A 144,179-nucleotide genomic window follows, 5' to 3' on the forward strand; every position below is an offset into this window, starting at 1 on the left:
AGGTGGACTTTGCTTCATCCCTATCACCAACAAAGTCAACATTTGAGTATCCTACAAGCTTTAAACTATCTGACTGATAGCATAGCTTAGGTTCCTTAGTTCCCTTTAGATATCAAAAAATTCTCTTCACTGCTTCTCAGTGAGAGAGCCCAGGGTTACTTTGTTATCTACTTACTAAACTTACAACAAAGCTTAAGTCAGGTCTAGTACAAAGCATTACATACATCAAACTTTCAATTGCCTGAGCATAAGAAACATTCAACATTTCTTGTCCATCCTTTAGACAACCATTCTTACTTAGCTTTTGGCCTTTTACTATAAAGGTACCTTTTACCTTGGTACTTTCCATTCTAAATTTTTTTAGAACGTGGTCAAAATATTTTTCTTGACTCAGACATAGCAATCTCGATTTTCTATCTTTGTGGATTTTAATTCCAAGGATATATGAAGCCTCACCCATATCTTTCATTTCAAATCGAGAACTTAACCATGATTTAGTCATATTTATCATGTCTATATCAAATTCTATAATTAATATATCATCAACATCGAGGGATAACACAGTAAACTTACTCCCACTTTTCTTGGCATATACATAGTGATCCAGACTATTTGCCTTATAACCCAATTTGGTTATAGCATTATGAAAAGTCAAATACCACTGTCTTGGTAACTGCTTAAGTTCATACAAGGATTTATTTAACTTGTATACTTTATCTTCTTGACCTTTAATTTCAAAACCTTCTGGTTGTTGCATGAAAATAATTTTATTTAATTCACCATTTAAGAAGGATGTTTTCACATCTATTTTATATAGGTCAAGATCAAAATAAGCTACCGATGCCAAAATAATACGAATAGATGTCAATTTAGCTACAGGAGAATAAGTTTCTTCATAATCAATCCCTTCTTGTTGAGTATAGCCTTTTGCTACTAATATGACCTTGAATCTAGATCCATATGCCTTGAGTTTTTTCGTGAGAACTTATTTGCTACCAATTACCCTATATCCATTAGGCAAGGTAGCTAATTCTCAAACTTCATTCTTTTCTATAGAATCCAACTCACCTTTCATTGCTTTCTTCCAGAGTTCAGACTCATTAGAAGTAATTGCATCTTCGAAACTCAAGTTATCAAGAGTTTTATCCAAATCCATGGAATAACATAATTCTTCACCCAAGAATGTATAATAATCATTCAAATACGATGGAGGAGTTTTTGTTCTTTTCTATCTAGTTATTGGTTGTAAAGTTTGTTCATTATTCATAACTGGATCATTATGCTCTAAATCTTGAATGGGTATCCCAATATCATTTATGATATCTAGAAAGACATCATCATCTTAAGGATCAAAAACGCTTTCTTGAGTTTCTAAGAATTCTACTTCTCTACTCTCTATAAATCCTTTTTCAGGATTATATAGTCGATATCCCTTGATCCCTTTGGGTATCCCATGAAGATGCATTTGATAGTTTTACTATCTAACTTATCTCTCATTTGACTAGGAATTAAAACATGAGCAGGTGACCCCCACTTTTATAAATTACTAAAGTCTGGTTTTCTACCAATCCATAATTCTTGAGGAGTAAGCTCTACAGCTTTAGAAGGAACCTTATTCAGGGTATACATGGCAGTGAAAATTGCTTCTCCCTAATTTTTTTTGGAAATATTTGCATGTGCCAACATAGATTTTGTCATATCCATTAAAGTTTTATTCTTTCGTTCTGCTACACCATTCTGTTGTGGCATATAAGGCATTGTTGTATGAGAAGTTATATTATTACCAGTGCAGAAGGTCTTAAACTCATCAGAGTTATATTCACATCCTCTATCAGATTTGATAACCTAGATTTTCCTTCCTAGTAATCCTTCAACTTCATGTTTGTATGCCTTAAACTCTTCTAGAGCTTCTGATTTCTTAGAAATTAGATATATGTATCCATACCCTTTAGGAAAAGATTTTTTTATAATTTTTCCTTATATGCATGGTTCACATTTTTCAAATTCTATATTTTAAGGGAAGATAATAAACCCATACAAATTATTCTTTTCATTTTATTGACATTTACATACCCTAACCTTAAATATCATAAATATGTATCTACATTAAATGCACAATCAATATAACTAAAAATATTCATTGCATTACTTATAGGAGTTATATTAAGACAAAAAAGACCATGATTAGCATCATAGCGACCCCTGAGCTTCACTTTCTCATCTTTTCTAATAGTGACATTTTCACTCTAAAAACGGATTTCAAAACTCTTTTTAACAAAATCTCTCACTGCTAAAAGATTCCTTCTCATGGAAGGTATATAAAGTACATTTGTTAGTAGGAGACTGATCCCTTCTACTTGAAGCATATATGTTCTTATTCTGACTACATCACTATAGGTGTTATTTTCCATATACACCTTATGATCTCCAGGCTTCAACTCATTCATTTCCATAAGTCTTTCCTTTGCCTTAGACACATGTCGTGTTGCCCCTGAATCTATCCACCATCTTGGGAGATCACTATCTGCGATCAATGATTCAATTACAATGCATACTAATTCTCGTTCTCTATTTACTTGCTTTCCTGAAGTATCTTTCTTGGTTCTATTTGGGCAATTATTCTTGAAATGCCCAACTTTTACATAAGAGAAACATGCTCCCCTGATTGCAGTCTTGGAGTTATTGGTTTGCACTGGACGCTTCTTGTTGAATTTATTCTTCTCAAATTTCTTGAAGAATGTGCCTTTAAGCTTGAACTTGCGAGAATTTGCTGGGAAGGATTCTTGAGTATTCATAACTCCTCCCTTTTTGTCTTTTGACATGTGCTCTTTCTCAAGAGTTAATTGCATAGGGAGCTCTGTTAGAGTAAGGCTTTTTTTGTTTAAACTCATGGCAATCAACACCATCTTCCATGTTGGAGGAAGACTATTTAATATGATAGAGATTTGCATACACTCAGAAACATAATTTCCTGCTATGGCTAAGTTCTTAGCCATTACTAGCATTCGATTCACATGATCGACTACGTTATCTGACTCTTTTATCATGCAAGAGTTGTACTGCTCTAAAAGAAGTTAAATATGGGTTTCTTAAGTCATATCATACTTTTTCTTGACTTCTTTCATCATTTTCTTCGCAGTGTCAAAATCTTTAAATACTCAGATGAGATCATCTTACATAAATGTTAGAAGAGTTGCTCGAGCAAGTTGATCATCTTCAATAAACTTGTTGTAAGCTTTCTTCTTTTCTTCAATTGATTTATCAGTTAATAAAGATTTTGCATTGTTCAATACGTATAGGGTCTTGTCATGTGTCAATAGATATTATATTTTTATTTTCTACATTCCAAAATTTATCCTATTGAGTTTTTCGATTTTGGACAACTCAACCATGACTACTCGATTTGCCATTTTCCTAATTATAAATAAATATAAGAATTAATAAAGTATATTGCAACTAATATTTATAAATATAACTAGTTTTAATCCTTTTAAAATAATTTATGATGTAATACGATCTTTAAGTATGCAAGAAACTCACAAAAATTGCTAAATTTAAGCAATTTTGACAAAGATAAGTAATAGGTGGTTTTCTGAAACTCAGAACTACTTTTCTGCAATTTTAAAAAGTATTTAAGAGGGGTTTTGTGTAAACAAAAACACAAAAACCTATTTTTGCAACTTTTTGAGTTAATTAGAAAGTTCAGACACTTTTCTGCAATTTTAGAAAAGTTAGATACGAGTTGTTTCTAATTTTTAAGAAAATTAACCTGTTTTCTGAATTTTCAATAAATTTCAGGTTTATTATGATTTTCCTTAACCTTTATAAGTTAAAACAAAGAGGAACCCGATTAGGGTTCCTTTTTGTTAAAAAAAAGATTCAGGGGAAAAAAGTTCAAAAAAAGCAGTCGCCGCTGTCCGCCGGAGTCGTGCTCGATTTTCTGGCAAAAAAATCTTTTGGTGACTCCCTTTGGCCTGTCCGGCGATTCCCAGGTATGATAGAAACCCTTTCCCCTTATTTTTTTTCTTTTTCATTTTCTTTTCTTCTCTGTCGATGCAGATGGACCAAGACATCAGTCAGGCGGCAGCTCACGACGTCCGCCTCCGGTGTCTTCCTTCGGTTTGTTCTGTGACACACACGGATGTCAAGCTCTCGTCGACGCCCCTAGGGCTCACAACCGACCAATTCCTCTGCAAGAATGCCTACGGCGACACATAATCGCCGATCTCTCACAGGCGCCCTTGGGCTTAGGGCCAGCCAGTTCCTCTGCTGGAACGCCTATGGCCAGTCAGAGGCCACATTCCTTTCTCAGTGAATCGAGTGTCTCAAACAAAGTGGTGGACTCCTCCTCGATGCCTGCGTGATTCCTAAAGGGCTGGGGAGGACCCTGCCTCTGCCTTTCGCTGCTGGTAGTCCATTCGGTGGCTGCACACAACAACCGACTTCTTGCCAACACCAAAGTGGATGTTACTTGCACGGTGACCGACGTTGAACCGATGTTCTTTTGCCAGTAACAAAGTTTTGGTTTTTTTTTCGGCAGTGACCCTACAGAATTGAGGAAACCACTAAACTTCGATTTGGGCGTGCGTGGTTTTAGCGCAGTTCAGAGTCGGTTGGACAATAAATTTTTTTATTTACCTTGATAAAGAGTTTTCTCAAACAAAAAAAATCTCACTAACCTTAATCGCTTATTTTCCTGTTTAAATTGCTTATTTTTCTTTTTCCCGATGATGGCGATACAGAAATACCAGTGTGCACACTTTCATCGACAGAGATTTGTTAAACCCGTGCTCTGATACCAATGTTGGGAAGCGACTTTGCACAGATCCGAATTTGCAGCGGGATGAAGGCTTCACAGTTACGCTTGAAATCGTTAGGGAATCCGAACTCTCAACTATCTTTTTTACTTAATGCTATGATTTTTTTGTATATTGTGTTATATATCCCACACACCGTTTCACTTGCATTTTATAGACTACGAAGAGGGTTCAAGCTTTGGGATACAACTCCTGAGAGAAATTCCTTCATCCCTTAAGAGACTATTCTCTTGAAATGTGTCTGTTGAAATGACTTCCAACCTCAAGATACACTTCTCTTAGAACGTGACTGTTGGAATAGCCACTCCAACAGTCACTTATAGCCATGTGACCTTACAGTAGCTGCCTACTGCCAACCTACAAGCTTTTTAAGAGTTTTTCATGTTTTCTTAAATATGAACCTAAAGGATTTTATAAGGTTTAAAAATGGACAATTTGAGATTTTCATAAATATTAAAGCTTAAAAAATCATATTTTTTGTCCGAAAAACATAATACGTGTACCATTTTCTAGCAAATCAACTATGTTGAACACATCTATAGGGTTAAATTTGTGAAAAACAACTTGAGCACATCTGTTGGCTCACGATAGGATGGTGGTACTACAAAAAAATTAGTATGCAGCTTCAAATTTTTTTATATAAAGAGATTGAAAGTGACCACTAGAGTTTTGTTGAGCATCCATCACGTGTGTGATGGTCGCTCAAAGTTTTTTCCAAAAAAATGCTAAAAAGCATAAAAAATCATGAAAAAAAACTTAAGTGGCAATTATGAAGTGTCACTAAATGTCCCAATTTCGCTCAGACCTTTAGTAGCGCTCAAAACCACTCATAAAAGTTTTTTTCAAAGTGCATCCCTTGGGCAGTAATAGTGATGCTTTAAAAGTGCCGCTAATTCATAAACTCACAAAAAATAGCATTTTGTGAGTTTTTTTTTGTTGTTTTTACATGTTGGTTGTTCATCACGTGCATGATAGACAGCTAGCGTGATTCCACTATAGCTGTGCATCTAAGAATTACACAGTTATATATATATATATATATATATATATATATATATATATATATATATATATATATATATATATATATATATATATATATATATATATATATATATATATATATATATGTGTGTGTGTGTGTGTGTTATTTTGTATGGTTGAAGACGTAGAACTATTGAGTATAAGGGTAAGTTTGATTGTATTTTTTTAAAGTAAAAATATTGTTCAAAAGAGATTCACTTTCAAAATCTTATGAGATCTCATAAAACCTCATGATAAGTGAATCTTGAACAAATGAGATTCACTTTTTAAATCTCATTTTTTGGGTTTTGAGCTAACTTACTTTTTATTAAGCTTATTTTTATGTTTTTTTTTAAAGTTTTATGTTTAGTTGCTTTTGAGTTATTATTCAAATGAGATTCACTTTCTAAACTCAGTGTTATTCCAAATCACATGAGATGCAACCAAATGTAGCCCAAGTCTCATTCTTTTCATGCTTTTGAGATTATTTTTGCCTATCATACTTTATGGATGGGACAGATTATTTTAGTTGAAAATGAGTTTTGAACGTGTTTGTGACTAGTAAGCAAGTTTCTTAAGGGCTTTAAAAATTAACCGTCATATGGACGCTTATTCTATGGTACTCAACTATCACAATATAAATGCTTTTACTATCGTGTTCATCTGTCATAACTTATGATGATACACAGTTACACAATTTACATAAATCTATGTTTGGTTGCATTCAAATGTGAGAATAAATTTCATAGAACAGTTAACCAAACATGTGATTCGGTATCCCATGCAAATGAGAAAATGAATCTCGTTTGCACGCATAACCAAACATATGATTTACAACCTCATGCAAATAATAAACAGAATGTGATTCAAAATCACATTTTAAGTCTCTGAAATGCAATCAATAAAACCAAAATTTAAACTTTCCCTTCAACAGGGGTATAATTCGTATCCATGTTAAAGTTAATGAAGTTACGATAGTTTATCATCGTGGAAGGAAACGGGTCCCTCGCCAGCTAGGAAGGAAAAGTACACCTTGCTTCAACCTTGCAGCAAGGGACACCACATGTGAGTTCTGAAGGTGGACATTCACAAGTGGCCCCTACCAGCTGAGTGGACTGGAGCCTTTGTCGGCAATACAGAAAATAAATTAGCATCGACAGTAGCAAAAAACCGGATACCAAGTCGGGGCAGTTTTACAGGTGGCAAAATCAGCTTATGACGGCTTATTTTTTATACTCTCCCGAAAACAATATAGTTTTCCAAGCCCATGGTTCCCAACGCCAGCGTGTTAGATTTTCAGGAATCATCAGAGAAAACACTGCAACAGAAACGCATGCAGATCTCGTGAAAGTCGTCCCACCAACACCATAATCACCCCTAGAGAAAAAAAAAACCCAAAAAATAACTCAAAATAAATAGAAAAAGGGATTTCAGAAGATGCAGAAGAAGAGGGTAAATTTCTGCTTCATTTTCTGATATGCCTCTCTGCCATTAATTTTTTTGGGCAAAACTTGAATATTCCCAACTACCCATCTCCTTTATCCAACCGCAGTGCCGGCCAGGTGCTATAAACCATGCACCTCAGGTCTCAGCTTCCACAAGGGTGTGTTATTCTGGGCACCACAGAGGAAAGAAGGCCAGTAGGGTAGCTCACCAAAGAAACCGGCGTAGGTAGGATCTTCTACCAACATCACCAAAGAGAGAGGTAGTCTAGCGGTTTTGGGGGTCTCTGGATGAAGGCTTTCGTGTGAGCATTTACTGATGTTTGGTGGGAATTAGAAGTTTGTGTGAGGAAAGGGGTATGTGGGTTGTCTTTGTTTTCCTTGTTTTTTTGTCTTGTGGGTATTGAAATTCTGTGGTGGAGGCGTGTGGTTTTGCATCTCTGAGGTAGAGAAAATGGAATTTGGTTTGTGGGTGTTTAAAATGTGATCATGGAAATGCTTCAACTGTAGAGGTTTGGTTGTTGGTAACTTGGTAGCTCTCAAATGCACGTGTTTGATGCGTCGTATTTTGTTTAACTAGGTTGGCAGACAGACTTGAAGAGGTTTTTCTTTTCTGTTTTTTTTTTTCTGTTTTTTGGGTTGTGTCCATTTGTCTCTCAGATGGGTCTTGTTTGTTTTCTGTTTATCAGATGAGATTTTGATCAGAAATTGGTTTCCACATTTTGGTTTTCCGTGTTTGGCACGACCACGAGAAGAAGAAGGAAGTCTGACATATTCTTCAAGATTCAAGTCTTGGTCTTCAGAATTAGGTTTTTGGTAGGCGGGGGAAATTGAAATCTCCTTCTGGGAAGGTGGAAGAAGGGTTGGATCTGCAAAAGAGTTGTTAATCTGGTTTTGTGTTTGAAATTAGCCTTTTTGAGCATTTATAAAGAGGATTGGAGACCTTTTGAATTCTCAATATCTGTTGTGGAGTGATCTGATTCCATAGACATGGTTGCCACCTTAGAGGGAAACCATAATTCTGTGCATTCAAATGGTTCTGCTCATAATTCTAATGGAGTAGAAGAAAAGCTGGATGAGCTTCGCCGGCTTCTCGGAAAAGCCGATGGTGATGTGCTAAGAATCGTTGGTGTTGGAGCTGGTGCTTGGGGCAGTGTCTTTGCCGCGCTTCTGCAAGATGCTTATGGGCATTTTCGTGAAAAAGTTCAGATTAGGATCTGGAGAAGGTCTGGAAGGTCAGTAGACCGAGCAACAGCAGAACATCTGTTTGAGGTGATCAATTCAAGAGAAGATGTTCTCAGAAGATTGATCAGGCGCTGCGCGTATCTGAAATATGTCGAGGCCAGGCTTGGAGACCGGACTCTGCATGCGGACGAGATTTTGAAAGATGGGTTCTGTTTGAACATGATCGATACGCCGCTTTGTCCGCTGAAAGTTGTCACGAATTTGCAGGAAGCCATATGGGATGCAGATATTGTGATAAATGGCTTGCCTTCGACTGAAACAAGGGAAGTTTTCGAAGAGATCAGTAGATATTGGAAGGAAAGGCTTAGTTTCCCTATAATTATCTCTTTGGCGAAAGGAATTGAAGCTGAATTGGAGCCTGTTCCTCGTATCATCACTCCCACGCAGATGATTAATCGCGCAAGTATGGTTTCTATCCATTTATCCATCCACCTCTGTGTGCATGTGTGAGATTTGATTTACTTTTCAGAAGTTTGTTATTCTCATTTATCTCAAGAATGATTTCTTATTTTTTTGCAAATTATGGTATTTCGACCTATCCTGACTATCATACGGTTAGTAAGTGAAAGAAGATTGAATTGAATTTCTCATCGTGATTGTTCTCTTTACAAGAGGTTAAAATACATAACATCAAACGTCGACTAATCTTGGTCAATCTTTTTCCTAAGATGTAGGTAACTAACTAGACAGGGGCGTAGCTAGGATTCATGTGAGGGGGGGCAAACAGGGGTGTAGAAAAAAAAATTGGTGTGATTTTTTTTTAGATAAAATAAAAAATGGCTACTATTATTAATAAAAATCTATTTCATATGGACAAATCAAACTATTTGCTGCAGTCAGGGCTGGGCTTTTAAATTTTTTTATTTTTTTTAACTGGGCCGGGAGGCAGGACTGGGCTGCAGCCCAGTCCTGCCCCCCGCCCCCCCCCAGCTCCGCCTATGTAACTAGAGGATAGTTGATCATCAAATGTGATCTATTTTTCGATCTATCTTGATTGATCTTTTTCCTAAAGTGTAGGTAACTAATCTGTAGATAATGATAAGGATAAACACACGATATTTTTACAGTATTACAGCAGTGAATAGTAAGTGATGTGGCTAATGAAATTGGTAAATCAGTGGTTCCTGTTTGGAGGAGAACCGAAGGAATAGGTAATAAAATAAAAACAGATCCAAGTATGTGGGAAAAATATGTGGGAAAAATTAATATGCTGTCTTGATCTTTCTTTGTCTCTAACCCCATGCCCTGTAATAATGGTGGGGTAAATTTACAAGTACGCTTTGAAAATAAATGTCTAGTAGGTGAATTTGGATGAGAAATAAGGACTTACCTTTAGCATTTTAGCTGTCCAAAACATTCATGCGAGTTTTGCTTTTATGAGATAGTTTTCAATATTGATAATGAAACAGGGTTTTGCAAGCATTGTCTGAGTGCAGTGCTTTTTATGTTTAGTACGATAAATAATGTAGATGTACTATCTTGTGTCAATACTTAGAAATCATATTCATGGACTGTAAAGGTATATCAAAGCCTAGTTGCTTCATAAACAAGTAGGCCTGTAGGACAACGTGAAAAAGCATGTTTTGACAGTATGAGTTTGCCGTAAGCTTCTTTGTTGAGAGTTTAAATTTTTCTTGTTCAGCAGAAAATGCATGTTTTTCTTTTCCAGTTAATCTTTTGTTGCACTTCTTGATCAGATTTGTTTTCGAGTGCTTACTTCTGGAGGTATGAAGGTCAGGTCTTCCTTTTCACATATTTTGTTCTTATATATCATGGTTTGAAGTCTTTGGACAACTGGTTTTTGTTAGTCGTATATCTAACTCATCTCCTGTACCATAGAACCATAATGGATGAAATTCATATATATGTCGCTAGCAAATATTCAGCCGCCGAACCCTCTACAAATTACACACAAATTAGGGAAGGCAAGCAGCAAGCTTGCAAATGTATCCATTTCCATATTTGGAACTTCTAGCATCTTCATCATAACAGTAGTGACCATTTGGTCATATGATTACATTGACGACATTTCATCACATCCTCCTAATGATTTTGTTTAGTGAAATAGTTCTCATCTGGTTTTCCTATAAGTCATTGTGATGCCTGAAATCCATGTGCTTTTCCTCTTTCATGACCTCTATTTCCATACAATAACTGCAATGTCCACATCTGTTGTGGGCTGATTGGTGGTGAACACATGGATGCTGCTGCTTTCTCTCAGATAAAGTTGTTACGAAACATGGTCCTGGGCTGCAGGGATAATCAGTATAACCCAGCAGATGATGTAATGAGCAGTTTTTCCAATATGGATGTCATAAATATACAGTCTTGGAAGTCTTTGAGATATTTGAAAGCCACAACCGGCTCATCCACTTCCCATGACCTCAATCTCTGCTGCCAAATAAAGACTGATCGGTGGTTAACATCATGCAACTGCTACTTTCTGGTTGTTTTCAGATGACTGGTTATGTGATACAGGTTCTGCTGTAGTAGTAACGGGCAGACCTCGTATAATGATGTAATGAGAGGATTTGTTGTCAATGTCATGATAAGGACATATTATTGTTGCAGCTGGCTGGGATGGGGCTTTTTGAATCTAAACGAGTCTGTTGAGAATTGCCTTAAACAGTTCTTCTTGCTTGACTTAAATAAATTTCCATGTGGCTTATGCCATCAATGTGTCACAAGCAGTCTTCTAGTCGGTGACTTGATGTAGATTTTTTTTTTTAAGGGTAGTGTGGGTCCACCCAATGCATTTTTTATGACAAGAAACCCATTCTTCATAAGTTGACTTGAAAACTCTAACATTTTCTCTTTCCACATTCACCTATTCTCTTTGGCAAGTAATCTTTAGGTGCCTTTGAAGTGCCACTTGTGTGACCCGTTTAAGGGTCTGTTTGGGAAGTGGACATTGGAAGGAGTGGTTTTTGAGAATCAAGGTTTTCCAAACTCACTATTAGTTGTTTATCACAAAGAAATTGGAAGAGTTGGAAAGGCATGGAATTCACCCTCGCCAATTCCTTCATTCCTTTCTTATGGATTGCTTATTTGCCAGTTTCTTCTTCTGTAAACGTTTTTTGTTCTCTTGAAAACTTCCAGCCACTTGTTTTTTGTAGTTTTACTCTATACTATTTCATTTTTCATTTCTCTCTCTAGTCTCCTGGACATGATTGAGAATCAAAAGAATTGATAACCTGAATCGTCTGCAAATAGTAAGTGTTCTTAAAGAAGGAAAACAATCTCAATTGCTTCCAAATCATTTGCTCAAGTTTCCTCCCAAGTCATCTCTACCACTTCCCTCCAAATAAAACTCCTCCAAAACATATGCTAAATTAGATGACTGAGGAAACAATAGAATGTCAAAACATGGACAAAACATTAAAGTGTCCCCTTGGATATAACATGCATATTGACAACTTTGACACATCGAGCACAGGAGTGCAAACAACTAAGGTCTTCACTGCATACCATACCCTCCAACAAATTTACTAGGATTATATAGTTTGTCCTTTTTGATGAAAACTTACCCTTCCAATGACTCCAGTGATAATTCGTGGTAAAAATAGTAAAACTGCATTTTAAAACTTCACAGAGTGCTGAAATTCCGTGTTGTTTCTTTGGGCGTTGGAAACACACTGTTGACCACTGCGTGGAAATGATAAGAATCATTTCTCCTGGTTCAAATTATGTCATGACTATTTGCTTTCATTCTGATGATGGTAAACTTCTTAATTAGATGTCTTCATATTCTTGTATGCATGGATTTGGTATGTCTGCATGTAGACATCAGCGGCTTCAGTGCTAGTTTCATCTAATCAGAATTAAATGAGCACTTGTTAGGTCCTTCATCCACACGTGATTAACTTTCCATTCTACTGTTTTTGTGATTGAGCCCATTATTGACCTATTAGTCCCATTCCATGTCTTAAAGTTGTCAACTGAAATGATATAGGATTCACATTATTGTGATACTTTCATTTAATATGATTTTGTGATATGCAAGTCTTTCAGTTAATATGATTTTGTGATATGCAATACTTTCGTTCAATATGATTTCATGAAATGGCATGAGTATATACATTGCGACTATATTTACTTTTGTTTTACATCCCTTGTCTTCTAATCCTGTGGCTTCCAGGTGGAGTTCCTATGGAGAACATTCTTTACCTTGGAGGGCCAAATATAGCTTCGGAGATATACAACAAGGAATATGCTAATGCTCGAATATGTGGATCTGAAAAATGGAGGAAACCTCTTGCAAAGTTTCTAAGGCAGCCTCATTTCATTGTGTGGGATAACAGTGATCTTGTTACACATGAAGTTATGGGTGGTTTGAAAAATGTGTATGCTATTGGTGCAGGTACAACCTTGTATTGTTTATAACTGCAAACAGTTGTGAGTCTACAAGAGTAAAATTTATATGTAAATTTTTCCTGTGCGGTTAGGCAGTGCTAGCGTAGTGTTTGACTTGGTATCTTGAATATACATATCTACTCCAAGGGCCTGAGCTTCTCCTTTGTGCCTCCCATAGTCATCAATTCTGACCAGAAATCAAAGGGAGTTATTTTGGATGTTATTCTGTTCATTCTAACATGTTTATCCCACCAGGTTGCATGTAATTAACTGAATATTTGCTCGCTGCAGCTTCTCAATAACCATAGCCCAGTTCTGTACCCTCACAACCAACTCCACCACAATTATTATGCCAGAGTTTAGTTTTAGCCATTCTGTCCCATCTCTTCTGCATCTGCAATGTGATTTCCATTTGTTTTGTTATAATTGGCAAGCTAAACTGAATGAGTTCTTTCCCACTTCAATTTATATGGTAACTTTTTATCGTCTGCAACTGTTATAAGAATCACCAGGCCTTTTAAAAAATTGTGATAACCACTACATTATTTTTATCCCCATACATTTCCCTTATTGAAATATATCCTCTGTTATGGCAGGCATGGTTGCAGCTCTGACCAATGAGAGTGCTACCAGTAAATCTGTTTATTTTGCACATTGTACATCTGAAATGATATTCATAACTCACCTGTTAACGGAAGAACCAGAGAAGCTTGCTGGCCCATTGTTGGCTGATACCTATGTTACTCTGTTGAAAGGTCGTAATGCATGGTATGGACAGATGCTAGCAAAGGGGGAATTGAGTCCTGATATGGGTGACAGCATCAAAGGCAAGGGAATGATTCAGGTCTGTTTTCTGATTCTTCAATTTTCACCTATAAAAATATACTCCACTTAATGGATGTGTATATCTAGTGGCCGTCCCCCTCAACACACACACACACACACATTAAGCATACCTTGTGAGCGCTTTGTAGTACAGTAATCTGGATAAATAGCAAAATTGATTTACCTTAATTCTTTGATACTTTTTTCTGTGTCCAGGGTGTCTCTGCTGTACATGCATTTTATGAGCTACTTGGTCAACCCTACCTCAATGTGTTGCATCCTGATGAAAATAGACCTGTTGTCCCACTTGAGTTCTGCCCCATCTTGAAGACACTTCATAAGATACTCATCACAAGGTTAATTTTTTTTCTGTTTTTATTCATTTTACTTAATTAACCTGGTTTTTTAGTTATCAACGTTTTGCTACATAAAATACATCTATTTTAAGCTAATGAACTTTGTGAGTGAATGGAACTTATCTAACTTATGATAGTTAATAGTGATTGAATTCTATGGTTGGACATTTTGGTGGATCAACCGATCAGATGGGTGGACTATTTACTGAAATTCAGTTATTCAAGGGGTGAAACTACCATCCTTATAAACTTCTTTTGCAAGATTCTGAGCTGGTTCAGTTTTTAATGGCCCTATTTTACCTGTCTTTGTAAGCGGAAACTCTGGAGATGATCTTAGTTCATACCAGCTTATTTCAGAAATATTCTTCATCTCATTAATTAAGATGACCGGCATGTCAAACATGCAGAGTATTCTAACGTTTTGTTTGAAATCACAGGGAGCTATCGACCGAGGCCATTCTTCAAGCTTTAAGGGATGAGACCATGAATGATCCCCGTGACCGAATTGAGATAGCACAACGGCATGGCTTTTACAAGCCATCTCTTTTGGGACAACCTTGATCAATGGCATTTGAAATCATGCTGCTTCATGTGTGGAATGGATGTGAGAATCCTTCAACAGGTGTGTTTATAGGCTTGATGGGCATGTAGAACACTTTGGAGTGTCATATTTAGTTTTTTTTTACCATGGAAATTTCGTCTTTAATCCGCACATCAGGCACTGTCCATAGTAGCATTGTTGCTAAATAAATTAATAGAATTTGCTTTGTATTGTTTTGCACCTATGTTACTCACCCAGTTCATGGAAGATCACTGTGGTGCACGCTCTTGTGGTAGTAGGATAACAGATATTTAAAACACAGGGAAAAGTAAAAAAATACCTACTATTTTGATTGCCTCTCTATAGTGTTGATAGCATCTTTCAAGCAACAATGACAATAACAAAACTTTCTCATTATCTGAACCAGTTGTCATTCAAAGATGAAATTTCCAATAAATGGTGCAATTCTCACCCTGCAAAGCAATAGGGTCTCTGGCATAGTCAGTCTTTGTGATGAGGCCTGTGCGGCACCTGGTGATCACGACCAGGTCAGCCTGGCGAGCCTAGGGAAAACTATCACAACCACACAACAAAGAGTGCAAGATCACAATGGGGCACGCAGGTACAGTCTCGCAAGCATGAGTTTGCACAATCACATAGCGAGAGCAAGAATGCAAGAAACTTCTTATAGCAATTGTAAAACTGCATAGAGAGGGGGGTCCTGTGGATCTTAGGGCAAAACCAATTGTTACAACACTTAGAGAGGGTGAAAAGGTATTACATCAGGTAGAACAAAGGAAAAAGCTTGGTAGTCCAGAATACGCTCTCCCGCCTAAGTCAGCACCGTTCTCGGTGCTATTCGCTATTCGTGAGGGTCCTTGCCGCCCTTTTCCCCTTATACTTCGCCAGTTCCATTGGCTTTAGTTTTTGTTTCTCACATCGGATCGTCAATGTGTTTCCACCATTCCCAGTGTTGCCAATACCGCCGATTTCATTTCTAAGTAATCTTTTTAAGACTCGATACCTTTCTCGGAGTTTACAAAACTCGGTCTCTTGGGTGCCCAGCTAGTTAAACTCTTGGAACGTGACCTTCAATTCTTCGACCTCAGCCCTCACATCACCATCTAGCTTCATAAAATAATCTTGTGCCCTCTTGACAACATTAAAACTTTCTCGGATGTCTGCCGAGAAAGGGTGAAAAGGTATTACATCAGGTAGAACAAAGGAAAAAGATTGGTAGTCCAGAATACGCTCTCCCGCCTAAGTCAGCACCGTTCTCGGTGCTATTCGCTATTCGTGAGGGTCCTTGCCGCCCTTTTTCCCTTATACTTTGCCAGTTCCATTGGCTTTAGTTTTTGTTTCTCACATCGGATCGTCAATGTGTTTCCACCATTCCCAGTGTTGCCAATACCGCCGATTTCATTTCTAAGTAATCTTTTTAAGACTCGATACCTTTCTCGAAGTTTACAAAACTCGGTCTCTTGGGTGCCCAGCTAGTTCAACTCTTGGAACGTGACCTTCAATTCTTCGACCTCAGCCCTCACATCACCATCTAGCTTCATAAAATAATATTGTGCCCTCTTGACAACATTAAAACTTTCTCGGATGTCTGCCGATAATTCTAATAACCTTTTCTCAACCTTTGTCACTTGTTTCTTTAACGGGCCAACCATTTCCTCCAGGTGGGAACCTTCTATTCTGCCTCTACAACAACTGTTTCTTTAACGGGCCAACCACTGCCTCTACAACAACTTTTTTTTTCTGCCCTCTTTTCTTTACAGGGTTTCCCAAAGAGTTCGCTTACTTTTGAATCTATACTGAACTGAAACAATCGCCGAGGGTTTAAGTACCGAACCTTCTTTTCCTTCCCCAGCTCTCGAGCATGCTATGATACCAGTTGTCACGGGCTTAATGAAGCTCATGCGACACTTGGTGAGCTCGACCAGGTCAGCTTGACAAGCCTAGGGAAAACGGTCACAACCACACAACAAAGAGTGCAAGATTGCAACCGGGCGCACCAGCATAGTCACATAGAGAGAGCAAGAAGGCATAGAGCAAGAGATATAGAGAAATAATGCAAGAAACTTCTTATAGCAATTGTAAAACTGTATAGAGGGAGGGGGGCTCCCGTATCACTTTGTATACGGGAGAACTTTAAAGCAAAACCCATTGTTACAACACTTAGAGAGTGAAGAGGTATTACATCAGGTAGAACAAAGAGAAAAGCTTGGCGGTCTGGAACACTGTGATTGTTGAATGGAGAACCTATCACTCATTGCTGCAAAATCATCTCTAAGACAGTATCGCCAAACGGATAGACAATGTGGAAATGACAAAGTTCAGCTGATCTCAGCTTCATAGTCGTATGCTGTCATACGTATATTCCCAAACCTAACTCTTTTGGTTCAGTTTCAACCATCCATGCTGGCCTGTTCAAATATAAGCATTAGTCCAAAATGCAAGAAAGTGTGCAACACTGCAACAACAAAAGCAATACATGCAGTAGGAAGAGAAAGATACTTGTTCATTACGAAGTTAATGGTTCCTTTCGATGCACGTTCAAGGAGAGCTTTTCTAGCCTCAACTGAGATTCCTTCAGGCTGTGAAAATTACTGATAGAGTTTAACAGGCTTCCATGGAAATGTTTCCCCAAATCAAGAATCCCATAATTACAAACTTGTGAATATTCTGGTGCATTTCCTACCTCTTCTGGGAACCAAACTCCTGGCTGAGTACTTCCTTCAAGAATTGCCATTACGAATGCAGCTGTAGCAGTTCCCACTGATCTGACATGAATAATAAAAAAGACATCATGACACGGTAAAGGCATGTGCTTCCTGCGTGATAAAACAAAAGGATTTGCAGAATACACATTAATATAATCTCTGTTTTTACAGACATTCACGAGGTCATATACCACAACCAGTTCAGTGGTATATGTCATGAAAGAATAATCACAGATATCCCCAGAACTGTTTTCAAATTCAAATAATACATCCAAATTGCACTCATCCAACTTATGTTTATTGTGCCATTTTATCGATATCCAGGCAAGGTACCAAAATGGTTATCACCATTAATCGGTGCAATGAAATATCAGAAAAAAACAATTAATATGGGAATCAATTGTAAAGGCACGGCAATCAGAGAAGCATCTGATCAGAACTTACTCTGATAGTCTTTTGTGGCTGTAAATACCAACTGTACTCCGCCCATTTGAGCACTCCAGATCCACCTGCATAGAACCAATGCGAAAATTGATAGAAATATAAAATGAAGAGTTCGAATGTACAACCTTATTTAGATTTGTTTTTTACTATGTCAGAGAGAGAGAGAGAGAGAGAGAGAGAGAGAGAGAGAGAGAGAGAGAGAGAGAGAGAGTTTAAAATCTTTCAACCTATGAAGTTGCTAGCAAATTTAAATAAGCAAATGTAGTAATAGATTCCTACATGAAATCTAGTCAAGCTGAGGTAATAACTTACTCTCATTGACACACGTTCTCCTGCAATTCCATCAAATGCTCGAACAAGTGGGTCAAACAATGTTACCAGTTGCTGGACCTTGCCCCTGTCCCTCAGAATTTCCTGCATTACTTCCACGGGTGCAGTTCAAGGTTAAAAACACATAGGCTGCCTACTTTGCAAACAGAAAAAATTCCAATCTATAGGTAATTTAAGCAGCGGTCATGAAAATTATAAACAACAGGTTTTATCGAGAGAAAAGAAGAGTTCAAGCAGTAAAAGCAGAAGAGAAAAGACTGCAAAGAGGGGGAAATTTTGTCCACAAAAATTGGGTCAGAAATACCCAAGTAGGATCCAGATGCATGGGTCTTGGATTCTACCCAACCCAATAACCTTACCTGACTCATTAGACAGTCAGCTTGGTTCTATTGGGTTGGCCTCAGTTCAGGCTTGCATCAGCACCCAACACATTGACCCTTCATGATACCTCATGTGTTGCAGTATGACTGGGTCAAACAATAGGAAAAACGATTGCTTCTTTGAAGAACTTGATACCATAACCTTTAGCTACAGTCAGTGAGAGTTACAGACTATGTTACACGGACACTCCATTTTGCCCTCCGTACCCATGTCGTACCCATGTCGACACACATGTCCCCATGTTGACACGCATTGACACCTGGACACGCCATTTTAACCTCTGTGCATACAAGTTTGTATTCAATTTATAATTTATAATTATATTTTCAAATTATAACTTTATATTTTCAGTATATAATATATATTTTAGATATAGCACATATATTTAGATTATATTCAGTTTATTTTATATTTATGTGATATTTAATGTATATAGCTGTGTCCCCGTATCCATATTTTTTGGAATTGCCGCATCGTACCTCCGTACCCATACCCGTACCCAGGTGACATAGGTTAGACTTCCCTAATCCTTAAATTTCCACAGCAAAACATTTTCGAGAAATCCTGATAAACATAATTTTGAATATTAAAAGATTGGCATGCAATAGCCCTGTAAGGGTCATTTCAATTGTACTTGAAATACAAAATGAAATCATTTAAGAAGATTACCGCAGGGACCAGATTTGCTATTGCCAACATCCCCCAATTCCAGAAGAAGGGTGCTGTACCAAACCTTGCACTCACAGTTGGCACTCCTAACACTTCATGAGTGCTTCTAACTTCAGGTAAGTTCCTGCAATAAAATGTGCATATGTGAGAAATACTTTCACTTTTTGTTCTTCATCTTGCCTGAATGTGGAATATTCAAGAAATAGTAAGAAATTCACAGTTTTGTAAGACAGCAATAAAGAAAGCAAGATAAGGACAAATAAGATGCACCCCTTTGACGTATTCTTTTCAAGAGGAAACATGTTCACAGATATATGTTACCAGAATTCAAAGGATAAGTTGATAATTCAGCATGAGAAAAATACAGAAATCCAATACTTGTTGCTAAATGATGCAACTTACAACAGATAAACATCTCTCTTTCCAATCCCTTTTCCAAAGTCAATGTTAAGCATCCCACTATATGGTCTTAATTTGATTTTTTGCCCTGATAAAAGAATATATTAGGATCATTACATATTTATTTAGGTGAATCATTCAAATCAAGAACATAGTAGTTTTAGATATGGTATTACCTACCTTTATTATAGGCAACGACGTCTTCTCCAAGAAGCAGAAAACTAGTGGCTAATATGGTTGGACCAGCCCCACCAGAACCAGCTGTATAATAGTAGAATCTGCAGACAATATTAAATAGAAATTCAATAAGATTCTGTTGGGAGCATATAGGCTAATATGTATCCCCCCCCAATAGAAACATCGATCCTCCATACCAGCATAAGTAGGCCAAGTAATTATTTATATAACATCATAGTAAAAAAATATCACTGATATTTCAGGAATAACATGAACTTATGACAAGTTTATACAGATTGATAACAAGGGCACACCTTATTACAATGGTTTGAAATATTAAAATAATCAGTAGATATTATCACAAAAACAATGTGATACACACGTATTTACAAAAAAATAAATTGAAACCTTCTTGCTTTACTTTTTTATTTGTCTACCTTTATGCAAATCTAAAGATACCATGTATAGTCTTTTCTTTTTTTTCTATTTTCATTTTCGAAACAATAAAAGATTATTCTGAAAATTTGTGATCGTCTGCAGTGTTTTTCATTGTTCATGAAGTTCACTGCTATTAGTAAGACTTATTACCAACATTGACGTAACAGACTATCTGTCATAGGATAATACGCTTTTATTCTGTGAGCTCCATTAACAGAGTAGATAAGAATGACGCCATTAAGCATAATTTGTGAGCTCTTATTACTGAGCATAATCAAGAAGAAACTTGCATTGATGTGTAGGACCAAGTGGCACAATGTAAACTTACCTTAGCCTCTCTGGTTCATAAGTGCCTTCATTTCTTGCAAGGCGTACGAGCTCAGCTGCCATCACTGTCGATACGGGCAGAAATTCATCACATGTTAGTATGATGCACATGAAAAGGGTTTGCATCCAAAAGAAAATCTTTTTTGGAGAAAATTTGTAGCTGATCAGAAGATGGGATTCACATCCTACTGAGGGTCTTACAAAGGCTAGCAAAATACTGGACTTGAGGGTCTTAAAAGTGCTCTTCACACAATTAAGAAAACAGAGATTACAACAATAAAATACAAAACGTTCAGGAGATCCTTTTGTGAATAAGACTATACTACATATGGGCCGTGTTGATAATCAGTTGACTGCTTATCAGTCAATATCAAAAGTGTGTGTGAACTAAATTTTAAATTCTCAAAGTTTCAAACTACTTCCAACATACATCATTGGATATTTTTATAAACATCATCAGCAAATAACACTAGAATGAAATAGATCATAGATTGAATTAGCCATTTTAATCAAATGATAAAGTAGCCTGCAATAGGATTGCAGGCCCAGAACAACTTTGGAAAAAGATAGTGAATCACTAATTCAAATGCAGATGAATGCACGACCCGGCACCATACATCTGTATCTATCACACTCAATGGCTACATTTTTGGGATCTTTGTATAGTTTGCAGATGAGCATATGGACTATCAAGCACATAGGTATTCATCATTTATTGGAAGTAGACATGATGTACAATACCACAGTTTTCAGATTACCCCAAACATCCTAAAACAGAGTTGGTTTGACTGAACTTCCATGCTACATCATTTGTACAAATTGTTCCAATAGGGATCGTGTATGTGAATGAGCAGCTCACATCCAGTACACTGACCTTATACACGGTATAATCATCCCAAGACCAATTGCTCTGACAAACTGCATTGAGGTTGAATGTCAATATGCACCTAATATGCAGATTGAAGCCCTAAATGGTGGACTCTCCATGTAAGACACACTAATTTTACTTAATTTAGGTGCCCCTGATCCTATCAGATATGTCGTCTATGTTAAACCAAACCCAATCTCGGATCGTGACACCTGCTACAAGAATCCAAGAAACATATCACATTTATAAGCAGGCAATCATTTGGCTATTGTCAATGGAGTTACAAGTTCAAACAGCACAATCAATGACGTGATTCACTGAAATTCAGAGGCACAAGGGACCTCATTCTCAGATGCTAATTGCACATAATTAACATAGCAAACAGAGTACATACAAATCATTAACAAATCACTGAGACCACCAATAAGTGCTCTCAAAAAGCAGTGCAACCATTTGAGGAACTGAAAAAGTAAGAAATGTCTAGCACAGCCTGCAAATCTGGTGCTGATATCAAGCCAATGAAATAGAAAAGTTCACTAGGATATATCATACTCATCTTTGTCTTGCAATCAACTAATTTTAGTAAGGAATTTGGAACCACTAAAGCTAGTTTCACATATTCATACTCGGTCAGGAAACCAAATACAGCAATAAAGTCTCCAGCCACTTAACCAAGTAAAATAGAACCGAGTTACACTGGATTTCACGTAAAGAAAAATTTTCTTGACACACACCATTGCTCACTCCAGGGTATATTCCACCAGTTGTTATTGCTGAAACATTAGCATCCACTGCTTTCTGGTGAACAGATTTTGCCCGATATGCATAGGTCGTATCATCACATACATCCAGATAGGCAGTCTGATAAAGTATGGAGAGTAAATATCAAAAAAGAACCATGTAAGGCCAACATACATAATCAAAATAACCCACACCACATATTATCACAATGGTGATACCATTTGAGTATAATAGCTGTAGGAGGAACTAGACATGCTCGCGTTTCTATGATTTTTCATCTACATATGTACATCCATTTTTAGTGCATGAAGCTCATAAAAGTTGATTGTATCTGTTGACCTTGGTAGAAATTGCAGCTTCAAGTACATTGCACTTCTCTCCCTGCTGAAAAGGCCCAGCTGCATGAACTACAAGGTCTACATCTGCAGCCGGTAACATGCAATTCAGTGAGAAAAGGAATGTTTACTACTCGAAGGAAGATCAAACAAATATCTGCATGTCTTTGGCACCTTAAATATCGATTTAGAATGACAAGTGCACATCCTCCATACTACAATTTCAGACTTTAGTGTTGTATCATACAGAGTTATCATATCTTTTTCTTATAGCATGCAAAAAGGCCTAAATAGTCACCATTAAGAGAAAAGCTGAAAGCATTTATAATAGGCTATATATAAAGTTACAAGATCAATCATGCATTATAATGGAGAAACTGTAAAAAATAATATACATGCACCTTTCAAAGCTTCCACCAATGCATCTATATTATTGATGTTGACTTCAACAAACTCGGAGTTTTCACCAAGTTTAGACACTAATGCAGCACCTCTTTCCCTGCCATACAAGGCAATTTAATCAATTTAGTGTCTAACCTGAACATTATTATTCACTTACTGCAATGTAGTACAAGAGAACTTCTGAAAACTGCATCCATCCCAATAAATACCATGAGAATCCATGTGAAAATACAACTTTTGATCACACCAAGACATCCTTAAATTTAGCATGGAATTGATTGAGTTACTGAAATAAATAATGCCATACAAAATGAAAACAAATGAGCATTTGATTATCAAACTCATTTTAGTCCTTTTAGGTTCATAACAACAAAATGGTCTTACATGTGAATTTAAATATATTAGCCTGGCCAAATGTAACCAGTTTCTACTCTTGAGTATGGTTCAAATCAATGTTGTAAATCCTGTGGTTGAGGCCCTCCTGACTAGCAGGTGGCTGCGAGGTCTGGAGGCCACAGATCTCTTGTGGTCAAATTCCAGAGGGGTCTCTAGGTAGGCATTCCCATGATTTTAAGAAGGTAGCCAGCTGTGAGGATAACCATGTCACCTGGGGTTTAGTGGTTTACCATTCGGGCAACTGAATGGGTTCCTCATCATCATCATAAAAAAAAAGGAACTGTATCTACTTTGCATAAAACATAGAGTTAGATAAAAGATAAATAACTATGCAGATACAGAAAAACCAAACATAAATATATGCATGCAAATATATATATATATATATATATATATATATATATATATATATATTATATGGTTAATATTTGGTGCTATTGAAGGCATGGATCTATTGAGCCGGAAATCATAGGTTCCAGCTTTATCACCTCAATTTAACAGCATAGATGTGTTCAGCATTATTTGTTTGCTAAGGAACAAACCTTGGCTCATGTTATTTTGATTTTTTTTTGAGAAGATGTTATTTCAATTTAAAAATATGATTTTTTGAGTTGTAAAATTTTAGAGCATTGTGGGCATTGAATTTTGTATCCCTTGAAAAACCTGCTTACATGTCACAACCACATCATTCAAAACTCATTTTCTACTAAACAAATCATGAAGATCACAACCATAAGGTTCCATCTATAAAAAAAATCGAAAAGTTATGAGAAAGTGATTTATACTTAATAATTATGTGCCTTCAATAGTACCAAATATTAACCCATATATATATATATATATATATATATATATATATATATAATGTAAGAACTGAACATATTAGGCCCCATTTCTCATTTTGCCCCGTTCTTCCCTATAGGTTTTAAGTGTTTTATGATAGATCTGAACTGTTAGATGTGTTTAGCATGATTAATTTAGTGAGAATCGACTCTTGGATCATGTTTTTTCGAGGAAAAAACATGATTTTATGAGTCTGGAAAAACTGGTAGCTTCATAGCCATTGATTTTGAATCACCAGAAAACCTTTATACAGGTCAGATTTTGGCGATCCAAAAGCTGGTTCCCACTAAACAAAACCTATGGATCACATCTACGGTGTTAGACTTGAGAAAAAATACGATTTTTGAAGGGGCCTAACGGGACCTAACGAAAAAGGGGGGCCTAAGGAACGCATTACTCTATATACAGGTCAGATTTTGGCGATCCAAAAGCTAGTTCCCACTAAACAAAACCTATGGATCACATCTACGATGTTAGACTTGAGAAAAAATACGATTTTTCGAAGGGGCCTAACAGGACCTAACGAAAAAGGGGGGCCTAAGGAATGCATTACTCTATATGTATATCTATCTATCTATCTATCTATCTATCTATCTATATATATATATATATATATATATATATATATATATATATATATATATATATATATATATATATATGTGTGTGTGTGTGTGTGTGTGTGTGTGTGTAGAAAGTATGTTTGCAAACTAAACTCTCATAAGTGACAAAATAACCATTATACAGTCAAATGCCCTGGGATTTAACTCAAAGAAATTCCAGCAATATCATAAATTTCCATAATCAAAATCCTCAGATTATGATGTCAATCATATAAATATACATAAATATATACATGTGAGATATTACACACGCTCACGCATAAGATTAATATTTAATCATGCCATTTGTACTGTATTATCTAGTGGCGAATCTCCATCAATTCATTTTTGTAGAGCCCCAAAATTTTTGGATGGTAAATTTTTTGGTGCTTTGTGTGCCATTGATTTTTGAAGCACTTGAAAAACTCGTTACATCACAATTGCATGACACAAAAGCATGTTTATCGCTGAACAAGCCATGCATATAATACAGACAAGGCCTGATTTCAGAAAGCAGTCCAAACACATATACACACAATTTAAGATCTGATATCCAACAAAACCATAGAACCGGTACATACAAACCAAAACTCTAAAATCTCGACATTAATTGCGGCAAGAAAACTTAATCAATTTCCAGGAGAATTGCGAAACAAACAAAAAAAGATTCACTTAGACAGTCTCGAAATCCCGGTGGTCGCCAAGAAATGGCAATGGCCGCGAAGAAATGGCGAAACAGGAAAGGCTAACGAAAACCTGTTTCTCCCGGCGACGGCGATGCGGAGGTCGGAGCAAAGCTTGGAGAGGGCGACGGCCGTTGATCCGCCGACCCTGCCTGTGCCCCCGAGAATCAGAACCCTGGATTTATCGACCCCTCTTCTCTCCCTCTTCACCAAACCCTCCGATGACGGCCCCGCGATCGCTCCTCCCAATTTCAAACTGGCCATCTCTCTCTCTCTCTATCTCTGCCTGCGGGTTCCAACGGTCAGTTTTCTCTTATGCTTTCCCCTTATCCGTTGATATGACGTGGCGCTTAGTTTGAAAGCGGTGACGTGCCATTTTGGAAAGCGCACGAAGGTGACTGGATTTTTCTTTTGATTTTTACTGGAAGAAACCGCCTCAAGATCAGGTACCTAGCGGCGCTGGCTCCTATTGTAAAACTCCAAGAGCTTACCCCCCTCGTCCTCAGGGAGTCGGTCTCTATGCTTTCACTTGTGCAGCAGAGATGACGCTTATAGGATTTGAACCTAGACCACTGGCCTAACGGCCTAAGTTATGAAAGTGATTGGTTGGTTTGGATCATTTCGAGCTCTACTGAACCGAGGTCTAGGGAGCAATGGAAGAGTTAACTCGTGATGAACCGATTCAGACCAAGGGTTGGTCGGCTCTGGTTCGTGGGCTTGCTAGTCATGTGTCAGAGTTACTAGAGTAAGAAGTGGATACGAGAAACTTTGCCTGGTTAGGTGGGTTCCCTCAAGACATTCAAGTTGAAGGATAGTTTGATAGGGTATGTAACTCTCTTACTGTATGACTACAAAGTGGCGGGGAGGAGGAGGTTTTACATCCATGAAGAGCGATTAACAAAAGGACGATTTATAAATCCATCTTTAACCTTCATGCATAAGTGGTTGGTACCAACTACCAATGATTTTTTTTATAAAAAAGTAACAAATGGCTAAAAACAAGAAGAAAAAATGACAACAATTAAATAAAGCTAAGACATGTTTTTTACTTAAAAATGAATTTTAAGCATTTTCACAAAATACCCTTGTAGAAATGTTTAAAATGCAACTAAAAGAAGTATAATTTGTAACATGGAAACTAAGTTTTAAACGAAAAGAAGCTCTTTTGCATAAGAACAGTGGCTCCGTTTTCCGAGAAGTCAAATCCCTCCTCAAGCTGAAGACTCCTTCACAAACGCTCCACTCTCCCTCCCATCTTTCTCTTCCCCCCCTGAAGTCTGTTCAACGATTCTCAGATTTTTCGTACACTTGTAGGGTTTTCTTCGGCTCTCGACAATGGCGGCCGTCGAGAAATCGGGCGATTTGGAGGAAGTACTGAAGCCGTTCCACCACAGGGCAGCGGAAGCAGAGGTCAATTTCTCTCTCTCTCTCTCTCTCTCAACTGATCAGATTTAGTTTTATCCCGTCGTTCAAAATCGTGTTATTTGATTTTGTATCAATGTAAAGGGGACGATGATTCCGTGAATTTGGAGTTACGATTTTCCCTATTTCATCTTCCTGCAAATCGGTTTCGTTCTGTATTGTTTGTTTGATTTTCGCATTCACTCCGTTTATCTTGACGATACCGTGAACATGCTTAGGTGGTGTTTGGTTGCAACCACCTATCCAGATAAACACGGAGAAGGTGACATCTTCTATTATAGAGGATAATGCGATTTCCCAGCTTATCCCGTTTATCTCTGTAAGTGGGTGGTGCACCCAACCCCCCCCTACTATTTTTGTATAGTGACAAAGGTGCTATTATTTGTCACCCTTGTTTTTTTTGGGGGGGTTATGATATCGTACACTCTCAATATCTAGAACTTGAGAGCACATCTTCTCTTATTATTGGACGACAATATTGCTGAAGATTGTAAGATCATTGTCCAATCCTGAGTCTGGATGAAAGAGGTCTAGGGTACTTTCACCTATGTAGATGATCATTATCTATTTCTGTATAAAGAAGATGATTACTATCTTCTTTTTTTCTAGCTAAAGAACTATGTCACTTCGTCAGTCTTAATGATACCATAAGCACACAGTTATAAAGTTAATTATCATGTCTAATGATTGGACGAACGCAATGAAAGACAAACTGAATCTATTGAGAAAAACAATGTTTGGGAATTATCTGATCTGCCTGAAAGCAGAAAAGCTATTGGATACTATGGGTTTTGGAGTTAAAATATGTCATGCTACCTCTTCACGGACATCCAATTGAAGGAGCTAACTTAACATTTTTTAATCCAAGATCACAAGTAAAGGATATGAATCTGGGATTGAAATGAGCTGAGCATCTCACAACCTCAGCTCGAGCTTGTTTATTTAATAGATGCGCCAAGGTCAAACTCAATCTGGAGCCTGTTTAGTTAAACCAATTGAGCTTGAACATGATTTTGATGTGCGTATATATAAAAAAAAAACATTTGTCACACAAGATGCTTATTGTCTAACGGTTTTATGATTTTCTCTCAAGTGAGACATGAGTCACATGACAGTTTCAAATCCTGGCCCCTCCTTTACAAAAGTAACTTTTTTCTTTTCTTAAGGAATGACTAAGCTTGAGATTAGCTATTGATTTGAGCTTGCTGAGTCTGACTGAGCAAGTTTGCACATGCATGTGTATGCTCATTACAAGCTCAGGCGATGCACCAAGACTTGGACTACCTGGGCTCATGCTTGATTTGGCCGAGCTCATATACAACCACAGTGTCCAGGTATGGTCTTGGTGAATCTGGATGTACCACGACAACTTCGACGCACAAGGGTGTGCTCCTTCAACTAGATAAGACTAAGAGTTAAATGCATAGTCACCTGTATTGTTCAAGCTAATTTTTTGGCAAGGGATTTTCTTGGGGATATTTTGAAAAAGTGTTTTTTTCTCAAAAAAATCTTGGGAAAAAGAAGATTTATAATTTGAAAAGGTATAAATAATAATAAGAAATATAGGAAAATAATAGATTTTGTATTAGTTTTCTGCAGAAGTATAAAGAAACAAAATTTAAAAGTTTTTGAAATACAAAAGAAACAAAAAATAGAAAAACTGAACTTAAAATATACAAAAGTAAGATTTTTTAAAAATATTGCAAAAATATAATGATAATAGTGCAATAATATCGGGATATTTTCATTTTGGTGATATTCTGAAAATATCATGATATTTTGTCAATATTATCAGCCTACCTCAAAATGGCTATAATATCGTGATATTTTCAAAATTTCAATGGTATCAATGACTTTGGTTAGAAGGTTTTCTTGAAATCCAGGTTTCGAAGATGCTGAATGTGAATGCTGATTCTCTGATTCATTATATGATGTTTTGATCATTCAGATAAAGTGATTGTGAAATTAGGTGTTCTGCTATGAACCCTGATTAGGGTTATCTAGAACTACCAAGGAACTAATGATCAACTAGGCCCCTTTCATATTATCATAATGGGTTACATGTTGTGTCTCAAAATTAGCTTTGCACTTGCAAAATTTTTTATACTGGGGCAATCATGTAACTTTTCAAAGCCACCTTATTGTAGATTTGGAGAATTGTATACGTGAATGCATCAACCAGCAGAGTTAAATTACTGCCTAGTTTCTGATGCACACTAAAATAATTTACACAGGTCATGGACTCATTTGTAGTCCCAAAACTTTATGTACTGAGCAGTAACTCATTGTAGTTATCGGGTTCATAGTTGCCATAAGCTCCCTGGCTTCTTACAAATATACTTCCTAAGAAATGTGCCTCAGGATCATGGAACTACATGCTTCCAAAGTTCTAGGGGAAGCATGCTTCCAAAATCATTCTTCCAAAAAATAGGAAGCTCGTCCCCTGATATGAGAATCGAGCTTACCTGAGATTGGAAGTGTATTGCTCTTACTAAATGACTCATGCTTCCTTTTAAAAAATCACACTTTTCATATAAAACCTCCATACATGAGGGGTGTTTGTTGGTAAAACAAGCTAAAAAATGTATTCAAGTGAAAACACATGCTGCAACCATTGCTTTCTTATTGCTTCCCACTCTTTTTCCAGTTTCCACTGCTTTATACTTGCATTCCCTGAGCATCAGGGTATCTCTTAAACACATGCTTCTCACCTTCTGCTTTGTGCATCACTTTTTGCTGCCCACTTGCTGGTACGAGCATCCCAAGTGCATTAAGCCCATACACTGGGAGAATTATGCATTATTACATTCATATTTAATACACATGATAGTTATTCTTGGTTATAAGTGTGCACATGCATGCACACAAACTCTTAAAGTGGAGTTGATGGCTTTTAAACGTTCAACATTTCTTTTTGTTGAACCAGGCATAGCCACTTCACCCCACCTGTAGGGCTTAGATCTACTATTTTGCTGCTATGCTAGTGCAAGTGGAATCTTTCTTTCATATGCTATATTTTCCTCGTGATAAGAGTCTGACCGTTCACTCATAATTTGTGATTAACAAAAATGCTAATAATGCTTTTCCTGTAGCTCTTCTGTTAGCCTGCAGGATTTATGTGTCTAAAGACCTTATCATTCACTTCAAGAAAGTGGTTTTATTTGTTTTTTGTTTAACCTTGTCCTTTTGATAATGAAGATTACTTAAAGGGCTACACCAGATTTGTTTCTTAGTTGAATATTGGTTTTCAGCTGTCACATAGAAATGAACATGCTTGCTGTGACGTGGGCGCTTTGTAAAATTAAGATGCAATGACACACACGACACCCCTCAAAAGCATACACATTCATAACATTCATAACACCTGTATGATTGTGTACATCCAAATTTCTTAACCTAAAGCAATAAAGCATGAATACAATCTTCAGTGCAGATTTTTTAACAACTTGGTCCACTAATAATATACATTAAATACATTGTCTAAGATAAAATTGGCATGCATGTTATCAGTGACAATTTTAGAAGGAAAAAAATGCATGCAACTACAGAGAAACAGATGAAGTTTGGGTCTTGGTGTTAACTCTCTGATGAAGATTTGATTGTGTCCATGAAGTGTCTGGTGCTGTGTCTACTTCGGCAGCTTGGGCATAAGACACTCATGCCAAGTAAAGTGTCCATGTGACAGTTTTGTAGATTTTGTTCATCTTATACAATTTCATCTTCTTTGCTTTATAAACTAATCATTTTTTATCTTCCTTTTTTTGTTTTTAAAATTTTTAAGATCTCACTTAGATTAAATGTTCATATTGATAACTAACGATTTGTGATCTGTAGGAACGGTTGACAAGACTGGAAGTCCTATTAGAAACTAAGGAAGGTATATCATCGTGTCTAATTTAAAATTAGAAATTCTATAAGTATGATGGATTGAACCCATTTATTTGGTTTGGCAGGACACTCCACTTCTGCTAATGAGGAGTTGTTGTTGCAATTGAAGGACCTGAAGGCCAAATTAGAAACTGCAGAAGCTGAGAAGACATGTCAAAGAACAGAGGTCTTTGTTATACTGGTTCTTTTTTTACTCTTTTATCTTTTGTGAATATGTTATTGAATTTTTTCTTCTTTTTAGGCTTTGAAGGAAGTGCAAAAACTTGAAACTGAAAATACTAAGCTTCAATATCGAATTCTTCATCTTGTTCGAGCTCTGGAAGATGCAGACAAGATGTTGACATCTTATAAAGGTAGTCTTTTGTTTAAACCTCATGAACTTCTTTTTAGGTTTAGCTTGTTCTTTTATATTATAATTCTTATCATTATGTCTGTTAAATGTTGCACAAGCCCACTGAAAAGTTGAGAAAAGAAAATAAAGAAAGAATGTGCACACATTTTATTAGCCATTGATTCTTTAACCACTGATGCTTTATCCATTGAACTCATTCATTTCATATTGTTTATCAGACTTGGAATGTAACGCCCCAAATTTCAACTCGCGAACCTTTTCAGAAAAACAGGCAAGAGACTAGAAATATCTCTTTCCTTAAGAGTTTGTTTATGAAATCAACGGAAGACTATTCTTTTGTTAAATTCAGAAAGGCAAGTTGACAACTTTGGGCGCGTTAACTAAAGAACCAAAACGCACAAACCATGCTACTTGCAAACACTTGGAAAAACCACTTTCATTTAAGAAATTCTCCAAATAGTACAAAATTCGGATATCCCAAGGAAAATCCGTTACAAAACCCCAAACGTCAAGGACGCGAGCTAAGAGCAGGAAGAAGAAAGTCTTGGAGCCATCTTGCCATCGCGCCATCGCCCGTGGTGTACCTAATCATCACCTGTACATATAGAATGAGTTAGTTTCACGAAAAACTAGTAGGTGCACAAGAGACTACAGGAAGCTGAATTATGTACATTTAATTCAGTAGGTTATGCAGTTTAAAGTAAATCTGCTGTTAAACAGGTAAGCATTGCAAGCAGGTAAATAGTGCAAACACGTAAGTAGTACAAGCGAGTAAGTAGTCTCAGCGAATAAATAGTGCAAGAGAGTAAGTAGTGCAAGAGAGTCAGTAGTGCGAGAGAGTCAGTAGTGCAAGCGAATAAGTAGTGCAAAAGAGTAAGTAGTGCAAGAGAGTCAGTAGTGCAAGACAGTAAGGAGTGCAAGCGAGTCTCACGACCCAACAACCAGTGTGAACAAACTTTATGTTTCGATATTACTGGCCTACGGGTACGCGCAGGCAAAACGTAGAAACAACTGAGACTAGTTCGGACGTTTGTTATTCTATGTATTTTCAATAACCCGAATAGCTAGTTGAGTCCGCTCCTAAAGGGACGACTTTAGCCGAGAGAGGATTCCCCAAAGGTTGAAAAGCAGTGCCACGGATGCATCCAACTTATGCAGAAGTGTTGAGCTAACTATTGTAGCTCCTTTCTCCTAACTCGAATGACTGGGGATGCCAGATCATTGCCCGTGGGGTGGTTGTTAACAACCTGTCCATTGGAGTTTTGTACCGCTCTGTCCTCTCTTTTGACAGACAACAAGAAGCGAATGGGTGCATTAGGGGTTGCTTAACTAACGACCCATTTTATGCTGTGGTCTTTAAACCACTCGAGCATCTTGCCTGTGAAGGCGAATATGAGGCTATTTTATGTGATTACAACATTGTGCATTTAGCACTATTCGAGGTCACACGACCGTCTCATCTGATCATCGCAGTACTAGACGTCTAGTGCACGACTGCAAGTACTCTAGGATGAAGGGGGTATAGCTCCTCAATAGAAGCCTCAACAGGAGTGTTTCACAAAGATGTAATGTTTATCAGCTTTACTTTTGACATTCTTTATCTTTTGAAATAGCCAATACCTTGTGCCAACATTATGCATGCGATTTTCTAGAATTTTATCCGCTATCGGGGTATTTACATGCCTCGCATGACTCGATACCGACCTCGATAGACGGGATACAAGTTTCTCAACAGAACCCCTACTAAGAAGTTCGCTCGAACCTCAACTCGTCTGCAGGACTGCGTACTCGAAGAGTCAGGATCCTTGCGAGGTATCCCTCTTCTTAGACGAAGATGTAACACTAGCTCTCAACTAAACTCTCGTCGCAAGAGAGAGAGAGTGGTGAATGCCCCTTGTATCCTCTACAAGGATGCCTTTAAGGCATACGCAAAGAGCGAAAACCTTCACGGCACGTCATCTGCAATAGCAAGGCAATACCAACACATATGCAAAAGCAAGAGCCTAGGCGCAAAGCGCGATGGCAAGGTGAAGGCGGTAAGCAGAAGTGCAACGCAAAACCTCGGCACAACGCGCGACAGCAATTAAAAACTGTAAGCAGGAGTGCAACGCAAAACCTCGGCATAACGCGCAACAACAAGTAAAAACTGTAAGCAGGAGTACAACGCAAAACCTCGGCGTGATGCGCGACGGCAAGTAAAGACTGATAGAAGGCAAAGGGCAAGGATCGCGAAACCGCGTCCTTGAGTTAAGTGCATACTCGTATAAATATATATATTTGTATATATATATATTTATTTAATGGTCATTTTTAGTTTAATTGAACTTAATTCAATTATCCAAGTCTTTCGTGCAATCTTTCCCTACCTCGGAGAGTTGCACGCTTGTTGGCGTCTGCAGGTGTACACGATTGACGACTCTGGTCGCGAAGAGCGAGCGGAATCCGTCGTAGCTGCAAATATGCGATATTAACATGCAACCAAGACAAAAGCAAAAATAAGGAGAAGACTCAACTTCTCCAATACATAGGGCTGGGGCTAGGGGTGGCAATCGTGTCGGGTTGGCGGGTCGACCCGACGGGTTGGCGGGTCAGCATACCTCAACCTGAACCCGACCCGTTTATTAAACGGGTCGGCTGTGGCAAACACGAACCCGACCCGTTTAATAAACAGGTAACCCGACATGACCCGCCAACCCATTTAATAAATGGGTTGGGTCGGGTAAACGAGTTCTCAGGTTTGCGGGTTGACGGGTCAGGTTGGCAGACGGGTTGGTGGGTCGGGTTGGCGGGTTGACCCACCCGCCTAACCCGTTTATTAAACGGGTCAGCTGGGTTGGCATACCCCTAACACGAACCCGACCCGTTTAATAAACGGGTTAGGCGGGTCGACCCGTTTATTAAACAGGTTCATTTTTTCCAAACCCGAACCTGCCTAAGAGGCGGGTTGGCGGGTCGTGTCAGGTTTTGCCACCCCTAGCTGGAACAGGGCCGAACGACTCTTGCCGCGAAAAGAACAGGTGCACGGGCCATCGACCCCCGCTGGTTATTTTAAAAAGGCAGGGGGCCATTGGTTCTTGTTGGAAAAGTACAAAAGGGCAGGGGTCGATGGCCCCTGCTGGAACAGTAAAAGGGGCAGGGGCCTTCGGCCTCTGCTGGAATAGCAAAAAAGGGCAGGGGCCTTCAGCCCCTGCTGGAATAATAAAAAGGGCAGGGGCCGATGACCCCTGCCAGGAAAATGAGCAAAGAGGGAGAGACGCAGGGGCCAACAGCCCCCCTGCGACTTTTGGGAGAGGAGGCAGGGGCCAAAGGCCCCTGTTGATTTGCCTAACAGGGAAACAAGACAGGGACCAAAGGCCCTTGTCGGTTCCTTAGAGGAATAGGAGGTAGGGAGGGGTCTCGACCCTCCCTGGTAGAGACAAAAGGGCAGACAGGGGCCCCAAAACCCCCTGTCGGAACCCTCCTCACAGGTGGCAGGGGTTTTACCCCTACCGACCTGTCGGCAACAGGTGGGGCTAAAACCCCTGTCGCACGACCCTTCTCCGTCGTAAACAACTGACCGGAAGGGGCTTTTGCCCCCGTCTGTCGATGACGGGGAGAAGAAGAGAAAAGAGGGAGAAGAGGCGGCGAAAGGGAAAAGAAAAAGGGGAGAAAGGCGTACCTGGTGGTCGTCGGAGGGAAGCTCGCCGGAAGGAAGGGGGTCGCCGATGAAGCTCCGGTCGGTCGACGATCGGAAAGGAGGTCGCAGGTGGCGGCGGGCTGACAATGGTCTCCGACGAATCGAGGAAGACGAGAGAGTCGGTGAGGGAGAGATAGTAAGAGAGAAGAGGCGAGAGAGCAAAGAGGGGAAAGGCAGTGAGGGGAGTTTCGTAACCCTCCTCCTGCCTGCCTCGCTGTCTTTAATGACAGCGAGAGACGGTGGTCCGGATCCGGCCCGAATTAAAACAAATTTTTTTTTTTGAGTTGTTACATGGAACCCTGAGCAACATGCAGTCTGACCTATAAAGTTTTTGGAAAAAATATCCTTTTTGCTTGATTGGCTAATTTTGATTGGTTTGAAGACGTATTCTTTGTCTCCAAAGGGAATTGGGCTTTCCAAGTGATTCCAAGATCAACAAGGAACTTGTTAGGTTCCTATTTATATGATGTAAAATGACTTGTCACCTCCCTCAATTTCTTCATGCTAGCCTATGCCCTAGACTCAGAAAGGGTGTTGATTCAGTGTGTGCTCTGGTGCAGTGTGCATGTGTGGGTCGGTTTTTTCGTGTATGCCCTGAGGATGGAGTGGTGGGTGGGGCGTGTGGGGGGCTGGGGATTGTGCAGTTGGATGTAAAGGACAGCTTGTTTGATTTTGTTATCCTTGTCTTGGATCAAACCTGCTTTTTCCTAGTCATACATGGGAATCTTATTCTTCTGGTAACATCCCTAATGGACCCATCTGGGTGGGGCTAGATCTTGCATTTCTGGAACAAACTGGTTCTCAACATTATTGGTTTTCATGTTCACCCACTTTCTGGTTTATGTTTTTTTTGTTTAGTGTTACATGTTTGTTGGTTTTTTTTGTTTTTGCAATGGTTAATTATGATTGATGTGCAGTTTTCATTTAATTCTTAATGTTTCCATCTATTATTCTACTTTTTCTTTTTTAATTTTAGTTTGATATGTAATTGTCCATTTCTCTCTCTTTTTTCCTGTATCCATATTTTGGGGTTCTTTAATCATCAGGTTGTCGTTCATGTCATTTTTTTCTTTTTCTTTCCTAAGAGTTTAATAATTTTGGGTGATAAATGTGCACCAAGTCATTCTAAAAGATATCAACATGCAATTGAAAACTATATTGGGTCAATGGATGTAATTTGTTATGGTCTATTTAGTATCAATGTACCTTTGTTAGTATGTCTAGAGAACGAACTTATATTTTACATTTCTCTATCTAACCATTGGAGAACACATTTTAACATGCAAAAGTGCTTTTTCTGAACCCTGTTGGTTATGGAGTGGACCATGACGTGCACGTGGCTAAGTAACAGGGACACTTCTAACCACTTGACAATAACACACCTGCATTGACATGATGTAGGTGTGGGTGTGGCACCTGATACGGTGGGACGTGGGTCAGATGCTGCATTTGGTGTAGATCCTAACTGATTGTTTTTGTTTTCCATGATGTTTTTATGATCATCTTCCCTTTTTATTGATTAGTAAGCAGTACCTGTTAGAATATGATTGATTGCTTTCCTTTAGACTTTTAGTTCATTGGACCGTGTACACCCCCGCACCCGTGTTTTGAAATTGCCATGTCACACACACCACAGATGCGCCAATGTGACATAGTGGTGCAGACTGACAACGAGTCAGTTCGCGATCAAGACACTGAAACAAAATTCTATTGCGGAAGCGGTCAAAGTGAAATTTCAGGAATATGATAGTGACTGATACTACTGGAATTCACCTCGGTAGGTCACTGAATTTGAAAAAATGATCAACAGAGAAAATGCATACAACAGAAATATCTTTTCAACGAATCAAAAATCGTAATTTTTCAATATCGGAGTGTCAAGATATGATACGAATAACAGGCCTGACTGATGCACTAGAAATACTATCACCCAAATGATTATACTCTCTGTTCAGGTCCATTTTTAGTGACTATAAAGACAGAATCTATCAGCGGACTGAACACGGGGAATGTAGGGGAGTTCATTAATTTTCTAATGAATCTAAGCAAGCACAAAACAGACTTATATCTAAGGAAATATACTCCAATTATCGGGATTGGGTCAAATGGACCAGAGTGTAGAAACGCACAACAAACACAAATGCAAAGTTTTTATTTTCGATTTTAATTTTTTGTGTGATTAAAGTTTGACATGCACAGAAAATACACTTCTAATGGTAATTTCTCCAATTTTCAACAGCCCTTCCTCCGAAACCCAACTCTGGTTAGACAATGCTCAATTCAAACATGAAAGATATTCAACCACACAAGATTTCAAGAAATAGCTTCACAAATTCGAATTCTTTCAAGTTTCAATGACAAACATATTTAAAATATGGTGCAAACATAATTCAACTCTAACAATGAGATGACAGATTCAAGAAGCAATAACAACATCCACAACACAAGTTTAATAAAGCCATCAGGTTCTAGCCAAACTGATGGAGACAAAAATTGGCCGGTTTAAGCCACAAACAACGACGATGCAATTCGAACAACAATAGTGGATGCCTTTCACGATACCACGAGGATGCTGGGCGTCATACTTGGATCTTCCAAGCTTGAATACTCCAAGTTCAGCTCAAAACACCAAAATCGCCCATTCTTTCTCCAAGTTTCTTATCAAAATTTTTTCAGAATTTTTCAAAGATGCAAAAAGCCCCCCTGCAATTTTTTGGAGCTCTTTTAAAGAAGGAAGAAAGTAGTTGTTGCTCCCATTGGTGCTTTGGGAGGCTACCTTCCAAGAGGCCAATAAAGGGCCATCTTTTGAATTTTTTGTCTTACTCTCCTCTTGGCTGGCCAATGGAGAGCCAATAAGAGTGAGAGGGTAGTTCTCCTTGGGCAGCACCTCCAAGAGACCTAATGAGGATGGGCGGGTGAGGTGATTGGATTTGATTGGGCCCTAAAGTGGTCACCTCACACTTTGGCCAATGGCACTTTAAAAGAGTTGGCCAATAGGAGGGTTCCCACCTAGATGGATTGATCCTCCAATAATTAAGACAAAATTGGATCCAATATCCAGGTCCATGGTTGAAACAAAAAATGAAACTATCATTTTACCCTTTATACCCTCTAGTGCCACAAACAGATCCTAACAAGCATTAGAACTATACAGATTACTTATAAAAAAAACAAAACAAAACAAAACAAAAAATAAAAATATTTTTTAGTGATTCCAAAGTCACAAAAAAAATGAAACCATATATCAAAAAGAATTTTCTGAGATGGATGAAACAAAAATCTCATAAAATTAAATCATATAAAATGATTAAAATGCCCCTAAGATCCATTTGAACCCAAACGGGTCGAATTAGGCTTGGATCTTCTAGGATAAGACTTCTCAGATCGGGTCTTTAAAGATGGATTACTCTCCTGCGCCTTGTTAATATCCAAATGCTCTGCTTCATCCCCTCTTGGGTCGAAATGCTTCGTCCTAGGAGCCTGATTCTTCTTAAGTGGAGCTCTATAATCCCTATAAAATTTCAAAAGATAATCAAAGTAGGGTTTGTTACAATTGCAATGACTTTGATTACACACAACAAACAAAGTTGGATATTTATGAAAATATTCATGTAAGCATATCAAAATATCCAAAAATCCATCAAAGATATACAAATCAACATGCTTTTCAAAACTCAATTCATAACAATTTTCTTGAAGTAAAAATTCATCCAAAACAGAATATTTAACAAATTTTCCTTGAGTTAATGCACAAACAGTTTAAGATAAAGTTGGATCGTCAATATATAAAAATTTTCTATGTAGTAGAGCACACAAAAGATAAAATTTCTTTCTAATGTAAACCTACTGCAGAAATTTTCTCTAGATGCAAATGTTGTATGCACTTCATTTTCAACTTCAAGCAAATCCTGATGAGCCAAAAAAAATTGGGGTTTTTACACACAAAATGTTTGATATATTCAACTCATATTTTGGACTAACATGGATAAACATACTCTCTAAAGGCTCACTATGAAAAAATTCTTTATGAACTCCTAAATGCTTGACAAAATGATTTCCTTGTTGATCCTCACTACCCTCACAATTATAAAAAATAGATGGGTCCTCAACTTCACGCATAGGTTCCTTGCGAACCTCATCAATTAATAGGACCTCTTAAAAAATAGGTAGGGATTCTTCTTGGATTTCCTCATCGACATTATTGAATATCGGATTGTCAAAGATGACACAAGAAAGTTCCTCACGAGACTTTAAATAAAAAATCAAAGAAATTTGGTCCAACACTTCAACTTCCATTTCATCGAAGATGGGTTCACCAATGATCTCACACATTGGTTCCTTGTGAACCTCATCAAGCACAATGGCATCCCCAAATACAAGCGGGGATTCTTCTTCGATCTCCTCATTGAATTGGTGATCTACCTAGAGATCAACACCAAATTCGACTCCTTCGCCATCTTTGATCTTATCAAAGATCGTATCTATGTGAGACTCATGGTTCAATTCTTCATACTCTACTTCCTCCATGACATCCTCAATTCTCTCATCAAACTGAGGTTCTTCTTCGAACTTATGACTCACTCTCAGTGCACCTGCTATCCTAACCCTAGATAATGCAACATGCTTATATGTTGATGGGTTGGGTTGGGGAATGGATGATGAGGACATGAGTACACCGACTCATAGTTCTTAAAAAAGTCTATTTGTCTGTGTATTGTTTGTGTATTCTTTACTTGTATTTGTATTCCGGGTCTGGATAATATATCAGACCCGATTCATACTGTAAATAAAGAATATATATACACGTTTTAGGTCACGATTTCATTATTGAAAATTGTGACAGCCGCAACTCCTCCTTTCTCTTTCATCTCTTTTCACGTGTGACAGATCCTAGTGAAATCTAACATGGTATCAGAGTAGAGATCCATCTAGGGCTTCGAAGCTGCTTCTAGAAGGTCTGACCTGAGAGATTGACATGCATCCAATGAAGAGGTTTTCTTCTTCCACACTTTTCTTCCATCTTCTTCTTCTTTTTTTCATTTACTCTACTATTCTTCTTCTTCTTTTTTGCATTAGACCTCAAAGGCTCCATAGTTCTTCTTTCTATTCTCGTCTCATGGTTTGTCTTGAATATTCAGATCTGATTGTGTACATGCATCAGATCTGAAATATTCAATCCTTGTATCAGATCCCAAATTTTCTTGATCGTGCATATTCTCCGTCTCGCACTTCCTCGTTCTGTCAAATCTGAAATACTCAGATCTGATTGTGAATACTCTTTGTCTCGCAATTCCTATTTCTGCCAAACCTGGTCTGAAACAATCAGATCTGATCATCCATTAGTATCCGATCTGGAATACCATATTTCTTGATTGCTGAATCACGCAAATCGTTGGGTCTACAAATCGTTATGCCTACAAATCAATATGTCCACAAATCGCTATGCCTACAAATCGTTGTGCCTATAAATCGTTGTGCTTGGAAATCGTTGTGCATGAAATACACTTGTTGTCAAATTCTATATTCACGAAACTCTTTATTCTTGAACCAACATAGTTTCTATCTGCGATTTATTAAAGTCTGTTCAGCATGAGTTGTTCTGCTCCCTTCCCTGCATCTATCACAGCCGTAAAAAAAAAAGGCAAGAAGGGACGACTAACAAGTTTCTCAAGCAGTGGACTGTGCATCTCATGAATACCTTGTTAACTTTTAAGCTATGTCATAGGGATTCGGCTAGCAAGGTGCCGCACCCGCGTCGACGCGGGTGCGGTCAACCCGACCCTGGGTGCGTTGACCGTACCCAGGGTCATTTTTGTCCATTTTTTTTAAAATTTTTTGCCCTATGAAATGGGCTGCAGAATTTTAAAAAAAAAATCTTTGTTGGGGGGGGGGGGGGGGCGCTGCCCCCCTATAACCCCCCGCCAGGGGCGGCCCCCCTTGGACCCCTGCCCGGGGGGAGCCCCCGGACCCCCCTTCCTGCAGGGGAAAAAACAACGACCATAAAATGCACCCTTGAAGTTTAAAAATGACTTGGCAGTTCCATGCATTAATGGACACCAATAGGTATTTTTGCAATTTTATGTAAAAATAAGTTACACACTTATTAGCTGTGCATTCAAAATGCATAATTATTAATATGTTTTCCTAATAAAAATTACTAAAATGTCCATAATTGTGACAATTAATACACCTAATCACCATATCAATTTTTAAATTTGTTAGGGGCATAAAATTGTGGTGAACATGCTAACATGCATAAATGTCATGGACCTTAACAACTACCAGCCTACCACATTCATACATATACACTATACAAGATATATATATATATATATATATATATATATATATATACATATATACATTTTTTCCTCTGCCGCACCCCCGCACCCGGGTTTTTTTGGAAGTGCCGAATCCTCGCACCCGCACCCATGTGACATAGCTTTTAAGTTATGAACTCCTCACATTCTTCCCACTCTGGTCTCTCTTCGAGTTTTCTCAATCAGCTTGTTTCTGAAAAATTGACTACCTCAAACTTCTTGATTTGGAAAAGACATATCATTCCTTTTATAAGGAGTCAAGGTCTCTTAGGTCATCTGGATGGAACCGCTTCAGCTCCACTGGAATTCGTTGCGCGAGAAGAGAAGGATTATAAAGGGGCAATCTCAATTGTGTGTGTCAAAAATAAAGAATACCTCAACTGGGAAAAGAAAGATCAGCCAGTGGTCGCGTACATTACCTCTACACTCTCTCAAGAGGTACTTATTGCAATTCCTGACAATTGCACAACCATGCAACTTTGGGAGAGACTGGTTCAAACATATTCACAAGTTTCTCAAGCAAGAATGATTTTTCTCAAGAGAGAATTTCAGCTACTGAGAAAAGACTCCATGACTCTCATGAAATATCTAAACAAGATGAAGACCATCACAGATCAACTTGTGGTTATAGGATGTGCTGTGAGCGACAGTGATATGGTGCAGTGAACCTTGAGTGGATTGGGATCAGAATATAACATGATTGTTACTTTATTACTGTGTTTGCCTGCTCTTCCCACCTTTGATGAGCTTCGGGCTAAATTAATACAGTATGAAATGACCCTGAAAGGCTTTTCTAAGGATAATCACACTCATACGAATACCCAAGAGGTCTTTGCTACAAGAATGACTTCTGGTCGAGGACGAGGGCGAGGAGGACAAGGGCAAAATGGACACGGGGGACGTAGATTACTTTCTACACCAACCGTTACTTAAGGATCAAGACCCATTCCCACATGCTTCTTTTGCAACAAAAAGGGGGCATATCATGGCGAATTGTTGGCATAATCCTGAAAATAAAGAAAAGTTCCATCAAGCAACATCCAAAAGGAAGTCCAGCAACACCAAAGATAGTGGAGATATTAAAGAGTTGTTAATATCTACCTTGTCGGGATTGAATCTAAAGCAAAATGAACAAGGAACTTGGTTCGTTGACTCTGGGGCAGCAACTCACGTGACAGGTGATGCAAGTAAACTTTTTAAACCTATTCCCTATTTTGGAAAAAGTAAGATTGTTACTGGAGATGGATCTTCCCACCCTGTTACTCACATTGGAAAGTCTATCATCCCCATGTCACATTCTACTCTTGAACTCTCCAATGTCCTTCATGCTCCTAATATTAAGAAAAATATTGTCTATGCTTCTAAACTTGTTGATGATAATCGTGCTTCAGTGGAATTTACTCCCTTCTCTGTGCAGGTCAAGAACCTTCGCACAAGGGAAACATTCGTTAAAGGAAAAAGACAAGGAATATGTATGTCTTTCAATAAGACCCATGCCATTCAGCTTGTCCTGCTCACCTGAATTTGAAGTCTCCATTAGAGTTATGTCTTTCTGAAAATGTTCTTAGTATTTCTGAATGTAATAAGCCTTCTCTATGGCACATTCGTTTAGGACATTGTGTGAGTCATTTTATTGAGAAACTTGTTTCTAATAATCTCATTCTAAAAGAAAGTCTCAATGTGGAAGGGAGAAGTCAAAAGTGTTCCAGTTGTCTTTTATGCAAGAGTCATGTATTACCTTTTCGTTCCATTAATAAGAGAGCTTCAAAGCCTTTTGAGATAATATGTTCTTATGTATGGGGGCCTGCTCAAAAGCATGACTTTGCTCACTCCCTACTGTTAAAATATTATGTCTCTTTTAACTGTAAACTGAAATACCCATCAGTGGTATTTCAGTCCTTTTACTCAATAGGTGTCAGCCACCCTAATGAGCTAATATTTTTATTTTTTCTTTTTTTATTTACTTTTGCTTTTTACACTTTTTTTTTCTTTTTGACTGTTGTGAAAGGGACAACTCCATATAGCTGTTGGAGCTGCCCCAACAGTCACAAATGTGACCGTTGGGTGCAGCTCCAACAGTCATATTGAGCTGCACTTGTGGCTTCTTTTTGCATTATAAATAGGCCTTAGTGGCCCTTGTAAACACATTCTTTTTTGTGAGTGCATATGCAATATTGTAAAGCCCCTCTTGGGAACTTATGAATTGAAGTTCATTTTGTTTCATGCTGTTGTGCATGTGTATCCGTGCCTTCGTGCACTTGTGAGTGTTCTCCTTTGTGCCTTTGTGCACTCTTTGTATTTCTTGTATTGTGGTGTTACACACAATATCTTTTTGTAGAGATTTTCACATGGTATCAAAGCAAGGTTGTTTGGAGAAAGAAATTGGTGTGATTTTTCTCAATATCAAGTGCCTCGAAAAATGTGCCTTCAACTTTTTGGTGATTGGAGTGGAGGCTCTTATTCATTCAATATTTTAGAAGATTACTACAACAAGAAAGATTTAAAATCTTATTGTGGTACGTATTCTTTTCTTTCTTCTTTCCTCTCTAATGGGTGAGAAAGACTCCCATTTTTCTCTTGGTTTCAAGCTAAATGGCTCAAATTATCATGTGTGGGTCGGAAATATGGAAGCTCACGTCAAAGGGAAAGGGCTTTGGGGTTACATTCAAGGCTCGATTCCGGAACCCGAGCCTAAAATTACTTTGGTTAAAGAAGGAGAAATCAAAATCCTTGAGGGAGATGAAAGAACTAATGCTCTTGAGGAATATAGTAGGAAACATGAGCAATGAGAAATGAAGAATTTTAAGATCTTGTCTTGGATTTTCTCTTCCGTTGAGACAAGGATTAATGCCAACATTATAAAGTTTAAAAAGGCTTCTCAAGCGTGGGAGTATCTTGAGAAGATGTATACTTCTAGGGACTTGTCCCATAAGTATTATCTTCAAAAGAGAGCGTTAACTCTTGTTCAAGGTGATATGTCTATAAGAGAGTATTTTGCGGAACTCTCTTCAATTTGGGATGAGCTTGCCATGCTTGAACCCAAGTGGAGTGGAGAAGCCATAGAGCTTCGTCATAAGCAATTAGAAGAAGACCGATTCTTCAATTTTTTGAATGGGCTAAGGCCCGAGTTTGAGCAAATAAGATCTTCTCTCCTATCTTCTTTTACCTCTCCTTCTCTTGAAGATGTCTTAACTAAATTAAGTGGAGAGGAAACCCGTATGAGCATTAGCAAGCAAAATCCTAGTGTGCTTGCAATGTCCACAAATCAAGAAGAATGTGATGGTGTTAATGCCGTTTCTAGACCCGGTAACAATTCAAGAACATATAGACCTCCTCATTTTAAGAATCAAAATCAAGGAGGAAGAAGAGATTATAGCAAAATCTCGTGTCACTTTTGCAAAGAACCGGGTCATATCAAACCGGTTTGCCTAAAATGGAAGAAACTTCTAGCAATGGCAACTACATCTCAACCATCCAAATAGGAATCTTCAAAAGAAGCTCTATCTCTCAATCAAATTGTGGAGGCTCTTCAACCTCTTCTAAAGGGAGCTATTTCCGGTGCCGCCGTATCCACCTCTTCTCCTCCAGGTAAAACTTCTTGGCTCTTAGATTCGGGTGCATCCTTTCATATGACCCCAAACATTTCATCTCTTTCCGAGTATTCTAAAAATGTGTCACCTTCTTTTGTTTCGACCGCGGATGGTACTTCTCTAGAAATTAAGGGAATTGGAAATTTTAAAACCCAAAACTTCTTTATTCCAAAAATTAGACTTATACCAAAATTAAATTTAAACTTGCTTTCCGTTTCTCAACTCACGGACCTTGGGTGTAACATTCAATTCTCATCTAATAAATGTTTAATACAGGATCCCCGGTCCGGGAGATTGATTGGGGAAGGCTCTAGGAAAGGATACTTGTACTATGTGGATTTTCTTCAAATTCCTAAAAACACCTTTTGTAATGTGGCCCAACATAAAGACATAAATGTTTGGCACAAGAGACTTGGTCATCCCAACATTACCAAGTTATCCTATCTACATTTTGTTAAAGATCTTTGTAAAAATACTTTATCTTGTAATGATTGTATTCTTGGAAAAATGAGAAGTATACATTTTGAACCAAGAACTATGTTTAGTACTAAACCTTTTGAAATTATTCACTCGGATGTTTGGGGACCGACACCTGTCATATCCAAAGGTGGTTTTGCTTACTATGTGATTTTTGTAGATGATTTCTTACGATATTGTTGAATACATTTTTTCAAACATAAACATGAAGTTTTTTCATGTTTTAAAACATATCATATGATGATTAAAAATCAATTTAATAGTAATTTAAAGATATTTAGGACCGATTCCGGAGGTGAATATCTCTCTAATGAGTTTAAGAAATATCTTGAGGATTGTGGCATTGTCCATCAAAGATCGTGTCCTAAGACCCCACAACAAAATGGTTTGGCCGAAAGAAAGCATAGGCATATCATTGAAACCACTAGAACCCTTCTCATTTCCCAAAATATTCCTAAAAAATTTTGGGCCGAAGCGGCTCTTGCTTCCGTCTATCTTATCAACCGACTTCCATCTAAAAATTTAGATAAAATTTCTCCCTTTGAGATTCTATATGAAAAAGAACCTGATTATAATAGGTTGAGAGTTTTTGGTTGTAAGTGCTTTGTTCTTACCGATAAAAATGATAAACTCTCACCAAAAGCCATTCCTTGTGCTTTCCTTGGCTATTCGGAAACTCAAAAAGGATTTCGATGTTATGACTCTAAGAATGATAAATTATATGTTTCAAGGAATGTAACTTTTTTGGAAAATGATAGTGGTTTTGAAAAAAATGAATCTCATTTAGAAAATGCCGATTACTCCTTTCTTTTTGACCTTTTATCTAAGGATGATGATATCTCTACTGATGATGAATCAACATATAATAACCTTCTACCCCTCAAGAAGAAAATGTATCTAGAGAACCCATCACTTATTCGCATAAAGATAGAAGCACCTTTAGGAGTGCTATTGAACTATATAGTGAACCTAGTGAGACTATTTCCACTCATGATTCTCATCCTAGGAGAACTGAAAGAACTAGAAGGACTCCCTCTAGATTCGTATCTTTTGATTCTTTCTCTCCTAAATATCGAGCTTGTTTGAGTGCCATTCACTCTTATTTTGAACCAAAAAATTTTGGAGAAGCCAAACAATGTACTGAATGGAGAGAAGCCATGGAGAGTGATCTCAAAGCTCTTAAGAAAGCTAATACTTGGGAATTTCAATCTCTTCCCAATGGCAAGAAAACTATAGGATGTCGATGGGTGTTCAAGGTCAAGACTAAGAGTGATGGTTCTCTTGAAAGGTATAAGGCTCGTCTTGTAGCTAAAGGGTACAGTCAAAAATATGGGATTGACTATGAAGAGATATTTGCTCCGGTAGCTCGTATGGTTACTGTCAGATGTCTTATCACCATTGCTTCAATTCAAAAATGGAATATTTACCAAATGGATGTCAAAAATGCCTTTTTAAATGGAGATCTTAATGAAGAAGTTTACATGGATGCTCCACCTGGTATGGAAATCCCTAAAAATAAAGTTCTTCGTCTTCGTAAAGCTCTTTATGGACTGAAACAAGCACCCAAGGCTTGGCACGATAGGTTTAACAATGTAATGACTGAAAATGGTTCCACTTCATGCTATACTGACACTGCATTGTTTGTTAAGAAATCTGATGCAGGGATTGTTATATTATTGTTATATGTTGATGATATGTTAATAACAGATGATGATATCAAAGGAATCAAGAGCATTAAATCTATTTTGACTTCAAAATTTGAAATGTCAGACTTAGGATTTCTGACATATTTTTTGGGAATTGAGGTTGCCTATTCTCAGAGAGGCTATTTTTTGTCTCAAACTAAACTTGCTTGTGAGATTCTTGATAGATCAGGAATCACAGATGACAAGGTCTGCGAAACTCCTGAAATAGTAGGTTCGAAGATGAAGATTGATGATGAGATTCTCTTAAAAGATCCCACACCTTACCGGCAACTGGTTGGATCCCTAACGTATCTCAGCATTACCAGGCCTGATATTTCTCATGCAGTACATGTTGCTAGTCAATTTCAACATGCACCTACTACAGTCCATATGAGCGCCATCCTTCGCATCATCAGATACATAAAGGGTACAGTAAACAAGGGAGTATTTCTATCTTCTACGTCTGAATTAAGTTTAATTGCTTATACTGACTCTGATTGGGGAGGTGACACAAATAACCGTCACTCAACCACTGGTTTCTTTATTTTTTTAGGTGAATCATTAATCTTTTGGAGATGCAAGAAGCAGCAAAAAGTATCGCTTTCATCCACCGAAGCTGAGTATAGAGCCATGGCATCTACTACCATGGAGATTGTTTGGATTTGCAACTTGTTGGAAGATATGAATATTCAAGTTCAAGGGCCCACAAAATTATGTTGTGATAATAAAAGTGCAATCTACATTGCCAAAAATCACACATTTCATGAGCGCACGAAGCATATCGAGATGGACTGCCACTATGTTCGTGAAGAATATTTAAGAAAAACCATTGACCTTCTTTATGTTACATCAGAATATCAACTGACAGACTTCTTCACTAAGGCGCTGTGTTCTCCAAGATTTAACTTTCTTCTTGGCAAACTTTCGGTCGTGACACCCTAAGTTTGAGGGGGAGTGTTAAAATATTATGTCTCTTTTAACTGTAAACTGAAATACCCATCAGAGGTATTTCAGTCCTTTTACTCAATAGGTGTCAGCCACCCTAATGAGCTAACATTTTTACTTTTTCTTTTTTTATTTACTTTTGCTTTTTACACTTTTTTTTCTTTTTGACTGTTGTGAAAGGGACAACTCCATATAGCTGTTGGAGCTGCCCCAACAGTCACAAATGTGACCGTTGGGTGCAGCTCCAACAGTCATATTGAGCTGCACCTGTGGCTTCTTTTTGCATTATAAATAGGCCTTAGTGGCCCTTGTAAACACATTTTTTTTTGTGAGTGCATATGCAATATTGTAAAGCCCCTCTTGGGAACTTATGAATTGAAGTTCATTTTGTTTCATGCTGTTGTGCATGTGTATCCGTGCCTTCGTGCACTTGTGAGTGTTCTCCTTTGTGCCTTTGTGCACTCTTTGTATTTCTTGTATTGTGGTGTTACACACAATCTCTTTTTGTAGAGATTTTCACACTACTAGATCACTCAGTGTTTATCTTTAGAGGGAAAAATGTCATTACCTTATTGCTAATTTATGTTGATGACATTGTCATCACAGGAAACTCTGAGGATCATATCAAAGAAGTAAAAAAACTACTGAGTCAGAGATTCAAAATGAAAGACCTTGGAGCCCTGCGTTATTTTCTTGGAGTTGAAGTTGATAGCCGAGCTGATGGGTTGACTCTCACCCAACACAAGTATACGATGAACGTTCTAACCAAAGCAGGTATGAAGGATTGTAAACCTCTGGGGACTCCAAGTATTCTTCACAAAAAACTGAGTGTTCATGATAGAGATTTGTGTGAGGATCCCACCAGGTACCGCAACCTAATAGGGATGTTACAATATCTCACATTTACTTGACTTGATATTGTTTATTCAGTCAATCAGGTGTTCCAGTTCGTGTATGAACCACGTACTGGGCATATGGAGGCTGTTAAAAGGATACTCAGATATCTGAAAGGCACAGTTGGGGATGGATTGATGTACCCTCTAAAATCATCTGGCAAGAACATGCACAAGATTATTGTATATTGTGATGCAGACTGGGCAGGGGATCCAAATGAACGAAGGTCTATATCGGGATATTGCATCTTCATTGGAAGAAACTTAGTATCCTGGAGCAGTAGAAAACAAAAGGTCATTGCTAGATCAAGTACTGAGGCTGAGTATAGTTTCATGATTGCCGCTACTGCTGAAGTCACATAGGTTCTACATTTGCTAACTGAAGTGGGAGAAGTGATATCTCGGTCTATCTTGCTGTGCGACAATCAAAGTGCTCTCAACATGTCATTCAATTCGGTTCATCACAGTCGTGCCAAACACATTGAGATAGATCAACATTTTGTGAGACAAAAGGTTGAAGAAAAGGAGATCGAGCTCGAATTTGTTAACACTGAAAGACAAGTTGCAGACATATTCACAAAAAGCTTGACCAAGGATCGTTTTTGGACACTTAAGGGCAAGATGTTCATGGTTCAAAACCATGATCAACTTGAGGGGGGGGGGGGTGAAAAAGTCTATTTGTCTGTGTATTCTTTACTTGTATTTGTTATTTTGTATTTCGGGTCTGGATAATATATCATACCCGATCCATACTGTAAACAAAGAATATATATACACGTTTTAGGTCATGATTTTATTATTGGAAATCGTGACAGCCACAATTCCTCCTTTCTCTTTCATCTTTCTTTTCACGTGTGATAGATCCTAGTTAAATCTAACAGTTCTATGCAAAGAATTCACATAACTCAACATCAGGTACCTCGGTCACAACTCCCTAAGGTAGCTATAGGGTAGGAACTCGGTTCTAAGCTTTTGTTCCATGTGATCTTACTGAACAATAGGATCCTTACCCTTGTGAGATTTCTTGGAGAACTGTTCCTGCACAACACAGACAAAAAGAAGAGAAAAACACAAAGAGAAAGTAGTAAAGAATAAGATGATGTCTCACCTTAACTGGGTGATGTCTTTTGATATATATATATATATATATATATATATATATATATATATGTTACAGTTACTATAGTGCCCCTCTCTCACACGTTCTTACATAATGCATATTGGGTCTGGATATGGATCCAAAATTTGTGTATATCCCTGACGAACACGGGATTGCTTGAGCCGTCTCCACCAAGTGGCAGCTCGACCCTTCAACCTAAGGGCAACTAATCCTACCTTCTTGTATTCGAGAACTTCCTTGAACACCAAGACATTCTTGACTTCTCCTAACCAATCTAAGAAGTCCTTCAGATTAGATGACACATTAAATTCGGGGATTTCAAATTTTATCCCGGCTTCCCCTTCTTGGGTGAAGTCGTTAAGCCTTACAGTCAATTCTTGCAAGTCTATTTTCAGACCTAAAATCTCTCCCTTCATTTTAGAAAGCGTAGTCATTGCGACCACGACCTCCCTGTCGCCCGGCCATGGCAAACACAACTTAGGATCTCGCTAAGGTAAATAACACCTAACCTAGCCTTTAGACAACATGAAAATATGAATCATGTCAAATTAAAATATCTGACAACCCTCGCTCTGATACCAACAATGGTGCAAACCGACAACGAGTTGGTTCGCGATCAAGACACCAAAATGAAAATATATTGCGGAAGCAGTCAAAGTGAAATTTCAGGAATATGATAGTTACTGATACTACTAGAATTCACCTTAGTAGGTCACTGAATTTGAAAAAATGATCAACAGAGAAAACGCAAACAATAGAAATATCTTTTCAACGAATAAAAAATCATAATTTTTTGATATCAGGGTGCCAAGATATGATACAAATAACAGGCCTGACTGATGCACTAGAAATATAGTCACCCGAATGACTGTACTCTCTGTTCGGGTTCATTTTTAGTGACTACAAAGAAAAAATCTATCAGCAGACTGAACACGGAAAATGTAGGGAAGTTCATTAGCTTTCCAACAAATCTAAGCACATACAAAACATACCTATATCTAAGGAGATACACTCCAATTACCAGGACTGGGTGAGATGGACCAGAATTCATAAATGCACAAGTTTTTATTTTCGATTTTAATTTTTTGGGTGATTAAAGTTCGACCTGCACATAAAATATACTTCTAATGGTGAATTCTCCAATTTTCAAGAGCCCTTCTTCTGAAACCAAACTCTGGTTAGACAATGCTCAACTCAAACATGAAAGATATTCAATTTCAACCACACACGATTTCAAAAAATGGCTTCATAAATCTGAATTCCTTCGAAGACAAACAGATTTCAAATATGGTGCAAACACAATCCAACTCTAACAATGAGATGACAGATTCAAGAAGCAATAACAACATCCACAACACAAGTTTAATAAAGCAATCGGGTTCTAGCCAAATCGATGGAGACAAAAATTGGCCGGTTCAAGCCACAAACATGTTCAACTCCAATGATCACAAGATAAGAAGTGCAGTCTAAAACTACCACCAAGGAACACACGCAGTACTATTGCAATTTTAACAACAATGGTGGACACCCTTCACGTCCAACACGATACTATGAGAATGGAGGGCGTCCTACTCCGGTCCTCCAAGCTTGAATACTCCAAGTTCAGCTCAAAACACCAAAATCGCCCATTCTTTCTCCAAGTTCTCAAAACTTTTTCAGAAATTTTCTAAGATGCAAAAAGACCCTTCTGCAATTTTTTTTATTTCTTTTAAAGACGGAAGAAAGTAGTTGTGGCTCTCATTGGTCCTTTGGGAGGCCACCTCCCTAAGAGGCCAATAAAGAGCCAGCTTTTGAAAATTTTGTCTTACTCTCCTCTTGGCTGGCCAATGGGAAGCCGCCAAGAGTGAGAGGATAGTTCCCCTTGGGCGGCACCTCCAAGAGACCCAATCAGGATAGGCAGTGAGGTGACTGGATTTGATTGGACCCTAAAGTGGTCACCTCACACTTTGGCCATGACACTTTAAAAGAGTTGGCCAATAGGAGGGTTCCAACCTAGATGGATTAGACTTCCGATATTCAAGACAAAATTGGATTCAATATCTGGGTCCATGGCTACAACAACAACAACAACAACAACAACGCCTTCATCCCAAAACAATTGGGGTCAGCGATATGAACCAAAAAAGAAATTCATTTTGGGTCTTCCACATGAATCCTTTTCCTCCAATCATTTCTATCCAATGCCATGTCCTCGGTGAGGTTCAAAGCATTCATATCCTTTCCTATCATCTCCATCCAAGTCTTCCTAGGCCTACCCCGACCTCTTTTAACTAATATATTTTCCCATTTCTCCAACCTTCTAACTGGAGCATCATTAGGCCTTCGCCGAATATGTCCAAACCACCGTAAACGATTATCTCGCATCTTATTTTCAATGGGTGCAACACCTACCTTCTTACGTATCTCCTCGTTTCGAATCTTATCTTTTATTGTATTTCCGCACATCCATCTAAGCATCCGCATCTCAGCTACACTCATTTTTTGAATATGATGTCTCTTGGCAGCCCAACATTCCGTACCATATAGTAAAGCGGGTCTAATAGTCGTCCTATAAAACTTTCCCTTCAACCGCAATGGCATTCTACGATCGCACAACACTCCAGTTGCACTTTTCCATTTCATCCACCCAACCTTTATCCTATGATTTACATCTCCATCAATTTCTCCATACTTTTGAATGATGGATCCCAAATATTTGAAATAATCATTCACCGGTATTTCTTGCTCACCAAGCTTAACTACACTCCCATCACTACTTCGTTGCTTACTAAACCGACATTCCATATATTCAGTCTTACTCTTACTCAACTTAAAACCTCTAGCTTCCAATGTATGTCTCCATAATTCTAACTTAGCATTAACCCCAGCTCTAGACTCATCAATCAAAACAATATCATCAGCAAACAACATACACCACGGCACATTGTCTTGAATTGATCTCGTAAGCTCATCCATCACTATAGCAAATAGGAAAGGGCTTAAAGCAGATCCTTGATGTAACCCAACCGTTATCGGAAAATTGGTTGTCACCCCTCCACAAGTGCGGACATTGGTTACTACTCCTTCATACATATCTTTAATTATACTAATGTACTTGAGAGAAACACCTTTCTTCATCATTGTCCACCAGAGAACGTCCCTAGGTACTCTATCGTAAGCCTTCTCTAAATCAATAAAAACCATATGCAAATCTTTGTTCCTCTCTCTATATCTTTCAATAAGTTGTCTAAGAAGATGTATAGCTTCCATAGTTGATCTTCCAGGCATAAAACCAAACTGATTCTCCGATATCATGACAACCTTCCTCAACCTAGACTCAATCACCCTCTCCCAAAGTTTCATAGTATGACTCATGAGTTTTATACCACGATAGTTTGTGCAATCTTGTATATCACCCTTATTCTTATATAAAGGCACCAAAGTACTCTTCCTCCACTCATTAGGCATCTTATTTGTTCGCCAAATCAAGTTAAAAAGATTTGTCAACCATTCTAAACCTTTCTCTCCCAAGCATTTCCAAGCCTCGATAGGTATACCATCTGGGCCAACTGCCCTTCTTGATTTCATTTTCTTCAAAGCCTCTGCAATTTCTTTCTTTTGAATCTTGCGCATGAAGTCACGATTTATCTCATGAAAAGGAATGGAGAAGTCTCCAAGATCTTGAGCATGACTATCATTAAAAAGCTTATCAAAATAATCTTTCCATCTCTCCTTAATCTCCTCATCTTTGACTAAAACCCTTTGCGTTTCATCTTTGATACATCTAACCATACCCAAATCCTTCGATTTCCTATCTCTCATCTTTGCAAGCCTATAAATATCCTTCTCGCCTTCTTTGGTATCCAACTTGTCATAAACCTCCTTATATACCTTAGCCCTCGCGTTTCGAACAACTTTTTTAGCTTCCTTCTTTGCTATCATATACTTCTCCAAATTCTCATTATCACGACTCTTACTTAGATTTCTATAACACTCTCTTTTAACCTTAATAGCTAATTTGACATCCTCGTTCCACCATGATGTATCCTTACCTAGTGGTGCACCGCCTTTAGACTCACCCAATACCTCCTTAGCCACTTTTCTCATGCCATCCGCTATCTTATTCCACATTGATTCTGAATCCTCCTCGAGACACCAATCAACTTCTTTAACTACCTGCTCTACAAACATTCCTTGTTTAGCTCCTTTCAGTGCCCACCACTTAATTCTAGGATCTATCCTATGTCTATCCTTTTTGCGACATTGTCTAATTCTAAGATCTAAAATTAAGACTCTATGTTGTGTAGCTACACTCTCTCCTGGTATAACCTTACAATCGATGCAACAACCCTATCTCTCTTTCTAAGTAGGAAAAAATCTATTTGACTCGTATTAACCCCACTTTTAAATGTTACTAGGTGAGACTCCCTCTTCCTAAACCAAGTGTTTGCTAAGATCATATCATAGGACAAACAAAAATCTAAAATCCTTTCTCCACTTTCATTTCTTTCTCCTATACCATAGCCTCCATGGATACTCTCAAATCCATCCCTACTAATGCCTACATGTCCATTAAGGTCACCTCCGATGAAAAGCTTTTCTCCATAAGATATCCCTTGTACTACTCCATCTAAATCTTCCCAAAATTGATGCTTAATGGAATCATCTAAACCTACTTGAGGTGCATAAACACTAATAATATTAATAATATCCGTACCTAATACTAATTTAATAAGTAAAATTCTATCACCCTTCCTACGGACCTCAACTACATTATCTATAAACTGACGACTCATAACAATCCCTACTTCATTCCTTTTTCTATTTATTCCTGTATACCAAATCTTATATCCCCAAGGTTCTATCACTTTAGCTTTCTCACCTACCCATTTGGTCTCTTGAAGACATAAAATATCAATCTTTCTCCTACACATAACATCTACTAACTCTATCAACTTACCAGTTAAAGACCCTATGTTCCAAGTGGCTAACCTAATTTTATGGTCTTGGACTAACTTCTTTACCCCCACCCGTCCAACAAAGTGAGGGAACCCTTGCCTATTTGACACCACACCCGGGCGCCGGTGTGACGCGTCGCTTCTGGGCGACGACCTAGCAACCCTTGCCCATTTATCACTGCCTCCGGGCCTAGAGAGTACAGCGCGTCGCTCAGTAGGGAACGCCCCAACGAAATTCTCATATTGGTTCATTTTCATAAGATATGACAAAGTTTTTATGCTGGCTGTCACAGGCCTACCGCAACCCTCCTCCTTTATCCGGGCTTGGGACCGGCAGTGTATAACTAAACAGTTATACACAGGCGGAGTTGACTTTGAAGAAAATAAAACTACCTTTTACCCCTTATACCCTCTAGTGCAACAAATAGATCCTAATGGACACTAGAACCTGGCATTTATAATAAAAAAACAAAACAAAACAAAAAGTACAAATATTTTTTAGTGATTCCAAAGTCACAAAAAAATGGAACTACATATGAAAAAGAATTTTCTGAGATGGATGAAACAAAAATCTCAAAAAATTAAATCATATAAAATGATCGAAATGCCCCGAAGATCCATTTGGACCCAAACGGGTTGAATTTGGCTTGGATCTTTTGGGGTAAGACTTTCCAGATCGGGTCTTCAAAGATGGATCGCTCTCCTGCTCCTTGCTAATATCCAAATGCTCTAGATGCTCTTCATCACATAAGCACGTGGGCGATCTTTAATGATGGGATCTTCGGTGTATGTGAAAAATTTTAGTATGGTAATTACATATCAATGTATTTTATAAGCTTTCATGTGTGTGTGTGTGTGTGTTTGCGTGTTCAGTGCAAATATGTGGGGCAAGTGCAGGACATGGAAAACACAAGGAATTTTAAGTCATGACCTGTGTTCCTATGTTGGCAGTCTAGGACATGAATTATTGAGGAAACATATTTCTATTTATAAAGTCTGTCTCATTGTCATTGGTTTTCCAAGAGTTTACTACCAAGTGTGTGAAGATAGTGTAGATTGTTGTGTTGGAAACAGTCCAATTGGAAAAACTTACTCTTGCTTGAATTTTTCTGCGGCACTGTAGAATAAATACAATAGTCCTAGTTATGCTTTTCTGTTATTCGGTCTTTGTTTTATTATTTTCAAGCTTCTGATTGGTTTTGGTCATGTCTTGTATTTCTATTCATATTTCAGGTGGATCATGCTAGCTGCTGTGGAGACAAGGGAAATATTTGGACTTTTTATGGCAATATGGAGATTTGCTGCTTGAGGACCATCCTTTTCATTGCTTTACTTTGATGCACTATCCTACACGAAGCTGAACATGATGACCCTATTAAAATGATAACACGGGCTCTGTTTTATGTATTTGGAAGTAAAGTTTCTTTTGTTTTAGTCAAATATATCTGATGAGATTCTTATTAGTATTTGGATTCAGGGCTTGTCCATTTATTTAGGTAATCCATTCTCGAGTGAATCAATGTGTGTATTTAAAGCGCACTCATAGTAGCAACACCTCTAAGACATTCTTCAATGTGCAAGTCTACTACTATACCTATAACACTGGGTCCATAATTGGACAACCTCTTCTAGAAAAAGCTCTGAAGCCATATTAAGTATATGACATCCCTTTTTACTGTTTTGAAGGCCTCATAATGGATCTCTTTCAATATTGACAGTAGAGTAGCATATCTGTTTGAGAAGAGAAGCAGATGGACTCGGATATGGCTGTGTATTCACTTATCTTGCAGTGCTTGACTTTTCAATCCTATATCAGCACTCCTAAAAAGGGTTTTATTATCTATGCTTGCATGTCATGATATTTGTCATGAAGAAAACTCATTACATTTTAGGTTTTATACTGATTTTTTATTTTCCGTGCTTTTCTGTACGTCAAAGAATTTTAAAGATTTTTAAAGAGTTCTAGGTTTTGTTTGTGTTTATTGTCTATACAACAACAACAACTACGCCTTCATCCCAAAACAATTGGGGTCGGCGATATGAACCAACAAAGAAAATCATTTTGGGTCTTCCACATGAATCCTTCTCCTCCATTCATTTCTATCCAACGCCATGTCCTTGATGAGGTTCAAAGCATTCATATCCTTTCCTATCACCTCCATCCATGTCTTCCTAGGCCTACCCCGACCTCTTTTAACTAATATATTTTCCCATTTCTCCATCCTTCTAACTGGAGCATCATTAGGCCTTCGTCGAATATGTCCAAACCACCGTAAACGATGTTTATTGTCTATAAAAATGGTAAATAAAAATGATATTTATAAATATTTATAATCAATGAATAAAATCAGGTTGGAGTTTGGATAACTGTTTTAGTGTTTGACATTTATGGACTCCAAGTACCCTCTGAAAAATACCTGTTCATTGCATTGCACCTCTCCCTGCATTTGGGTTGGGTGTTTTCCTTCACCATTGCCGTAGCAGCTCTGTGCATCTCTCTTTCTCATGAATAATGGTCATTTTCTTATTTTTTTGCCTCGGGTTGAAGGACATGAGTTTTGAATACAACTGTTGGAGGTCAGGTTTTTGTTTTTTCGGTTTCTTCTATTTTATTGAGTGTTTTGAGTTCAATGCAAGTGTTGATGGAAGTTTGTTTCTGCCTTTCCAACTCATTTTGTCACAGTTCATGTTGAACGCAAAGGCTGCTTGTTGACTTGATTTTGAGTTTGTTTTTATATATATATATATATATATATATATATATATATATATATATATATATATATATAGAGAGAGAGAGAGAGAGAGAGAGAGAGAGAGAGACTGTCTATTCAAAATCTACACCCTATGATAATCGATGGTGTTCCTTATCTAACTATCAAGGTTTTCATTGACCACACTTTACATATTAGATTTTTACCACTCATATAGTGAGTCACATGTTTTGGATTATGAATTTTAGATGGTTAAATGCATTTTTTAAAATGCTAAAAATCAATCGCCCACAATACTTTGTAAGGAACTGTCTGATTATAGCTGTTTGTATCCTTTTATATATATATATATATATATATATATATAGGGTGCTCCTCAGCACCTACACTCACTTATGAATGCACAATGAACCAAGCCGGTTTGGGCTCGGTTAAGCTCAACTCATGTCGTCGAAGTCGAACTTGTACTAGCTCTGAGGCTTGGACTGAGCAAACGACCTGAGCCTGATCAGCCTACTAAGCTCGATAAAGCAAGGTAGTCCCAATAAGGCTCGGCCCCACCCCGCCCTGCCCCTTCTCGAGCCCTGCCTCGACCCATCTCTTCTCAAGCTCCATCCTTGCCCCGCCCCTTCTCGAGCTACACCCTGACCTGCCCCTTCTCCAGTCCCACCATGACCCACCACTTCTCAAGCCCCGCCCCTCTCTTTCTCTCTCTCTCTCTCTTGGAAGAGGATGAGGAAGATGAGAACAAGAAGAATAAGAAAGGTGGCATCTGTGGATATGCTCTCTCTCTACCTGTTGAGCTCGGCCCGTTGAAACACTGACTTGGGCTTGACATGTACAAGCTCAACTCAGCTCAGTTCAAGGTCGAGATGAGCTTGTGCATCTTTTTTTTGGGTGAGCTGAGCTTGTACATGCCAAGTCCAGCTCAAACCTGGATGAGCTCGACACGACTCAATCCTGAACATCAGTGGTTGAGGCTCAGATTGAGCTTGTACATGCTAAGCTAGGCTTGTGTGCATCTCTTTCCACCAAACAGAAGCTACAAATTTTTAAAATTAAGTGCTTTTTCAGATATGATCTATAATCATTATTTAGTGGATTTTTTTTTGTTTCACGTGATTATGGCATACATGTAGGTTTTTTTTAGGATCTTCAAAAATCAATGGCTTATGTACCAAAATTTTATGACTTAAAAAAACTTATTTTGATGTTTAAAAAACATGATTCCTATTAAATAAATTGTATTAAGTACATCTACAAGGTCCAATTGAGAAGATGCAACCTACAAGTATGATTTCTAGTATATGATTTCTAGTAGGTGGGAGAGCATTAATATATATATATATATATATATATATATATATATATATATATATATATATATATATATATATATATATATATATATATATAGAGAGAGAGAGAGAGAGAGAGAGAGAGAGAGAGACTTAAAAAGAAAATGGAGTCATCCATCTATGAAGGGATGGACGGTTTTCTCTCTCTCTCTCTCTCCAAACCTGCTCTCCCTTCAGCCCATGCTCCTCACTCCATCAACCCCTCCCCCTCTCAGCTAGGGGTGGCAATCGGGTCGGGTTGGCGGGTTGGCGGGTCAGCATACCTCAACCCGAACCCGACCCGTTTATTAAACGGGTCGGCTGTGGCAAACACGAACCCGACCAGTTTAATAAACGGGTAACCCGACACGACCCGCCAACCCATTTAATAAATAGGTTGGGTCGGGTAAACGGGTTTTCAGGTTCGCAGGTCGGGTTGGCGGGTTGACGGATCGGGTTGGCAGGTAGGCGGGTTGGCGGGTTGGCGGGTCGGGTTGACGGGTCGTGTTGGCGGGTCGGGCAGACGGGTTGGCGGGTTGACCCACCCGCCTAACCCGTTTATTAAACGGGTCCGCCGGGTTGGCGGGTTGGCATACCCCCAACCCGAACCCGACCTGTTTAATACGGGTTGGCGGGTCGTGTCAAAAATTGCCACCCCTACTCTTAGCACATTTTATGGTTGACGGTGACTGCCAGGATGGACGTCTAGTGATTGCCAGTGTCTTGCTCTCCAACCTAAAATGCCATCAACCTCTCTCTCTCTGGCTGTCGGTGGTCTCCTATCGATGATCAGTCGTCAGGAGGTCTGGTTAACCATCAGACGACCAAACACCCGTGGCATGAACTTGGGTGGTTGACCACTATCAAATGCAAAAAAAAGTGGGGAATAAACCACCATAGGGCGGCCACTGGTGGTCAACTGCCACACAATTGCCAGCCAGCTAGACGTTCTATGACTAGCCCCCCCCCCCCCCCCAAGCTTTGTGGCGGGTAAAGTGGAAGCAATGGGTCGGGCGGCCCGATGGGCCAAGTCGACTTGGCCCGTCATTGGCCGGGTTTGGGTCAAGGTTTTAGGTTCGGGCTCATTAGCTACCGAGCTGTTATATACACGGGATGGGTTTGGGTTGGGCCGCAGGCAAACGGGTCGGCCTCAGCTATTTATTAATTATCAATAATATAAAATTTATAATAATTAATTAATTACATAGTAACTTGATAACCATTATTATTTACCCAATTAGTTGCATTTTTTATGAAGACTAAAAAAACAATTAGTTGAGTACATGGGAACTTGCTAATTATTTATTATTTACCTAATTAGTTGCACTAATTAGATGGATTTGAGCCAGGCTAGTCCCGGCCCGGCCCACTTCATATTGGCTCATTGGGCCAATGGGTCAGATCATGGGCTGCTCTTCAAACCCGAGCATGTTAAGAATCGGGTCAGGCTAGACCAATGTCTACCCCTAACAGGAGGGAAACGACGACAATGGTGTTGAGAGAGTGAGAGAGAGAGAAGCCCATAACAGTGGACAAACAAATCACCCATTGTTATCAGATACATATCTGCCACTGATTGCGTGTGGATCATCAATGCCTTTTTTTAAGTTACAAGGAATTAGTGGTGGTCGTGACCATCGCTAAATGGTCCTAATCCAATGCTGGAAGCACATCCAACGTTAAGGTCGTCCACGCTTACTGCTTTTCTATATATATAACATCAAGGTAGTATCCCGTGTGGTAAGAGGGTATTGTGTCAAGCTAAAGAACTAGGATCAAATCCTTCTGCCACATGGGGCGATTGTTGTTCTGGTAGGGTCTGCCTAACCCCAATTTGCCTTTCAATATATATATATATATATATATATATATATATATAGTCACTAAAATATGAGAACTAGAAATACGATAACTAATGTGTGAACCATGATTTCCATGATTTTCATGATTTTTTTGTTCTTTTCTTTTGAATCTAACCATACAGATGCGATATGCATGCTTGGTTTTATAAGAACTTGCTCTTGAATCATCCTATTTTGATGCATAAACAAGATTTTTATAAGATTTTAAAATAATGGCTCATAATCTTTATAAATATTCAAGCATTTAAAAATCACATTTTCATAAAAAACACACAATCCAATGATTGATTCATAGCAAATTCACCATGTCAAGCACATCCACATGGTTGCATTTGCAAAAAAATTGTTAGAAATGTCTGAATTTATTTTTTTTAAATCATGTACTTGATTATGATGTGAGATATTAATCATGTATATATTGATGTGAAATTTTTCATGAATATGTTGTATGTATGCATGTGGATTATTTATGCATTATGGCATATGCAACTTCATGTTAAACATGAGAATTAAGCATAATAATTAGGCCAAATGGTATGCATAATCATGCATGTATTATTCTATAAACTTTATGGTTCATGTTAAATTGAAATGAGTCTCATGCATCATGGAGTGTGGTATGTAATATGTGTTATGTTGTAAGTCATTGTGAGACATGCATTACATGGGGTTCGAATGCGAGTTAGGTTCGGTGGAATTAATGAGGTACTTGTGAGTACCTGGCTTGATTTTGTTAAACATGCATATATACACATACACTTTAATTGGACTCTTGGTTGCTCCTTATTAGAGAGCACGCGTCTTGAGTTGGGTTCAACTGAACTATGTTAGGACACCTGAGTGACTGTAGGGGGTATCAGTTTTTGACTTATGAGGTCGTGGTTTGAGCTGGCTATAGTGGAGCTTGGGGTTGTTGAGCCTGATACAGAGTGCACCTAATATGTAGTTGGATGTATTGTAAATAACACCTAATAGCTCATTTGTTCCAATGACCTACTTTACTGAGGGTAGAAGGGATACTCGTTGACTGATATATTTTGATGGCATTAATACTTTTTGGCCCTCCATTCATCAGTGTAGGGGGCTAGGGTTGTCAATTTATCCTAGGTAAACAGTCAGGCTCTATAGAGTAGAAATTGATTCCCTAAACCATTGTTAAGTTTCTCTCTCGATTAAAGACCGCTTCAGTGGATGTTTGGCCTAGTTCTTCGAATCAATGGGTTAATTAAAATACATGGTATAATAAACTTTTATCTAATTGTTGAGTTAGGATTAGGTCCTGAGTGTGTACCCTTCAAGAAAAAAAATAAAAATAATGCATTAGGTTAGGTTCACTAGTGGTTAAATGATTTATTGAATATTGACATAAAGTTCTATGCATGTCATATATAATTTCTAGCTCCTGCATATGTTGACATACATGAATCTTTTTTATTATTGTTTTGATTACTATGATATGATGTAGGTACGTTACTTGATGGTAAGAATAAAATATTGTGAAATCTTACATGGTTAATTTATTATTGTTGTAATCTTTAATTGTGATGAGTCTACATGTTATGACTTGCTATGATCTAATTGCAATGAGAAAGATGCATGTTTTATGTGCTTGCATTTTTTTCATGCCTATGCATAGGGTATTTTCTTACTGGGGCTTGGTTAATGCCCCTACATTTTAATATTTTAGGTAATAAAGAAGCTAGAGGGCAATGACAAGAGGCTTGGGGTGGCATCAAGAGGGTCATAGTTTTTTAGGTTATTTGATGAACTAAATTATTTTATTTACTTTATTATTATTTTTAGTCATATAAACTTTGATATTTAGAAGACTAACATTTGATTTATTGAAATTCAATTGATGATTTGATTCAATTACTCTAGTCTTTCAAGTGTGTGTTGGTAATTATAACTCGTCCACGATTTGAACCAAATCTAAAAAGAGTTTCGATTGTGTTCTTAAAAATCGTGTAAAGAAATTTAAAAAAAAAATCTCTAAAATTTTTTGTTTAAAAAATTGGGGCATTACATGACCCATCCAGCTAGAATATGAGAACTAATGTGCGAACTACAATTTGCATGAACTTTTTATTCTTTTCTCTTGAATCTAATTGTACAGATGTGATTTGCATGCTTGGTTTCATGAGAACACACTCTTGAATCATCTGATTTTGATGCATAAATGAGATTTTTTAAGACTTTAAAATCAATGGCTCATATTCTTAATAAATATTAAAGCATTCAAGAATCACATCTTTTCATAAAAAATACACGATCCAATGGTTGATTCCTAGAAAATTCATCATGCCAAGCATATCCACATGGTTGGATTTGATTATTACACAAAAATAAATACCACTAACAAAATCAACATTCTCACCATGTTTTTTCTTTCACTTCTCGCACTACTCAAACTTGCATGCAAGTGTGCAAGTGAGATTTCTCCCCATGCATATTAATTGACGCAATTCAGGTCTTGCAAAAACATGTATAATGCATAAATCGACTTTCCACCAGTGTGAATTAATAAACATGTCCTAAAAAAGTGGAGCAAGAATGCTCTCACTTCTTTATCTACCTACTGTCAGCCTTCCCTACCACATATGGTAAAATGTGAATCTTGCTCTCTTCCGTTTTGGGGACAAAAACGTCCCTCAGCCATGACAATTTAATTCTTTCTCTATCAAATGCATGCTCCTTGCTCTGAAATGAATATTACATAAATTTTTGAAATCTCTCCACCGATGTCCACTCACTAGCTCCACATGGTACTTCAATCCAGTGATTTGTGTCACGTCCTCCAACATGATGGTCATCTCAAAATCTCTAAAATAGAATATGTTGGTTGATGAATTCCAGAAGTGCACAATGGCCTCTAAGAAAGGGCGACCAATGTTATATGGTATAATCTCGAAGAATTGTCAAAAATGCTTTCCATGCAACAACTCATTTGCTTCCTTAGTTGGTCTTACATACCACTGATATTCTTGGAACCAGTAGAATTGTTTTAAGTGGGATGATGGATCTTTTGAATCTTTTACTTACGAATCCTACAATCATAATTAATTTTATTAAAATCAATCAAATGAATAATTTTATGGAATATATATAGTAGTTTATACATTGTACTGCAAGAATCAAACTAGTTATCTTAATATGTTTTACATATACATGAATCAATGAGAAAATAACAGTTCTTGATTCACACACACAAACATACACACATATAATTGATACTGGTTCAGGAGCACTATAACTTGTTCCACGCTGCAACTTCTTCAAAGTTTGCACTTTCTCCTCCAAGATTAGATATTCTAACTCATGAGGTTGATCCCCCTTATGATCGTTCAATACACTTTTCATCTCAGCTTGATCATCACCCTCAGCATCCAAAATAGCCACAAGACCCTAGGATACATCTACTTCTTAAAACTTAGCATTGGGTTTATCATCATCCACTTGGTCAGGTACCTCAATCCTCATCTCGTCATTGCCACAATAGTTGACCTCATCCCAAGCCTTGTCTATTCGGGCATTTAGGTCTATAACAATATCAGAGTGAGCTAATGGGTCTATAATACTGACAATTTTTGAGGCATTTTTGTGAATTTTGCATTATTCCTTATTAAATAGTAAATCCAAAATTTTGAATTAAGGTGGGCACTGTGCTAGAGGGTTTGTAAGATTTAGGAAAAAATATTAAATGTGAAAAAATACCCTACATGCCCAAGGGTCTAAGCGACCCTATTGAATTTAATTTTTTTAGAAATTATTTCTGAGAAATTCGAATTAACCCTCAAGGGATAACTAAAATAAATAATTTAAATACATAAGAGTTCAAAAATTTATAAATGGAGTTTAATTATGTTTAATCTTAGTTTAAATTTCATTTGTTGACATTTCATGTAATTTTATATTTAAATTTTTATAAAATTCTATTTGAATTAATTTAGAATTAATTTAGCGAAATGAAACTCAAAAATTAATTGAATTGTATAATTTGGTAGGAGTCCATAGGTGGGTGGTCTCATCCTATATGGCACTCTAATTTAAACTTTAAAATAAAAAATAATATATAAAAAAACTTAAAAATAAAGGTTTAAAATAAACTTACCAAAATAACAAGGAGTGTAGAAAAAGTTAAAACCTTTCTTTTTTCAAAACAAAGCCCCATAAGGGAGGGCATCAAATCTACAGGGCTGGACCAAGGTAAGAAAAATGAAACACAGGAAAAAAAAAAGAAAAAAAAGGAAAGAAAGAAGAGAAAAAAAATTGCCAAGTCAACTTGCTTGCCAAGCAAGCAAGTTGACATTCTTGCAAAATGAAAAGGTGGCCAACCCATGGGGGTCGACCAACCCTTCATTTATTATATAAGATATAATATATAAATTATATCTTATGATATATTAAATATATATTATACTATATGCTTAAGTTAACAAAAAAAATCTTAGAAAAAAGAAAAAGGAAAATGGAAGGAGGTAAAATTGAAATTAGGAAACCTAGCCTTAGATTTAGTTCAAGGGCTAGGATATGCTCCAGCCCTTGACCTAACCCTAGAGGCTATAAATAATGAGGAGGGGCTCACACCCTCACCCATTTTGCTCCCCTTTTGATTTTTCAAAGGTTTCTTCCTCTCTTCAAAATTTCAATTCTCTCTTCCTTTCCCTACACCAAATCTTTGGTGTTTTCTTTCTTGGATCAACAAGGGAGACTTGCACGTGCATGAAGGAGTGTAAGGAGGTTATAAGAGAGGCCGTTGTTTATGTGAAACTGTCAGTTCATGCTAGAAGAGTGATCTACGTGTGTAGAATCGATTTTTCGTCAAAAAGATAGGAGGTTCTATGCTCTACTTATAAAACAGAAATTGTGGGTACAAATTATATCATTTTTTTATAAGTATAAACTCTAAACCATACCTCCCACATATGGGGTTGGATTAGGGCTATCAAAGTATGAAATAGAAAGGGGTTTTCGAAAGAAAACCCCTCTAAAAATTGTATTTTCCTAAAAAATGATTTCTCAGAAAATAAAACCATATAAATTTTAAAACACATGTGTTATCTAGTTAGTTTTCTGCAAATTTGGATTTGGGTTAGTAGATCATGTTAATGTGGATGCTTTGTAAAAATTTGAATGATTTTCATGGTTGAATTCCTTAAAAATTATGTATTTTATGTTATCGAGTTTTTTAGAAAAAAATTCAATATTTTTTGTAAAAACCATGACATGTCTTAATAATTTTATGCAAAATTTAATTGAAAGTTGGTACATGCATGTGAATAGTCTGAAATTGTTACATAATGTTTTAATTTTTATTTGTATGCAAATTATGCGATTTACTTTGTTTATTATGAAATTTCCCAAATTTATTTATAAGAAAATAAGCCCTATATGAGACGAGTCTGTTTTTCGGACAAACGACTGCCAAAATAAGATTTGTCCATGACAGTTGGTCTTATTTTAGTGTAGTTAAAATTTTACAAATTTTCTTGCTTAGTTTATACAAAGAAATCAGAAATATGAATTCAGGTGACCCATTTTGGCCCCACCCGAATACATATACCCGACATTATGTATTTTTGTCCTGACACTTGACTGGTAAATCACTCGTATCTCACTTGTTTGGAGGACTTTTAACGAACAATTTATTACGTTGAAAGCTAACAAAATTTTACATCTACTGAAAAATGTTGAGCTTTGTTCATAGATTGATCACTGTTTGAGGGGACTGTTTAATGGTTACATTATACAATGAGATAGCTGGATGGTTACATTGTACAATGAGGGGACTGTTTGAATTCCATGGGGTTAAAAAGAAAAAAGGAATCCTAAGTTAAAGTGACTTATAGGGATCGCAGTGGACTGGGGCGGGGGACAAGGTCTCCACCCCCACCTTGTCTCAAAATCTGAACCTCCATCCCTGCACGGGGATGGATTTTGACCTCCACCCCCACCTCCATCCCCGGTCCAAACGGGGACGAGGTGGGGCGGAGCCCCGTTTCCCCTCGGTCTATAGTCATCCCTTGAAGGATTGGAGATGGGGCGGGGCAAGGCAGGGATTGTGGCGGGGACGGGGTGGGGCGGAGGAAAGCGTAAGTCCATCCCCGCCTCCATCCCCGTTTCATGCCCTTCATCCCCGGTCCAAACAGGGCGAGGTGGGGCGGGGCCCCGTTGTCCCCCGGTCCACTGTCATCCCTAGTAACTTATCCACGGGTTGAGTATAATAAGGTTACTAAATTGTCCCTATTTCAAAATAAAAATATGCAAAAACACACGGTTTCAAACGAAAGGCTGGAGGTGAGCTCGGCGAGACCAACAGTGAAAGAGCAGCTCGTACAATATAATGAGCCGAGTATGAACAATGGGTGTTCCATTCGGTTCAGCCTATTTTTGCTCGTATAAAGAGAATATATACAATATGTATGTACAACTTGACATGAAAAGTGCCTTACGATGGGTGGTTGGGGTGTGTGGCGGTGTTAAAGAACGGGTTCGAATCTTGACCTGAACACAAGCCAGAGCCTGAGCTGAGTCCACAGATAAACGAACCAAGTCCGAACAAGCTGTGTTGGGTTTGTTCGGCTCATTTTTACCATCCGTACTTAACCATCAAATTTACTTGAGGCCTCTATTTGACAAGTTAGCGAAAAGTTGGGTCGTTAAATGTCTCTTTTCAAAACATGAGTACTTTCCCCGAATATCAGGTAAAAGATGGGTGAGTGTTTGCATCACTTTCACCCCCAATAAGGTGAGAGGCAAGTTTTTTTTTTTTGCATATTTTGTCTGAGAAAGCCGGGGGTTGGCAGTGTCACAATTCTGGCAGCTTTAAAACGCCAGGGATAGGCACCCTCAAGGCTTATGCTGGGCTTCGGCTTACTCAAGAGGGTAGTGCCCACAGGAGTCGAACCCCGATTGCTCGTCTAACAGCAGAGACCCGCCCCAACTATGCTGACCCCTTTGGGGGAAGAAACAGGCAAGTTGAAATGTCTCTTTAGAAAACATTTTCCCTAAAAGCTGGTTGGGTGTTTGTTTCACCCCAGAACTTTGTAAACACTCAATTTAATAGGACAGATCCTTCGAACGGTAGTACAAACACACCCACGGGAAATATGTGGTGGGGCACCCGGGCCCGGATGATTACTACGGAAGCCCTGCTTTCGTATGAAAAAACTGAGTTACCCCTTCCCCCCATGGGGGATCACTTTCCCACATCAGAGTGGGTTTCGCACGAATCCCACTTTCGGTGGGTGTGCTTGCAACAGACTCCCTCGTAAAATGGAAATTTCCCTTGCCTGCTTTTGTCTAATGTGCACGTCTTAAAAGCATATTATACCATTCCTGAAAGGATGGACTAGACTTACTAAACGTCAACAAGGCTTTGTCACTGATGGAATCTCTAGCCAATAATAGAAAAATATTTAGACCCCATCTCATCGTTAGCACTGCGGAGCTCACAAATTCATTCCAAGATTTACGGTTAGAAAATGAAGAGTACTAAAATATTAAATGGACAGGATAGATTAAGTTATATATAAAGAAACTCTCTTAAAACATTTTATAAGGAAAAAGGCAAAAAGAGTAGAAGCTTGCTGATACTGTGACCCGTTACCAACAAAAGGTGAAAAATAAACGACTGTTAACTGCAGCGTTTTATTTGAACCACCATCTCCATCCAACAGTTCTATCCGACCAAGAATAACGAGAGAGAGAGTGAGTGCAGGTAAGCAGAAACCCATCTGATACTGTCCTGTCCACAAGATCCCGATATGTAAGAGAGGGAGAGAGAGAGCAGGTATGCAGAAACCCATCTGATACTGTCCTGTCCACAAGATCCCCGTATGTGAGAGCGAGAGAGAGTGCAGGTATGCAGAAATCCATCTGATACTGTCCTCTCCACAAGATCCCCATATGTAAGAGAGAGAGAGAGAGAGAGAGAGAGAGAGAGAGAGAGACCCACATTCAGATGCTCATTGCCATAGATTGTATGACCCCATCTGAGAATATCCGAGCGGCACCCACATTCAGATGCGCACTATCACCACCGACATCTACATGAATCATCCACCCAGATAACCCATTTGTCGGCCATGTCAAGGAGCTCCATCTTCATCTCTTTTCTCATAATCTTTTGGTATATCTCCAACATTGGAGTCCTCCTCCTCAACAAATACTTGCTATCCAATTATGGGTTCAGCTACCCAATCTTCCTCACAATGTGCCACATGGCCGCATGTGCATCTTTTAGCTATATCTCCATAGTTCTGATGAAAATTGTGCCCCTTCAGACCATTAAATCATGGCAACAATTCATGAAGATTGCAACTTTGGGAGTAGTGTTTTGTGGGTCTGTGGTGGGAGGCAACATATCTTTGAGATACCTGCCTGTGTCCTTCAACCAAGCAGTGGGTGCCACCACCCCTTTCTTCACTGCATTGTTTGCATATCTGATGACATTCAAGAGGGAGGCTTGGGTCACTTATGCTGCACTTGTTCCTGTTGTTGCAGGGGTGATCATTGCCAGTGGGGTGACCACTTTCTTTTCCTCTTCCTTTGTTTTTGTTTTTGGTGCATTAACTTGCTTCTGTTCTTATTATATGTTGTTGTTGGTGTTTACTCATTGCTACTGGTATCCTGATTGTTATGAGTTTATGATTATGGTTCTTTTTCATCTTAATTTTCCCAATTTTTTCACACGCATACACACACACTTTTATGTGTATGTCTATTCAATTTTATGCCTCATTTGAGTTTCCTGAAGAATTATTGGAATTGTGAAGTTCAAAATTGTTAAAACTTAAACTTAAAATGGTATAAATAACATTTGAAGACAGTAAAGGAAACCCTTAATCCCAATAGTAGATACTAGTATTTCATAAATTGTTTAGCTCGAAAAATTGCAGAGTAAACTAGGACTGGTTTTCTCGTTGGTTTTATTGGTGCAGGGTTGATAACTTAGAGGGCCATTGATTAGATATACATGATTGGAGGTGTCTGCAATGAGCAGCAATATAAAATACAACAGAACATTTTAATTGTACATATGAATGATAACATCCCATAGCCAGCTATCCATGAAGACATAGATATCAATGTGTGGCAGTGGAAAGTCATCTTTTGGGCAAGCCTTGTTAAGGTCTCGTATCCAGACTGAATACAAACAAAAACTTGTCCATTCTTCCTTCTTGACTAGTGACTAACGAATTGGTTCTTCCACTGGGTAGCTGCTACTGGAAGCTTCCGAAAGTGACTAGGATGCATGGCTTCATGCGATAGGTATCGGTCAGGCAGTAATGAGTGAGTAACTGAAGGGAAGGAACAAGGGAATGCCTTGCTTGCAGCTTGGCCTCACCCTTCCGGGGCTCCAACAAATTCAACAAATTAATTAACTCTTAATGGTCCTTTGGCTAACTAAAAAGCATCAAGTTTCATCTTAGATAATCACTGAAATGATGGAACGAACTGAGCGACAACTGTGTAGCTCTGTTGGGCGACAAGGCTTGCAACTAGCTTGTGTTCTTCATAACACATAGAACTGCGAGGGTCCAAGGGATGACAGCTCATCTCGGGTTATTTTAGTTCTCAGTTTGGGATATTGACAAGACGGCAATGATTAGGGAAATGGTGAAGCGAATTCCGGGAAGCTAGCTGGCACCGATTCCCTGCATGTCTAAATTGGGGCTGACATGGCTCCAGAGTCCAGACCCTGTCTATGGAGATATAGGGGACTGTTTTTTTTTTCCTTCACCTCAGTATCAGGGGTTTCACAAACTTTATCCCCCTGTTTTCCCCCTTTCGTGAGGCCCTTTTGTCGGGGGTTTCACAGGCAGGTCAACTTTTCTCCCTTTTTTGGGGGAGAAATCTTCCCCCCCCCCCCTCTCCCATGACCCCCCTGACTGAGGTGAGAAATATTCTCTCTCTCCAAGAGTCTAGGTTGATCCTACTAACCTATTTTATCTCTCTCTCTCCAAGAGTCTAGGTTGATCCTACTAACCTATTTTATCTCTCTCTCATAGACTTAGGCTGACTGTGTCTCTTTTTGTCAAGGTTGTAAGTATCGTATCATAACCTGTATTGGTTGGGCTCAAAATAAGATACATATTGTAAAAAATCATAAATTTTTGGAAAAAAATCTAAAAAAATCAGAAAAAATAGATTTTAAATATGAAACATTTATGTCTCTATGAGTTGCATAAGAAATCATCAAACATCAATTATCTCACAAAAACAATGCAAAATATTAAATATCTTGCAATTAAGAAATGCCACAAGACTGTACTTTCATATTACAACAACAACAACAACAACTACGCCTTCATCCCAAAACATTTGGGGTCAGCGATATGAACCAAAAAAGAAATTCATTTTGGGTCTTCCACATGAATCCTTTTCCTCCAATCATTTCTATCCAATGCCATGTCCTCGGTGAGGTTCAAAGCATTCATATCCTTTCCTATCATCTCCATCCAAGTCTTCCTAGGCCTACCCCGACCTCTTTTAACTAATATATTTTCCCATATTTCCAACCTTCTAACTGGAGCATCATTAGGCCTTCGACGAATATGTCCAAACCACCGTAAACGATTCTCTCGCATCTTATTTTCAATGGGTGCAACACCTACCTTCTTACGTATCTCCTCGTTCTGAATCTTATCTTTTATTGTATTTTCACACATCCATCTAAGCATCCGCATCTCAGCTACACTCATTTTTTGAATATGATGTCTTTTGGCAGCCCAACATTCCGTACCATATAGTAAAGCGGGTCTAATAGTCGTCCTATAAAACTTTCCCTTCAACCGCAATGGCATTCTACGATCGCACAGCACTCCAGTTGCACTTTTCCATTTCATCCACCCAACCTTTATCCTATGATTTACATCTCCATCAATTTCTCCATACTTTTGAATAACGGATCCCAAATATTTGAAATAATCATTCACCGGTATTTCTTGCTCACCAAGCTTCACTACAATCCCATCACTACTTCGTTGCTTACTAAACCGACATTCCATATATTCAGTCTTACTCTTACTCAACTTAAAACCTCTAGCTTCCAATGTCTGTCTCCATAATTCTAACTTAGCATTAACCCCAGCTCTAGACTCATCAATCAAAACAATATCATCAGCAAACAACATACACCACGGTACATTTTCTTGAATTGATCTCGTAAGCTCATCCATCACTATCGCAAATAGGAAAGGGCTTAAAGCAGATCCTTGATGTAACCCAACCGTTATCGGAAAATTGGTTGTCACCCCTCCACAAGTGCGGACATTGGTTACTACTCCTTCATACATATCTTTAATTATACTAATGTACTTGAGAGAAACACCTTTCTTCATCATTGTCCACCAGAGAACGTCCCTAGGTACTCTATCGTATGCCTGCTCTAAATCAATAAAAACCATATGCAAATCTTTGTTCCTCTCTCTATATCTTTCAATAAGTTGTCTAAGAAGATGTATAGCTTCCATAGTTGATCTTCCAGGCATAAAACCAAATTGATTCTCCGATATCGTGACAACCTTCCTCAACCTAGACTCAATCACCCTCTCCCAAAGTTTCATAGTATGACTCATGAGTTTTATACCCCGATAGTTTGTGCAATCTTGTATATCACCCTTATTCTTATATAAAGGCACCAAAGTACTCTTCCTCCACTCATTAGGCATCTTATTTGTTCGCCAAATCAAATTAAACAGATTTGTCAACCATTCTAAACCTTTCTCTCCCAAGCATTTCCAAGCCTCGATAGGTATACCATCTGGGCCAACTGCCCTTCTTGATTTCATTTTCTTCAAAGCCTCTGCAATTTCTTTCTTTTGAATCTTGCGCATGAAGTCACGATTTATCTCATGAAAAGGAATGGAGAAGTCTCCAAGATCTAGAGCATGACTATCATTAAATAGCTTATCAAAATAATCTTTCCATCTCTCCTTAATCTCCACATCTTTGACTAAAACCCTTTGTGTTTCATCTTTGATACATCTAACCATACCCAAATCCTTCGATTTCCTATCTCTCATCTTTGCAAGCCTATAAATATCCTTCTCGCCTTCTTTGGTATCCAACTTGTCATAAACCTCCTTATATACCTTAGCCCTCGCGTTTCTAACAACTTTTTTAGCTTCCTTCTTTGCTATCATATACTTCTCCAAATTCTCATTATCACGACTCTTACTTAGATTTCTATAATACTCTCTTTTAACCTTAATTGCTAATTTCACATCCTCGTTCCACCATGATGTATCCTTACCTAGTGGTGCACCGCCTTTAGACTCACCCAATACCTCCTTAGCCACTTTTCTCATGCCACCCGCTATCTTATTCCACATTGATTCTGAATCCTCCTCGAGACACCAATCAACTTCCTTAACTACCTGCTCTACAAACATTCCTTGTTTAGCTCCTTTCAGTGCCCACCACTTAATTTTAGGATCTATCCTATGTCTATCCTTTTTGCGACATTGTCTAATTCTAAGATCTAAAATTAAGACTCTATGTTGTGTAGCTACACTCTCTCCTGGTATAACCTTACAATCGATGCAACAACCCCTATCTCTCTTTCTAAGTAGGAAAAAATCTATTTGACTCGTATTAACCCCACTTTTAAATGTTACTAGGTGAGACTCCCTCTTCCTAAACCAAGTGTTTGCTAAGATCATATCATAGGACAAACAAAAATCTAAAATCCTTTCTCCACTTTCATTTCTTTCTCCTATACCATAGCCTCCATGGATACTCTCAAATCCATCCCTACTAATGCCTACATGTCCATTAAGGTCACCTCCGATGAAAAGCTTTTCTCCATAAGATATCCCTTGTACTACTCCATCTAAATCTTCCCAAAATTGATGCTTAATGGAATCATCTAAACCTACTTGAGGTGCATAAACACTAATAATATTAATAATATTCGCACCTAATACTAATTTAATAAGTAAAATTTTATCACCCTTCCTACGGACCTCAACTACATTATCTATAAACTGACGACTCATAACAATCCCTACTCCATTCCTATTCCTATTTATTCCTGTATACCAAATCTTATATCCCCAAGGTTCTATCACTTTTGCTTTCTCACCTACCCATTTGGTCTCTTGAAGACATAAAATATCAATCTTTCTCCTACACATAACATCTACTAACTCTACCAACTTACCAGTTAAAGACCCTATGTTCCAAGTGGCTAACCTAATTTTATGGTCATGTAGGCTATGGTAATGTAACCTAATTTTATGGTCATGTAACCTAACTTTCATATTACATAAACTAAAATATTATGGCAATAGTTCTACTCGATTTTCACTCATTACTTGAGTGTCTCATTGCCATGATGGATCATTTGATGTCATCTTTGTTGGAGGAGTATGAAACTTGATTTCTACCTTGATATAAATTTTTCATTTTCGCGGATCGTTGGCGGGAGGCAGTGCCCCCCCAAGCAGAATTTTTTTGGAAGGTAGCATTGTGAAAAAATGTTGGAAATACACTTTTTTTACTTTAACCCACTTCTTTGGGTGAAAAAATGGTGGAAATGCACTCTTGATGAAATCACGAAAGCACTCTCTCCAGCGCAAAGATCGCCCCCCAAAACAGTCTCACGGCTCCTAGGGTGCGTGGGAAGCTCTCCAGTATGTTCTATATGAATGAGGGTTTCGGCCTTCAAACGCTCTTTAATACCCAAAAACATAAAAACACGGTTTTGCTTAGTTGATATTAGGCACATGATGCATACAACTACAAACAATGAATAGATATGATTCTTTTATGAAAAGTTTGTGTGCTATTATTTCTTAGTTGTGACTAAAGCATATGATGATAGCCTTTATCTTGTTCTGCCCTTGTAAGATGCATCATGTCTGGGATGTGCCCAACCCAAACCCTATTTACCTGGAGTTCGACAACCCAAAGAATGTTGCAACCTGACAATCCCTTGGGCCAGGTTCTTTCTCATTGAGAAAGAAGGCAATGGTGTCGTGGTAGCTGATTCATTTGAGGTGTGGTTAGGATTGATTCTAGTATCTCTTTCTTACAAAATTCACTCTAGTGTATGTTTTGTCATTCATCTGCTGGCTAGTTGCTGTGGAAAATTCCACACTTGGAACATGGGATTTGTTTATGAAAATACAGCACTATGTAGTTCACAATTTTGCATTTTTTTAACTAAGTGAAAGCGATTTTTATTCTTGGCAGGGGGAGCCCAGTTTTCACTTGTATGGGTTTATTATGTGCATTAGTGCAACTGCAGCAAGGGCTTTCAAATCTGTACTTCAGGGCATTCTGCTTTCATCTGAAGGGTAAGTATTTGATTTTTGATATACTATTCGTTCTCAATGTGTTAAGATAAAAAGAGTGCTTGAGAATACACCACTTGTCCATTTATATTTTCCATGCTGCAGCACTAATCAGTGCAAGTGAATTCTAGTGTTTTTTGGTTTGTTTCATCTCTCTCTCTCTCTCATATACTGCATGATACGTATCCTCTAACTGGTCCAAGAAAATCTGAACTGGTTATTTATTATAAGAGTATTACACATTAATTTATTTCAAATTTCTAATACTTGAAGAGTTTGTGGTAGGATGGTAAGGACAGATCCAGTCCTTGAAGAAGTCTTAAATCCTTAGCAGTGTAGGAAGGTATCTCTTCATGTTCTATGTCAGTAATTCTATTTAGACCAACTTTTTAGTCACTATTACCAACATGAGATAGAAAATGAATCAGTCCCTGCGTTGGAAATCTTGAATATCTGGCATTGAAAAATTAATGCAGCTCTTACACCTCTACTAGTGACTCTCACTTACAATCTGCAGTTTATTAGATGTTGGGGGTCTCTTGCTGTCCTAGTCTTGAGGTGTCTTTCTGTCATCAAAGACTCAAAGTATTGCTTGTGGAATGGAGCTTTATCAGGGCATAGGAGTTCGGCTGATTCCTTGTGGAATAGAGCTTTACCAGAACATAGGAGTTCATCTGTGGGGAACATTGAATGTTGAAATGTTCTTAGGTTTATAGTTTAGATTTTTAATCCATCCTTGTCAAAACCCCCATTAGTGATGCATTAAGATCACATGCTTCTCCATGTGCACATGCATCCTTTCATTTTTGGAGCCATTGATTTGTACTGGTCTATGTCACATGGGTGCGGGTGCGGGGATGCGGCACTTCCAAAAAACCCGGGTGCAGGGGTGCGGCAAAAATATAAAAAATTATATATATATATATATATATATATATATATATATATATATATATATATAAAGTCCAAAAGTTGGACATAAATGACCTTGGGTGCGTTGACTGCACCCAAGGTCAGGTTGACCGCATCGGGTGCGGGTGCGGCACCTAGTTGGAGAATCCTTGTGACATATAGGGCAAAAAAAATTTTCTTGGCATTTTTTTTTAAGTCTGAAAAATTGGACCAAAATGACCCTGGGTGCGTTGACCGCACCCGGTGCCGCACCTGCGCCGCATCGCGTCAATGCGGGTGCGACGCCCTGCTAGCCGAATCCCTGTGACATAGGTACTCGTTAATAATTTGGACTACACTATGAAGCCATGGCTAGTAGTGCTGCCACCATGTCCAGATTCTCATGTTATTTCTTATGGCATGCTTACAGGTTTTTTGGAAAAAGTACTTGGCCTCAAGTACTTGCAACATTTTTTTTTTAAATGTGTGAAGAAATGGTTTTTATGAAAATATCTAATGAAAATCTAGAAGAATTTTTCTTTGACATGATGTCTCAATTGGTAAGTTCATCCTGACTAAAAAGCATATTTATTTGTATTATAAATATAATTGTTTATTTGGTCTGGTTTCTCATGCATTTGTTATTTACTATTAGACATTTTTTGTAGCTTATTTTGGGATCAGACATGCATTGTTCGCTTATCTTGGCTGTCTATTGTCAAGAACCTAAGAGTTGAAGCCACCAAACTTTTCATTAAAACATAGATGCTGATCAAAGCCTGAAAGCCTCATATTGTAGATGCAGTAGCTATCTGATATCTATTTTTTTAGCACCTTACTGCTTCCTTTTTTTTTACCCGGCGAAAAATTATCTGTTTTAATGTGTTCTTCTTTTATGACAGGGAAAAGTTAAATTCCATGAATTTGCTTCTTTACATGTCACCTTTAGCTGTTCTGGTTTTGCTGCCTGCCACCATCACAATGGAACCCAATGTATTGAATACCACTCTCTCTCTTGGAAAAACTGACAAGCTTATGTTGATTCTTCTTTTTGTGAACTCTACGATGGCTTATTCAGCAAACTTGTGTAACTTTCTGGTGACGAAGCATACAAGCCCATTAACTCTCCAGGTTGGTGCTTTATGTTCTTCCTATTTTTGGAATCATGTGCCTCCTTTCTCTTTGATTTCTGAACTCTAGAGAAGAATGATTTTTGTACTATGAATTATGTGTGATGTAAGAGAAGGTAGGCTTCTATTAAAAAATAAAACATTGCTGTCCAACAAGATTTCTTGAAATCAAGAGCAGGAAATGATGATCCACTGATCATCTGACTTGAATTGTGTGACTTTCTACTGGTTTGATCTCATCCTCTGTACTACGACATAACTAGGTCACTTCAAGCCACATCTTGTTGGGCCTTGGATCAATTAGGTCTTGGTTTCACATGGATACTAAGAAAGAGACAGATACTCGAAATAACCTAGTTTTCTCTAGTCCTGAAACAAAAGAAATAGCTTACTAGGAGTGGCTTTTTCTCTCCTGGAGACTTTTCTTGGATCTTGGTCAAAGGGTTTCATTTATTTTTTATGCATGTCGTGATTTCATACTTCCTGGAATGATGTCATTTTAGATGCAAAAAGGAAAAAATCTAATCCACTTCTCCTTTTCCTTTTGATTGTAAGAACAAAGAATTAGAAAACCCTAAGGGTGAGTTTAAATCCCTTGGATCTCACCTGAGATCCTTGGATCTCTAGTCAGGTAGGGCCCTCAGATCCTTGGATCTGAGATCCCCTGGTTGAGAGGGGGTCGGATCAAGGTGTGGGCTCCATACCTTGATCTGCATGTCTATGGGTTTTGTCAGAGATCCACAGCATTCAAACGCACCCTAGGGCAAGAAAAATCGTATTCACGAAGCAGTTGCTTTTAGTTACTAAATTGTGGATATATGGTTCTTGTTCCTTTTTTTGTTATCCTGGACATTTTCTTTCATTTAGTATATTGTTAATTGATGTGTTACTTGGACAATGACACGAGTGTTGGTGTTGGGCATGGCAGGTTTTGAAAAACTAGACATATGGACATGACTATATGTATGGAGGGAGAGAGAAGTAATTAAGTAAAAAGTAAAATAACTATTTCAAATAAAGGGGACATCCTTGGTTTTCTCTTCCTTGTATATGGCACCACACAATTCATGAAAAATATGAAAAAGTTAGTTCTTAAATAGGACTCAATGGGGCTCGACTGTGGTAACAGTGAGAGAGATTTTTTTTCCAACTAGCTTGACTCCATCAACTGACAGAGAGAGAGAGAGAGAGAGAGAGAGAGAGGCAAGGCTCGAGCCCTTTGTGTATAGTAAAGGGGCATGCCGACTCATTTTCGTGAAGTTAGGACCCAATAAAATACATAGAGAAAGTAGGATTTAAACAAGATTAACACAGAGTGTCTGACATCAAACACTTCGTGTTTAAGACACTCAAAAGTGCCAGGCACACGACACCAAGTGTCCATTTTTTACTTGGGCATTTCTATGTTGATAAATGAAGTGTTCATGAAGTCTGTGGGAGTGTCTGGTTGTCGGTGTCCAAGTGTCGGCCACTAACACACTAACCCCCCAGAAGTGTCAAGGTAACATAGGTTGATTGTCTTCCTTCTAGAGTCTTCAGCCTGAAATCCTGGACTTCACCTTCATGATGGGCCTTATGCATAAACAAAAGTGAAGTCGTTCTGTTGATATGCATAACAGACATGCTTAATAGATGTATGTACTTCGATCATTGGGTGAGACCAAGATTCTTCCAGTGGAAGGGAAGTTTATCTTTTTTCCTTTTCCAGTCAAATGTTTCTTCTCAGGAATATTGACAGTTATGCTGCATATGTTAGACTAGCATTGTTGACTATGTAGTGTTTTCGTTATCACAGGGACTGTTTTGTCATTAAGAGTAACATACTGTTCTTTATTCAACCAGGCATTATTTGTTTTGCATGGTTTAACCTTTGTCTCCAAATTTTGACTTATTTTGCGTTGACCTAAACACTCCCCACTTCAAGTTTCTGCCTTTCTGGGGTTTCCCACCAAGGACTGTACAAGATCGGTTATATGCTGCAGCAACCAAGTGCCTTTACTCAGTTATGCCTTCTCATGTATGTAATGACTTCGTGGGGTATTAAATGGGCCGCTTTTCTATATGTTGATCTTTAGCAGCTGAATCATAGAGCATAGAGTTCTAGTGGAAGAACTCTAGCAATAAATTGCCTGAACCACAACTTTGCTCAAAATCCAGCAATATATCATTCGTTTTTGCAAGGATGGGCTCTTGCAGTGGTTGTGCAATTTTGGATGTCTTCCAACCAAGTACTGCCACAGAAATCGCACTGCCTCATAATGCGTACTATATATGATGCCTACAATCCTTTAAGATGAGTTCACAAGATGCCTAACATTGTTGGCAATCATCTTAAATAACCTTATTGCAATTTTCACTCCGTAAGTTATCTTGGAGGAACCAATTACAGACTTTTTCAACATTGTGCTTTGCAAACTATATTTTGTATCATATATGTTAATATGGGGGGTTCACATGATTTGTAATGCTTGTTCTTGAAATTTCGTTTCATGGCCAGGTCTTAGGTAATGCCAAAGGTGCAGTGGCAGTTGTAATTTCGATTCTGCTATTTCAAAATCCAATCTCCTTTATAGGAATGGCTGGCTATTCACTTACAGTGCTGGGAGTTTTCCTTTATGGAGAAACAAAGAGACGATACAAATAGCAAGTCTGCGTTTACCACTTCCAATTATTTCATGGTTATTTCTTTTAAGGATAGCCAGAGAGGAAGATGGGAAAATGAGGCAAGGAAATGAGTTGGGTCACAAGCAGAGATGGCATTTTTCTATGCTATTGGTTATAATCCAGTCCAAGGACCATCCTATCTTCAGATTTATGGATATTCCCCAGTTGGTTATGAACATTACTTATTGAAGCAGTTCATTGTAGGCTATGTTTGTAGATTTTTGGTGAAAGGGTTCTTGATCTTCATGTTCCACTCCACTGGCTATTGCGAGAATTTTCAATAAATCTTGTTATTGTATTTAGTTTCATCTCATGGCTTTATGTGTTTGTCTCTCATCTAAGCAAATCTAAATAAATGCCAATCTAGTGAAAATTATTTATATTTTGAATATATTATGGAAAAAGATTGATGTTTAGGTAGGCATTTTAAACAATTTAAATGTACCATTGTGCTGTCAAAATATCCATTTCTAAACTTAGGTAAACATATTGCAAAGATTGATATTATTGAAATTTTAAGGACAATTTCTCGGGGAAACTTTATTGAATTTAAATTTGCTTTTATTTTAATATTGTTTTTATATTATTTACTTTATTTAACTTAATGATTTTTTTTTTTTATGAAAAACGCAAGACAGTTGCAAATTTGAATATTCTCTGATAAAAATGAGCAAAAGTTGGTCAGTGATGAAGTAGGGTGCTATGTAACCTCTATCAAGCTTCATGCCTTCAACAACTTCCAGTTCGTTGAACAAGGTTTTACCATCCTGCATACCGTGGACACATGGAAAACTGAGGTTGCTGTAAATGTGAGGCTATTTTCCACATCAACTGTACAAGTCAGGCAATCTTACAGCGATAGTAATAACACCCTCTTTGCCGACTTTCTCCAGAGCCTTAGCTATCAATTCACCAATCTCTCTTTCTCCGTTTGCTGAAATTGTACCCACCTGCTTATATAGGGACTAGATTAATATTTCACTTTGTAAAGAACAAGTAAATCACTCAGTGCACAAAAGGATATGATGTTCTCATTTTACGAAGAGAGAAAATAAAAACTACGCTCAGATTTATTAGAATTTCATTTGAGAACCAAGTCAGAAACAGTAAATTGGTATATTAAATGATGATCGTTGGGAGGAAAAAATACTTCATTTTCTTGTGAATCACAAACCTGAGCTATCTCCTCTGACGTGCTGATCATTCGCGCTTGGCCTTTTAAGTTCGTAACAACAGCATCAACCGACATTTTGATGCCCTTACCCAAATCCATGGCATTCATGCCTGCGGCAACGGATTTACAGTCTTCCTCAAAGATTGCTCTCGTCAAAAGTGTAACACAAGTGGTACCTGCAGCAAAATTGTCCTTAAGAATTAAATACATCCACACACAATCATGTTTTTGTTTAGCAACTAATAGAGACTCATACACAGGAAGATATAAAAAAAGGAAAAGCAGATCATCCTACTCAGGGAAAAAGAATAATAAGGAAAACTCATGCCACCAACGAATACTGTAACGCGTTACCTTACAACCAAACCTTATCCACAAGGAATAGCTAGGACGCCAGCAGAAAGAGGGTGATCTCTAGTTCTGTTGTATGACGCCATCAACCATTAGTAAAGTTTTACTAGCCACCTACCTATGAAATGAGTCAGTTTCATAACAAACTGATAGGTGCACAAATAAACAATATACAATAAATAAAGTAAGATATCACGATATGAGCGGTTTATTTCATTGAAAGCAGTAGTAGCATCCGAAAAATTAAATTTGAGTAACAAATGCAAAAAACATCTAAACTAAAGAAAATAGACAACACAAGATGTAAGCAACATTATGTGCAATTAACTAGCACAAATAGCTAATTATTACAAGTATAAAACTACATAATTAGTTTAACTAACAAGTGTAATGCCACAACAGGCATGAACAATTTAACTAACAATGAGAACATGTTAATTTATGTTTCAATATTAGCTGGCCTTGCAGGTACGCACAAGGCACAAATCATAGAAACAACTGAGACTAGTTCGGGGGTCTATTATGCTATGTATTTTCAATATCCCGAATAGCTAGTTGAGTTCACTCTTAAGGAGACGGTTGGTGACCGATAGAGAATTTCTCAAATGCCACTTGTTCCAAAGGATGCATTTAACTTTTGTAGAAGTGTTAAGCTAACTTTTGTAACCCCTTTCTCCTAACTCCGATGACTGGAGAAGCCGAGTCTTTTGCCCGTAACTGCCATTAATGGCCTGTCCATCAGAGTTTTTATACTTTCTCATCCTCTTTTTTGATGAGAGTCAGCTATTCGAACGAGTACGTCAAGTGTTAGTTAACTGAAGACCCATTCTGCATGCTCTGGTCTTTCAACCAACTTGAGCAACTTGCCTGTGAAGGCGAATCATCACCATTTATGTGATCTCAACATTGTGTTATTTGCACGCATCGAGGTTGACACAACCCCACTATTCAATCATCGTAACACCAGTGTTACATACTTGTCTAAAAATATGGTCATACCTTTCTGAAAGTACGATTATGACGAAAGGAAAACATTCAATATGTTGCAGTTCATTTAGTGCAAACTTGACATGCATTGCTCTTTGAGCATTTGGTCTGTAGAGGCAAACATCATTATCTTTAATTATTTTAACAAAGTGCTTATTGCATAGCTCGAGGTGCTCAACGACCTCTTATACTACTCATTGTAGTAAATATACCATACCAGTCAAAAAGGTTCAGCGTTGACAGTAGATCATGGGTTTCTCGAACGATAACCCCACACAGTGTTTCGTTAAAAGCAGTAATATACTTGGCATGCTTAATCACTACGAAACAGAAAATCTCAAACAAGTCTTGAGATCATCATGGATTCAATCATTCCTTCTAAGTAATCGACTCGAGGTATAATTAATTGCATCTAGCAACACACATATAGAATACAAGCTAGAATTAATAATAGCAAATCTAAGCATATGCAACACGACGACAACAAGATAAATGCAATTAGTTGCATCTAGCAACTTACAAAGGGAATGCTAGCTTTAAGAATTAGGCTTTCGTGCTTGAGTAGTTGAGCCTTGCACTAAGAAGACCCTCTTCTCGACACCATAGTGTCTGTACTCAATTTTGCACTCATTTCGAAGGGTGCAAAATATGGTACGCGCACCCGCACACCCTGCGAGGCTTGTCTGAGGGTGACAAAAGAAAAACCATGTACTAGCAAAACTAAGTATCTACGATGTGACATTAACAGAAAGCAAGTACAGGGAGCAGTAACAAGAATTTTACTATAGCACAAGCCTATGCATGTAGAATAAGAAAAATATGTAAATTTCATAGAAATAAAGACAAGTAAAGAACAAGAGATCACAAAGTTATATGCATGTAAATATCACTTGGCATTATCTAATATCCAAAAACTTTATTTAATTCATCAAAAGTCCTCGTACAACTTTTCCCTACCTCGGGAGGTTGCGTCACTGCGTGCGCCTACGAGTGTAAGTGATGTAAGGCTCGAGTCATGGGGCACGAGCAGGATCCATCATGCAAACTGCAAATAATTAAAAGGGCTTATTAAAATACAAGAAGCCTTGACCGAGTTGGGGTCGGCTCCATGCAATGAAATTAGGGGCGACATGCATGGGCTCGACAATCCTGACCCAGCTCAGTCCTGCCGGGTTAACCCAAAGGTCGGGGTTAAGATGACCCCAACCCAAAATACAATATACCTTAGGGTTTTGAACTTGCAACGTCCCAACACATGGTGACGTGCACTAACAGCTCCTACCAACAAGTGGAGACCCATTTGATCCTACCGAAAAGGGAAATCAGGCAGGGGCATCGCCCCTGTCTGCCAGCCGAAAAAGGGAGGCGGCAGGGGCATGCCCCTTCCTGCTGAAATTAGAGGAGCGATAGGGGCTAGCGCCTATCGAAAACAGAGGGGCGGCAGGGGGCAAGCCCCTCCCTACCAAGAACTCAGTGGCAGCAGGGGCGCCCCCTGCTTGTCTAGAACTCAGAGGCAGCAAGGGGTGAGCCCCTACTTGCGAGCAACAGAAAGGGAGAGAGAGATGAAAGGCGTGGTAGGGGGCCGCCGACCTCTTGCAGGCGTTCCAACGAAGACAAAGAGAGATGGGAGGTATGACAGGGAGCCGCTGGCCTCCTGACATCCTCCCAACGATTAAAGAGAGGGAGGGGAGGCACGAAAGGGGGCCGTCGGCCTCCTGCCGTCCTCCTAACTTACGCAGACGAAGGTGGAAGAGGAAGACAAGGGGAGAGATCATGGAGGCTTACCTGTGAAAGAGCTGGTGTCAATGGGTGGTCGACGACGTCAACTCAATCGCACACAGGGAGGGCGAAGCCGAGAGGGAGGCGAGAGAGGAGGAACGCAGGGAGGGAAGGGTGCAACAGGGGCCACCGACCAACTCAGAGAGAGGGAGGGCATGACAGGGATGCTGACCTCCTGCCAACCCTCCGGCAAACAGGTGAGAAGATGATGAGGAAGAAGATAGAGGGCGTGAGAGAGAGGAAGGGCACGACAAGGGTCGACGACCACCTGCTAGCCCCTTCGGCAACTAGAGGAAAAAGGAGAGGAAGACAAAAGAAGAACATACCTGAAATAGGGGGGGGGGGGGGGGGAGGGGACGTCATCGGTCGACGGTGCTACCGCACGCAGAGAGAGAGAGAGAGAGAGAGAGAGAGAGAGAGAGAGAGAGAGAGAGAGAGAGAGAGAGAGAGAGAGAGAGGTGAAGGCCTCCCCTCCCCTTGTGTGTTTTTAAAGCACGGGGGAGGATGCATTTCGGGAGGCGAGGTGAAACCCTCCCCTTTTGAGGGTTTCCCCTTTTTTTTTTCGTAAAGGGGGAGTGCGGCGCATGGGAGGATAAGAGGGTTTAAAAGAACCCTTGCCCCTCCGTGCTTTAACCTTAACGGGTCTGAATCCGACCTGGGTTCGGGTTGAGTCAGGATCCGACCCGGATACGGTTTTTTTTTTTTAATTTCGTGGGTTTTGCAAATACTGAATAAGCAATTTCAACAAGCAAAGCAACAACTATAATAAAACAAAATGAAGACATCAGCTTTGCTTCCCGCCACCTGTTATCCAACCCTACGAGTCTCCTTTGCATGAAATGCTCGGTACGATCACAATATTTAGCATTTCAAAAGTTTCACCAACTTGATTGATCTATTTTTTTGCACGTCAATAATATACAAGCAGCTTATCAGTTATCACGTAGTTAGGAGTCATGATACAAATAATCCAACTCTTCACCTCAGCCAGAGTCAGATACATACAAATGTCCCAAAGCTCTCAGCTAGACAGGTTCTATTGAAGTTGTGCATTCGCATATATAGTTTTAGCACTAAACCCATTAATCCATAGACTAAATCAAACCAAATATAATGCATGAACTTTCAATTGTGACATGTGCATCCCCACCCCCACCCCGCCAAACACACATGCACCTGTTTTGTAGAAGACAGTTGACCCTAAAACTGCATACTCTATCACATAATATGGTTTCCAAGTCCTTTCTTGTCCTACTTTTAGAACAGATTCATGCACTATTCAAATCACAAATTTTAGTATTCAACTCAGTTCTAGATCAGCTCCAAAACAGGATTTTTTTGCAGCTTTCGAACTAGCTACGCGAATCATGCAATACAAGGAAAAATCGGCTACACTAATTTTAAGCAAATATCAATCAGTCACAACCAACGGTCCTGATATGGGATCAGACCAAACACAAACAAGGGTATTTGCAGACCTAAAATATGCTTCAAACAGATTGCCAACAATATACTATTATGCTGCACTCGTTGGGTCAATCAGATGACTCGGCCTGTATCACTCAGTCACTGGGTCAAAGCCGAGTACAAACTCTTTTTGAACAAAACCTGGACGAGTCAGCCGAGTCATGAGCGAATCATATATATATATATATATATATAGTATCAGTGTTGTGAGAGGCGTACGCCTCAGAGGCGAGGCGCACGCTCAAGGTACTGAGGCGTGCTGTGATGCGCAAACTGGCCCTCATCAACCTCCAGAACCCCCTCCTTCATCCCCAAGTCTTCCTCCTCCACCCGATTAGTCGGCTGTGCTAACCCCAAGTGCCGGTGGATCCACCGCCACTTGCCGGCCAACTGCTCCTCCGCCGCTCCCTGCCTCCCCTCCCACCGCTTCACTTCCATACCAGTTGTGAGAGAGAGGCGAAGCGCAGGCTCAACGCCTCGCTTCGCCTCATCGCATTTAACAACCTTGCATAGTATATACATATATTTATATATTTTATATAAAATATGAAGTTAACATGACCCGGCCGAATCACGGTCATTCAAAGACGAGCAGAGTGACGAGTCAGCGAGTTTTAAAACCATGGTTCATTCATACGTGTTTCGGGATAGCTATGGCAAATATGCAAGATCACATAGAATAAAAAATTTGAATCGGATCCGGGTCAGATCTGAAACAGATGAGACCTGAAATAATGCCTAGAGGGACTGAGGTCACCTCTGAGAGTCTGGCAAGGAACTCAAATCACCCCACTTTGATAGGAACCAAACAAACAAGACAATCTACCAAAATTTCAAATTAGTGAAAATGGGTTTTGCGAAAACTTGGGAAAACAAGTGCAAAACCTAGGAAAGTGATTTCCAATTACAAGGGAGAGCTCGTACAGTCCTGGACCCACGTCTTGGGGTCTGTATCAGGTCCCCAAACACGAATTTGGACAGAGCTACAGATCTGAACTTATCTATCCAACGATTTGAATTTTTTACACTAACAATTTTTTTCAAAATGGGGTTTTGTAAACTTTTTCAAAGAGTTACTTCCAAAACTTTTCCCAATGTTTCCAAACACCCTTCCCATGTGTATGAACCCTCTAAGGTTCAACAAACATTCACCCGACTAGTTTGTAAGACAATAACTCAGAAGATTTTAGATTAATCAAAAGGGAAATCACCAAAGTCTATTTTGGTGTGTTCCAACAAGCCTACACACCAAAATCTATTTCATTGCAAAAGAGAGTGACTCACATGGGGACACCTCTAGCTTGGCCGATACAAGCCAAGGTGAGTTGACTTGGTTATTATTGACCTTTTAAAATGACACCTCCATCTTGAGCCAACTACAATGTTACACTTGGCGTCCATTGGGGCCTCCTCAATTTGAATTCACGTGAATCTTGGGTATGGATCTAGATCAAAATAAAAATCTATCTTAATACCTCATACATTCTCTATAGTACCATAAAATGATCGTAATAAATACTAAACTTATTGGGATTAGTAGAATTCAGTTCTTACAAAATAAAATAAAAATAAAAATAAAAATACAAAAGCATTTTTTGTGGTTTAAAAAAATTTGCACGATTGAAACCAAATTATAAAACATATTTTTTGAGATATGTGTAACCAAAATCTCAAAAAATTATCGTGTAAAATGACCAAAATACTCTTGGGGTCATGAATTAGCCTGAATGGATCAAATTTGATTTGGGTATGTTTGAGCATGAATCGTGAATCAAATTTTTAATTTTAATTTTTAATCCTCTTTCTGCTCCTCGCACTTGTGGCATGAATCTTGATGCTCCTGCATCAACAAGTTAAAGTATGAATAATAATGTATGATGTTAAACAAGAACATTGATGATGACTATTATTTGAGTTTGACCAAACAAAATGAAAAAAAAATAATGAACTACATGATATTAAGGTAAAAAAGATGAACTTATCGTTATATGAGAAAACAATAATAAGTTATTAATAATGTCATCTTCAACACTATAAAATGTGAAAGCATGACAACAAGTTGGGTTTGATTTGAACTTAGGTAAAACTAGATTTGAACTAGATTTTTGGATATGATATCTGGTTGAGATTCAAGTATAATCAGGTCTACTACAAGAGAAACCATACCTGGATATGATAAGAACTACGTGAACCAGACCTGATAAAATAATATTTTTTTATCATTTTTACATTGAAAAATTGAAGGTCTTAATGGAAACTTAGGTGGGGCCCGAGTCTAGTATAAAATTTTACAAACTATACTTGAGTCCATGTATTAATCAAACCTTCGTGTTGAGACCCAATTGAGTTTTTTTATCTGTCACCGTACCCGAACCGGGGTCAGGTCTGGGTAAACCAAACACGTTGACATCATTATTAGTGAGTAATCCACGCGGACACATTAAATTACAATTTTATCCTCAACTAATCTCAAAAGATTCTAATAGTATTCTGTATGCCCTTGAACTCAAGATGAGCGACATCCAAAACCTGTGTTAGTGTGTTACCGTTAGAAGTGCCTCTGACTAGGGGTGGCAATCGGGTCGGGTTGGCGGGTTGGCGGGTCGGGTTGGCGTGTCAGCATACCTCAACCCGAACCCAACCCGTTTATTAAACGGGTCGGCTGTGGCAAACACAAACCCGACCCGCTTAATAAACGGGTAACCCGACACGACCCGCCAACCCATTTAATAAATGGGTTGGGTCGGGTAAACGGGTTTTCAGGTTGGCGGGTTGATGGATCGGGTTGGCAGGTAGGCAGGTTGGCGGGTCGGGTTGACGGGTCGGATTGGCGGGCTGAGAAGGATTTGGGAGTCGGTAGGGGATTCTCGACATCAGGTAGGGCCTCTTGCGAAGGGAGCGAAGGGATCCTGGTGATACGTCAAGGGAGGAAAATGGGAGCAGGGGGTCGGGTTGGTCTCCGCTGGCATGAGGAGGGGTCCCAACGAAGGGGAGCCCAACGAGAGGGGGAAGAGGACGAGGATCGGGAGACAGAGAGAGATAGAGTGACTCAGCTGAGGTTTTGGGGCATTGAGTTCTGATGCAGGAACACACACACACGCACACACACACACACACACACAGAGAGAGAGAGAGAGAGAGAGAGATTCCTTCCCCACTCACTCGCCAATGCGTAAAAGAGAGAATCGAGGAAGACACTTCAAGAGCATGTTTGCGGAGGCATTTGTGGCTCGACTGAAAACGTCCATACATCTAAGGTAGAATTTCACATTCATATTCACCTGAGAGACAACATCATGAAACATATAGCACATAACATCAGTGAAATAGTGCCTCTTCAAAACCTTTCTATCCATCAATAAAAAGTTGCAAAAATTGATCAAAGAATCATAGCAAAACAAAAATGGCAATCAACGTATCGAAGATGAAACCTTAACCGGGACCTCTCTGTGGCAAAAAAAATGAAAAGAAGTGAGAATAGAAAGAAAGAAGAAGGGATACTGTTCTGCAAGCCGATGTTGGACTCGAGGGTGTTTGATGGAGGAGACGAGGCCTTCATACCTGATCTCGGACTTGGAAAAGGAAAAGGAAGAAGAAAGAAGGGTTTTTTTTGGAGGGAACCAAAAGGAAAATGGCGGAAGCCCTCCCGAAAGTTATTCAAACAATTTTGCCACCCGCCTAACCCGTTTATTAAACGGGTCAGCCGGGTTGGCATACCCCCAACCCGAACCCGACCTGTTTAATAAACGGGTTACGCGGCGGGTTGGCTTAAGCCCAACCCGAACCCGCCTAAGAGGCGGGTTGGCCGGCCGTGTCAGAAATTGCCACCCCTACCTCTGACCTATCCTTTATCAAAGATTGAGGAAGAGCCGTTCAGGTGGTCTGCAAAATTACTATGAGAAAGTGATTTGATATCCTCACCGTTCATGGAAGTGATCAATGGTCACCATGATTGCTGATGACGATAAAAATACTAAGTTTTTGGTAAGCCTCACAACTTGCACAAGAACCGTGAGATTGAAGCAATGGATGGTCAAGATGTCAGCTACTTTCTTAAATTGACTCGACAGATCATCTGATCTGCTCTAACATTGGCGCAAACGCTTACATTGTTTCATATAATTTCAACTATTGTGAAGGGCAGTATTAATCATTTAGGCAGCATGAAAAGGACTCTCGTAATCGTCGGGTTTGATTCCCTTCCCTCCCTCGTTCCTGGGAAATCAATTTCCCTCCCTCTTTCTCCCTCCATTTCTCTGAAATTCCGTCGGATTTTGGAACCCCGGCATGTCTCTGGTGGATTACGAATCGTCTTCGGAGGAGGAATCAGAGAAAGAAGAAGAAGTAGGAGATGGAGAAAAAGGATGCGGAGGACAAGGGACGAACCCTATCTCTTTTCCCTCTCACTTGAACCAGTACGTCATCCCTTCATCTTCGTCTCGCAATCGACATCTTTTGATTCTCGCGACTGATGGTGGAATTTCGGAAATTCCGTCGCTCGGCGATTCTTCTCTCGGGCGCTGATCAGATTGCGGGAACGCCGCACTTTCTCAGGCGCTGCGGATTTCCCCCCTTATGCGAATCCAAGGCCTTTTTGGCGTCTGGTTGGTTGCTTGATTGCCGTGACGATGGCATTTAGGTCGTTACAAAGGAAAGTGATGGCCTTTTCTGCTGTCCGCATCGCTTTCGCTCGAAAACCCTAATTCCGTCTGATTCTTTCTCTGCAGTCTGTGCTACTCAATGGAATCTTTGAGTTTCCTATAGCGATTAGTTTGTTGATTTTGGGGGCTTTCCCCTATGGAAAATATTCACTTATCAATCTGTTTAGGGTTTTCTTTCGTTAGTTTTTGTAGAAGACTCTGCAGGGAACTAGTCATGGAATTGGGTGTTGCTGGTTGCAATTTAGGTTTTGGTTTCTGTGGGTCGGTGATGACAAACTGGGTTCTTCCAACTTCGCGAGGAAATTTGCACGAGAATTGAACGCCATTGCTTTTCGATAGGCTCTTTTATTTTGTGTGTGTGTGTGTTTTTACTGCGTTAATTATGTGTTGAATCAGTTCACTTCTATATTAGGTTTGGAGATTTTATAGTGAATTGTGCTTTTTTGCTTGCTTTGTAGGTGGAGGACTGAATTATTGAATTTTGGTTTTATATTTTCAGCAACCTGGTAGCCTCATCACATGAGCACCGAGATGAGTCACTGAATGCATCTACGCAAACAATTCAGAAGCTTCCTGATGTCTCTCTGCTTCTTGATTCACCTTCTTTTACGTCAGATCAAATGAATGGAGGTGATCATTCCTCTAGGGTTGCGGCCGCTATGGCTGCCCGTGCGCTGAAGAAGCGAGAGTCAAATAGTTCGGTTCCTTCGAATCCACAAAGAAAAATTCCTAGGGGGAACTTGCCTCCTCAGAGAATTCAGCCAGACACTCTTGGCGGTCTTCTTGTGCCCCCACAAGTTAGTGGAAGGTTCGATATAAGTTGTTTGTTCTTCATGTTACGGTTCTGCGAGGCCATGTTAGCCATGCTTTTATGCTTTGCCTATCAATTCATGTTTTTTTATCCTGGAATCACTGATATTACTGATGCGTGTGTACTCTATGGAAGGTGGTTATTTTCATCTATGTAGTTCACTTGGGACATTCGGATATATTTATAGTGTCTTTGGGGTTTCTTGTGATTCTTTTGCTGCATACTTTTTGTGCTTTCTTGACTATCATTCTTTTCTTGTATTGTACTTGCTAATGGTACTTTGCTTGCTCAGCTATTAGTTGCCTCGTTTTAATTGGCACAAATAGAACTTGAATTGGTATTTATTTCTGTTATCTTTTTCTTTCTGTTTCATTGTTTTATTAGGTAAGAGATATTTGAAGAGAGGACTAGGGTGATGAGAGGAGGTATCAAGGGAAATATATGGATATAAAATGTAGAAATAGTTGTTTACAAGCAATATAGGCATAAAAAACGATTGGTCCAGTATGTAATAACTGATTGAAGGGTTTCTATATATATAAGATATTAGTTTATACATGTATATGTATGTACGCAAAGAAAAAAGGTTTATATGTATATGTGAAACTGCCAAGAACCCTGAATGTACCAAAATAGAGAGGATGGAAACATGAACAAGTTAGGGTTTTTCAAGGAATCCTGACCTCCATAACCAATTGCTTGGTCCAAAAATACTTCTTTCATTAATGAGAACTCTTTACAATGCTAGTATTTATAGGATTGATCAATCCCTTACCCCAACTGGACTTGGATCCTTATTGGAATTTAATCTATCTAGAATTCTGGATTCAACTTGATCTAACCCAAACAGGTTATAGACTCAAATAGAATCAAACGATCCATACTCATTCCAAGACCTAAACCAACTGGGATTTACAAACCCAATTTAATGCCAAGCCCTTACTGTGAGTGCATGTTATCATTTCACCATGCTTCCATACACGCCTGTGATCTACCAATTTTTTTATGGGCCTCTAGATGTTGCCTATCACCTAAGGGAGCCAACACCTAGATGCTGCCTAATGCTTTTGGCTGTTAAGGTTACAATAAGTTACACACTTACATTTCATTCACGATGCTAATGGTATGTATGTTATTGATTTTAATAATTTATTGTAATTTCTTTGCTTTTCTTGTTCTTTTGTTCTTGATTAGGCTGAGTAGTCCTGCCTACACCCTGATTAGTCTTTTCAAGGGTCTACCACTTATGTGCCAACTAGCCCTTATAAATATGGAAGGGGACCACCCAACCAAAGCAAGGTCTAAAATCTAAACAATGATGATCGGATGGCATTTCTTATCTAATGATTGAGTTTTTCATCGATCGGACTCTATACATTGGATTTTAAGCGCTAAAAATTAATGGCCCACAATGTTTTTTAAGTGCATCTTGAGCGATTTATTTATGTTCTAAAAAACATGTCTAGGTGTTATATAATCTTTATGTAAAGCATATTTCTTACTAAATAAATTATAAAGAAAAAATATGTAAGATCCGATTGATGAAACACTTAAACATTTGAGAAGGAGAGCTGTCCCATCATCATTGGTTGTACATTTTGAACCTTCCTTGGGTTGGACAATCCCCCTTCCCAAGAGAGAGAATTGGGCCTTGGGATGCATGCCCTACAGTTTCTTCAATAAAGAAAGGAAAATAGGAAAGTAAGGAGGAAGTTAGAGAGACAGGGAATTAGGATCCTCTTCCTTTGGGATGTTCTTTTGTATAAACATTATCTGATGATGTACAAAATTACCCTTCACATAATGTTACGAAACCCAGCATACCATATTACAGACAAATGCCATAAATACCCCTCTATTACATCATATCAACTCTTCTGATGTGCCCCACAAACTGTACAGGTGCTGAGGCAGGATGCATGGATGCTAGTGAGCTGGAGTTGGGGCTGAAGAGTCTCAGGGTATTGGGTTGCAGGTATGTTATAAATGGGGTCTAGGATGAGAAATTTGTACCTATTTATAGAAGCCTGGGGAAAACCCCTAAAACTGCTCTAGAAGTTATCATAAGAGGAAGAAAAGAAGCACTAAGGAGAGAAGTAGAAGGCACAATGCAAAGGAAACTTCTTTAAGATACAAAATGAATGGTTACAACAATATATAAGGGTCTATCCCTCTATGGCACTACAAGACAAAAATTGGACTCTATAGTCTTACAACTAATTGAGACAAAAATACAATAGTACCCTTATAAATAATGACATGTACATAAGAAGGGGCAACACAGTGAATAGTAAAGCTCATATTATATTTCTTAACACTCCCCTTCAAACTTGAGATGATGCGGGAGGAACCATCCCAAGTTTGGAAAAGAATGATTGAAAGTGTAATGAGGCAAGTAGGCAGCACTCTTAGTGAAAATGTCTGCGAGTTGCTCTTTTGAACCCACATGCTCCAAAGCTATAATTCTATCATCATATACCCTCCTAGTAAAGTGATGATCTATCTCAATGTGCTTTGTCTTCTCATGAAACTCCAAACTCTTTGCAATGTGAATAACACTCATATTGTCACAATATAAGGAGGTTCTTCCACAAACCGAAACATCTAGCTCCCCCAAAAGCCATTTAATCCATACAATCTCTTATTCTCTACAGTAACTTGAGTCATGACCCTTTACTCTGCCTTTGTTGTGGATAATGTGTCTCGCTGCTGCTTTTTGCTTTTCCACGATATTAGAGAACTTCCAATAAAACACAAAATCCTGTATGGGAGAGCCGATCTCATGTAAATCCTCTAAAGTCGACATCACAAAAGACTCTAAGATCTAAGGTTGAGGATGACGAGAAAAACATCCAAAAATGCATGGTATCCCTCACATACTATGTTACATGGACACTTTTCCTAGGTTAAAGTGTCGGTGTTGAACACTTCCCAACACTGACACCAACACCTACACTCCTGGACATAGCATTGACACGTCGTTTTTAAAATCAGGAGTATCCAAAAATTTGGACACACGTGTCGAATGTTTGAGACCTTAAAATGTGTTTGGATACGCCATATCCAGTGAGTGTCCATACGAGTGTCTTGTTTCCTGCATCATGGACATGGGTGTCCAACTTTGTGGTCACTTCCATGTTAAACAGGGAAGTGTCAAGTATATGTTTTTTTGCTCTATGTTTTACCTTATAAGTGTAGTGGTTGATTAGTCTTGATGTTATGTTTTTGTACTTGTAATCTTACATGTTTATATTATGTCATTGAAATTTGTGTAAATCATCAAGGATCAAATTACAAATGAGAAAGGAATGTGCATTTTATATTTTATTGTTTTGTTTGCATAATTCCTTAAATGTCTCTTTTTTCTCTCATATATATAGAGTCATGTCCAAGTGTCTAGTTTTTTAAGACATGATGTGTCTGACACTTCTTCCCACGTCCGACATTGACATCAGCGTCAGTGTCCAAGTAACATAGCTCACATATATGATGATCTATGTCACAGGGACTCGACAAAAGGGCCGTCGCACCCGTATCGACGCGTTACTGGTGCTGCACCCGGTGTGGCAAACCCGTCAGAGAGAGGTCGTCCTCCTCCTTCGTCTTCTTCTCCTCGTTTTCTTTCTTCATACCCCCCCCCCCCCCCCCCACACACACACACACACACACACACACACACAGAGAGAGAGAGAGAGAGAGAGAGAGAGAGAGAGAGAGAGAGAGAGAGAGAGAGAGAGACGGTGGGGCTGGGTCCTCCTTGGCTCCTTCTTCATCTTCTCCTCCTCTTTCGTGGAGAGAGAGAGAGAGAGAGAGGTGGTGGTGATGACTGGTAAAAGGGGATGGGGTTGCAAGGTACCCTTCCCCTTTTATAACAAAAGGGTAACCAAAACCAGATCTAGATGCTAATTGGTGTAGCACACATGCATCTGAGTCTGAATCCAAATTCGAGCCCGACTTAAGACTTGACAAGAATTGATCCAATTATATGTATATGTCTCACCTATTAGGATATATTCTCAAAAGTCAAATCAGATCTGGGTTCAATATGGGGATTATCTTACATCTGACTATATTCAACCCGAGTCCGACCCATTTACTATATCCAGCTTGAGCGTTATGGATTAAATTCCTGCTTCTCCCCGTGTCACATATAAATTCAATAAATTTCCATGTCTTTGGTCATATGCAAATTTAATAAAGATACCCGAACCAGGTTCTGATCCAGATGGGGATCCTCCTTGCCTGATCCAATAAGAGCCTTGGTTCATGCCTGGCTTTGTTGCATCAAATTTGGTCCGATACCAGTCAAGATCCAACCAAGTGACGCCCTGGGACGTGCTCCTATGCCAAATTATTTCTTACAGACATGCCCAACATGGTCAATTGGCTCAATCCTTTTAGGTCCATTATGGACTAATCCATCTTCAGTGCAGCTTCATAGGGATGCAAACTATTCATATCTGATTGGATCCGAAACAACCAAAAATTGCAAAACTTTCATCGTGGATCCAACTCATTTGCATCCCCGCTGCCTCAGTTGTCCATGTCTTCCTTATGCATTTCCAGTGGACGGATACTAATCAGATTTAGGTTCTGGTTTGGATATGAGAATCTAAATCCCAATCCGACCCATTAGGCTATTGGATTTGGAATGTTTTACTGAATCTGAATGATAACCAGTCTATTGGATATCCAAATCGAACCTGATCCAATTGACATCCCCACACGGCTACACCACCAGTGCTCTCACCAACCATTCAATGATTCAACATTCAACCATGGAAAGAACAAAAAACAAATCCTCAAAAATATTGAAAGAAAAACCTTGAAAAAATCACCACAAGTTTTTTTATTATTTCAAAACAAACAAAAAGAATCAAACAATCTATCCCCAACCATTCTCGCATCATCATACCAATGAAAACAACTAAAAATTTATGTATATAAGTCCTATTGCCAGACACTGACATGGGGAAGGGTTGCCCGTAACTGGGTATGTTTTGAGTCTTTTGACTTAAGTAAGATTCAGACCTGGGTCTGTTGGGTCTGCCTTGAATCAGCTTGATTCAGACTTGGGTCAAAGGAAACCCAAGTTTGAATCAATCTAAGTCTGCTTTGAGTCTTTTGAATATATATATATATATATATATATATATATATATATATATATATATATATATATATATATATATATATATATATATATATATATATATATATATATATACACACACACACACACACCCTCCTGCAGCCCCGCACCCAAGTTTTTTAAAGTGCCGCATCGCCGCACCCGCACCTATGTGACAGAGATGATCCTAAGGATAGGATTAAGATGAACCGATTTGGGAGAGATCATGAACAATGATTTAGAAAAGGATAGCATTAAGATGATATTTGAATATGGGGAAACCTAAAAAGGATTTTGATGTTTTGATTTAGAAAATGACAAACTTTATATCTCAAGGAATGTTTATTTTTTGGAGAATGAAAGTTTTTTTTTAAATGTGCCTAAAAAGAACTCTGAGTATTCCTTTTTGTTCGAGATATTACCTCAAAATAGTAATGAGATTTTATTTGAGAATGTTAGTAATAAAGAGCCCCAACCCAATCTCCAAGATGGTGAGAATATTGAATTAAAAGAACCCAATGTAATTCAATATAGAAGATGTGCAAATGATAAACAACCTAGTGCTCTAGAAAATTATTCCAACTTAGAAATCCAACGGCTCTATGCATTGACAAATGGAGTTAGAAGCCCATATCAGACCTTTAGACCCCCTGATAGATTTGTTTCATATAATCTTTTTCTCCACAATATAGAGCTTGTCTAGCTAAAATTGTCTTACTTTGAACCTGTCAAAAAAATATCTTAAATGGAATTATGAGCACTTGAAAAATCTAAGACTTGAGAAATATTTGATTTTCCTAAAGGTAAGAAAATCATAGGTTGCATATGAGTTTATAAAGTTAAAACTAAGAGTGATGAAACCCTAGAAAGGAACAAGGCCAAGTTAGTTGCCAAGGGTTATGCATAAGAATGTGGGATAAACTATGAGGAAACTTTTGCACCTATAGTTAGGATGACTTCAGATAAGATCCTCATAGTTGTTGCTATTAAAGGTTGGGCTATCTACCAAATGGATGTAAAAAATGCCTTTTTGAATGAAGATTTAAAAGAAGTTTATATGGATACACCTCTTGGATATGAAGCTCCTCATGTTATGGTGCTTCGATTTAGAAAGACTCTTTATAGTTTAAAACAAAGACGTAAAGCCTCGTATGATCATTTTAGATCTCTTATGCTCAAACTTAGGTTTAAATCTTTTTATAATGATGCTGCCATGTTTACTAAGAAATCTGATGCAGGGATTGTTATTCCCCTTCATATTGATGAAATGATCATCACAGGTGAAGACAAACAAGGAGTAAAGTATATTAAATGTATTCTTAAAAAATATTTTAAAATAACTGATCTTGGATTTCTTAGATTTTTTCTTAGAATTGAGGTTGCTTATTCTCTTAGGAGATATTTACTTTCTCAAACCAAGTTTGCTAATGATATATTTGACAGGTCGAAAATTACTGACGAAAAAATGATGAATACCCTTGAAGTTATTAATGCCAAAATGAAGATTTGATGATGGGATACTTTTGGATGATCTTACTCCATATCGCCAAATGATTGGCGCCTTAACTTATTTAACTATTTCTAGGCTTGATATTGCGCTTGCGGTTCATACTGCTAGCCAATTCCAACATTCTCTCACCACAGTTCACATGAGGGCTATGACGAGGATTGTTAGATATTTACAAACCTCTACCTCTAAAGGTCTTTTGTTATATTCCTTATCTTCTTCTTGAGCTGATTGCTTATTTTGACTCAGATTGAAGAGGAGATCCAAATGATTCGGCGTTCAACTACTGGTTTTTGTGTGTTTTTAGGTGATATTTTGGTATTGTGAAAATGCAAAAACAACAAAAGTCATTATTATCTACTGAAGTTGAGTACTGTGTAATGACTACTACAATATCAAATATTGTTTGGTTGCGAAGATTACTTGACGATATGAGCATGCATATGCAATCACCCACAAGGTTATACTGTGACAATAAAGATGCTATCTACATACCTGACAATCACACATTTCATGAATGCACCGAACATATTGAAATGGATTGTCATTATGTCCGTGAAGAGTACATGAAGAAGACTATCATCTTGAAATTTCAGTTGGCTGACTTCTTTACGAAAGTTGTTCCTTTTTCCCGGTTTCAGTTTTTGCTTGACAAACTTTCGGTGATTACACCATAAATTTGAGGGAGAGTGTTAAAGTGTATATATATCTTGATGTATTATGTAAAACCCATTAGGGGTATTTCATCATATGTAATTAGGTGTGCCCATTATGGGCACTTTAGGTATTTCTATTTTTTGGTATATAATGTTCTTTAGCTAAAAGCTAAAGGACATTATAGTACTTATACCATAGAGTCGTTGGGGTCCCAACGACTTTATTTCTAGTCATTGGGGGATAGGGGTGACAATCGGGTCGACGGGTTGGCGGGTCAGAATACCTCAACACGAACACGACCTGTTTATTAAACGGGTCGGATGTGGCAAACACGAACATAACCCAACGGGTAACCCGACACGACATAGTTAACCCGTTTAATAAATGGGTTGGGTCGACACGACACGATTACACGACACGGCGACCCGTTTATTAAACGGGTAGACTCGATAACATAGACACGATAACCGCACAAGTGCACATTTCGAGTAAACGGGTTGACCCGATAACATAGACATGATAAAAGAAAGTTAATATCTATGTCACAAGGATTCGGCTAGCAGGGCGCCGCACCCGCGTCGACGCGATGCGGGTGCAGTCAACCCGTCCTTGGGTGCGGTCAACGCACCAAAGATCATTTTGGTCCAATTTTTCAGACTTAAAAAAATGTTTTGCCAAGATTTTTTTTTTAATATATGTCACAGGGATTCTCCAACTAGGTGCCGCACCCGCACCCGATGCGGTCAACCTGACCCTGGGTGCAATCAACGCACCCAGGGTCATTTATGTCCATCTTTTGGACTTTTTATATATATATATATATATATATATATATATATATATATATATATATATATATATATATATATATATATATTTGCCGCACCCCCGCACCCGGGTTTTTTGGAAGTGCCGCGCACCCGCACCCATGTGACATAGGTTAATATATATAAACGGGTTGCGGGTTGACGGGTTCGTGTAAACGGGTGGACCCGCCCGCCTAACCCGTTTATTAAATGGGTCAAACGGGTTGGCGGGTTGGCATGCCCCTAACACGAACACGACCCATTTAATAAACAGGTTAGGTGGGTCGACCCGTTTACGACACGAACCCGCTTAAGCCAAACCCTAACCCGGCTAAGAAGCGGGTTGGCGGGTCTGGTCAGATTTTGCCACCCCTAATTGGGGATGGTCCCAAGGCCCTACGAGGTGGTTGTTGTGTATATATATGGGTTGAACCTCTTTATAAACTCTATGCTTGTTTTCAAGTCCTCTCTTAACAGATGTTTTATATTTTTATGATTGTCTCCCTTGCCCATAAGTGGCATTGTGTTTGTAATTGTATCTTGACCCTTTAAGTGGTCTCCATTTGTTTATGTTGTACTTGCCCATAAGTGACACTTGTTTGTATTTGCCATATTTCATTACAAAAATTACACAAAAAAACAACAAATACATCAAAACAAGGGTCAATATAACCCAACATCAAGCATTGTTTCTTCATCAACGATGAATTGATACTGATAGTGAGCAAAAACTACTCACGAAACTCCTTGTGATGAGAGAATCTCAGTCATTACAGCCTCATGCTAACAATCAACATTCGAAGCTAGCAAATATCAAAATAGTATGATCGACAACTCGATATAGTCGATACCCTCAAAACACTATCACCACCTGAAATAGTTGTCCAAACTGTAACTTCTATCACAACGTAACAAACACAACGCAACAGAACCAGCCTCCACTTTGAAGTTCCCAACACAAGATTGGTGAGTAAACTCCAAGAATTCCAATAAACTCTACAACAAATGTTTACCCTTCAGAATAGGTGAACCAGTGCCGATAACAAGCAAGAACAATACCCAAAACACCTCACAATAAGGCAAACTGTGATGTAGCCAACCAAATTTACCGATTAACACTTGAGATTAACAGTATATTAGAGAACCACAACCAATATAGCAGTCCAATAAGGTCGAAATCCTTGAAACTCAATTGCTGCCAGAAATAAGCACCCAAAACCTCAATGAAACTCAACAATAACAATCACAAATTGATGCCATACAGTCACAGATAGTAAAATTTCCCACTGATAAGCCTTTTATCACAAGCGGACAATACCAAAGCTCCAAAATTACTATTATCACCTGTAATAGTACCCTCAAAAGCACATTAAAACTCACTCAAATCACTATAGAATGCACCCAAATGCTTTGGTACTAAAATACAACCAAAAAGCATCCAATCCAAAGCAGCAAAAGCTACCAATAAGGTTGGTATGACCAGATTTCTCAAATCTGGCCCCAAGTCAACCTATTGTTCTGAAAATATTAAAAAATTTGTAGAAAATTCAATATTGATCTACCAAACCCCCATGCCAAATAATGTAGATTCAGAACTTCACCTGGGAATGATGATGCCATCACCTTAAAAAATGAGCCCAGCTGTGAGAGAAGCCAAGAATGAACCCTCCGACACCCTTCTGCTACACTATGATGACCTCTCCCTAGTAGGGAGAAGGGCTTTGATACCATATCACATGAGGAAGAATAAGCATTATGGAGAAGGCACAAAGCAAAGAAAACTTCATTAAGATACAAAATGAATGGTTACAACAATATATGAGGGTATTTTCCTCACTACAAGACAAAAATGGTTGATTCTATAGCCCTACAACTAATTAAGGCAAAAAATACAATAGTACCCCTGTAAATAATGACATGTACATAAGAAGGGATAGCACAGTGAATAGTAAAGCTCATATTACACATCTTAACAGAGTTTAGGAAACCTAGAGTTTTGCTAATTGCCTAATTCTGAAGTTCTTAGTCCTATCCTAACTCATTACAATTCATTTGGGACATCCTTATTTTATATAAACATTATATGTTGATGTACAAAATTATCCTTCACATAATGTTACAATACCCAATATACAATATTACACACAAATGACATAAATACCCCTATATTACATTATATATCCTCTTCTAACACACACACACAGTGTGTGTGTGTGTGTGTGTGTATATATATATATATATATATATATATATATATATATATATATATCTAGAGAGAGAGAGTAGCTGCTTACACCATCTTAGTGCCTACCACAGCCTACCACAAGCAAACAAAGGATTTCCGGATTGTTTCTCGCAAATCTGACCCTGCATATGCATTCAACATGGTCGATTTGTTAGGAAATGACACTTGGATCTTTTTTTTGATAAAAAATGTTTTTTAAGCTTTGGATATTTAGAAAATTTTTGCACCGTCAATTTTGAAACCTCATAAAAACCTACGCAGCATCGGAATCGGACGATGCAAGAGTCGATTCCTATAAAATCAAGTACATAGAACACATCTATACGGTCAGATTTGAGAAAAACACAGAAAAGAACCCTTCAAAAACCCCGTAGGCTGCTGTAGCAGATCAGTGTCGGCATCTACCCTCTACTCTCCTATGTAGTCAAAACCGCTAGTCGGTAGACCCCTAAAAAGATTAGTCGAGGACTAGGCAGGGCTAGTTGGTACCCCAATTAAAATATAAAAAAGTATACAAATATACATAAAAATATGTTTAATTCTTTTTACTAATAAAATGTTTTCATTACACAAGTACAAACTTACACATGCTTTCACAAAATCTATTAATATATACATAACCGGAATATACATATATATAATTGTACACACACACACACACACATATATATATATATATTCAATTATTCATAACATATTCAGTATAATCAATAAAATATGTTTCCAGCCTTCCACAAAAGCACAATAACACATACATATATAAGTAACATATATACATAAAAAACAATGCAACACACACATATATAAAAAACATAATCAATTAAAATTAATTGTGCATGCTTTCAATGTTTTACGGAAAAAATCCCAAAAGCAAAGTAACACACACACACACACACACACACATATATATATATATATATATATATATATATATATGATAACTAAGCACGTTTTCATCATTTTGCATAACAAATCACACACACACACACACACATATATATATATATATATATATATACAAACAAATAACAGAATATATTTTGGGATATAATATCAACCTAATAAATCTTTGTCATCTTGTCCTTCTTGGGACAAATTAAAGGGAGGACAATATGTGAAAAGGATGCCTTAATTTTCTTTTTCCTTTGGGATGTAGTATCAATCTTATAAATTTGTGTCATCTTATGCTCTGAAAATTGGGACAAAATGAAGAGGGGGCAACCCATAACGGGGATGAGTCTTAGGTCAATATAGGAGCAGTTAATAAACTTGAGGTGAAGATTAATTCCTTTATTTATTTTAAGTAGATCCTATAGTGAAAGTGGAGGTTGCAGCACATTTGATAAGGTTAGTTGCCTGAGAGTTCCAACTACGTACTGTGAAGAGGAACATATGGATGCTAATCCTTTTAATACTTTTGCTTAAGGATATCTTAGTGCTCTCTCTCTCTCTCTCTTGTGAGACAACAGTTTGTGCAAGTCACCATGTGATGGGACCTTGCAAGTTTGAACCCCACTGGTATGGGTGGTTGAATAACTGACTGGTTGTATGGCCACCGATAGGGCTTTTCTATTGGAAAGGACGGGGTCCTCCCAGCTTGATTATCAAGAAAAGAAAAACTTTTTCTTGATGAGGAATTTCAACAATTTCATGGCTAGACGATGGTGAGACCGCTACTTCACATGCTCTCAATATCTCACAGGAAAATGGTTAACATTATGAATATGAAGGTACCCGTTATGTTGATGTTTGAAACACCAGCAGTCTTTTAGATATTCCAACTGTTTGGAATCTTGTTGCCACTAGAAGCACCTTACTTTCATTTCTTAATCAAACAAATTAATTCCATGTTTTGTTTGTTGGATTGTTCAATATTTCATCTTTTGAATGCTCAAGCTTGTTATCTTGATTCGTGGAAATCTCTTTACAAAGATGAAAAGTACACATAAAATAGTATATTTTATCATGCTGCTTTAGTCCAGCGCCATTCTGAAGCTCTATTTTGCTTCTGAGCAGGAGTAATATTGTAACTGAAGACGTGGACAAGCTATTTGTAAGGAGACGACGGGAGGAAAGTGGTGGTCATTCTAATCATTAAGATGTTTAGCTACCTGCTCACGTGAATATTTCATCCACTAACATTTTGATAAATCACAAAATACAAGATTGTTCATGCTGAACATAGTGGGATTCCTTTAGCTTGGAAAAATGTACACTTCAGAAAATGGTTATTTGTGTTTCACATAAGAGTAGTTTGATTTTAATAGGAAGTCTTCTGTTGTTCAAAAGTGCTCCAGATTCCTATTACTAACAATTATATCTTAAAATGCTCATTTCTGGCAACGGTTTGGGATGCGACTGTTTTGAAATTTGTCTCGAATGCCATGCCGTCCATATATTGAATTGATCAACATATCTGCACGAGGGTTAACACTAGAAGACATCACTTTGGGTTACAAATCTGTACTGTATGGTTACAACTGGAAATGATTTGAGATGGAACTTTTTATTTGAAACTATCTTAACTGCTCTTAACTTTTATAGAATAGGCCAACAATTTTTTATTGTTAACACTGGATGATTTTCACTTTTGGGAGCCAGGTCTCTTCAACGCTAAAGCTCTTAAGGGTAATCAGTGGTATTGTTCTAATAATATCTGTTAAACTGAGGAATAAACTCCATAGAAGGTTTTTAGTAAATTGGTCCCTGCCTTATAACCCATTTACAAAATAGTCTTGCCTTATGCCAGTTTTGCAAATTGGTCCCTGGCTTTTCATTAACCCTTGCCAATCAGTCCTTGAGGTTCACAGTTAGCTTTCCCGAAGCCACCGAGCAAGAATTGGATCCAGTTATATCAGGGAAGACCAAGAATACCTTACAATAATCGGCTTCTGGACTTCAAATTTTGGAGAACAGTAAGTTGGAACATAATATCAAAATTACTCTTTAAACTTTTTTTTTTTGAAAGGCAAGCTGCGGTTAGGCAGACCCCTACCAGCTATACAACTATACCATTGAGTTTTGAACCTGCAACCTTCCAACACAAGGTGACGTGCGCAGCCTACGTTGGTTGCTCGACTTCAAACTTTGAAACACAAATACTTGAACATAAGATCCAAAATTACCTGAACTGATATTTCACTTTATACATGAGATGGAGAATATATCTAGAAAAAAGTCAGAAAATGATCGTTTCATGAAATGTTCTACAAATTTTAAAATCTGCCTGAAGTCAAAATTCACAATTTTTTTGCCATAAAAGGACCTTTTTACCCTTCAAGCAAATCCCCCCGCCCCCTTTATGAGAACCTCTTCTCAAATATCCAAATATGCCAATTTTTTCCCAAATATGTGAATTTTCTATCAAAAATGAGAATATGCCAATGTTTTCTTAAATATGAAAATTTACCCATAAAGGCTTTACTTTTGAAGCATCACTATAAGTTTTAGAGGTGCTTTTGAAGTGTCACTAAAGGTTTTTTTAACCTTTATCAACACTTTAAAACTGTCGCTAACTATTTTTTTACCTTTAATGGCTCTTTTGCAAATATTAGACACGAGGCCCTTTTCTTGACATTCACAAATACAATACGACATTCGCAATCATGAGTTGCAAAGGTTCTCAAAATGTGCGAACTGTTTGGAGTGTGAAGCCAGGTTTCTACCTTGATATAAATTCTTAATTTTCATGGATCCAACTTCACGATATGTTGGTGGGGATTGTAAGGGGGCAGCGTCCCTTTACCCGTAAGGTGAGAAATTTTGGAAGGTATTTATTTTAAAAAGGTGAGCACATTTTGAAGACCTTTGCAACTCATGATTGCGAATGTCTCAAAAATATGCGAGCCTTCTTTTAATAAAATCACATAAGGGGCACATGCAGGAAGACATTTGCAAATGTAGAAGAAATTTCACATATTTAGGAGCAAATTCACATATTTGAACATTTGAGAGGAAGTTCACGTATCAGAAGAAAATTCGCTTGTCCGAAAGGTAAAACTGTTATACACTAAAAAATTTGGACATCCAGCAAATTTAAAAAATTGTAAGGTATTTTAAAAAAACGTGTCATTTTTGTCGTAATGGTCATTTTTCCAAAAAAACAAAAAACTTATATACCAACTTTTTGTAGACACTAAATGGTGTGCTCCTCGTCTTGTGATTGAGCTATGTATGCAATATTATATAATAAGCTACAAGCCAAAGAGGGCTATGCAAATCTTGTGGATTGAAATTTAGAAGTGTCACCATGCGCTGCACAAGCTTCACCATGTCATGACAATAAGATTGGATTTTCACTTGACCGTAGAGTATCAAAAACTGGATCCAGTAAAGAAGCCTTAGGTTCGGACAGGACCCACGTCTGTGCCACCTAGATAGATCGTGCCCAGTTCTAACAAATTTGCAGCCGTGCTCACCAGTTAGGCTTTACTTGCAGTTGGTATACAATATGGCTGCTCAAGCAACCTAGCATGAAAATCTTGTATCTATTGTAGCAAAGAAAATGAAGCGCGTATATTCTACGTAGAGTTACTAGAAGAAGGGGGTGTAATGAGAGTGGAGCCAGAAGCACTTCTCTCTCTCTCTCTCTCAAATGACGAGGAACCCACTCAGGATTAAGCCACATTGAGCCCCACCCCGGGTGGTACACTCCGTGACTGAAATTGACCCACAATTGCACTCCTGGGAAAGTTATTGGGCAGTTGGAAAGCTCTTTTCACCACCCCATGTTTCCATATTTTGGGAACTGCAAATGGTGCATGGCATTAGAATAGCTCTTTTGGTGCCGAGTTTATTGTTTCATACATGACCCAACACCCGCCCAGGTCGCCTGAGTGGCAGCGGACCTGGAGAGAAGGTGCTGACCCCTAATTCATCCCAGGTTCGACTCCCATAGAGTGTGTGTACCTTTAATTAACTGGTGGGCTTTGTAAGGCCTTGGGTGTCAGTGACCAACCCTACCTGGGGTTTACTTACACTGGGACGGGCCGGTCAGGTGATCCGGATTTCGGCGATGGTTCCTCTGTCATATAAAAAAAATGATCCAAGTAAAGGGTCCTATTCTACTTCTCTAGACAGCACCTGCAAATTGCTCACGTATCTCATCTCATGTTCATCAAACTATCAATCGTGCAATTAGAAGCTTCATGGTTAGCCACAAACATAGGTAAAAGAACAGAAAAATGCGAAAAAGGACTATAGTGAGGAACTAAATCAGCAAGGCCGTGGTTAGCCATAAAGCTACGTAAAAGATGACGTTGGAAGACAAGTCAGAATTATCCATGTGAAGCCTATCTAGTGCTTCATGTGATGCAGTAACAAGTTGCTGACTTCAACATGGTGCTTTTGCTTAGTTTAGGGTATAAAAATGGAGAAAGCACACAGAAAGAGCACTTTGCTTACACAATAGATAAAGGGGTGATAAGGCACCCTCATGGTTGAGAAATTTCATACAAATCCATCCGCATAGGTGCTTTGTCACCATGAATAGTTGATTCTCACCAGTCATCCACGAGGGGCACATCATCATAAGGCAGAGAGAGAGAGAGAGAGAGAGAGAGAGAGAGAGAGAGAGAGAGAGAGAGAGAGAGAGAGAGAGAGTGCAGAACCAACTTGTAGGTGAATTCCCAGCTGATCAAGTCTGCAAGTACTCAACTTATAGGTCATGTATCTTTCAATCTTAAAATGATGATGATTGTGATTAGGATGGTGATGATGATAACAATGGTAAATAACAGTAATGTTGACAAGCTCAAGATAAGTGTTCTATTCTGTTAGATATGCCATTACGCTCTGACTAGTTATGGATCTGAGTTCTTACCAGCAACTTTTTTTAATCACAGTGTGAGTGAGCGATAGATTTGCACTCTCTTTTAGCACCGAATATAGAACATCCAACGTCATTCTTACCAATTGAAGTAAAGCTTATGCTCAAGGAAAACCAGCAGGGATATTTTTAATGTGTACGGCTTGTCTGTGATAGCGCCATATGAATGATAGCGATCGCTGCAGCAGATCAACGATATACATATTTTAAAAATCTGGGCCATTGATTTATGCACACAATAAAGCCCAACCAGTTGGTGCCCAAAGTTTACCAACTTAATCGGCGAAAAAACGTGGCTGACTCGGGCGGGCGCATCATGGCTCTGGGTCAATCAGGACTTAGGAACTGTTTGGATGACATCCAAAATCAGGTTAATAACCTGGTTTTGTGCACTGTTTGGGTAGGGATGACAGTGGACCGGGGGAAAGCGGGGCCCCACCCCGCCTCGCCCCGTTTGGACCGGGGATGGAGGCGGGGACGAAGGTTAAAATCCATCCCCATTCGGGGATGGAGGCGGGGATGGACTTACACTTTTCCCCGCCCCATCCCCAGTCCTTCTAAAGGATGGCAATATACTACGGGGAAACGGGGCCCCGCCCCGCCTCATCCCCGTTTGAACCAGGGATGGAGGACAACATGAAACGGGGATGAAGGCGGGGGTGGAGGTTAAAATCCATCCCTGTGTGGGGATGGAGGTTCTAATCTTTAGACGGGGCGGGGGTGGAGACCCTGTCTCCCGCCCCCACCCCCGCCCCCGCCCCGGTCCATTGCCATCCCTATGTTTGGGTGCACAAGACCAGGTTTTGAACCCCAAAACCAAATTTGTGAAAATGTGGCCTCATCCTGTGTTTTTGCTTGGACAGGTTTTCACAAAGCTGGTTTATTGAGTGGAGTGGGTGGCGTGGGCGACACTGGCGCAGCCATTTCCTGGCTGGCGGCTGGCCAGTCATTTTTTCGAAAAAACATAAAAAAAAACATTTTCGGTCATTTTCCCGCCTGTCATCAGTGGGAAAATGGCCAGACTGGCACTGCCGGGCAAGGCAAGGGAGGTACCAGTCTGGCCATTTCTGGCCGGCCAACGGCTGAAAATGGCTGGATTAGTAACAGGCTTTAGGCAAAGGCCCTTTTGTTTCAGGTGATTTTCTCAGGAAATTAATTGCCACGTTGGCAGTGTTTCCCAGCTCCTACCAAGGTCAACCATCCTTATAGATGGAAAAGTGCCAGCTGGCATATATGGGCCCCAATGTTTCTTACCTCCTTCCTCTTTTCATGTGAAAATCCCTTCACGCCTCTCACATGTGAAAGGATTTTCATAGAAAATCTGAGCTGGGGGCACGTTTGGAAGCGAGAAAGATGTAGGAAAAGTGATGCAAAATGAAAAATTTGTATGGATTTTTCGACCATTCCAAATGAAAGAAACTTTTTGGCTGAGAGAGTTTTTCTAAAAAGTACATTTTTTTTATGGGAAACATTCCTCCATTGGGAGGGGGAGGGGGAGGGGGAGGGGTGGAAGAATATTTCATAGCAAGAGAAAATTTATTTTTACACTCTTCACCATCCATCTCACCTCCCGCAGCATTTTTTCACATTTTCTCTCTGTTTTTTTCATGCTACACAAATAAGTGAAAATTTTTCTTTTGGAAAACTTCTCGTATCAAAACATCTCATAGACAAAACTTTCTTTTCCTATAAGAGTTTTTCTCACTTCCAAATGTGCCCCAAGTCCCGAGCATTTGACAGGAAGAATATTATCACATTCAAAAATTGGCACCAACTGGTGGAACTGTTGCCAACCTAGCCATGTTTTTTAGTAGGAGTCAAGGCCCTGAAAATAGTGCTACTTCACATATATTGAGTGCCAGATCAATGAGCTTACACAACTCGATAGTCACTAAACCATAGGATATATGGCTCAACCTTTTGAGCAGACAAGTGGATTATTTCCATATGCCGATTCATAATCAAGTTAGTTAAACTTTATTGTTAGTAATTAAAACTATAATTTTAAAGTGATTAGAGATGGTACTTTACAAATATATTGTTAAGGACCTCAATTGTAAAATAAAATGGACTGGGAAAATGGTCCCATGTTAGCTCATCTCACTGAACCAGGCTGAGTCATACCTGTCCAGATCATAGCTCATTTCCTTATGCAATTATTGAGCTTTTCATTGTTAATAATTAAACTATAACAACACAGTGAATAGTGGTAGTACCTGGGTGCAAAGGGCAAGCTCACGGAGTCCTATGCTACCTGGACAGTGATCGATAGTACGGCAGGCAGAGCTAACTCGGATCCTGAGGGCGGTTTCTCTGTGTAAATATAAAAAAAAAATCATTTGTAAGAAAAAGTGGACCAGAGAATTAAAAATGTGCGGATGTTAGCTCATCCTGCTGAATCAGGCCGAGTCATATACATGAGAGAGCTGATCCTGTAGAACGCCGGGTGAGATTGCTAATCTCAGCGTTTTACAAAATCCGCATAGCTCATTAATTTCCTTACGTAGAACGGACAATGCTGATGAATGAATGTTGGCAAAGTCAATAAACACCACAATGCACCTATCAATTAATTTTGTTTTTCATTTTCTCCAATTTCAGCTTCGCTCACTTATTCTAGTATAGATTTGATGACCTACGTGCACATTGATCAGCCCACATGGTGCAATATACAATATTGGCTGAGAGTTTTATAAAATTTTATTTTATTTTTTCTTACAGTCAACATGTGATTAATGTAAGAATTTAAAAAATTAAAAGGGATGCAGGATGTCAAACACACGTTCAAAGGAAGCAACTTGTTTGACATTTTGGGGCTACCAAATTTCAGCAAGAATCTTTTTAAGGCATCTTATTCCATGTCCCACATTTTTGAGCTACTAATTCACAAAGGTATATAGCCACAAACAGGGTTTATATTGATAGCACGTTTAGGTGGATTTTTTGATGCATATAATGACAGTCATCCTATGAGGAAGAGAAATAGGGACTCTCAACGGGTCAGGTGAAACCCCAAATCCGACCCGATCTTCAGTCCATTAGGTGGGTTTGGTAGCCAAATCAGGATCCAATTGAGGTTTAGTAATTAAGTTTTGGATTCAAAGCTGAACCTGAATCCTACTAAAAACCTGGCCTGATTAAGTGTAAATATCAGGTTTTAAGCTAGTTAGATTCGGGTTTGGTTTTAATTTTTTTCATTCTAATCTGATTAGGCAAAATCCTTTTTGCATGGAAAGAGGAGCTTGAGTTTGTTTTGTCACTGTAGGCCCCATGGAAACACACACCTGTCGATGAGTTTCGACAAAAAAGGCCCACTTTTCGTGAAGCAGGTTATATGTTTCTCCCAAAGATGCACTGTATTCGTGTTTCGGGGTTCGAAATGAGCGCCACATATATAAGCACATGGGGCTCATATCCCCGTGTTTGTCAGCATCGATTAGCATTGGAGTCTGATGCAGTTGCAAAGACTTAAGTATCCTTTCTCGCCATTCTCGTCATGAAACGATGATTCTAGAAAAAGATAAAAATATCTTCCATCAAGAAAAAGGAGGATGATCTTAACTCTTTAATTTTTGCCATTAACAGAAAACTCTTCTTCCGTAGCAGAAGCACCTCACAATATTTCGGCTTAAACGTTTCAGATCACCCTTTGACAATGCACCATCTGTTGTAACATGAGCTCCCTTTAACGACACACCCTTTGTTGTTGTCTGCTATCGTCGAAGCACCTATTATCGTCAGAGCACTCTTTGTCATCGTCTCCTCATGAGAAATAGTTGAACTAGCAGATGAATCAACATTTTGTCTATTGTTCATCATGATATCATGGTGTAAGCGTCGAACTAAGTAGACAGAATAATGATTTACAACATAGATAATGGTGGCAACGTCGAATCGAGTAGAAAGAGAGTAACAATTTATAGCAAAGATCAGATCAGAGAGTAGTGATTTACAGTAGAAATTAAATCAGAGAGTAGTGATTTACAGTAGAAATCAGATCAGAAAGTAGCGATTTATAATAGAAATTAGATCAGAGAGCTACGATTTACAACAAAGATCAGATTAGAGAGTAGCGATTTACAGTAAAAATCAGATCAGAGAGTAGCGATTTACAACAAAGATCAGATCTGATGTCTACTGTAAATCGCTACTCTCTCATATGATTTTTACTATAAATCGCTACTCCTTGATATGATCTCTACTGTAAATCGCTACTCTTTGATCTAATCTTTATTATAAATCGTTACTCTCTGACCTGATATTTACTGTAAATCGCTACTCTCAGATCTGATCTCTACTATAAATCGTCACTCTCTGATCTGTACTGTAAATCGTTACTCTCTGATCTGATCTCTACTTTAAATCGCTACTCTCTGATTTAATTTCTATTATAAATTGTTACTCTTTGATCTGATTTTTATTGTAAATTGCAATTCTCTGATCTGATCTTTACTGTAAATCGCTACTCTTTAATCTGATTTTTATTGTAAATAGTTACTTTCTGATCTGATTTATACTGTAAATCAATACTCTTTGATCTGATCTCTACTGTAAATCGTTAATCTCTAATCTGATTTTTACTGTAAATTGCTACTCTCTAATCTGATCTATATTGTAAATCATTACTCTTTGATCTGATTTTTATTATAAATCATTACTCTCTTATCTGATCTCTGTCGTAAATCGCTGCTTTCTGTCTACTCAATTTGATACTGCCACCATGATCTTTGTTGTAAATCACTATTCTTTGTTTACTAAGTTTGACGATTGCACTCTAGTATCATGATGAACAATAGGCAAAATATCAATTTCTTTAATAGTTCAATTATTTCTCACAAGCAGACGACGATAAAATGTAATCTGACGGTAGCAAACGATGGTAAAAGGTGCTCCGACGACAACAGATGACGACAAATGGTGTGTCGTCAAAGAGAGCTCCTATTACAACAAATAGTACGTTGTCAAAGGGTGATCCGCTGGCAGCATAGGAGTTTACTGCTTAGGGCAAAAATAAAATATTTGGACTTTTTGAGGAGTTAAGATCATCCTCTTTTTTTTAGATGGAGGATATTTTTGTCCTTTTCTCGAACTGTCGTTTCATGATAAGAATTGCAAAAAAGGGTACTTAAGTCTTTGCAACCGCACTGAACTCTAACGATAAGTGATGCCGATGCACACGAAGATACGAGCCCCACGTGCTTATATATGTGGCTTTCATTTAGACCCCCGAACACACACTGTAGCAAACCCTGTATCTTTGGGGGATAAAACACAACACCCACCCCCACTTTCTGTGACATGCAAATGATCCCTAGTGAACCAATTTTAATAACATTGCTTTTAAGAACTCAAACACGTAATTCCTCAAGCACTTTACCACCGAACCAAGAAATGACCCTCTGATTCAATCACACCATCAGCCTATCTACCAGACCCTGTACTCAGACTTACCTACCGGTGAAATATGAGCTAAAAAATGAACTAGAGCTCCTGCCTTGTTTTCAATAAGGTTTGACCCACACTATTCTGACCAAGCTTTGAATAAGATCTGGTCTATGTTGTCTGCCTGATCCAAGTAGTAGGTATCCAAATTCAAGTTCAACTGAGAATGCCTCAAAGGTGTTTGGCGTAGGGGGATGAGTCCTAGGCAGGCAGTCTAGGTTCAAATCCTATGGGCGTCGCTTCTTGCGCAAGCCGAAAAGTGATGACTCTCTTGGGCCAAGGGGTAAGCCTGATGAGTTTTAGGCTGTCAGGACAGTGATCGTAAGTATGACATACAGAGCCAGCGTGGCTGGCTGTCTGATCCTGGGGGCGGTTTCTCCGTGTAAATATATAAAAAAAAAAGTTGAATTGAGAACATACATGGGTGGGTCATGTTTGATCTTGATCCAGAATAGGACACGTAAATAAAGAAATGATATATACATGGTTTGCTCGGATCTGATGCAAAAGTTAATCTGTGCATCATGTTTAGCATATTTTATATATCGTTTTCACGTGTTAAAGTTGACTGTAGCATGTCTTGAACAATTTTAAAATTTTCAAATGAATTGCAAGTCATCGATTTTTCAACATCTTAGAAATTGATTCTTATGGCATACTAGGCACGATAAATAAACAATCCTGCAACCGTATGGCTAAACTTAACATATAAGTAAGTAAATAATATATATATATATATATATATATATATATATATATATATATATATATATATATATATATATATATATATATATATATATATATATATACTACAATCATTTGTATGTGCAGCAAACGGGGCAGAACCCCTTGTTTGTTTATTACTACAATCATTTGTAACGCCATAGATGAAATCTACAGGTTTTGTTTAGTGGGAACGGGCTTTTGGATTACCTTGATCCAACCTATGTACATGTTTTTTCAGTAATCCAAAAATCATTGGCTATGGAAGTATCAATTTTTTGGAGTCATAACATGTTTTTTTGTTGAAAAAACATGATCCAAGAGTCGATTACTACTAAATCGAGCGTGAGATTCAAACTAGATTTTATGTACAATTGCTTGTACCAAATATAAACCTATATATATGCATGGTTTTGTCGAACATTAAATAAATCACATTTAACATTAATTGCATTCAATTGATTAAAATGATCAAAATACCTTTAAAAACAATGATATTTCTAAAATAAAATTTGGAAAAGGTCCTAACTGAAATTAGGTGCAAACGACCATCAAACCGGGTTTTCAATATGTTTTTTTCACAAATCCAACATCATAGATATGTTCCACATGATTGATTTAGCCATTTTGTGTTTCTTTACTAAAAAATTATGATCCTAAATATTGATAAAATTTTTAGGCTTTTTGAGTTCCAAGCTTTAAAAACATACCAATATGTCAGAAATAGACGAGTAAAGAGTGAAATTCTGTAAAATCGTGCATGTAGATCACATATGCACAGTTAGATTTCAGAAAAAGGAAAAACAACCCTTAATCGATGGCTGTTTGCATCTAAAAGAATAGACAGCTAAGCCCCATTATGTGAAAATATGTTGTTACTTGTTTTTGATAGGCAAAAATATATGTGATTTTTTTTTTTTTTAAAGGCAAGCTGGGTTAGGCGGACCCCTACCAGAACAACAGCCACCCCATGTGGCAGAGGGATTCGATCCTGGGCCTTCAGCTTGAGACAGGACCCTGCTTAAAGGTAAAAAAACTACTCACATTTTGCATTTAAATGTGCAAAGTATACATTTACTTTTATGAAAAATGTTTTTGACACTTTTTAAATGTAAATTTACAAAGTACACATTTACTTTTATGAAAAAGGTTTTCGACACTTTTTAAATTTAAAATTACATAGTACACATTCGCTTTTTTGAAAAAGGTTTTTGATTTCCTTCAAAACCAAAAACTCAATTTACCTCAAAAAGTAACCATAATTTAAAAAAATGTCAGTACTTTTTAGAGATTTTTTAGTCATTTCAATTAATTGAATGCAACTAATATTATATACAATCAATTTAATGTTGCATCATTTCTTTGACCCTACTAATGTTGAAAAAAAAAGGTGCATCTCTTATTGTTCATCACTGAGAAACTTTGCTTTCCTTAGCAGCTGAAGTGAGTCATAAATCGAACCATGGATATCTTATATTTTTTTCTTTGTTACTCTTTCTATTGTTGTGGTTTATTTTGGTTTTGCTCATGATTTCTTCACACACATATATACATATATCTATACAATTTGTTTTACATTTTTCATATAAAAAGTAAAAAATTTGATCAAATTTTCAGCAAGTCCATTTGATTTGGTGTGGACCTTGCACCAAATCCTCCCGTCATGCAAATGGAAGACCTCAGATCAAAGGGTTTGGAATTCCTAAAACCCTAGAAAACCATATATGTTGAGCCAAAGGTTCTCGATCCCTAAAATGTTAGGTTGTATTATAATTAGCGAAAGCACCTCCTTAAGCGGGGAAGTGCGCTTTAGAAGTGGGAAGCACCACGCTTCCCCCAAAAGAGGGAAGCGTGGGAGAAACTGGTTTCTCTATCACTTCTCATTAATTTTTTTTTGTATGTTCACGTAGCATTTATTCTTTCGCTTCCTAGCTACTTGTTTCCCCTTCATCTCTCCTTTATTTCCTTCTCGTTTCCTTTTTCGCTTCTTACACGTTTTAACAATAGTTTCCAAAACGAATCTCATTTCACACTTCATACTGCTTCTCAACACTAGCTTCTCTTCACGCATCGCTTCGTATCCATTTACCTTCTTGTTAACTATAAATCGAACCTAGACTATGATGTTCATTCCTTAACCAAGAACACACCCCCACCCACTACCATCACTTTTTACCACACGGTAAATTTAAATTTAACATGGGTCAGGGCCACACCAGTCCCCTTCTCAATCTAAATCATTTTCCTTTGGCTGCCCCACCAGTTGACATTCGTAAAAGGCTTCCTTCACCTTCGATTCCGATCGTACCGTCAAACCTACCGTACGCTATGCAAACACCTACTGACTAACTTGTCCTTAAGTGTACGTGATATCTATTTATATTCAAAGATGGATCCTTTATCATTTATCAAAGGCAGCATCCAACCCATCTATAATTTTAAATTCTTAAGCAAAGATAAACACTAAAATACGCAAGGCTGGCATTATATATATATATATATATATATATATATATATATATATATATATATATATATATATATATATATATATATATATATATATATATATATATATATATATATATATATATATATATATATATATATATATATATATATATATATATATATATATATATATATGATCTTTCACTTTCTATGATGGTACATTCTTTAGCCTTTGTGGATGTAACTTGTCCTTAAGTGTACGTGATATCTATTTATATTCAAAGATGGATCCTTTATCATTTATCAAAGGCAGCATCCAACCCATCTATAATTTTAAATTCTTAAGCAAAGATAAACACTAAAATACGCAAGGCTGGCGTTATATATATATATATATATGATCTTTCACTTTCTATGATGGTACATTCTTTAGCCTTTGTGGATGTAGCAACCAAAAGTGTGTTTATTTTTTTCGACATGTAGCCACCAAGAGTCATTTTATTTTAATGGGTTATATCAAAGTCAATAATCTGGATGGTTCCTTTTCCAATACTCGGTTAGGCAAAAGCTTAGGAATTGTCCTCTTTGTACCAATAATTGAAATGCCAAGCATACGACCTCCGCGGGGTTCGCCTGTGTGGTTGTGAGGGCGTTGGGACCAAGATGCCGAATCAAACCCCATTGACGTACGGGTGTGTCCTGTCCTTAGCTTTCAGAGCTGGACCACATAAAAGCAACAGTGATCGCGAGGCACCCACCTGGGTTTTTTTTTTATGGCTTTGGCTTGGGTCCCTCGTCATTAAAAATGCCAAGCATGAAAATTAGGTGTTATCTTGTATTGGTCTAATATCGGTTGCTTTGTTTGGGAGCCTTGAAACAGAGGCATGTTGTGGTTTCTCCAATGCTCTTGCTATTTGTTGTTTAAGAGCAGTGGTGTTGCCAAAACAGAATGGAGTTGGCAGCCCTAATATAACATTTCAATACCATATTTCCCAACATGAAGTTTTTAGCAACTCCATCCTCAACATCACATTTTGACAACACATATGAAAAAATGATGTTTTTATCTCAATGCAAGATCCCAAACAGAGCCAAAGAGTTTTTGTATGTTAGGCTAAAGAGCTTTCTTTGCATTTGAGCATTCAAAGACTAGGGGTAAGAAATTTCACTGTGTATTTTGTTTCCCATGCAGTAAATCCATACCAATACCATCAATCTCGCTCTTAGGAAAATCTTGGCAAGAAAAGGTCTTGTGATATTTTGAAAATTTTGCTTTTTCTCAGGAAAATTTTAGCATATATAAAAATGCAAAATATATAACAGATGTAAAAAGTGCAAATAAAAACATAAAATAATTTAAAAAATACCAAGAAAACTTTTTTGTTAATATCATAATAAGATGTGATACTTTCAAAATAGGTGATATTTTGAAAAGATTGCATGTTAGTATTATATTGACCTTTGAAAAGATCACAATATTCTAAACGGCAATATTCTGACACTTGTTTTGCAAATCCAACCCTACATATGCATTCGGCATCATCCATTTGCTAGGAATTGATTGTCGGATCATGTATTTTTGATGAAAAATGTGATTGTTGAATGCTTCAATATTTATAAAAATTCGGAGTTGCTACTTTCAAGCCTTAAAATATCATTCTTATGCATAGTAAATGGGATGATCCAAGAGTCTATTTCTATAAAACCAAGCATCTAGATCACATCATTCGGTAAAATTTAACTAAAAAATATTCCATAAAAATAACAGTTCAGTTCATATATTTTCAATTAACATATTCTAGTGGCCTTAAGATGTGATACTTTCAAAATTAAAAATATTATATATTTTTAGCATTATATTGACCTTTGAAAAAAATCTCAATATTTCAAACAAAAATATTCGTGGCATGTATCAAGACCAACATCCTTTTAAAGAAAACAGGAAACACAACTCGATCGAACAAAAGTAGGCCTGAGGAAACTGAAGATTAATCATGCACTAGACAAACATGGATTTAGTTGCATGAACAATTAGTAGGGCTGGACAACCAACGGGGGCTCGGGTTGTCTGGTAGGAGCAGTGAGTTCACGTCACCTTATGTTGGGACGTGGTAAGATCAAATCCCAATGGTACTGTTGTGTAACTGGTGGGGGTCTGCCTAACCCCAGCTTGCCTTAGAAAAGAAAGGTAAATAGTAGGGCTGGTCAACAAGCTGAACAAATCCCAGCTTGAAGCGTTTAAGCTTTGCTCATTTTTGTAACAAGTCAATCCAAGTTTAAACTGATAATGAGCCAGAGCTAAAGGAGTTGAGCTCGAGCTGGCTTGTTTACTTATATAGAAAGAATACATTGCTTCATAGCAGAAAGTAATTGGATTACAAAAAAATACATTGTTTCAAAGTTGAAAGCAATAAGATTTTATTTGTAAGCCTACTGCTTATAAATAAAATATTCGGGCGACAAAACAGTAAAAACCATTAGAAAAAAAACCAGTTGGCCAGATTTGTCATATTTTGAGTTGTGAATTGATCATGTTTATCATATTTTTACTGTCTTGGACAAAACACTAATGGTGTCAAAAGTGAGTGCCATCTATGTCTTTGTCAGTTTGTTATGTGATGTACAATACATTTAAAATACATGTATAATTGCTTAATGACCTTCATACGAGCGGAGCCAAGCTGAACACCCAATGTTCATGTTGGATTAGTGAGTTTATTTTATGGGTTCAAACGAACTCTTTACAAGGCTGAACATGTTCAGCGTGTCTTGTTTCCCAGCCCTAGACATTCGTACTCTTAATTAAAGTGCTTCAAATGTTTCATTTTCTTTTAATTTATATAGATAACGTTGCGCAGATATTTTGTCTGCACATTGTAAGTAAAGCTTATATATAAAAAGATTCAAAATAGAGACAGTTATATGTATGAACACTTGAAGCTTTCAAGCTCAGATGGTTCGGCTAGTTTAGCAGCCCTATATATATATATATATATATATATATATATATATATATATACATGAGAACTAAACATATTAGGCCTTACATAGGTTTTAAGTATTTTATGATAGATCTGAACTGTTAGATGTGTTTAGCATGTTCGATTTAGTGGAATCAATTCTTGAATCATGTTTGTTGGATGGAAAAACATATTGTTCTGAGCCGAGAAAAACTGGTACTTTGGTAACCATTGATTTTGGATCACCGGAAAAAGCCATCCAAAAGCGGGTTCCCATTAAACAAAACTTATAGATCACATCTACGGTGTTAAACGTGTAAATAATACATAAAACTATGATTTTTGAAGGGTCCTAACGGGACCTAACAAAAGGGGGGCCTAAAGAAACCATTACTATATATATATATATATATAGAGAGAGAGAGAGAGAGAGAGAGAGAGAGAGAGAGAGAGAGAGAGAGAGAGGTATGAACAAAACCCAGATGACCTTTCGATGGGTCCACCGTACGCCCACTAGATGTTATCATGAAACTTGGGATATGGCCAAACCAAAACCTAAAAAAGAAAGAAAGAGAAAAAGGATTGGGATTGCTTAAGGTCTCAAGCTAACCTTAGGTGAGTTTGCTCATGTCATCAGTGGATGTCAGCAGTGAATGAAAGTTCATCACAAGCTTAGCACACCATGGATAAGATGTTCATAAAACGTGACCAAGTTCTCTGAAACAGTGTAATGGCCGTATTTTACAAACTTTGGAGTTCATAAACTTGGTCAAATTTTTACATGACGCCAGAAGGTTCCAAGTCTGGGGAAGTATACCAAAGTTGCTCATGCATTTTCTTACTAAACAATTTGGTGATTGTCCCCTGTCTGCAAGATATGATAAGCAAGCTCACATGTATAAATAGAGATCCAAGCGTATCTCCAGATCCCCACAGAGAGTTCCCAAGGGGAAAGAAAAATTAAGGCATCGGTAAGAACACAAAAACGGCTCTACTGATCCCATCGATTCATCGAAGCAGGAGAAAGTTGCAGTGGCATGGAAACCCGTTCCCTCGAGGAGACACCCACCTGGGCTGTCTGTGCCGTCTGTGCTGTGTTGATTACTCTCTCCATCCTCATCGAGCATGCTTCACAGATTGCCACAAGGGTATCTTACATCTCTCTCTATCTCGGTGCGGTTAGCTGATCAGCTGTGAAGTACTCGGGCCACACAAAACACAAAAAAATCGCTAACACGTGTAGCGATTGTCTATGTAAAACATAAATTCAGAAAATCACTTCACATGTAGCGATTTTCTGTATAAAACATAAAACACAGAAAATCGCCATGCGCACAGCGATTTTCTGTGTGTTTGTGTGAACCGAGTACTTTGTAAAGGACTCGGGCGCGATTACTAGATCTGCCTCTCTCTCTCTCTCTTAAAAAGGGTAGAGATTGACCTGCCAATTAATCCTTTCCCTTTTTAGTATCTTTGGAGAAGAAGGAAAAAGGCTCTCATCAAGGCTCTTCAAAAGATTAAGGATGGTAAGAAGTGTTTGAGGAAAAAATGACAGTAGTTTTTCTAGTGTTACATTTACTTAATTTCTACATTAAATAGAATGGAAAAATCTTACAAAGGGTATATGTCTAGAACTCATGCTGCTGGGCTTCTTATCTTTACTGCTCACCGTTGGGGAAAAGCCCATCTCAAAGATTTGTGTGCCCAAGAGCGTTGGTAAGACTTTCCTCCCATGCTCACCCCACCAAGGAGAGCGCGCAGAGACGAATATAGACAATAAAGAACTATCTTCATGTGAAAAGAAGGTATGAGAGAACCATATCTTAAGAAAAAAGTTTATGTTTGGTTCCTATTTTAATCTTTTAATTTGAAGTAAGCTCATATGTTTGCATATGAATTGTAGGGTATGGTTTCTCTAATATCTGAAGAAGGAATAAAGCAGCTCCACATCTTCATATTTGTACTGGCTATCTTCCATGTGGTCAGCTGCCTTATCAATATGACCCTAGGGTTGGCCAAGGTTTGTGGACTGTCCTTCAAGTATATCTGCCACTTTTGTATAGTTATGGGGCATTAACCAAGTTATGAAAAATGAAACTTAGATGAAGAGATGGAAAGCATGGGAAGATGAGACTCATACTCTTGAATACCAAATTTCCAATGGTAAGGATAATACTTTTTCATGCATGCATTATAAAGAAGTTGTGCTTTTCTTTGTTGTGGGAACTAATTAACAAGTGTACTGGACTTAAATTTTCAGACCCTCGAAGGTTCAGGCTCACCCGCCAGACCTCTTTTGGACAACGGCACTTGAAGTTTTGGAGCAACCATCCTGTCCTACTTTGGCCTGTTAGTTGTTCTCTTGCATGTCATGCAATTTCTCGCTTCTTATTTCACGATCGCGATATTTTAAAAAAGGCTGATATTAAAACGAAAAATCTATAAAATTTCCAAAACATCACCTATTTTTTAAAATTCATGTTTTTATCACTTTTTATATTACTTATAATTTTATTCGTATATCTTTTCACGGTTTTTTATATATGCTGATCCGCTACATTCACTAATTTGTTTGATTTTTTCGAACACATGATCTGTGAAATTGTAGACTAAACTGTGGGAAATGAAAATCGGATCATGCTAGTTTTCAACAGCTGTTGGCGATGAAAAAGATCCTGTACTCAACGAATTTATATGCAAGGTCGGATGGGGGCTTGAATCTTTTTGGGTACTGTTGGGCTCTATATAGACCCGATCCAGTTTGTACTTGAAGAAGGATCCACCATATGAGTCCTTTTGGTTAGATTCTGTTCAGAACCAAACCATTGTGAGATTCTCATAAGTTTGGGATTGGCAACACATTAGCACATTTTTTCTTTTTGAAATGCATGTTGGGTCAGGCAGACACCTACCAGTTATACAACTATACCATTGGGTTTTGAACCTGCACGTGAACTAGCTGCTCCTGTCCTACCACACAAGCTGGCTGTCCATTCTCATTATATATATATATATATATATTGATACCCTCGTGGTTCCAAACCCCTAGTCAAAACTCATAGCATATGGTCATTTTCATCGACCCCACAAATGTGTTTAGCATGGCCATCTATTATATTTTTATGACGTACATATACGATTGTCTGATGGTTGAAAATTCGATAAATTAATCTCTCAAAAAATCTGACATACACATCGAGAAAAACATGACCCAAGAGCTGGTTTTTACTGAACCAAACATGTACATGACATCCGGGGGGGATTAGATGTGAAAAAATCATAACTTTTTTGCTTGGGTTTAGAATCGACGAGGGTATTTCTCTCTCTCTCTGACACACATAATGTGAAATTTGTTTAAGATAATTTATATATGTTTTGTTGATAACTTGATATGTAGGTGGCCTTTGCTCGTCAATTTTCCAAGGGAGTGTCAAAAGCTGATTACTTAACCCTAAGGCATGGATTCATAACGGTGAGTTAACTTCTTTAATCGAGAGAGAGAGAGAGAGAGAGAGAGAGAGAGAGAGAGAGAGAGAGCATGTGAATCCAACTAACAATACTTAAACAAACTAATAGCGTCCTCTCATTTTTATTCTTTGATGTCCTGCGTTTCTTTGTGATCAGGCTCACTTCGCTAGTGGAGGTGGGAGCAGCTTTGACTTCCACATGTACCTGGCCAGTGCCCTCGACGAAGACTTCGAGGCAGTCGTCGGCATCAGGCACGTGGCAACAGCAGATCTCAACTACTCCAAGAAATTTTAAAAATATTTAAACTATTAAATAATGTATTTGACTCTCTTTAATTAAGAGATCATTTTTATGCAGCGGTGCCGCATGTTTAGCATGTAGCTCCACTACTGTTGACCATCTATCACAATGTTTCTCGATATGGACACCGCACCCATGTCAAGAATATGCCAAGATAGATGGCCGTCAGGCATATGCCTACATGCCCACCATGCAGCTATGAGTCGTACTTGTGTGTTCGGGGCGAACACTTTTATAAGTGTTGGGCCCTTTATGAGGGGGACGCAGTATGCTGGGTCCCCTTTAATAGGGGGCACCCCCTTTTTTTATAGAGGGCAACCACTAGGTGGCTCCTCCCAGTTGGTCAGTACACTTTGTTAAGTGTTCTGTTCCGAACATTGGATCTGCTTTCAATGTGAAGGTGCACATAATGTGAAGTCTTCTTTTAATATCTCAATATTTAAATTCCTATGTTCTTATATTCCATGATCGCTTTTGCAGCGTATGGCTGTGGATCTTTGCGTTGTCTTTCATTTTCTTCAAGGCTGTTGGTACATACTCTCTCTCTCTCTCTCTCATTAGTATAATGCAAGTGCCAGTACGGATGTTTAACAATCATAATTGCTTGGTTGTGGCTTGATGCAGTATTTTATCACTATTTTTGGCTGCCCTTCATCCCACTCATGGTAAGACTGAAGATCCCCTTATTTTTTAGGTAATTTACATATTGAAGGCTAACATATGACAAATTTATATTTAGCTGCCTCAGGTTTCAAAGATTTAAGATAGATTTCGAATCTTTAAAAAAAAATGCTCAAATGGCTCCCTGAGTTGTTTTTCTATGCATCTAGCTCTTGAAAGCCATAATTTTAACCTTTTCTCCTCCATCTTATTTTTACTTGTAGCCTTCTACTTCCATAACTATGTTTAATGGTAAATAACTAGATTTCAAAGAGAAAAAACAACTCAGGTAGTCGTCTAAGCAATTTCTTAAAAGATTAGGTTTATCTTAAATATTTGAAACCTGAGGTATTAAACAATTTTTTTTTCATATTTTAAAGTGCCTATATGTAAATTATTTTTCTTTTTTATTTTTTATTTTTGAAGAATACTAGAGAACCCATTCTTGAAATTTATGTCCCCCCTCCCTCCTCTTACAACAACAACAATAATAATGATAGTAATAATAACAACACGGATGGCCCGTAATTTTGTATTATTTTGAGTTTTTACTTATGTTTATTTTTTTTTGGCGTAGATGGTTTTGGTAGTGGGAACAAAGCTGCAAGTGATCATCACAAGAATGTGTCTTCTGAGTCACCAAGAATCAAAAGTTGTTGAAGGGACATTGTTAGTTAAGCCCGATGATAAACTCTTTTGGTTTGGTCGACCTCAATACCTCCTCTACCTCATTCACTTCATCCTCTTCCAGGTAAACTTCTGCCTAGACATTGTGAACGGGTCAGATGCCCAACTTAATCGGATCTGGTGTAATCAGATTCAGACTCGAATTAAAAAAAAAAAAACTTTTAGTGGAATTTGATCCAATTAGCTAATTAACCTGATTGCTCTTCTCTCTTTCAAAATAAACCTAATTGGATACACTTATACACACATCGGTGTTCGGGTTCAGAGTCGAATTGTAACGCAAAAATCTGAACCCTTAAACAGATTCAGATTGGTTAGATATCTGACCCGAACCCACACTCCTTTCATCAACCTAATGTAGAGAAATATTTCCTTTTGGAATACAAGAGTGAGAGGGGAATGATTATCTGTCTATGTGCCACTTATCCAACTTTAATAGTGTACAGATTATCAAGCCATGAGCAATGTTGGCCAAAGGAGACATGGCTGCAGGTTTTCATGGGACACCCAAAAAATACCATTTGAATTGTGAGTCCCATTGATGTGCACTTGATGGTCTACATAGCGCCAAGGCTTATTGTGTGATCTACATGTGTAGCACTTGAACATTTCTCTAGATTGCTCAATATTCCAAAGTCATTGCCAATTTGAGTTAAAAATTTGCAAATATTGTTAAATAGCTTTAAATTTTGATGAATTCAAATTTACCATCCCATTATGATAGGCTTGATGTGGTACGTGATATTTTGTTTTTCTCTTTTTACCAACAAAAACATTGTATTGCCTTTTTCGTTTCGTTTCTTTTTTGTTTTTAATTTCTAAAGCAATGTGGTTAATTGTGGTAACCCACAAAATAATTCACAAGGCTTGTTGTCAAAGAGTTCAATAGTTGGTGCTTTTTGTAGCATGGATATGCAGAGAATGTCTATAATTGAAGTCATCTCTCTTTGGCTGATTAATTTCTTCTTATGTAATCGTTGCAGAATGCCTTCCAACTTGCATACTTTACATGGAAAACTGTGAGTGAGATAACTGTAGACTGTGTATCTTAATTTGAGACTTGAGAAGCTTAAGCTCAGTTAATAACTAATGTCGTTTCTGTGCAGTTCGAGTTTGGAACAGGGTCATGTTTATATGAAAAGGAAATAAGTATCATACTAAAGATTGTACTAGGTGCAGTCGTGCAGTTCATATGTGGCTATGTAACTTTGCCTCTCTATGCCCTAGTCACACAGGTATTTTCCATAGCCTAATGTTGTTGATGCAATAACTTCACATCTCATGATTATATATATATATATATATATATATATATATATATATATATATATATATATATATATATATATCCAAATCCTGACCTTATAAGTACTAGACCAAGAGCTAGCAAAACTAAACTAAGCTAATCTTATAAATTTGATTGACACATAAACCATCATATATTTTGACATGGGCTTCCAATTCCTTGCATTCAACAGATGGGCAGCAGGATAAGAAAGGCAGTGTTCACGGAGCGCGTCTCCAATGGCCTAAGAAATTGGCACCAACGAGCGCGGAAGAATGTGAAGAAGAGCATGCACAGTGGCAATGGCAGCCTCTCACCCAGTTTCTCACCCAGATATCTTCTTTCAACTACTAACTCTCTAAACAGTGACTCACTGCTGCAGAGCGTAAACTCAACTCCTGATTATGTTGCAATTGATGCTTCTAGGTTTGAAATAAGTGAAGTGGATACCCCTGTTCAAGTTACTGCTAACATGCATCCAACCACTGAGACCTATGATGGTGAGATCTCATTTGGGTTTCAGCAGGATGCTTGACATACTGTGACATTCCATATGCGGTTCTTTGTAAATGTGGATCAACTTAAACATTTCAAATAATCTAAAATACAGCACTCATTGACTGTATCTTCTTAAAAAAAAGAAGAAGCACTCATGCACTGTATCAAATACTAAGTTTGCAAAAGGTTCGCCCCTCTCTTTCCATGTTTTCCTTTCTTTTGCAATTATTATTATTATTTTTTAATTTTTCGAAGACAAACTATTGGTGTGGTTTAGACATCCTGGGGTGGCGATGTGCCACGTTGGCCGTGACCTTATTTCGGTGTCTGAATTGTAAAATTCCTTGGGGTACCCCCTCCTTAGGAAGTGTAGCTCTGAGTTGACGCCCCCTTTTCTTAAAGGGAGCAGGTTGGGCAGAACATTTGTAAAGTGTTCTTCACCGAACACTGGATGTGCTTCGCTCTTACCCGCCACAAATTTTTCTCCCATTGCTTTGGCATTGTGGCAAGGGACGCACCTTGAGTATTGAACTTTTGATATTACTATTAAGTAATTTACAAATGTGAAATTGCTCAGTTTACCGCCTGATGTGCTTTTTATTCACCTAACAGTAACAAACTCATAAAAATGACAGTTTCAACCTTTTCTTCGGGTAAATGATATGGATGAGTTTCTGCGGGTCGGTTTCTTCTAAAAGAAATTGAAAACTGGCTCTTGTTTATGTGGGATTAGGGGAAGATAACTATACTCTCTCTCTCTCTCTCTTGTTTTCACTTAATAAAGGTACCTATCTAATGTGAATAACAAATACATAAAATACAACTATGTGAACATTCAGGCATTCTAGTCTGTCAGTTTTACCCGGCAACCCAATATTAATTAACCGATCTTGGGTGCCTCCAAAACCGGTTTGATATATATATATATATATCATAGAGGGTAAGTGCTTGATGATATGTGCTTAAGGGGTTTTTCACTTTTTTTTTTGTTTTTTTTTTTTAATTTTGACCGTAGAGATGATATATGTACTTGATTTTATAGGGATCAGCTCTTGACGTATATGGGTGGGTTTTTATAAGGTTCAAAAAATCAACAGTCCAAAATCTTTGTAAAATTTTAAAGCTCCAAATATCATTTTTTCATAAAAAACACATGATTCAGTGTGAATTCCTCGTAAATCGATCATGCTCAATACATTTAATTACATTTATGGGGGTCAAAAGTGCAGAAAAAGACTGAAAGAGAAAAAAAAACCCCATTAAGCACGTATCATTAAGAGTAATGTGTTCCGTAGTTCCCCTTTTTCATTATGTCTGGTTAGGCCCCTTCAAAAATTTTAGTTTTAAGTATTTTTTCTCACGTCTAACACCGTACATGTGATTTCTATGCTTTGTTTAGTGGGAACCAAATTTTGGATCCCCAGAATCTGACCTGTATAGAGGTTTTTTTGGTGATCCAAAATCAATGGCCGTGAAGGTACTGGTTTTTCTCAGCTCATAAAACTATGTTTTTTCATCAAAAAAACATGATCCAAGAGTCGATTCCCACTAAATAGAGCATGCTAAACACATCCAACGGTTCAAATCTATTATAAAATATTTAAAACCTATGAGGCAGAATGGACCAGAATGAAAAATGTGGCTTAATATGTTCAGTTCTCACACATATATATGCTACAATCGAGTTGGAATCATATAGTGCGAGTTGTTTTGACATAATCTAACCTCACAGATGTGTTCAACATGCTCGATTTAGTAGGAATCAATTCTTGAACAATGTTTTTTCAATAAAAAAATATGTTTTTATGAGTTGAGAAAAACAACCAACTTACATATAAGTCTGAAACCGACAAACAAAACACACATGACCCAGACCGACAAAGAACACATAAGCCAAAAAAGCACAAAATACAAATCAGAAACAAGGCGATCAGTCCGGATCCGGGGGAGGCCTTAGCGGCAATTGACACTGAAGATCAGGAAGAAAGATGTGTAACGAGGCGTATACATCCGCCAAAATATAATTTACTAACTTGTTGAAATTAACCGGGGTTTGCCTGAAAATAGCATTGTTGCGCGACATCCAAACAGTCCACCAGGAAGAAAGCAACCAAGTTCTCCAAATGATCCACCAGCTTTTACATCTACGAACTAGCTGGGGTCCCCACAAGAGGTCCACAACAAAAGACTCCTCACACACGCACACTACCGGCTTATTCCAGGTAACCTTAAAGATATTCTGAAAGACTTGACATTCCCAGAACAGGTGCAACGCAGATTCCTCAGCCCCCTCGCAGAGAGCACATCTACTCACAATATAGAAACCTATAGACTTGAGAAAGCTATCTGTGTGCACCCGATCTTGCAGAATAAGCCAAGCAAGGAAGCACGCTCTCGGAGGAGGACCTTTGCCCCAGATAATCCTCGTATGAAACTGATTCATACCTGTAGAAAGGAGAGAAAGGTAGGTGTCTCTAGTACGGAAGGAGTTGTTCTGGGAGATCGCTCTACACAGGAACTGGCTCTGAGCGACGTCGTCGCCCTCACCACCCCACACAGCAGACCAAGCTTGAATCCATGATCTCCGCAGATGCGAAAGGGACGACCTAATCGCACGCTGACCCCCAAACAAAGACTCCACCAATCCATATTTAGCCTGAAGGAGATTTGCACAAAGGGACTCCAGTTGGTGTGCAAGTCAACTTTGCTTAACAACAAGAACAATACTTCTTAACCTGGAGTCTGAAATCTCCAACCCCCCTCTATTATGCGGCAACCTTATAGTGTCCCAACCCACAAGGTGACGCTTGGTATTATTACCTTGCCCAGACCATAGAAACCTGGTTAATAACCCAGAGAGCTTCTTATTGATCCCCATAGGCATAAGGAGCATAGACATAAGAAATTCTGGCATCGCATTTAAAACATGTTTGACGAGGGTAAGTCTGCCGGCAATCGAAAGGTAGGAGGCTTGCCAGGTCAAGATCTTAGTCTAAACCTTTTGCAGAGTGGCGTTCCAAGCAATTGATGAAATCCGTGAGAGCTGAAGCGGAAGACCAAGGTAGGGGAAAAACTTATCCGAGGAGGTACACTGAAAGATCTTCTGACCGATGGCCTGTATATGTAAAGGAACATTGATCATGAAAATGCAGCACTTATCATTGTTTAGCGAGATGCCCGACATCGATAGAAAAAAGAGGATGATGAGCTTGACTCTTAACATTTGTTGGATGGATCTAATGCCAAAAACAATTATGTCATCGGTGTAAGTAAGAATATTGCTCTGGAGCCCCTGAACTCCGAGTGGCTTAATAAAACCACACCCCACAGCTCTCTTGAGCAAGACCACAATGCCTTCAGAAACGACGTTAAAAAGCAAAGGGGACAAGGGGCATCCTTGTCGAATACCACACCCACCCTTGAACTGCTTACCACAGGACTCATTAATCTAAACTTGGGATTGTGCATTTATGACCAACTCACGCACCCAATTAGAAAAGCGTCGACCAAATCCAAAGTTCTCCAACATGTGAAAGAGGAAAGACCAGTGCACCAAGTCATACGATTTGTGAAAGTCAAGTTTAAGAGTAAAGAAAGGCCTCCTGCTAGACTTCAGAGAGTGAACCATCTCCGTGGCCAGAATAAATGAATGTTGCAGCCGTCTATGGGGAATGAAAGCAAATTGAGCATCTGAAAAAATCTGATTAGCGACAGAGCGCATCCTGGTAGCCAATACCTTGGCGATGATCTGGTAGATTCCCCCTAAGACAGAGATAGGACAGTACCGAGCTATGTCCACCGACGTAGCGTCTTTTGAAATAAGAGATGCAATGGCCAGATGATAAATAGATGGTAACCGGATGTTACGGTGAAACTCAGCAAACATACTCAGAATATCACCCTTAACACATGTCGAAAAGGTGTGATAGAAGTCCACAGTATAACCATCAAAACCAGAGACTTTCCATCTGAACAAAGCTGTTATTGCCGCAAAGATTTCCTCTTCAGAAAAGGCCACCTGCAAAGACTTTGATAACGCATGGTCGATGCAACGAATAAAGTTCGTACCCATCGACCCACCGACCGAGGGGTTTCTGGCATAAAGCTTGATGAATAAGTCAGTCACCGCTGGTAGAGAGAGAGAGAGAGATGTTAGCAGTGCATCTCTGAAGAAGCCCACCTATCTAAGTGTGACTGTATGACCGCAGTTAAAGGAATTGGGTTATTCCTGAAATCACTCATGAAATAGGATTCAGGCGCATGGCCTTTAACGTGTCGCTCCTAAAGATTACAACCAGAACCTTTATCGTGTTGTTGCTAATGGACACTCATACTTCAAAGGTTTAAGTTCAAGACTTTAGTTCACTTCGTTTCTGTGGGGGTAAAGTTAGTCAACTAAGGTAGTGGTTCAAACCGAAAGATACTATTACTAAAAGCATGATATGTCCTGCTGTAGTTTACTTCATCTTGCATCTGTGTTTCCTCCTGTTTTGATTCTTTGAATTTGTGGAGGGAATGTTGGATGTAGGAAGAGATGAGGAGGTAATTCAAATAAAGAAAATAATTGGAGACTACTCCTTTATGCAGTGTTTTTAGAGTTTGATAATGTGGAATAGTCCCATATTGAAGAATCTAAAAAAGGTTATGAGTTTTATAACCTACATGAAGATTCTAACACTTGTTCTAAAGAACAAGTGGATGGGATGGCTACCACACACACACGTGCCCGCCCGCTGTGCCGTGTCGAGCCGAGCCGGTGTAATTCTTTCCCATCATAAATGAAACAAACATCAAATCATCACTGTGAGAAAGTTCCATACAGACACAAGTGAGCTTCAGTTTTTTCCACTACCTTCTACTTTTTATGGGTAAATCTTTTCAAAACTCCTCCCTATTAAAGCTTGCACATGAAAATGTTAAGCTGACAGGATTTTTAAAAATCTATACTCATTCCCACGTAAAGCCTTTCCTTTACTTGAGAATGAAACAAACAAGGCCTTAAGACTTTCACAAGGCCAATCATAATCACAGGCAAGCTTTCTCATGTTTGCAATGTCTCGTGGTTTGGATATGATTCTGATTTGTAATCACAAGAATGTGTGAAAATTTAGAAGCAAACTTGCCCTCAGCCGTGCTGTCTCATATCAACAACGAAGCAAAACAAGAAATCAACTTGACTTGGTTATGAATAAAGTTGGGCTCGAGAATCTTTTTTTTATTTAATATAATGATCTTACCATACACTTATATATAATATATCTATGTTTGTGAAATATACACATATATAATATATCTTACATTTTTTGTGTATATACATATATGATAAATTTATATTTTAAATGAATATATTTTCTAAAAAAATGCATTAAAAATATATTTATTATTTATTTATAATAAATTAAATAAAAAACCACAACTTATTCGAGTCATCAACGTAGATGTGGCCATTGCTATACTGAGTTCCAAGAATGGCAACCATAATAGTAATGTCGAAGGGCATGCTTTTGCATAAAGATTTCGAAAATATTTGGGCATTAATGCAAATGGCAATTCTCCTTATGGTTGATTTTGATAAGGCAAGAAAAAAAGGAAATTCAGGGCAACTGTTTATCACATTCATCCGATACATGACATCTCCTCTACCCCTGTTGAGTTGCCAATTGAGGTTACAAACTTCTGGTGATGTGCAATGCATGAATAAGGCTAACAAACTTGACAGTTTGAGGACAAATCTGGGGACTCTGTTATTTTCTGTTTCCATCTTTTTAATCTTTGAGAATGATATTGGTTAATATCGGTTGTTGAGTTCTCTTGATTGGAGGTTCTTGTTGGGTTATATGCGACAAATGGGATTGGGTGATAAATGGGGGGCATTAGATCAAGGGTATGTTATCTGAAACCTCGATTGTGGTGTCCCTAAATGAAAAAGTGAAAGAATTTTTAAACTTAGAAGAGGGTTGTGGCAAGATGACACACTATCGCCTCTTTTTTTTCATAATGGCAATGAAGGCACTTTCAGTGATGATCTCTAATGCAGAGGGGGAGGGTGTTTTTTGTGGATGTAAGGTGTCGAATTCAGTTTTGGTATCCCACCTACTATTTGTTCGAGTAGTCCTTAAATGTTTTTATGTGATGTTTAGCTTTTGCATAAATAAGGGAAAAGTCAAGTTTTAGTGTTTAATGATCCCTTAGGTACAACTCAACGGTTGGCCTTCAATATTTTTAAGTGTGATGCAAAAACTCTCCCAATAAAGTACTTGGGCCTACCATTGCATTTGAGGGTCTCTAGGGAATCACACTGGATAGTGGTGGAGGATAGACTCACTCAAAAAATTCAATCTTGTGCGTGCTTTTCTCTTGCTTTCTAGGGCAGGTAGAATACAACTTATTCATTTTAACATCTCGTGTGGTGACTCATTTTTTTAAAATGCCCAAAAAGGTTGAAAACACTTTTAACTCCCTTTTTCAAAAAATTATTTGGTTTGACTCTTTGGAGGAGAAGTCTAAGGTACCCATCAATTGGTTGTCTATCTCACATCCTTTGAAAGTGGGTGGTTTGGGAACTTATAACTTTGAAAGTTTTAACGTTGCTCTCTTGGCCAAATAGTTGTGGAGAATTTGTAAAAGGGATAACTCAATTAGCTTACTATTTTAGGGAAAATATAGCTTGGATGCATGGTTGGTCTTGGAATTGGAACGAAAACGGTAAATAGATGAATGGTTCCAGGATTTGGAAGGGTTGGATTAAAGCACTAGATCTCTTTAATATGGTTGTTCGTGTTAAGGCGCGGGCAGCGGTAATGGGACTTTATTTTGGCAAGATGCTTGGTATGGGGAAGCTAAGCTACAAGATTTATTTTCTAAGTCTTTATAATGTGTCTAGACTCAAATTTGGTAAAGTGTGTGAACTTTTGTCAAGGGAAGAGGTGTAGGATATTGCTTTGCGGAGAGAGCCTTCACCCATGGTTTTTCAATAATGGACAGCTAGCTCTTATAGATCTATTGTCAGGGTTCTTCTAATGGAGACTTTACAACATTACCATTTTCTTGGCTCCCAATCACTTGCATGGCTTCTTAAGCACTCTTTGTGGAGTGATGGTCTTCCACTTCGACTTGTGGGTTGGATGATTCTATATGATGTATTAAGTACAAAACTTAGACTTAAACGTCTGATTTCATTTAGCTAGTAGATGCTCTTTGAAGAGGAATCAACACCTTATTTTTTTTTGTAATGTCACTTCTTTTGCACATTGATGCGTAGAGCGGGTTTTGATTTTGTAGCATTTTGGGGCAGAATTTCCTTTCCTAGAGTTATTTTGAACTCTAAAGGCTCCCTATGGAAGTTCCTTTGGAGAGTTTCGATCTTGTCGGCATTGAAACTAATATGGATGGAGAGAAATCAACGTATCTTCAACGGTAAGATTTGTGATCTGGAGGGCATTCTTTCTCAGTTGCGGTGGGAGGTTCATGATCAAGTTCATCGTAAGTGGCCGGATTTTTTCCTTGCTTGCTATGGGACTCACATGACTGCCATTTGAGTTTGGGTTTGCTAAGGTGGTCAGCCATTGCATCCCATTAGGAACACTTACTTGAAGAAACATCTGCATACGGAAGTGTGTGTATGTGTGGAATGTGTGGGTGTGGCTGTTCACCTGTGTGTGTATATGGGTAAATGCGGGTGCATTAGTGTGTGTTGAAAATTGGGTGGGCGTTCAGCCCTATAGGCGTGTAAAGGGGAAGGGTGGTGTATGTTCCCCCCCCCCCCCCGATGATTCACTGAATCTCACGTCTGTGTTCGGGGCTTTGAATGAGCACCACGTATACAAGCACATGGGGCTCGTATTCCTGTATATGTTGACATCACTAAGCATTGGAGTCTGGTGTGGTTGCAAAGACTTCAGTACCCTTTCTTGCTATTCTTCTCATAAAGTGATGGTTTGAGAAAATGACAAAAATGCCCTTCATTCAAAAAAGAAAAAACAAACAGTTCAAAAAAAGGACAAACATGTCCTCCATTCAGAAAGTCGAGGATGATGTTGACTCTTCAAAAGTCTTCTTCTTCTTTCTCCGTAAAACACTGTAAACCCCTCTCTCTCTCTCTCTCTCTAGAGAAGAAATCAAGGGAGACAAAGAGTTCTCCCTGGAGAAGGCCATGAACATCAACCCTCTCTCTCTCTCTCCCTTCTCTCTCTACTTCTCTGCACATCCAACAGACGATCCTACATTGCTCCATCAAACGCCGACTGACCTGCACACTGACTGTAGCATCGTTCAACTTGATGAGTTGTGGAGCTTGATTCATAGTTTTTGCGCTTATAGAAGGGGGTTTGGGGGCTCCTCTCAGCGTGGGTAACATCATTCAACTTGATGAGTTGTGGAGCCTGATTTAGAGTTTTTGCCCTTACAGAAGGGGGGTTCGGGGGCTCCTCCCCGGCGCGGATCCCACTATAGTGTTATCCGGCTTTTCAACAACGATTTGTAGTGTCTTCCGCAAATCGCTATAGTGATTTATAGTATTTTTGGATCTCACTATAGCGATTTGTAGTGTCTTCCGCAAATCGCTATAGCGATTTATAGTGTTTTTGGATCTCACTATAGCGATTTGTAGTGTCTTCCACAAATCGCTATAGCGATTTATAGTGTTTTTGAATCTCACTATAGCGATTTGTAGTGTCTTTCGCAAATCACTATAGTGATTTGTAGTGTTATTCAGTAAGCAAATCATTGTAAATCGCTACCCGAATTAGGACAAACTTGTCAGAGCCATATCTCCCTAACCGGAGGTCATATTCCAAATCCGTAAAAAGTGATATCTTTGTTATTGAGTCTAGTTTATTCTTGTAAATTTTAAGCAATTTCGATTGTCATTTTATTCCCCATTTTAACTAAAACCAGACCCTTATTATTTTATGTTATTTGAGTTGCACAATACCATTCTCGCTTGACATCCACATCTTGATTCTGGCATGCTTCTTGTTAAATTTTCCATTGATTTCTTCCAACCTTGCTTGGAACAAACATATGTCTTTCTCACCACGACACCCTGTGCATTTTTTGACCACGACACCCGGGACCCGTGCCGGGGGGGAGCCCTCGAACCCCCCTTATGTAAGGGCAAAAACTCTAAATCAGGCTCCACAACGAATCAAGTTGAACGATGCTACCCACGCTGGGAGGAGCCCCCAAACCCTTCTTCTGTAAGGGCAAAAACTCTGAATCAGGCTCCACAACGAATCAAGTTGAACGATGCTATCCACGTTGGGAGGACCCCCAAACCCTCCTCCTATAAGGGAAAAAACTCTAAATCAAGCTCCACAACTCATCAAGTTGAATGATGCTACCCACGCTGGGAGGAGCCCTCAGACCCCCCCTTTCTGTAAGGGTAAAAACTCTGAATTAGACTCCACAACTCTTCAAGTTGAATGATGCTACCCACGCTGGGAGAAGCCCCCAGACCCCTCTCCTCTAAGGGTAAAAACTCTGAATCGGGATCTACAACTCATTTAGTTGAATGATGCTACCCACACTGGGATGAGCCCCCAAACCCTCCTCTTGTAAGGGTAAAAACTCTGAATTAGGCTGCACAACAATCAATGTGCAGGTTAGTCGGTGCTTAATGGAGCAATGTAGGATCTTCTGCTGGATGTGCACAAAAGCAGAAATAAAAGGGAGAGAGAGAGTGAGAGGGTTGATGTTCATGGCCTCCTCTAGGGGAGTTTTCTTTCTCGGATAATCTTGCAGTGTAGAGACTGGGTCTTAAATAATCATCTTCGGGGCACTTAAGTCTTTACAACCACTCCTTTTCAAGAATCGTCATTTTTTTTGGCACCAATGGAGGAGAGGGTACTTAAGTCTTTGCAATTGCATCAAACTCCAACGCTAATTAATGCTGACAAACATGGGGATACGAGATGCACATGCTTACATACGTGGTGCTCTTTGGGAACCCCAAACATGAGATGTAGCTAACTCCCCTGTTCGAGGGGGGAACATATAACCTGCTTCGGTGTAAAGGGGTGGTTGAGGGTGCATGTGTTTCGGTGCATGCATTATGGACTTCGGATCTACGGCCAGGTTTGATGCTAAGTGGTTAAAGTATCTACACTTTGTTCCCCTTCTCAAAAGGACTTCGTTTGTTGTTGCTTTTGCACTACTTAACTGGATGCAGCTAGTAGCAAACGTCAAGGGGAGCTGGACGGGTTCATCGGTTCTTCTGCTTTGTGGTGGTTTACGTGTTAATCACGACCTGGAACTTCTTTATGCTACCCCCAACGTCACTAGTGACCCAGCATCTATGTACAAGGATTACATTTGCTGTTGTCTTTACACTTCAGATGTTGTTGCAAATAGTTGCTGATTGCACGAGGAGCTGAATGGGTTCATCTATTATGTTGAGGTGTTCAAACACCTATTTCTGCATTAGGTGGCCCCAGTTTCTCTCATGACATCGGGATTGTCAAACGCATATTCTTTTTTTCAGTTTCGCAGGTATCTCTTGTTGTCTGCTGATGATTCTTCTCAGCACCATCTGGACCCACTAAATTATGACATTGAGATTTTGCTTTTATTTCTGTTTTAGTTTCCTATATATTGTCATTAGCAGGTGATATCTCATCACTTGCAGATGAGTGATTAAATTAATCAACAGAATAACACCCATTGATATCCTTTTCTTTGTCAGTTTGTTGGTACTTAATTCTTTTTATAGCCTTTTGTTATACACTACTGCGATATTGATCTAATTTCCAAGTGCCATTGTCAATATATCATGGAGCATCATGTCTTGGCTGCCAGTGAGTTGCACTGGGTCCGATGAATGGGGTAGTGTGGATCACAAAACTGTTTCAACTTGATTGAAAGAGTTGGATCTGAATTTAGATAATGGTTTAGCAGATATTATATAGATCTGGAGGCAATGGATCTAACCTAATAAAATGCAGTCTGTTTGGTTTTCAGATACAGGTTTAGAAATCATGAAACTAAAACTGTTGCTGTTCAGTAAGCTTGAGATGAAACCAGCATATTTAGTGTTGGGTTACTTTGAACTAAAGTTAAACCAAACAACCCTAAAGATTAAAGTCCAAGTATTCAACAAGCCTAAGCTTAAATTAGGTGGATTTTGATCATCCCAAAGCAAAATAAAAAAAGAAAGAAAAGTGGATGCATTCAGATGATTGGAATAATTGTTTTGGTTGTTATGCAGCGACACCATAACCTTTTATTGCATCAAAAAGTCAAGCTGCTGATGCAAGTCCTGCCACGTGCACAAGAGTGACAGGTAAACCGAACATTGGCTGAGACAAGGAAGTGCACTTAACAAGGACTTGATTGACACAACAAAACAAATGGATGGCTCAGCTGAGTCAATGGAATCTTGCAGATGAGTCATCCATGACTCTAAACTTGGCTTGACTATGTCCAACTCAGCTAGCCTCCTGTCTTTACTTTTGGTTGGTCATTAGCGTTCCTTTCCTGGGAAAAATAAGGCAAGAAAAAGAAAATCAGAATCTCCATCCAATGAAATTGTCCAAAGTAGACAACCTTCCAACTGGAATGAAGACGAATAAGAGTGGTTACAGTGTTCCGTCAAACACATTCCCCACAATGCCCGCGCGCCTACCAGCATTTCAAATACATAATATCCAACAAGGAGACCGAAAAAGGTGATAAGTTTCTTCGAGGCATTTGCACACATTGTCCAACCCGACTGCCTTTCTGGTATGTATCAAACGAAGCATTCCTTATGAGTACTTGCCCACTCAGATGCTTGTCACTTACATATTAATCCAGCAAACTTGTATATTACTGGCAGACAATACAGGTATCGACCTTCTATCACGCATTCCGTCAAACACTATACGCACATTTAACACCAGGACGCATTTTGCAGACACATCAAACAAATTGCGTCGACCATTTTTCATCTAAAAAGGAGCCTTCAAAATTTCGGATCATGAAGCGATACCATTTTTCATCCAGAAATCACACTCGCACTTCCAATCTGTCGATCCAAACGTTCGCAAAACTAACCATGAAGATTTGCTGAGTTGTTTTTAGTACGAATCATCTCTCTCTCTCTCTCTCTCTCTCTCTCTCTCATGCAAACCACATGCAGCAAATCTCTCTACATATATAAAGAAATATGGGCATTTCTAACGTTTTTTTTGCAAATCCAACCGTGTAGATGTGTTGGAATTGGTAAATTTGCTAGGCATCAACTATCAACTGTTGGATCAACTATCAATTTAAGAGAACTAGAAATATGATTATTCCAACAATTTTTTTTGTAAATCCGACTGTGTGGATATGCTTGGCATGATGAATTTGTTAAGAATCAATTGTTGGATCATGTATTTTCAATGAAAAAAAATATGATTTTTGAATGCTTGAATATTTATGATGATTATGAGCCAATGATTTTAAAGCCTTAAAAAAATCTCGCATTGCATTAAAATCTGACGATTCAAGAGCGGCTTCTTATAAAACCAAGCATGTAAACCACATCCGTACGGTTAGATTCAAGAGAAAAGAAAAAAATGCATAAAATTCACGGTTCACTAAAAATATGAGAACTGAAAATATGAAAACTAATGTGTGGACTACAATTATTATAAATCTTTTATTCTTTTCTCTTGAATCTAACCATAGGGATGTGATCTACATGTTTAGTTTCATAAGAACATGCTATTGAATCGTCCGATTTTGATGCATAAATAAGATTTTTGTAAGGCTTTAAAACCAATGGCTCATATTCTTCTTAAATATTCAAGCATTCAAAAATCATATTTTTTCATTGAAAATACACGATCCAATGGTTGATTCTTAGCAAATTCATCATGCTAAGCACATCCACATGGTTGGATTTGCAAAAACAGTGTTGAAAATGCCCATATATTCAGTTCTCATACTCTAGTGATTATATATATATATATATATATATATATATATATATATATATATATATATATATATATATATATATATATAGAGAGAGAGAGAGAGAGAGAGAGAGAGAGAGAGGTTCCTTGTTGTGATAGTAAACCAAACTTATGATGACATGCTTTTGATGATTTACATTGAACCAATTTACAAAAGCAAAATCTAATGTTTGGATCATGTTTTATTTAATGCCATTAAAATTGATTTCAATGGGCCTGAAACGGTTTATTCATATATATCGAGTCCGTTCTTCAAGATGATATACAGGGGTAGATTTGGCTCCTTTCAAGAACCGACCAATTTTGGTCTACCTGAATTGGCTGGATTCCTCCCAGAATATCAATTCTTACATAATTTTAAAAAAAATAAAATTTATAAAATTAAATTAAATAAAAATTTCTACTCTGAAATGGATAAATTTTGTCGTTTCTTTGAAAACCGATTCAGTCAACATGAACCTATTTTATCAGCATTGGCTTTACTGTGTTAAAGTTGACTTTAACATTTTCTTATTTTTTTAAAAGGAAATAATCGGCACGAGCAGCGTCCACAGGGGCAACACAAAGTCACAAACTGAACAAGGCAACACCCACCCACAAGAATGAACCCCCCAAACCCACACATATAACATCATCTCGATCACATCTTCAAACTCTCTCAACATAAACTCTTGCACTCACATCATCAAACCAATGCAGGCCAACATGCCCGCCATGAAACTCCATTCCCCATGAACACTGCTAGCTGCTGAATATGAGGAACTGGTTGAGCTTGGAGGTGTAGAAGGACTGCTCGAACTTGTAGCCGTCGGCGACGGAGGAGGTGATGGCATCGGCGAAGTCGTTGCACTGAACTTATCCTCGGGCAGAAACACCTTCTCAATCTGATACACCGCTAATGGTTTCGTCAAGTTGAGTGCATTAGAGAACGTCGACTCGACGAAACCAGTGGTGACATTCACTTGCTGGTTAGAAATATAGGTGAAATTAAGCTTGTATGGGCCATTAGGTCCAGATGCCTGCGTGATTACAGGGTTGCTGATAGTCTGGAACATGTCCCAACTGTAGAACTTGGGAAGCACGTGGAAGAGAACGAGCTTAACCTGCTGCTCCTCCGAGAGGCCGTTGAGGAAGCCTGCCCCAAGTTTGTCGAAAGCGTTGTCCGTTGCGGCGAAGAAAGTGAGTCCGTCGTGTGTGTAGTTTAGCTCATTGTACAGCTGAACTCCCACTCGCGTGGTGTTAAATAGGCGGAGTAAGATTTTGTATTGGCCGGCTCTTTCGAGGATCTCCGTCAAGTTCAGCTGCGCAGCCACCGGATCAGCTGAGGTGGTGGTGAAGAAGAATATTGCAGCTGATAGCCAGAGAGAGAGAATGAAGAGAGGTGAAGCGCGTGGTGGCTCCATGCATATCCTCTCTTCTTTGGTTTGCAAGTGTGGAGAAGGGGAGGGCTTTTATGGGGCTCAGACGGGACTAGGGACTGTGGGGTATTAGCTGTCTATAAATGGACCTAAGGCAAAGAGTTTTACATGTTGTGGTTGATCCCACCATGTTGTTGGGTCAACCGTGGCCCGCTCATTTCCTAACTCATTTCCAGAGTGTGCACACCCAATCACATGTAGGGGTGTCAACTGGTCGGGTTTACCCTGACCCGACCCGACCCGTACCAAACCCTATAGGGTCCGGGTATATATGCTGATAAATAAGATCCCCGATTAAGACCTGGGTCCGCACCTGAAAGTCCAATTAATACATGCATGAATCCGAGTATAGTTTGTAAAATTTTATACCAAACCCGAGCTCAAACCGAGTTCTGATAAAGTCCCACAAATTTTCAATGTAAAAATGATAAAAGAAAAAAAAAAAAAAAAAATATATATATATATATATATATATATATATATATATATATATATATATATATATATATATATATACATATATATATATAAAGAGTCTCACTCAAAAAGTTGTAATGTAATTAGGGGTGTCAAAGGGTCGGGTTTTGGTTCGGACTCAAGTGGAACCTGACCTAGTCTAAATTTTTGAGTATGGTATTGGGTCCGGATTTGGGTCTAACCGGACTCGCCATAGGAGAAACCATACCCGGACCAATAAGAATTGTACGTGCTCAGGTTTCAACCAAAAAATATGATTTTATGATCCAAGAGAATATCAGTGTTTCTTTAAGGCTCATAAAACCATACTTACATGTCTTAATCAAACTATCTAAGAGCCAAATCCTACTAACTAAACCATGTTGATCACATCTATAAGTTCAGTTTCATGGAAAACAAAAAAGAAATGTGTCCTAAGCAAATGTCTCGTTTTGAGTCAACATGCCAAGCAAATGTGCCCTAAGCAAAAAGTCTTTTGGGCAACAGCTAATGTCTAAATGTTATATTTTGGTCATCCACTTTCCTTGTCATGAAAGTCGTGTCTGTAACTTCTACATTATAACAAAGTAAAGAGAATTATATATATATATATATATATATATATATATATATATATATATATATATATATATATATATATATATATATATATATATATATATATATATATGAGAAGTGAACATACTAAGCCCACTTTTCTCGTTTTTTCTCGTCCGGCTTCATAGTTTAAAGTGTTTTATGATAGATCTGATCCGTTTAGATGTGTTTAGCATGCTCTATTTAATGGGAATCAACTCTTGGATCATGTTTTTTCAACAAAAAATATGATTCTATGAGACAGGAAAAACTGATGCCTTCATAGCCATTGATTTTAGATCACCAAAAAATCCTATATACAGGTCAGATTCGGGTGATCTAAAAGCCTGTTAACACTAAACAAAACCTATAGATCACATATATAGTGTTAGATGTGAGAAAAATTACAATAATATACGATTTTTAAAGGGGTCTAACAGCGCAAAATAAGAAAAAGGGTAGCACCAGCGCATTATATATATATATATATATATATATATATATATATATATATATATATATATATATATATATATATATACACACTTGTTTCAAGTGGGCATCCAACACGTCACTGATTGACCTTTAACACCTTCACTTACGGTGTTGTATAATTGAGCTAATAGACTTTTGGTGACGTGCCATACATGATTAAGGCTAACAAATTTGACAAACTCGAGAAAAAAACTAGGGTCTCTGCCATCTCATGTTTTCATCTTTGCATACTTGAGAATGATATGGTCAAGAGTGGCTGTTGAGATAGGTCATGGGTGTTTATATTAACAAACACACACCTACTCATACCTTTTTTTTTTATTAGTTTGTTAATTTGTTGCGTGCATATTTGCTCACAGCACGCACGAACTGGCCCCTCTCACACGCGAGAGGCACTAAATTCCCTTGGTTTGACACTCGATTACCGATCCGCTGCCTCTACTCTAGAGGATTACTTAGACCCCATGGCTATGCCATCCGATTGGAATAGAAGGGCCACACCAGTTGGGTCACTTTTGCAACTGGAAATCGTCTTTACATTGGATGGTTCGGTGTTTTGATGATCCCTACTCTATTGACTGCTATTTTTGTATTTATTATCAAGGTTGTTAAATGTGATGAGGCGAACCGAGGCGTTGAGCATGTTATGAAGCGAGGCGTAAGCCTCGAGGCATTGAAGCATAAGCTTCATGATCAGAATAATAAAATATATAATATTAATAAAATGTTTCTTTCTAAATTATTTATTATAACTAAATTAATCATATAACTATAACTTTTTTTTTTAAGGCAAGCTGGGTTAGGCGGACCCCTATCAGATCCCGTGTGGGGGATTTGATCCTGGGCCTTCGTCTTGACACTGGGCCCTCCATTGGTAATCGTATAACTATAATTGTTCTATATATTACAAATTATTATTCGAGTCTAATTCAATACAAAATTATAATATATAGTCTCTCTCTCATATGATTTGGAGCTTGTCCCACCAAAGTGGTCAGATAGGTTTACTTGGTTCAGCCGTAGAACTTGGGTTCCATCCCATTGCGCCAAACCCTTTTGGGGCGGATCCTGGGTAGGTTGGGCCAGAGCAGATCAGGTGCAATGTGATTGCATACTTTTGTGTGCTGCTGCACCTGATCAGGTGAAACAATATACTATTGCACTTGATCCTTCCTCTAAGTCGTGCATGGGGCCTAGTCTATCGGGCTCTAATGAGCATTGGTTCAAGTTGGGTCGGGTCAGTCAAATTTTCATCCCCAGAACAAGCCCATTGCATGGACTCACTGGTTGATACAGCGTGAAAAATCTTTTATCAGGAATTTCTCGTGGGGTGATTTTTTTTTGAGTAATTTAAAAACTTCTCAAAAAATATAAAAGCTTATCAGCAAGCATAAATTTTAAAAAATATAAGTATATGCAAATAACAATAAAATTTCATTTATATCGCCCTGCCGAATCGATCAAACACAGGCGGCAGGGGGCGTCGCCCCTGCCGGCTTGCTGAAAAAGAAACAGAGACGAAGAAGACAAGGATGATGAAGAAGAAGAGGACATCCATGGGAGAGAGGGGGGTTACGGATAGAGCAGGGGTGGCAAGGAGCGCTGCCCCCTGCCAGCCGATCTTCCGAAAAAGCAGGGCGAACCAGAGAGAGACAGAGCAGGGAAGGGGGCAGCGCCCCTCCCCTGCGAGCCTAACACAGAGTGAGAGAGGGGGAGAGGTCATCTGAGAGGGATGTATGCGCAGGGTTCTTCGGCGAGAGTCGTCAACGAGGTTGCCTGCGTCGATCCCGGCAAACAGAAGAAGGGGATGAAGGAGAGGAAGAACGAGAAGAAAAAGAAAAGACAACATAAGAAGAGGGGGTTACCTGCGAGGTGACCGACGAGGGGGAACCCAGGGACGGATGGGGTGTCAGGCGAGGGAGGTGGAAGCACGGACCCAGGGAGGTGCTCGTCGGATTGAGCCTACCGGTGAGACGGGGCTCCGACGAGGGCTTGAGGCAGGGTGGGCTCGAGAGTGAGGGGGTTCAGGCAAACATGGAGAGAGAAAGGCAGCGGGGATTCAGAGGGTGCCTAGGGGTTGCCCAGGGGTGTCCCCGGCGGCGGATTTTGGCAAGAAAGTGGTGGTCTACACAGATTTGTACGATCTAAAGCGAAGCGCCTTTCGACTTGTGGTGTGCGCTTCACATGAGTGAAGCGTGTGTTTCAAGCCTGAAACTCCTCAATGCAATGCCTCAATACCTTGAGTGTGCACTTCGCCTATGATGCGTACGCTTCACGTATTGAGGCGTACGCCTCTCACAACACTGTTTATTATCGCCTTCGTTGTGGCTCCTTTGGCATATATTGATGGTATTGGTGAACCTGTTTTGGATTTTCTGCTTTATGAAAATAATATTATTCCTGGTGCCATTATTCTTACTTCTACGACTATAGGATTGCACTTTTAAATGATCATCTCAATAGATGTTTTCTCCATGAATTAAAAATCTTGTTTTATCATTGTTTGATGCTTGTCACAGATTACAATAGGTGCTTATTGTTAGAAAAGTTTTAAAATTAAAATCTTTGTGATTTTGTTTACTACCAAAAATGCCTTGAAAATGTTTAATCCTATATCTAAGAGAGAAAAGTTTTTCAAGAGGTTTAAATACAGAGTTTGTTATCTATTCTTCACTTTGGTAATCCATGTGTCATGGGGTGGCTTGCGAACGTTGTTGTGCATCATGCAGGAACGGATGCACCGTTCGCGCACACGCGCACACGTGTGTGTGAGCAAGGGCGCTTGAGGCACAATGCGCCATTTTAATGACACACTTTGCATATGAG

General features: G+C 38.5%; 6 protein-coding genes and 1 pseudogene across 14 annotated transcripts; 5 read left to right on the forward strand and 2 right to left on the reverse strand.

The window, feature by feature from the left end:
• Nucleotides 1-6,910: 6,910 nt before the first annotated feature.
• LOC149819754 (putative glycerol-3-phosphate dehydrogenase [NAD(+)] 1, cytosolic) lies at nucleotides 6,911-14,832 on the forward strand. Of its 3 annotated transcripts, none has more exons than XM_089982170.1 (6): nucleotides 6,911-7,639; nucleotides 7,972-8,930; nucleotides 12,666-12,887; nucleotides 13,477-13,724; nucleotides 13,922-14,061; nucleotides 14,499-14,832. In XM_089982170.1, exons 2-6 carry the CDS (start codon nucleotides 8,273-8,275, stop codon nucleotides 14,620-14,622), a joined length of 1,392 nt encoding a protein of 463 aa, XP_089838296.1. In that variant the 5' UTR covers nucleotides 6,911-7,639; nucleotides 7,972-8,272; the 3' UTR covers nucleotides 14,623-14,832. The 3 variants fall into 3 exon arrangements, with proteins under 3 accessions (XP_089838296.1, XP_089838295.1, XP_089838297.1); XM_089982169.1 differs by having other exon boundaries at nucleotides 6,911-7,511; XM_089982171.1 differs by lacking the exon at nucleotides 6,911-7,639 and adding an exon at nucleotides 7,747-7,862.
• A 1,837-nt stretch (nucleotides 14,833-16,669) lies between these two features.
• Nucleotides 16,670-25,657, reverse strand: LOC149819755 (Saccharopine dehydrogenase). Of its 5 annotated transcripts, none has more exons than XR_016426695.1 (13): nucleotides 25,437-25,657; nucleotides 22,839-22,936; nucleotides 22,442-22,524; nucleotides 22,096-22,222; nucleotides 20,495-20,558; nucleotides 19,732-19,829; nucleotides 19,555-19,639; nucleotides 19,153-19,276; nucleotides 18,085-18,186; nucleotides 17,773-17,837; nucleotides 17,307-17,383; nucleotides 17,123-17,202; nucleotides 16,670-17,031 (listed from the first exon to the last, which is right to left on the reverse strand). XR_016426695.1 is itself a non-coding variant. In XM_089983385.1 (13 exons), exons 1-13 carry the CDS (start codon nucleotides 25,625-25,627, stop codon nucleotides 16,974-16,976), a joined length of 1,257 nt encoding a protein of 418 aa, XP_089839511.1. In that variant the 5' UTR covers nucleotides 25,628-25,657; the 3' UTR covers nucleotides 16,670-16,973. The 5 variants fall into 5 exon arrangements, 4 of the variants coding, with proteins under 4 accessions (XP_089839511.1, XP_089839510.1, XP_089839513.1 ...); XM_089983385.1 differs by having other exon boundaries at nucleotides 17,307-17,388; XM_089983384.1 differs by having other exon boundaries at nucleotides 17,307-17,439.
• An 832-nt stretch (nucleotides 25,658-26,489) lies between these two features.
• Nucleotides 26,490-56,241, forward strand: LOC149819756 (threonine-tRNA ligase 2). Its single transcript, XM_089983388.1, has 5 exons — nucleotides 26,490-26,773; nucleotides 30,620-30,662; nucleotides 30,739-30,839; nucleotides 30,915-31,026; nucleotides 55,902-56,241. The coding sequence occupies exons 1-5, from the start codon at nucleotides 26,699-26,701 to the stop codon at nucleotides 55,913-55,915; spliced, it is 345 nt and encodes a 114-aa protein (XP_089839514.1). The 5' UTR covers nucleotides 26,490-26,698; the 3' UTR covers nucleotides 55,916-56,241.
• An 11,996-nt stretch (nucleotides 56,242-68,237) lies between these two features.
• LOC149819757 (UDP-URONIC ACID TRANSPORTER 1-like) lies at nucleotides 68,238-79,877 on the forward strand. Its single transcript, XM_089983389.1, has 4 exons — nucleotides 68,238-69,106; nucleotides 74,784-74,887; nucleotides 76,678-76,906; nucleotides 79,403-79,877. Exons 1-4 carry the CDS (start codon nucleotides 68,669-68,671, stop codon nucleotides 79,547-79,549), a joined length of 918 nt encoding a protein of 305 aa, XP_089839515.1. The 5' UTR covers nucleotides 68,238-68,668; the 3' UTR covers nucleotides 79,550-79,877.
• A 9,651-nt stretch (nucleotides 79,878-89,528) lies between these two features.
• LOC149819758 (uncharacterized) lies at nucleotides 89,529-103,438 on the forward strand. 3 transcript variants are annotated; one of them, XR_016426700.1, is made up of 4 exons: nucleotides 89,529-89,742; nucleotides 90,488-90,796; nucleotides 92,702-92,774; nucleotides 103,162-103,438. XR_016426700.1 is itself a non-coding variant. In XM_089983394.1 (3 exons), the coding sequence occupies exons 1-3, from the start codon at nucleotides 89,615-89,617 to the stop codon at nucleotides 103,241-103,243; spliced, it is 519 nt and encodes a 172-aa protein (XP_089839520.1). In that variant the 5' UTR covers nucleotides 89,529-89,614; the 3' UTR covers nucleotides 103,244-103,438. The 3 variants fall into 3 exon arrangements, 2 of the variants coding, with proteins under 2 accessions (XP_089839520.1, XP_089839521.1); XM_089983394.1 differs by lacking the exon at nucleotides 92,702-92,774; XM_089983395.1 differs by lacking the exon at nucleotides 92,702-92,774 and having other exon boundaries at nucleotides 90,488-90,785.
• A 16,150-nt stretch (nucleotides 103,439-119,588) lies between these two features.
• LOC149819759 (MLO-like protein 2) lies at nucleotides 119,589-125,486 on the forward strand. Its single transcript, XM_089983480.1, has 14 exons — nucleotides 119,589-119,699; nucleotides 120,020-120,077; nucleotides 120,184-120,356; nucleotides 120,455-120,571; nucleotides 120,654-120,714; nucleotides 120,812-120,900; nucleotides 121,949-122,023; nucleotides 122,176-122,270; nucleotides 122,800-122,849; nucleotides 122,944-122,984; nucleotides 123,557-123,730; nucleotides 124,650-124,685; nucleotides 124,773-124,901; nucleotides 125,145-125,486. Exons 1-14 carry the CDS (start codon nucleotides 119,589-119,591, stop codon nucleotides 125,484-125,486), a joined length of 1,551 nt encoding a protein of 516 aa, XP_089839606.1.
• Nucleotides 125,487-139,064: 13,578 nt separating this feature from the next.
• Nucleotides 139,065-139,790, reverse strand: LOC149819760 (fasciclin-like arabinogalactan protein 13 pseudogene; annotated as a pseudogene).
• Between the last annotated feature and the right edge of the window lie 4,389 nt (nucleotides 139,791-144,179).

Source organism: Nuphar pumila, chromosome 12 (assembly GCF_984573655.1).
Source record: "Nuphar pumila chromosome 12, dmNupPumi1.hap1.1, whole genome shotgun sequence".
NCBI lineage: Eukaryota > Viridiplantae > Streptophyta > Magnoliopsida > Nymphaeales > Nymphaeaceae > Nuphar > Nuphar pumila.

Coding starts and splice junctions, on each gene's coding strand:
- LOC149819754 (XM_089982170.1), top strand. CDS start 8,273: ATGGTTGCCACCTTAGAGGGAAACCATAATTCTGTGCATTCAAATGGT. Junction 13,725..13,921: donor AAGGCAAGGGAATGATTCAG/GTCTGTTTTCTG, acceptor TTCTGTGTCCAG/GGTGTCTCTGCTGTACATGC. Junction 14,062..14,498: donor CATAAGATACTCATCACAAG/GTTAATTTTTTT, acceptor TTGAAATCACAG/GGAGCTATCGACCGAGGCCA.
- LOC149819755 (XM_089983384.1), bottom strand. CDS start 25,627: ATGGCCAGTTTGAAATTGGGAGGAGCGATCGCGGGGCCGTCATCGGAG. Junction 18,187..19,152: donor TAGCAAATCTGGTCCCTGCG/GTAATCTTCTTA, acceptor GAAGTAATGCAG/GAAATTCTGAGGGACAGGGG. Junction 17,203..17,306: donor GAGTTTGGTTCCCAGAAGAG/GTAGGAAATGCA, acceptor TAATTTTCACAG/CCTGAAGGAATCTCAGTTGA.
- LOC149819756 (XM_089983388.1), top strand. CDS start 26,699: ATGGCGGCCGTCGAGAAATCGGGCGATTTGGAGGAAGTACTGAAGCCG. Junction 30,663..30,738: donor CCTATTAGAAACTAAGGAAG/GTATATCATCGT, acceptor TTGGTTTGGCAG/GACACTCCACTTCTGCTAAT. Junction 30,840..30,914: donor AGACATGTCAAAGAACAGAG/GTCTTTGTTATA, acceptor TCTTCTTTTTAG/GCTTTGAAGGAAGTGCAAAA.
- LOC149819757 (XM_089983389.1), top strand. CDS start 68,669: ATGTCAAGGAGCTCCATCTTCATCTCTTTTCTCATAATCTTTTGGTAT. Junction 74,888..76,677: donor ATTCTGCTTTCATCTGAAGG/GTAAGTATTTGA, acceptor CTTTTATGACAG/GGAAAAGTTAAATTCCATGA. Junction 76,907..79,402: donor CAAGCCCATTAACTCTCCAG/GTTGGTGCTTTA, acceptor TTTCATGGCCAG/GTCTTAGGTAATGCCAAAGG.
- LOC149819758 (XM_089983394.1), top strand. CDS start 89,615: ATGTCTCTGGTGGATTACGAATCGTCTTCGGAGGAGGAATCAGAGAAA. Junction 89,743..90,487: donor TTTCCCTCTCACTTGAACCA/GTACGTCATCCC, acceptor TTATATTTTCAG/CAACCTGGTAGCCTCATCAC. Junction 90,797..103,161: donor CCCCCACAAGTTAGTGGAAG/GTTCGATATAAG, acceptor GCTTCTGAGCAG/GAGTAATATTGTAACTGAAG.
- LOC149819759 (XM_089983480.1), top strand. CDS start 119,589: ATGGAAACCCGTTCCCTCGAGGAGACACCCACCTGGGCTGTCTGTGCC. Junction 119,700..120,019: donor CTTCACAGATTGCCACAAGG/GTATCTTACATC, acceptor TTCCCTTTTTAG/TATCTTTGGAGAAGAAGGAA. Junction 120,572..120,653: donor TGACCCTAGGGTTGGCCAAG/GTTTGTGGACTG, acceptor AATGAAACTTAG/ATGAAGAGATGGAAAGCATG.